The sequence below is a fragment of the Chiloscyllium plagiosum genome, unplaced genomic scaffold, assembly GCF_037043375.1.
Source record: "Chiloscyllium plagiosum isolate Xiang-an unplaced genomic scaffold, Cpla_swu_hap1 HiC_scaffold_36, whole genome shotgun sequence".
Taxonomy (NCBI): Eukaryota; Metazoa; Chordata; class Chondrichthyes; order Orectolobiformes; family Hemiscylliidae; genus Chiloscyllium; species Chiloscyllium plagiosum.
Genome location: NW_028270174.1, coordinates 55,673,869 through 55,818,047, shown reverse-complemented (window position 1 = coordinate 55,818,047; position 144,179 = coordinate 55,673,869).

The following is a 144,179-nucleotide window of genomic DNA, read 5'->3' as shown; positions in this document are numbered from 1 at the left end:
CAAGGACCAGCACTATCGGATATGAATGTGCTCCTTCAAACCGCATCACTATCGGATATGTAAGTGTTGCGTCAAGCCCCAACACTATCGGATATGTGAGTGTTGCTTCAAGCCCCAGCACTGTCGGATATGATAGTGTGGCTGTAAGCCCCAGCACTGTGGAATATGTAAGGGTTGCTTCAAGCTCCAGCACTATCGGATATGTAAGTGTTGCTTCAAACCCCAGCACTATCGGTTATGTAAGTGCGGCTTCAAGCCCCATCACTATCGGACATGAAAGTGCAGCTTCAAGCCCCAGCACTATCGGATATGTAAGTGTTGCTTCAAGCCCCATCACTATCGGATATGGAAGTGTTGCTTCAAGCCTCAGTACAATTGGATATGTAAGTGCTGCTTCAAGCCCCAACACTATCGGATATGTAAGTGCTGCTTAAAGCATTATCACTATCGGATATGTCAGTGCTGCTTCAAGCCCCAGCACTATCGGATATGTAACTGTTGCTTCAAGCCTCATCAATATCTGATATGTAAGTGCTGCTTCAAGCCCCGGCACGATTGGATATGTAAGTGCGGCTTTAAGCCGCAACACTGTCGGATATATAAGTGTTGCTTCAAGCCCCAACACTATCGGATATGTAAGTGTTGCTTCAAGGACCAGCACTATCGGATATGTAAGTGCTGCTTCAAGCCCCATCACTATCGGATACGTAAGTGTTGCTTCAAGCCCCATCACTATAGGATATGTAAGTGCTGCTTCAATACCCAGCACTATCGGATACGTAAGTGCTGCTTCAAGGACTAGCACTATCGGATGTGTAAGTGCTGCTTCAACCCCCATCACTATCGGATATGTAAGTGTTGCTTCAAGCCCCATCACTATCGGATATGTAAGTGTTGCTTCAAGCCCCAGCACTATCGGATATGTAAGTGTTGCTTCAAGCCCCATCACTATCGCATATGTAAGTGTTGCTTCAAACCCCAGCACTGTCGGTTTTGTAAGTGCGGCTTCAAGCCCCATCACTATCGGACATATCATTGCAGCTTCAAGCCCCAACACTATCGGATATGTAAGTGTTGCTTCAAGCCCCATCACTATCGGATATGTAGGTGTTGCTTCCAGCCTCAGCACAATTCGATATGTAAGTGCTGCTTCAAGCCCCAACACTATCTGATATGTAAGTGTTGCTCCAAGCCCCATCACTATCGGATATGTAAGTGCTGCTTCAAGCCCCATCACTATCGGATATGTAAGTGTTGCTTCAAGCCCCATCACTATCGGATATGTAAGTGTTGCTTCAAGCCCCAACACTTTCGGATATGTAAGTGTTGCTTCAAGCCCCAACACTATCGGATATGTAAGTGCTGCTTCAACCACCAGCACTATCGAATATGTAAGTGTTGCTTCAAGCCCCATCACTATCGGATATGTAAGTGTTGCTTCAAGCCCCAACACTGTCAGATATGTAATTGCTGCTTAAAGGACCATTACTATCGGAATGTAAGTGTTGCTTCAAGCCCCAGGACTATCGGATATGTAAGTGTTGCTTCAAGCCCCAGCACTATCGGATATGTAAGTGTTGCTTCAAACCCCAGCACTATCGGTTATGTCAGTGCTGCTTCAAACCCCATCACTATCGGATATGTGAGTGTTGCTTGAAGCCCCAGCACTGTCCGATATGTAAGTGTTGCTTCAAGCCCCAGCACTATCGGATATGTAAGTGTGGCTGTAAGTCCCAGCACTATCGGATATGTAAGTGCTGCTTCAATACCCAGCACTATCGGATACGTAAGTGCTGCTTCAAGGACTAGCACTATCGGATGTGTAAGTGCTGCTTCAACCCCCAGCACTATCGGATATGTAAGTGTTGCTTCAAGCCCCATCACTATCGGATATGTAAGTGTTGCTTCAAGCCCCAGCACTATCGGATATGTAAGTGTTGCTTCAAGCCCCAGCACTATCGGTTTTGTAAGTGCTGCTTCAACCCCCAGCACTTTCGGATATGTAAGTGTTGCTTCAAGCCCCATCACTATCGCATATGTAAGTGTTGCTTCAAACCCCAGCACTGTCGGTTTTGTAAGTGCGGCTTCAAGCCCCATCACTATCGGACATATCAGTGCAGCTTCAAGCCCCAACACTATCGGATATGTAAGTGTTGCTTCAAGCCCCATCACTATCGGATATGTAGGTGTTGCTTCCAGCCTCAGCACAATTCGATATGTAAGTGCTGCTTCAAGCCCCAACACTATCTGATATGTAAGTGTTGCTCCAAGCCCCATCACTATCGGATATGTAAGTGCTGCTTCAAGCCCCATCACTATCGGATATGTAAGTGTTGCTTCAAGCCCCATCACTATCGGATATGTAAGTGTTGCTTCAAGCCCCAACACTTTCGGATATGTAAGTGTTGCTTCAAGCCCCAACACTATCGGATATGTAAGTGCTGCTTCAACCACCAGCACTATCGAATATGTAAGTGTTGCTTCAAGCCCCATCACTATCGGATATGTAAGTGTTGCTTCAAGCCCCAACACTGTCGGATATGTAATTGCTGCTTAAAGGACCATTACTATCGGAATGTAAGTGTTGCTTCAAGCCCCAGGACTATCGGATATGTAAGTGTTGCTTCAAGCCCCAGCACTATCGGATATGTAAGTGTTGCTTCAAACCCCATCACTATCGGATATGTGAGTGTTGCTTGAAGCCCCAGCACTGTCCGATATGTAAGTGTTGCTTCAAGCCCCAGCACTATCGGATATGTAAGTGTGGCTGTAAGTCCCAGCACTATCGGATATGTAAGTGATGCTTCAAGCCACAGCACTATCGAATATGTAAGTGTTGCTTCAAGCCCCAGCACTATCGGATATGTAAGTGTTGCTTCAAACCCCAGTACTATCGGTTATGTAAGTGCGGCTTCAAGCCCCATCACTATCGGACATATAAGTACAGCTTCAAGGCCCAGCACTATCGGATATGAAAGTGTTGCTTCAAGCCTCAGCACAATTGGATATGTAAGTGCTGCTTCAAGCCCCAACACTATCGGATATGTAAGTGCTGCTTCAAGTCTCATCACTATCGGATATATCAGTGCTGCTTCAAGCCCGAGCACTACCGCATATGTAAGTGTTGCTTCAAACCCCAGCACTATCGGTTATGTAAGTGCGGCTTCAAGCCCCATCACTATCGGACATGAAAGTGCAGCTTCAAGCCCCAGCACTATCGGATATGTAAGTGTTGCTTCAAGCCCCATCACTATCGGATATGGAAGTGTTGCTTCAAGCCTCAGTACAATTGGATATGTAAGTGCTGCTTCAAGCCCCAACACTATCGGATATGTAAGTGCTGCTTAAAGCATTATCACTATCGGATATGTCAGTGCTGCTTCAAGCCCCAGCACTATCGGATATGTAACTGTTGCTTCAAGCCTCATCAATATCTGATATGTAAGTGCTGCTTCAAGCCCCGGCACGATTGGATATGTAAGTGCGGCTTTAAGCCGCAACACTGTCGGATATATAAGTGTTGCTTCAAGCCCCAACACTATCGGATATGTAAGTGTTGCTTCAAGGACCAGCACTATCGGATATGTAAGTGCTGCTTCAAGCCCCATCACTATCGGATATGTAAGTGTTGCTTCAAGCCCCATCACTATAGGATATGTAAGTGCTGCTTCAATACCCAGCACTATCGGATACGTAAGTGCTGCTTCAAGGACCAACACTATCGGATATGTAAGTGCTGCTTCAACCCCCAGCACTATCGGATATGTAAGTGTTGCTTCAAGCCCCATCACTATCAGATATGTAAGTGTTGCTTCAAGCCCCAGCACTATCGGATATGTAAGTGTTGCTTCAAGCCCCATCACTATCGCATATGTAAGTGTTGCTTCAAACCCCAGCACTGTCGGTTTTGTAAGTGCGGCTTCAAGCCCCATCACTATCGGATATGTAAGTGTTGCTTCAAGCCCCATCACTATCGGATATGTAGGTGTTGCTTCCAGCCTCAGCACAATTCGATATGTAAGTGCTGCTTCAAGCCCCAACACTATCTGATATGTAAGTGTTGCTCCAAGCCCCATCACTATCGGATATGTAAGTGCTGCTTCAAGCCCCATCACTATCGGATATGTAAGTGTTGCTTCAAGCCCCATCACTATCGGATCTGTTCGTGTTGCTTCAAGCCCCAACACTTTCGGATATGTAAGTGTTGCTTCAAGCCCCAACACTATCGGATATGTAAGTGCTGCTTCAACCACCAGCACTATCGAATATGTAAGTGTTGCTTCAAGCCCCATCACTATCGGATATGTAAGTGTTGCTTCAAGCCCCAACACTGTCGGATATGTAATTGCTGCTTAAAGGACCATTACTATCGGAATGTAAGTGTTGCTTCAAGCCCCAGGACTATCGGATATGTAAGTGTTGCTTCAAGCCCCAGCACTATCGGATATGTAAGTGTTGCTTCAAACCCCAGCACTATCGGTTATGTCAGTGCTGCTTCAAACCCCATCACTATCGGATATGTGAGTGTTGCTTGAAGCCCCAGCACTGTCCGATATGTAAGTGTTGCTTCAAGGCCCAGCACTATCGGATATGTAAGTGTGGCTGTAAGTCCCAGCACTATCGGATATGTAAGTGATGCTTCAAGCCCCATCACTATAGGATATGTAAGTGCTGCTTCAATACCCAGCACTATCGGATACGTAAGTGCTGCTTCAAGGACTAGCACTATCGGATGTGTAAGTGCTGCTTCAACCCCCAGCACTATCGGATATGTAAGTGTTGCTTCAAGCCCCATCACTATCGGATATGTAAGTGTTGCTTCAAGCCCCAGCACTATCGGATATGTAAGTGTTGCTTCAAGCCCCAGCACTATCGGTTTTGTAAGTGCTGCTTCAACCCCCAGCACTTTCGGATATGTAAGTGTTGCTTCAAGCCCCATCACTATCGCATATGTAAGTGTTGCTTCAAACCCCAGCACTGTCGGTTTTGTAAGTGCGGCTTCAAGCCCCATCACTATCGGACATATCAGTGCAGCTTCAAGCCCCAACACTATCGGATATGTAGGTGTTGCTTCCAGCCTCAGCACAATTCGATATGTAAGTGCTGCTTCAAGCCCCAACACTATCTGATATGTAAGTGTTGCTCCAAGCCCCATCACTATCGGATATGTAAGTGTTGCTTCAAGCCCCATCACTATCGGATATGTAAGTGCTGCTTCAAGCCCCAACACTATCGGATATGTAAGTGCTGCTTCAACCACCAGCACTATCGAATATGTAAGTGTTGCTTCAAGCCCCATCACTATCGGATATGTAAGTGTTGCTTCAAGCCCCAACACTGTCGGATATGTAATTGCTGCTTAAAGGACCATTACTATCGGAATGTAAGTGTTGCTTCAAGCCCCAGGACTATCGGATATGTAAGTGTTGCTTCAAGCCCCAGCACTATCGGATATGTAAGTGCTGCTTCAAACCCCATCACTATCGGATATGTGAGTGTTGCTTGAAGCCCCAGCACTGTCCGATATGTAAGTGTTGCTTCAAGCCCCAGCACTATCGGATATGTAAGTGTGGCTGTAAGTCCCAGCACTATCGGATATGTAAGTGATGCTTCAAGCCACAGCACTATCGAATATGTAAGTGTTGCTTCAAGCCCCAGCACTATCGGATATGTAAGTGTTGCTTCAAACCCCAGTACTATCGGTTATGTAAGTGCGGCTTCAAGCCCCATCACTATCGGACATATAAGTACAGCTTCAAGGCCCAGCACTATCGGATATGTAAGTGTTGCTTCAAGCCTCAGCACAAATGGATATGTAAGTGCTGCTTCAAGCCCCAGCACTATCGGATATGTAAGTGTTGCTTCAAACTCCAGCACTATCGGATATGTAAGTGCTGCTTCAAGCCCCAGCACTATCGGACATGTAAGTGTTGCTTCAAGTCCCATCACTATCGGATATGTAAGTGCTGCTTCAAGCCCCAGCACTATTGGATATGTAAGTGCGGCTTCAAGCCGCAAAACTGTCGGATATATAAGTGTTGCTTCAAGCCCCAATACTATCGGATATGTAAGTGTTGCTTCAAGGACCAGCACTATCGGATAGATAAGTGCTGCTTCAAGCCCCATCACTATCGGATATGTAAGTGCTGCTTCAAGCCCCATCACTATAGGATATGTAAGAGCTGCTTCAAGACCCAGTACTATCGGATATGTAAGTGCTGCTTCAAGCCCCAGCACTATCGGATACGTAAGTGTTGTTTCAAGGACTAGCACTATCGGATATGTAAGTGCAGCTTCAAGCCCCATCACTATCGGATATGTAAGTGTTGCTTCAAGCCCGATCACTATCGGATATGTAAGTGTTGCTTCAAGCCCCAGCACTATCAGATATGTAAGTGCTGCTTCAGGCCCCAACACTGTCGGATATGTAAGTGCTGCTTCAAGCCCCAGCACTATCGGATATGTAAGTGTTGCTTCAAGCCCAAACACTATCGGTTATGTAAGTGCTGCTTCTCGCCCCAGCACTATCGGATATGTAAGTTTTGCTTCAAGCTCCAGCACTATCAGATTTGTAAATGCAGTTTCAAGAGTCAGCACTATCGGATATGTAAGTGCTGCTTCAAATCCCAGCACTATCGGATATGTAAGTGCTGCTTCAAGGACCAGCACTATCGGATATGAATGTGCTCCTTCAAACCGCATCACTATCGGATATGTAAATGTTGCGTCAAGCCCCAACACTATCGGATATGTGAGTGTTGCTTCAAGCCCCAGCACTGTCGGATATGATAGTGTGGCTGTAAGCCCCAGCACTGTGGAATATGTAAGTGTTGCTTCAAGCCCCAGCACTATCGCATATGTAAGTGTTGCTTCAAACCCCAGCACTATCGGTTATGTAAGTGCGGCTTCAAGCCCCATCACTATCGGACATGAAAGTGCAGCTTCAAGCCCCAGCACTATCGGATATGTAAGTGTTGCTTCAAGCCCCATCACTATCGGATATGGAAGTGTTGCTTCAAGCCTCAGTACAATTGGATATGTAAGTGCTGCTTCAAGCCCCAACACTATCGGATATGTAAGTGCGGCTTAAAGCATTATCACTATCGGATATGTCAGTGCTGCTTCAAGCCCCAGCACTATCGGATATGTAACTGTTGCTTCAAGCCCCATCAATATCTGATATGTAAGTGCTGCTTCAAGCCCCGGCACTATTGGATATGTAAGTGCGGCTTTAAGCCGCAACACTGTCGGATATATAAGTGTTGCTTCAAGCCCCAACACTATCGGATATGTAAGTGTTGCTTCAAGGACCAGCACTATCGGATATGTAAGTGCTGCTTCAAGCCCCATCACTATCGGATATGTAAGTGTTGCTTCAAGCCCCATCACTATAGGATATGTAAGTGCTGCTTCAATACCCAGCACTATCGGATACGTAAGTGCTGCTTCAAGGACTAGCACTATCGGATGTGTAAGTGCTGCTTCAACCCCCAGCACTATCGGATATGTAAGTGTTGCTTCAAGCCCCATCACTATCGGATATGTAAGTGTTGCTTCAAGCCCCAGCACTATCGGATATGTAAGTGTTGCTTCAAGCCCCAGCACTATCGGTTTTGTAAGTGCTGCTTCAACCCCCAGCACTTTCGGATATGTAAGTGTTGCTTCAAGCCCCATCACTATCGCATATGTAAGTGTTGCTTCAAACCCCAGCACTGTCGGTTTTGTAAGTGCGGCTTCAAGCCCCATCACTATCGGACATATCAGTGCAGCTTCAAGCCCCAACACTATCGGATATATAAGTGTTGCTTCAAGCCCCATCACTATCGGATATGTAGGTGTTGCTTCCAGCCTCAGCACAATTCGATATGTAAGTGCTGCTTCAAGCCCCAACACTATCGGATATGTAAGTGTTGCTCCAAGCCCCATCACTATCGGATATGTAAGTGCTGCTTCAAGCCCCATCACTATCGGATATGTAAGTGTTGCTTCAAGCCCCATCACTATCGGATATGTAAGTGTTGCTTCAATCCTCAACACTATCGGATATGCAAGTGCTGCTTCAAGCCCCAGCAATATTGGATATGTAAGTGTGGCTTCAAGCCCCAACACTACCGGATATGTTAGTGCTGCTTCAAGCCCCAGCAATATTGGATATGTAAGTGTGGCTTCAAGCCCCAACACTACCGGATATGTAAGTGTTGCTTCAAGGACCAGCACTATCGGATATGTCAGTGCTGCCTCAAGCCCCATTACTATCGGATATGTAAGTGCTGCTTCAATACCCAGCACTATCAGATACGTAATTGTTGCTTCAAGGACCAGCACTATCGGATATGTCAGTGCTGCCTCAAGCCCCATCACTATCGGATATGTAAGTGTTGCTTCAATCCTCAACACTATCGGATATGCAAGTGCTGCTTCAAGCCCCAGCAATATTGGATATGTAAGTGTGGCTTCAAGCCCCAACACTACCGGATATGTAAGTGTTGCTTCAAGGACCAGCACTATCGGATATGTCAGTGCTGCCTCAAGCCCCATTACTATCGGATATGTAAGTGTTCCTTCAAGACCCATCACTATAGGATATGTAAGTGCTGCTTCAATACCCAGCACTATCGGATACGTAATTGTTGCTTCAAGCCGCAGCACTATCGGATATGTAAGTGTTGCTTCAAGCCCCATCACTATCGGATATGTAAGTGCTGCTTCAAGCCCCAGCACTATCGGACATGTAAGTGTTGCTTCAATCCTCAACACTATCGGATATGTAAGTGCTGCTTCAAGCCCCATCACTATCGGATATGTAAGTGTTGCTTCAAACCCCAGCACTATCGGTTATGTAAGTGCGGCTTCAAGCCCCATCACTATCGGACATATCAGTGCAGCTTCAAGCCCCAACACTATCGGATATGTAGGTGTTGCTTCAAGCCTCAGCACAATTCTATATGTAAGTGCTGCTTCACGACCCATCACTATCGGATATGAAAGTGTTGAGTCAAGCCCCATCACTATCGAATATGTAAGTGTTGCTTCAAGCCCCAACACTATCGGATATGTAAGTGCTGCTTCAAGCCCCAGGACTATCGGATATGTAAGTGCTGCTTCAAGCCCCAGGACTATCGCATATGTAAGTGTTGCTTCAAGCCCCAGGACTATCGGATATGTAAGTGTTACTTCAAGCCCCAGCACTATCGGATATGTAAATGCTGCTTCTCGCCCCAGCACTATCGGATATGTAAGTGTTGCTTCAAGCCCCATCACTATCGGATAGGTAAGTGCTGCTTCAAGCCCCAGCACTATCGGATATGTAAGTGATGCTTCAAGCCCCAGGACTATCGGATATGTAAATGCTGCTTCAAGTTCCAACACTATCGGATATGTAAGTGCTGCTTCAAGCCCCAGCACTATCGGATATGTAAGTGCTGCTTCAAGCCCCATCACTATCGAATATGTAAGTGCTGCTTCAAGCCCCAGGACTAACGGATATGTAAGTGCTGCTTCAAGCCCCAGGACTATCGGATATGTAAGTGTTGCTTCGAGCTCCAACACTATTGGATATGTAAGTGCTGCTTCAATCGCCAGTACTATCGGATATGTAAGTGGGGCTGTAAGCCCCAACACCATCGGATATATAAGTGGGGCTGTAAGACGCATCATTATCGCGTCTGTAAATTTTGATTCAAGCCCCATCACTGTCGGATATGTAAGTGTTGCCTCAAGCCCAAACACTATCGGATATGTAATTGCTGCTTCAAGGACCATCACTATCGGAAATGTAAGTGTTGCTTCAAGCCCCAGGACTATCGGATATGTAAGTGTTGCTTCAAGCCCCAGCACTATCGGATATGTAAGTGCTGCTTCAAGCCTCATCACTATCGGATATGTAAGTGCTGCTTCAAGCCCCAGCACTATTGGATATGTAAGTGCGGCTTCAAGCCGCAACACTGTCGGATATATAAGTGTTGCTTCAAGCCCCAACACTATCGGATATGTAAGTGTTGCTTCAAGCCTCAGCACTGTCCGATATGTAAGTGTTGCTTCAAGCCCCAGCACTATCGGATATGTAAGTGTGGCTGTAAGCCCCAGCACTATCGGATATGTAAGTGATGCTTCAAGCCCCATCACTCTCGGATATGTAAGTGCTGCTTCAAGACCCAGCACTATCGGATATGTAAGTGTTTCTTCAAGCCCCATCACTATCGGATATGTAAGTGTTGCTTCAAGCCTCAGCACAATTGGATATGTAAGTGCTGCTTCAAGCCCCAGCACTATCGGATATGTAAGTGCTGCTTCAAGCCTCATCACTATCGGATATATCAGTGCAGCTTCAAGCCCCAGCACTATCGGATATGTAAGTGTTGCTTCAAGCCCCATCACTCTCGGATATGTAAGTGCTGCTTCAAGCCCCTGCACTATCGGACATGTAAGTGTGGCTTCAAGCCCCTTCACTATCGGATATGTAAGTGCTGCTTCAAGCCCCAGCACTATTGGATATGTAAGTGCGGCTTCAAGCCGCAACACTGTCGGATATATAAGTGTTGCTTCAAGCCCCAACACTATCGGATATGTAAGTGTTGCTTCAAGGACCAGCACTATCGGATATGTAAGTGCTGCTTCAAGCCCCATCACTATCGGATATGTATGTGCTGCTTCAAGCCCCATCACTATAGGATATGTAAGAGCTGCTTCAAGACCCAGCACTGTCGGATATGTAAGTGCTGCTTCAAGCCCCAGCACTATCGGATACGTAAGTGTTGCTTCAAGGACTAGCACTATCGGATATGTAAGTGCTGCTTCAACCCCCAGCACTATCGGATATGTAAGTGTTGCTTCAAGCCCCATCACTATCGGATATGTAAGTGTTGCTTCAAGCCCCAGCACTATCAGATATGTAAGTGCTGCTTTAAGCCCCATCACTGTCGGATATGTAAGTGCTGCTTCAGGCCCCAACACTGTCGGATATGTAAGTGCTGCTTCAAGCCCCAGCTCTATCGGATATGTAAGTGCTGCTTTAAGCCCCATCACGATGGGATATGAAAGTGCTGCTTCAAGCCCCATCACTATCGGATATGTAAGTGCTGCTTCTAGCCCCAGCACTATCGGATATGGAAGTGCTGCTTCAAGCCCCATCACTATGGGATATGTAAGTGCTGCTTCAAGCCCCAGCACTATCGGACATGTAAGTGCTGCTTCAAGCCCCAACAGTTTCGGATATGTAAGTGCTGCTTCAAGCCCCAGCAGTTGGGGCTTGGACATGTAAGTGTGGCTTCAAACCGCAACACTGTCGGATATATAAGTGTTGCTTCAAGCCCCAACACTATCGGATATGTAAGTGTTGCTTCAAGCCCCAACACTATCGGATATGTAAGTGCTACTTCAACCACCAGCACTATCGAATATGTAAGTGTTGCTTCAAGCCCCATCACTATCGGATATGTAAGTGTTGCTTCAAGCCCCAACACTATCGGATATGTAATTGCTCGTTAAAGGACCATTACTATCGGAATTGTAAGTGTTGCTTCAAGCCCCAGGACTATCGGATATGTAAGTGTTGCTTCAAGCCCCAGCACTATCGGATATGAAATAGCTGCTTCAAGCTCCAACCCTATCGGATATGTAAGTGTTGCTTCAAGGACCAGCACTTTCGGATATGTATGTGCTGCTTCAAACCCCATCACTATCGGATATGTAAGTGACGCTTCAAGCCCCAGCACTCTCGGATATGTAAGTGTTGCTTCAAACCCCAGCGCTATCGGTTATGTAAGTGTAGCTTCAAGCCCCATCACTATCGGATATGTAAGTGCTGCTTCAAGTCCCATCACCATCGGATATCTAAGTGCTGCTTCAAGCCCCAGCACTATTGGATATGTAAGTGCGGCTTCAAGCCGCAACACTGTCGGATATATAAGTGATGCTTCAAGCCCCAAAACTATCGGATATGTAAGTGTTGCTTCAACGACCAGCACTATCGGATATGTAAGTGCTGCTTCAAGCCCCATCACTATTGGATATGTAAGTGCTGCTTCAAGCCCCATCACTATAGGATATGTAAGAGCTGCTTCAAGACACAGCACTGTCGAATATGTAAGTGCTGCTTCAAGCCCCAGCACTATCGGATACGTAAGTGTTGCTTCAAGGACGAGCACTTTCGGATATGTAAGTGCTGCTTCAACCCCCAGCACTATCGGATACGTAAGTGTTTCTTCAAGCCCGATCACTATCGGATATGTAAGTGTTGCTTCAAGCCCAAGCACTATCAGATATGTAAGTGCTGCTCCTGGCCCCAACACTGTCGGATATGTAAGTGCTGCTTCAAGCCCCAGCTCTATCGGATATGTAAGTGCTGCTTTAAGCCTCAACTCTATCGGATATGAAAGTGTTGCTTCAAGCCCCATCAGTATCAGATATGTAAGTGCTGCTTCTAGCCCCAGCACTATCGGATATGTAAGTGCGGCTTCAAGCCCCATCACTATCGGATATGTAAGTGCTGCTTCAAGCCCCAGCACTATCGAATATGTAAGTGTTGCTTCAAGCCCCAACTCTATCGAATATGTAAGTGTTGCTTCAAGCCCCAGCACTGTCGGATATGTAAGTGTTGCTTCAAGACCCAGCTCTATCGGATATGTAAGTGTGGCTGTAAGCCCCAGAACTATCGGATATGTAAGTGATGCTTCAAGCCCCAGCACTATCGGATATGTAAGTGCTGCTTCAACCCCCAGCACTATCGGATATGTAAGTGTTTCTTCAAGCCCGATCACTATCGGATATGTAAGTGTTGCTTCAAGCCCAAGCACTATCAGATATGTAAGTGCTGCTTCAGGCCCCAACACTGTCGGATATGTAAGTGCTGCTTCAAGCCCCAGCTCTATCGGATATGTAAGTGCTGCTTTAAGCCTCAACTCTATCGGATATGAAAGTGCTGCTTCAAGCCCTATCAGTATCGGATATGTAAGTGCTGCTTCTAGCCCCAGCACTATCGGATATGTAAGTGCGGCTTCAAGCCCCATCACTATCGGATATGTAAGTTTTGCTTCAAGCCCCAACACTTTCGGATATGTAAGTGATGCTTCAAGCCCCTGCAGTTGGGGCTTGGACATGTAAGTGTGGCTTCAAGCCGCAACACTGTCGGATATATAAGTGATGCTTCAAGCCCCAAAACTATCGGATATGTAAGTGCTGCCTCAACCACCAGCACTATCGAATATATAAGTGTTGCTTCAAGCCCCAACACTATCGGATATGTAAGTGTTGCTTCAAGCCCCAACACTATTGGATATGTAATTGCTGCTTCATGGACCATCACTATCGGATATGTAAGTGTTGCTTCAAGCCCCAGGACTATCGGATATGTAAGTGTTGCTTCAAGCCCCAGCACTATCGGATATGTAAGTGCTGCTTCAAGCCCCTGCACTATCGAATTTGTAAGTGCTGCTTCAAGCCCCAGCACTATCGGATATGTAAGTGTTGCTTCAAGGACCAGCACTATCGGATATGTAAGTGTTGCATCAAGCCCCAGCACTGTCGGATATGTAAGTGTTGCATCAAGCCCCAGCACTATCGGATATGTAAGTGTGGCTGTAAGCCCCAGAACTATCGGATATGTAAGTGATGCTTCAAGCCCCAGCACTATCGGATATGTAAGTGTTGCTTCAAGCCCCAGCACTGTCGGATATGTAAGTGTTGCATCAAGCCCCAGCACTATCGGATATGTAAGTGTGGCTGTAAGCCCCAGAACTATCGGATATGTAAGTGATGCTTCAAGCCCCAGCACTATCGGATATGTAAGTGTTGCTTCAAGCCCCAGCACTATCGGATATGTAAGCGTTGCTTCAAACCCCAGCACTATCGGTTATGTAAGTGCGGCTTCAAGCCCCATCACTATCGGATATGTAAGTGCAGCTTCAAGCCCCAGCACTATCGGATATGTAAGTTTTGCTTCAAGCCCCATCACTATCGGATATGTAAGTGTTGCTTCAAGCCTCAGCACAATTGGATATGTAAGTGCTGCTTCAAGCCCCAACACTATCGGATATGTAAGTGCTGCTTCAAGCCTCATCACTATCGGATATGTAAGTGCTGCTTCAAGCCCCAGCACAATCGGATATGTAAGTGTTGCTTCAAGCCCCATCATTATCGGATGTGTAAGTGTTGCTTCAAGCCCCAGCACTATCGGATATGTAAGTGTTGCTTCAAGCCCCAACACTATCGGATATGTAAGTGTTGCTTCAAGCCCCAACACGATTGGATATGTAATTGCTGCTTCAAGGACCATCACTATCGGATATGTAAGTGTTGCTTCAAGCCCCAGGACTATCGGATATGTAAGTGTTGCATCAAGCCCCAGCACTATCGGATATGTAAATGCTGCTTCAAGCTCCAACACTATCGGATATGTAAGTGCTGCTTCAAGCCCCTGCACTATCGAATTTGTAAGCGCTGCTTCAAGCCCCAGTACTATCGGACATGTAAGTGTTGCTTCAAGCCCCAGCACTATCGGATATGTAAGTGTTGCTTCAAGACCCAGCACTATCGGATATGTAAGTGTTGCTTCAAACCCCAGCACTATCGGTTATGTAAGTGCGGCTTCAAGCCCCATCACTATCGGATATGTAAGTGCAGTTTCAAGCCCCAGCACTATCGGATATGTAAGTTTTGCTTCAAGCCCCATCACTATCGGATATGTAAGTGTTGCTTCAAGCCTCAGCACAATTGGATATGTAAGTGCTGCTTCAAGCCCCAACACTATCAGATATGTAAGTGCTGCTTCAAGCCTCATCACTATTGGATATGTAAGTGCTGCTTCAAGCCCCAGCACAATCGGATATGTAAGTGTTGCTTCAAGCCCCATCACTATCGGATGTGTAAGTGCTGATTCAAGCCCCAGCACTATCGGACATGTAAGTGTTGCTTCAAGCCCCAGCACTATCGGACATGTAAGTGTTGCTTCAAGCCCCAGCACTATTGGATGTGTAAGTGCGGCTTCAAGCCGCAACAGTGGGCGGCACGGTGGCACAGTGGTTAGCACTGCTGCCTCACAGCGCCAGAGACCCGGGTTCAATTCCCGCCTCAGGCGACTGACTGTGTGGAGTTTGCACGTTCTCCCCGTGTCTGCGTGGGTTTCCTCCGGGTGCTCCGGTTTCCTCCCACAGTCCAAAGATGTGCAGGGTCAGGCGAATTGGCCATACTAAATTGCCCGTAGTGTTAGGTAAGGGGTAAATGTAGGGGTATGGGTGGGTTTCGCTTCGGCGGGTCGGTGTGGACTTGTAGGGCCGAAGGGCCTGTTTCCACACTGTAATCTAATCTAATCTAATCTAATCTAATCAGTGTCGGATATACGAGTGTTGCTTCAAGCCCCAACACTATCGGATACGTAAGTGTTGCTTCAAGGACCAGCACTATCGGATATGTACGTGCTGCTTCAAGTCCCATCACTATCGGATATGTAAGTGTTGCTTCAAGCCCCATCACTATAAGATATGTAAGAGCTGCTTCAAGCCCCAGCACTATCGGATATGTAAGTGCTGCTTCAAGCCCCAGCACTATCGGATACGTAAGTGTTGCTTCAAGGAAGGCACTATCGGATATGTAAGTGCTGCTTCAACCCCCAGCACGATCGGATATGTAAGTGTTGCTTCAAGCCACATCACTATCGGATATGTAAGTGTTGCTTCAAGCCCCAGCACTATTAGATATGTAAGTGCTGCTCAGGCCTCAACACTGTCGGATATGTAAGTGCTGTTTCAAGCCCCAGCTCTATCGGATATGTCAGTGCTGCTTTAAGCCCCATCGCTATCGGATATGTCAGTGCTGCTTCAAGCCCCATCGCTATCGGATATGTAAGTGCTGCTTCTAGCCCCAGCACTATCGGATATGTAAGTGCTGCTTCAAGCCCCATCACTATCGGATATGTAAGTGCTGCTTCAAGCTCCAACACTATCGGATATGTAAGTGCTGCTTCAAGCCCCAGCACTATCGGATATGTAAGTGCTGCTTCAAGCCCCAGCACTATCGGATATGTAAGTGCTGCTTCAAGCCCCAGCACTATCGGATATGTAAGTGGGGCTGTAATCCCCAACACTATCGAATATCTAAGTGGGGCTGTCAGCCCCATCGTGATCGGATATGTAAGTGTTGCTTCAAGCCCCAGGACTATCGGATATGTAAGTGCTGCTTCAATCCCCAACACTACCGGATATGTAAGTGCTGCTTCAAGCCCCAGCACTATCGGATATGTAAGTGCTGCTTCAAGCCCCAGGAATATCGGATATGTAAGTGGGGCTGTAATCCCCAACACTATCGAATATGTAAGGGGGGCTGTCAGCCCCATCGTGATCGGATATGTAAGTGTTGCTTCAAGCTCCAGCACTATCATATTTGTAAATGCAGTTTCAAGACCCAGCACTATCGGATTTGTAAGTGCTGCTTCAACCACCAACACTATCGGATATGTAAGTGTTGCTTCAAGCCCCAGGACTATCGGATATGTAAGTGCTGCTTCAAGCCCCAGCACTATCGGATATGTAAATGCTGCTTCAAGCTCCAACACTATCGGATATGTAAGTGCTGCTTCAAGCCCCAGCACTATCGAATTTGTAAGTGCTGCTTCAAACCCCATCACTATCGGATATGTAAGTGTTGCGTCAAACCCCAACACTATCGGATATGTGAGTGTTGCTTCAAGCCCCAGCACTGTCGGATATGTAAGTGTTGCTTCAAGCCCCAGCACTATCGGATATGTAAGTGTTGCTTCAAACCCCATCCCTATCGGACATGTAAGTGCAGCTTCAAGCCCCAGCACGATCGGATATGTAAGTTTTGCTTCAAGCCCCATCACTATCGGATATGTAAGTGTTGCTTCAAGCCTCAGCACAATTGGATATGTAAGTGCTGCTTCAAGCCCCAACACTATCGGATATGTAATTGCTGCTTCAAGCCTCATCACTATCGGATATGTCAGTGCTGCTTCAAGCCACAGCACAATCGGATATGTAAGTGTTGCTTCAAGCACCATCACTATCGGATATGTAAGTGCTGCTTCAAGCCCCAGCACAATCGGACATGTAAGTGTTGCTTCAAGCCCCAACACTATCGGATATGTAAGTGCTGCTTCAAGCCCCAGCACTATTGGATATGTAAGTGCGGCTTCAAGCCGCAACACTGTCGGATATATAAGTGTTGCTTCAAGCCCCAACACTATCGGATATGTAAGTGTTGCTTCAAGGACCAGCACTCTCGGATATGTAAGTGCTGCTTCAAGCCCCATCACTATAGGATATGTAAGAGCTGCTTCAAGACCCAGCACTATCGGATATGTAAATGCTGCTTCAAGCCCCAGCACTATCGGAAACGTAAGTGTTGCTTCAAGGATTAGCACTATAGGATATGTAAGTGCTGCTTCAACCCCCAGCACTATCGGATATGTAAGTGTTTCTTCAAGCCCGATCACTATCGGATTTGTAAGTGTTGCTTCAAGCCCCAGCACTATCAGATATGTAAGTGCTGCTTCAGACCTCAACACTGTCGGATATGTAAGTGCTGCTTCAAGCCCCATCGCTATCGGATATGTAAGTGCTGCTTCTAGCCCCAGCACTATCGGATATGTAAGTGCTGCTTCAAGCCCCATCACTATCGGATATGTAAGTGCTGTTTCAAGCCCCATCACTCTCGGATATGTAAGTGCTGCTTCTAGCCCCAGCACTATCGGATATGTAAGTGCTGTTTCAAGCCCCATCACTCTCGGATATGTAAGTGCTGCTTCAAGCCCCATCGCTATCGGATATGTAAGTGCTGCTTCAAGCCCCAGCACAATCGGACATGTCAGTGTTGCTTCAAGCCCCATCACTATCGGATATGTAAGTGCTGCTTCAAGCCCCATCACTATCGGATATGTAAGTGCTGCTTCTAGCCCCAGCACTATCGGATATGTAAGTGCTGCTTCAAGCCCCATCACTATCTGATATATAAGTGCTGCTTAAAGCCCCAGCACTATCGGATATGTAAGTGCAGCTTCAAGCCCCAGCACTATCGAATATGTAAGTGCTGCTTCAAGCCCCAGGACTATCGGATATGTAAGTGCTGCTTCAAACCCCAGCACTATCGGATATGTAAGTGGGGCTGTAATCCCCAACACTATCGGATATGTAAGTGGGGCTGTCAGCCCCAGCACTATCGGATATGTAAGTGATGCTTCAAACCCCAGCACTATCGGATATGTAAGTGCTGCTTCAAGACCCATCACTATCGAATATGTAAGTGCTGCTTCAAGCCCCATCACTATGGGATATATAAGTGCTGCTTCAAGCCCAAGGACTATCGGATATGTAAGTGTTGCTTCAAACCCCAGGACTATCGGATATGTAAGTGCTGCTTTAAGCCCCATCACTATCGGATATGTAAGAGCTGCTTCAATCCCCAGCACTATCGGATATGTATGTGGGGCTGTAAGCCGCATCATTATCGGATATGTAAGTTTTGCTTCAAGCCCCATCACTGTCGGATATGTAAGTGTAGCTTCAAACCCCAGCACTATCGGATATGTAAGTGTTGCTTCAAGCCCAAACACTATCGGATATGTAAGTGCTGCTTCTCGCCCCTGCACTATCGGATCGGTCAGTTTTGCTTCAAGCTCCAGCACTGTCAGATTTGTAAATGCAGTTTCAAGACCCAGCACTATCGGATATGTAAGTGCTGCTTCAAATCCCAGCACTATCGGATATGTAAGTGTTGCTTCAGGACCAGCACTATCGGATATGAATGTGCTGCTTCAAACCGCATCACTATCGGATATGTAAGTGTTGCGTCAAGCCCCAACACTATCGGATATGTGAGTGTTGCTTCAAGCCCAGCACTGTCGGATATGTAAGTGTTGCTTCAACCCCCAACACTATCGGATATGTAAGTGTTGCTTCAAGGACCAGCACTATCGGATATGAATGTGCTGCTTGAAACCGCATCACTATCGGATATGTAAGTGTTGCGTCAAGCCCCAACACTATCGGATATGTGAGTGTTGCTTCAAGCCCCATCACTATCGGATATGTAAGTGTTGGTTCAATCCTCAACACTATTGGATATGTAAGTGCTGCTTCAAGCCCCAGCACTATTGGATATGTAAGTGCGTCTTTAAGCCGCAACACTGTCGGATATGTATGTGTTGCTTCAAGCCCCAACACTATCGGATATGTAAGTGTTGCTTCAAGCCCCATCACTATCGGATATGTAAGTGTTGCTTCAAGGCCCATCACTATAGTATATGTAAGTGCTGCTTCAATACCCAGCACTATCGGATATGTAAGAGCTGCTTCAAGAACTAGCACTATAGGATATGTAAGTGCTGCTTCGATACCCAGCACTATCGTATACGTAAGTGCTGCTTCAAGGACTAGCACTATCGGATATGTAAGTGTTGCTTCAAGCCCCATCACTATCGGATATGTAAGTGTTGCTTCAAGCCCCATCACTATCGGATATGTAAGTGTTGCTTCAAGCCCCAGCACTATCGGACATATAGGTGCAGCTTCAAGCCCGAGCACTATCGGATATGTAAGTGTTGCTTCAAGCCCCATCACTATCGGATATGTAAGTGCTGCTTCAAGCCTCAGCACATTTCGATATGTCAGTGCTGCTTCAAGCCCCAACATTATCGGATATGTAAGTGCTGCTTCAAGCCTCATCACTATCGGATATGTCAGTGCTGCTTCAAGCCCCAGCACTATCGGATATGTAAGTGTTGCTTCAAACCCCATCACTATCGGATATGTAAGTGCTGCTTCAAGCCCCAGCACTATCGGACATGTAAGTGTTGCTTCAATCCTCAACACTATCGGATATGTAAGTGATGCTTCAAGCCCCAGCACTATTGGATATGTAAGTGCGGCTTCAAGCCGCAACACTGTCGGATATATAAGTGTTGCATCAAGCCCCAACACTACCGGATATGTAAGTGTTGCTTCAAGGACCAGCACTATCGGATATGTAAGTGCTGCTTCAAGCCCCATCACTATCGGATATGTAAGTGTTGCTTCAAGCCCCATCACTATAGGATATGTAAGTGCTGCTTCAATACCCAGCACTATCGGTTAAGTAAGTGTTGCTTCAAGCCCCATCACGATCGGATATGTAAGTGTTGCTTCAAGCCCCAGCACTATCGGATATGTATGTGCTGCTTCAAGCCCCAGCACTATCGGATATGTAAGTGCTGCTTCAGGCCCCAACACTGTCGGATATGTAAGTGCTGCTTCAAGCCCCAGCACTATCGGATATGTAAGTGCTGCTTTAAGCCCCATCACTATCGGATATGTAAGTGCTGCTTCAAGCCCCATCACTATCGGATATGTAAGTGCTGTTTCAAGCCCCAGCAAGATCGGATATGTAAGTGCTGCTTCAAGCCCCATCACTATCGGATATGTAAGTGCTGCTTCAAGCCCCAGCACTATCGGACATGTAAGTGTTGCTTCAATCCTCAACACTATCGGATATGTAAGTGATGCTTCAAGCCCCAGCACTATTGGATATGTAAGTGCGGCTTCAAGCCGCAACACTGTCGGATATATAAGTGTTGCATCAAGCCCCAACACTACCGGATATGTAAGTGTTGCTTCAAGGACCAGCACTATCGGATATGTAAGTGATGCTTCAAGCCCCAGCACTATTGGATATGTAAGTGCGGCTTCAAGCCGCAACACTGTCGGATATATAAGTGTTGCATCAAGCCCCAACACTACCGGATATGTAAGTGCTGCTTCAAGCCCCATCACTATCGGATATGTAAGTGTTGCTTCAAGCCCCATCACTATAGGATATGTAAGTGCTGCTTCAATACCCAGCACTATCGGATAAGTAAGTGTTGCTTCAACCCCCAGCACTATCGGATATGTAAGTGTTGCTTCAAGCCCCAGCACTATCGGATATGTAAGTGTTGCTTCAAGCCCCAGCACTATCGGATATGTAAGTGCTGCTTCAGGCCCCAACACTGTCGGATATGTAAGTGCTGCTTCAAGCCCCAGCACTATCGGATATGTAAGTGCTGCTTTAAGCCCCATCACTATCGGATATGTAAGTGCTGCTTCAAGCCCCATCACTATCGGATATGTAAGTGCTGTTTCAAGCCCCAGCAAGATCGGATATGTAAGTGCTGCTTCAAGCCCCATCACTATCGGATATGTAAGTGCTGCTTCAAGCCCCAGCACTATCGGATATGTAAGTGCTGCTTCAAGCCCCAGCACTATCGAATATGTAAGTGCTGCTTCAAGCCCCATCACTATCGGATATGTAAGTGCTGCTTCAAGCCCCAGCACTATCGGCTATCTAAGTGCTGCTTCAAGCCCCAGCACTATCGGATATGTAAGTGCTGCTTCAAGCTCCAACACTATCGAATATGTAAGTGCTGCTTCAATCCCCAGCACTATCGGATATGTAAGTGGGGCTGTAAGCCCCAACACTATCGGATATGTAAGTGGGGCTATCATCCCCATCGTTATCGGATATGTAAGTGTTGCTTCAAGCCACATCGCTATCGGATATGTAAGTGTTGCATCAAGCTCCAGTACTATCAGATTTGTAAATGCAGATTCAAGCCCCAGCACTATCGGATATGTAAGTGCTGTTTCAAGCCCCAGCACTATCGGATATGTAAGTGCTGTTTCAGGCCCCAACACTGTCGGATATGTAAGTGCTGCTTCAAGCCCCAGCACTATCGGATATGTAAGTGCTGCTTTAAGCCCCATCACTATCGGATATGTAAGTGCTGCTTCAAGCCCCATCACTATCGGATATGTAAGTGCTGTTTCAAGCCCCATCACTATCGGATATGTAAGTGCTGCTTCAAGCCCCAGCACTATCGGATATGTAAGTGCTGCTTCAATCTCCAACACTGTCGGATATGTAAGTGCTGCTTCAAGCCCCAGCACTATTGGATATGTAAGTGCTGCTTCAAGCCCCAGCACTATCGAATATGTAAGTGCTGCTTCAAGCCCCATCACTATCGGATATGTAAGTGCTGCTTCAAGCCCCAGCACTATCGGCTATCTAAGTGCTGCTTCAAGCCCCAGCACTATCGGATATGTAAGTGCTGCTTCAAGCTCCAACACTATCGAATATGTAAGTGCTGCTTCAATCCCCAGCACTATCGGATATGTAAGTGGGGCTGTAAGCCCCAACACTATCGGATATGTAAGTGGGGCTATCAGCCCCATCGTTATCGGATATGTAAGTGTTGCTTCAAGCCACATCGCTATCGGATATGTAAGTGTTGCTTCAAGCTCCAGTACTATCAGATTTGTAAATGCAGATTCAAGACCCAGCAATATCGGATATGTAAGTGTTGCTTCAAGCCCCATCACTATCGGATAAGTAAGTGCTGCTTCAAGCCCCAACACTATCGGATATGTAAGTGCTGCTTCAAGCCCCATCACCATCGGATATGTAAGTGCTGCTTCAAGCCCCAGCACTATCAGACATGTAAGTGATGCTTCAAGCCCCAGGACTATCGGATATGTAAGTGCTGCTTTAAGCCCCATCACTATCGGATATGTAAGTGCTGCTTCAAACCCCAGCACTATCGGCTATGTATGTGGGGCTGTAAGCCGCAACACCATCGGATATGTAAGTGGGGTTGTAAGCCGCATCATTATCGCATATGTAAGCTTTGCTTCAAGCCCCATCACTGTCGGATACGTAAGTGTAGCTTCAAGCCCCAACACTATCGGATATGTAAGTGTAGCTTCAAGCCCCAGCACTATCGGATATGTAAGTGTTGCTTCAAGCCCAAACACTATCGGATATGTAAGTGCTGCTTCTCGCCTCAGCACTATCGGATATGTAAGTGTTGCTTCAAGCCCCAGCACTATCGGATATGTAAATGCTGCTTCAAGCCACAGCACTATCGGATATGTAAGTGCTGTTTCAAGCCCCAGGACTATCGGATATGTAAGTGCTGCTTCAAGCTCCAACACTATCGGATATGTAAGTGCTGCTTCAATCCCCAACACTATCGGATATGTAAGTGCTGTGTCAAGCCCCAGCACTATTGGATATGTCAGTGTTGCTACAAGCCCCAGCACTATCGAATATGTAAGTGATGCTTCAAGCCCCAGCACTATCTGATATGTAAGTGCTGCTTCAAGCACCAGCACTATCAGTTATGTAAGTGTTGCTTCAAACCCGAACACTATCGGATATGTCAGTGTTGCTTCAAGCCCCAACACTTTTGGATATGTAAGTGCTGCTTCAAGCCCCATGACTATCGGATATGTAAGTGTTGCTTCAAGCCCCAGGACTATCGGATATGTAAGTGGTGCTTCAAGCTCCAACACTATCGGATATGTAAGTGTTGCTTCAATCCCCAGCACGATCGGATATGTAAGTGGCGCTGTAAGCCCCAACACTATCGGATAAGTAAGTGTTGCTTCAAGCCCCATCACTATCGGATATGTAAGTGCTGCTTCAATCCCCAGCACTATCGGATATGTAAGTCTTGCTTCAATCCCCATCACTTTAGGATATGTAAGTGTCAATGGACACACACAAAAATGTGGACTCTGCCAGATTATCTTCAACTGATCAATGTGACCTGCAACGGTCGGGACTGGTGGTCTAGTTTGTGATGGAGAGTGACACCAACATCCTATATTGGATTTGGTGCTTGGCAACGAACCAGGTCAGGTGTCAGATCTCTTGGTGGGAGAGTATTTAGGTGATAGTGTTCACAACTCCCCCAGCTTGACGATACTCATGGAGCGGGATGGGAGCAGATGGTATAAGAGAGCATTTAATTTTTTTTTGGGGGGGTAGGAATTACAATGCTATTAGATAAGAACTGGGGCATCTAAATTGGGAACAGATTTTCTCAAGGAAATGCATGACAGAAATGTGGAGATTTTTAAGGGAGCACTTGCTGATAGTGCTGGACAGGTTTGTCCCACTGAGGCAAGGAACGGATGTGAAATAGATTAGATTCCCTACAGTGTGGAAACAGGCCCTTCGGCCCAACTAGTCCACACTGACCCTCCGAAGAGTAACCCACCCAGACCCATTCCCCCTAACTAATGCACCTAACTCTACGGGCAATTTAACATGACCAATTCACCTGACCTGCACATTTTGGACTGTGGGAGGAAACCGGAGCACCCGGAGGAAACCCACGCAGACACGGGGAGAATGTGCAAACTCCACACAGACAGTCACCCGAGGCTGGATTCGAACCTGGGACCCTGGTGCTGTGAGGCAGCAGTGCTAACCACTGAGCCAGCGTTCTGCCCCAAGTGGTAGGGTGAAGAAACCTTGGGTGACAAGGGACGTGGAACATCTAGTCAAGATAAAGAAGGAAGCTGACTTAAGGTTGAGGAGGGCAAGGATCAGACAGGGCTCGAGAGAGTTACAAGGTAGCCGGGAAGGAACTGAAGAATAGACTTAGGAGATCCAGGAAGGAGCATGAAATATGTTTAGCAGGTTGGATTAAGGAAAACCCTCAGGTGTTCTCTACTTATGTGAGGAACAGGAGGATGGCCAGAGTGAGAGTAGGGCTAATCAAGGACAGCAGAAGGAACTTGTGCCTTGGGTCGGAGGAGTTCGGGGAAGTCCTTTATCAATCATTATTCACAAGGGTGAGGGACCTTGACATTTGTGAGGACAGTGTGAAATACGCCGATCTACTCAAACAGGCTGATCTACTCAAACAGGCTGATGTTAAGAAGGAGGATGTGCTGAAAATATTGAAAAACATAAGGATGGATAAATCCCCAGGGTCAGATGGAATATACACTGGGATACTACAGGAAGTGAGGGAAGAGGTTGCTGCACCCTTGACGACGATCTTTGTGTCCTCACTGTTCACTGGAGTAGTGCCAAATGCTTGAAGCATGGCAAATGTTATTCCCTTGTTCAAGAAAGGGAATAGGGATAATCCTGTGAATTACAAACCAATCAGTTTTAAGTCTGTGGTGAGAAGGTTGGAGAGGATTCTGAGAGACAGGATTTTTGATTACTTGGAAAACCGAAGCTTGATTAGAGATAGTCAGCATAGCTTTGTGAGGGGCAGGTCATGCCTCACAAACTTTATTGAATTCTTTGAGGATGTGACAAAACACATTGCTGAAGTAAGAGCAGTGGATGTCGTGTAATTAAATCTTTGCAAGGCATTTGATAAGGTACCCCATGGTAGGTTAATTCAGTAAGTAAGCAGATATGGGATATAGGGAAACTTGACTGCCAGATGTAGAATTGACAGACCCATAGAAGACGGAGGGTGGTAGTAGATGTAAAATATTCAGCCTGGAGCTCAGTGACCAGTGGTGTTCCTTGGGGATCGGTTCTGGGACCTATGCTCTTTGTGATTTTTATAAATGATGAGGAAGTGGAAGAGTTGGTAAGTAAGTTTGCCGATTGCGTGAATGTTGGTGGAGTGGTGAATAGTGTGGAGGACTGCTGTAGGTTACAAAAGGACATTGACAGGATGCAGAACTGGACCAATAAATGTCAAATGTAGTTCAACCTGGAAAAGTGTGCAATGATTACTTTTTAGAAGGTTGAATTTAAATGCAGAATATAGGGTTAAAGGCAAGATTCTTGGCCGTGGGGAGGAACAGAGGGATCTTGGGGTTCCATGTCCATAGATCCCTCAAAGTTGCCACTCAAGTTGATAGGGCTGTTGAGAAGGTGTAGGTTATGTTGGCTTTCATGAGCATGGCTATTGAGTTTCAGAGCCATGACGTTATGCAGCAGCTCTTTTGAGTCCTAGTTAGACCACGGTTGAAATTTTGTGTTCAGTTCTGGTCACCTCATTATAGGAAGGATGTGGTAGCTTCAGAGCTGGGGCAGAGGAGATTTACCCAGATGCGGCCTGGGCTGCAGCACATGTCTTATGAAGACAAGTTGAGGAAATTCAGGGTTTTCTCATTTGAGCGAAGATAGATGCGAGGTGACTTGATAGACGTGTCCATGATGACGAAGTACAGAGAGAGTGTATAGCCAGAGACCTTTTTCCGAGGCTGGAAATGGCTATCATGAGAGGGTATATATTTTAAGGTGATTGGAGGAAGATTTGAGGGATGTCAGAGGTAGGTTCTTTACACAGCCAGTGGTGGGTGTGTGGAATGCAATGCCAGGAGTGGGAGTAGAGTCAAATACATGAGGGATATTAAAGTGACTCTGGGATAGACACATGGAAGGTGGAACAATGAAGGGCATGTAGATTCCTTTGATCTTGGAAGAGGATAAAAGGTCAGCAGAACATCGAGGGCTGAAGGTCCTATATTGTGCTTTCCTGTTCAATGTTCTACGTTAACAGCACAAGTTCAATTCCCACATTGGTTGTAGTTAAAAATCACAGAACATCAGTTTATAGTCCAACAGGTTTATTTGGAAGCACGAACTTTTGAGGTGCTGCTTCTTCATCAGTGCTTCGAAATCTAGTGCTTCCAAATAAACCTGTTGGACTATAACCTATTGTTGTGTGATTTTTAACCTTGTCCACCACAGACCAAAACCAGCTCCTCCAAATCACGCTGGTTGAGATCACCATGAAAATCCTACCTTCTCAAACCCCCGTTCCCCTGAGGCATGGTGACACTCAGGTTAAACACACGACCAGTCAAGTCTCTAAGAGATCAGCCCTATGGTCCAATGGGACTATAGCAATTTTACTGAAGGAATATATATCAAAATCAGGATGGTGAGTGGCTTGAAGGTAACACGCAGGTTGTGGTGTTCTCATGTATCTATTACCTGTTTCTTTAGAAAGGGAGTGGTCATAGATGTTGAAGACGCTGTCGACGGAGCACTGGTGGTGGATGGAATGAATGTTTGTAGATGTGGTGCCAAAAAAAACTGGTTACTTCATCGTAAAACAGAAAATGTTGGAGAAACTCAGCAGGGATGGTGTAACTGTCAAAAGAGAAAGAGAATGAATGTTTCTAGTCCGACATGACTCCTGATCAGCCTGTTCAGAAGAAGGGTGATATTGGACTCAAAAGGTTAACTTCATGTATCTCTCCAAAGGTGTTGCCAGGTTTGCTGAATTTCTCCAGCACTTTCTGATTTCATTTCGGATTTTGAGTGTCTGCAACATTGTGCTTTTATATGGCTGCTTGATCATGCTGGGATCCCATTTCTTGAGGGATCTTGGAGATATTTCCATCCAGGCAAGTGGGGAGTATTCCGTCACACCCCTGACGAGTGCCTTGGAGATGGTGGAGAGGCTTTTGGAGCCATGAGGTACATCCCTCACTGCAGTGTTCCTGCCCCCTGAGCTGCTCTTGTAGCAACAGTACTTACATTGTAAACCCATTTCATTTTCAGCTCAATGGGAACTCCCAGCTTGTTGATTGTAGGGGATTCAGCAACAGCAAAGCCTTGAATGTCAAAAGGCGTTATTTATGTGATTTATTATTGGAGGTAGTAATTGTTTCACATTTGTTTGGCACGGATGTTAATTGCCATTTGTCAGCCCAGGCCTGGAACATAGAATATTACAGCACAGTACAGGCCCTTCGGCCCTCGATGTTGTGCCGAGCTGTGAATCCAATCTAAAGCCCATTGAACCTGCACTATTCCATTATCATCCATGTGTTTATCCAATGACCATTTAAATGTCCTTAAAGTTCACGTGTCTACTACCGTTGCAGGCAGGGCGTTCCATGGTCCTAATACCTCTGAGAAAATAAACTACCTCTGACATCTGTCCTATATCTGTCACCCCTCAATTTAAACTATGTCTCCTCATGCTAGCCATCTCCATCCAGGGAAAAAGGGTCTCACTGTCCTCCCTATCTAACCTTCTGATCATCTTGTATGTCTCTTTTAAGTCACCTCTTAACCTTTTTTCCAACAAAAACAGCCTCATTCCCTGAACCTTTCCTCATAGGACCAGGTCCACACCAGACAACATCCTGGAAAATCTCATCTGCGTCCTTGCCAATGTTTCCGTGTTCTTCCCATAATATAGCGACTAGAACTGTACACAACACTTCAACTGCGGCCTCAGTAGAGTTTTGTACAGCTGCAACATGGCCACATGGCTCTGAAACTCAGTCCCTCTCCCAATAAAAGCTAAGGCACTGTACACCTTCTTAACGACCCTATTAGCCTTGGTGACAACTTTCAGGGATCTATGCACATGGACACAGATATCTCTCTGCTCATCCACACTACCAACAATCGTTCCATTAATCCAGTACTCTGTGTTCTTGTTGCACCTTTCAAAGTGAATCACCTCACACTTTTCTGTATTAAACTCCATTTGCCATCTCTCAGCCCAGCTCTGCAGCTTATCTATGTCCCTCTGTAACCTGCAGCATCTTTCCGCACTGTCCAAAACTCCACCAATCTTAGTATTATCCACAAATTTAATGAATCTATTGTTCTACAAACTCATTCAAGTCATTTATAAAATTGACAAACAGCAGTGGACCCAAAACAGATCTTTGCTGTACACCACTAGTAACTGAACTCCAGGATAAACATTTCCCATCAACCACCGCCCTCTGTCTTCTTAGAGCTAGTGAATTTCTGATCCAAGCCACAAAATCACCCTCAAACCCATGCCTCTTATTTTGTGCAATGGCCTACCATGGATACCTTTATCAAATATTTGGCTGAAATTCATATACACCACATCAACAGCTTTACCCTCATCCACCTGCTTGGTCACCTTCTCAATTAGGTTAGTCAGGCATGACCTACCATTCACAAAGGAGAAAGTGAGGTCTGCAGATGCTGGAGATCAGAGCTGAAAATGTGTTGCTGGAAAAGCGCAGCAGGTCAGACAGCATCCAGGGAACAGGAGAATCGATGTTTCGGGCATAAGCCCTTCTTCAGGAAGAAGAAGATTCCTGAAGAAGGGCTTATGCCCGAAACGTCGATTCTCCTGTTCCCTGGATGCTGGCTGACCTGCTGCGCTTTTCCAGCAACACATTTTCAGCACCTACCATTCACAAAACCATGTTGACTAGCCCTAATCAACTTAGTCCTTTCTAGATGATTATAAATTCTAACTCTTCTAGCCTTTGCCAACACTTTACCCACAATTGAAGTAAGGCTCACTGGCCTATAATTACAGGGTTGTCTCTACTCCCCTTCTTGAACAAGGGGACAACATTTACAATCCTCCAGTCTTCGAGCACTATTCCTGTAGACAATGACAAAATAAAGATCAAAGGCACTGCAATCTCCTCCCTGGCTTTCCAGAGAGTCCTCGGATAAATCACATCTTGCCCAGGGGACATATCTATTTTCACACTTTCCAGAATTGCTAACAGTTTCTCCTTATGAACCTCAATCCCATCTAGTCTAATAGTTTGTACCTCAGTATTCTCCTTGACAAGGTTGTCTTTTTCCAGTGTGAATACTGATGAAAAATATTCATTTTGTACCTCTCCCAATTCCTCGGACTCCACGCACAACTTCCCGTTACTGTCCTTGACTGGTCCTAATCTTATTCCAGTAATTATTTGTTCCTGACATCCCTCCGAAAGTTTTCGGGTTACCTTGTTCCCACCTGCCAAAGCCTTCTCATGTCCTCTCCTGGCTCTTATTAGCTTTCTCTTTCGATCTTTCCTGGCTAATTTTTAAATCTCAAGCACTCCAACTGAGCCTTCACATCTCATCTTAAGCGTTCTTCTTGTTCTGGACAAGAGATCCAACTTCTTTAGTAAACCACGGTTCCCTTCCCTCTCTGCCTGACAGGTACATACTTATCAAGGACATACAGTAGCTGTTCCTTGAACAAGCTCCACATTTCAATTGTGCCCATTCCCTGCAGTTTCCTTCTCATCGTATATATCTTAACTCTTGCCTAATTGAATCATAATTGCCTTTACCCCGACTATAGCTCTTGCCCTGCAGGATATACTTTTCCATTTCCATCACTGAAGTGAATGTAACCGAATTGTGGTCACTATCACCAAAGTGCTCACCTACCTCTAAATCTAACACCTTATCCAATTCATTGCCAGTACCAAATCCAATTGTCCTTGCCTCTTGTTGACCTATTTGCATAATGTATCAGGAAACCCTCCTGCAGACATTGGACAAAAACTGACCCATCTAAAGTACACAAGCGATAGCGTTTCCAGTCAATATTTGGAAAGTTAAAGACATCATAACAATTACCCTGTTACTTTCTCTCCTATCCAGAATAATTCTTGCAATCCTTTACACTAAATCTCTGGAACTTTTTGGAAGTCTATACAAAACTCCCAACAGGGTAACCTCTCCTTTCCTGTTTCTAAACTTCGCCTGTTCTACCTCAGGAGATGAGTCCTCATCAAACATCCTTTCTGCCACCTGTAATATTGTCCTTGACTAACAATGTTGAAAATGTGTTGCTGGAAAAGCGCAGCAGGTCAGGCAGCATCCAGGGAGCAGGAGAATCGACGTTTCGGGCATGAGCCCTTCTCCTGAAGAAGGGCTCATGTCCGAAATGTCGATTCTCCTGCTCCTTGACTAACAATGCCATACCTCCCCCTCTTTTACTCCCTTCTCATGCTGCTAGTTCACCCACCTTATTCCGGAATCTCCTGGCATTGAAGTAGACACACTTCAAACCACCTTCTTGATTGCCACTGCACTCCTGTGACCTTGAAACCTTCTTTATGACCTCACTACTCTCAACCTTCTGTACACTGGAGCTACATTTCAGGTTCCCATCTTTTGCTGCATTAACTTCAACATTCCTGAAGAGCATAAACATATTGCCCCCCAAGGATATTGGTACCTCTCTGGTTCAGTGTCGACCATCCTGTTTGTAGAGGACTCATATACCCCAGAATGAGCTCCAATTGTCCAGATATCTGAATCATTCCTGTAGCCACGTGTTCAACTGCTCTCTCTCCCTATTCCTCACCCCGCAAGCAAGTGACATGGGTAACAAACCAGAGATAACAACTCTGTTTGTTCTATCACTAAGTTTTCACCGTAGCTCCCTAGATTTCTGCCTTAAATCCCCAGCCCTTTTCCTACCTATGTCGTTGGTGCCTATGTGGAACATGACTTGAGGCTACACCCATCCCCCTTAAGGATACCGAAAACACAATCTGAAACATCATGAACCCTGGCACCTGGGAGGCAACATGTCAACCGTGAGTCTCTCTCGTTCCCACAGAACCTTCGATCTGTCCCCCTAACTATGGAGTCCCCAATGACTAATGTTCTGCTCTGCTTCCCCCTTCCCTTCTGATCACCAGGGACATACTCTGTGCCAGAGACCTGTACCCCATGGCTTACCCCTGATATGTCAACCTCCTCAATAGTATCCAAAACTGAGGGGAACAGCTACAGGGGGTCCCTGCACTGTCTGCTGCTTCCCTTTCTGTCTCCTGACGGTAATCCATCTACCTTTGCCCTGTACCTGAGGTGTCACTACCTCCCTGTAACTCCTCTCAATTACTCCCTTAGCCTCCCGAATGATCCGAAGTTCATCCACCTCCGACTCCAGTTCCCAAACGCCGTTTCCGAGGAGCTGAAGTTGCCCGGATCTTGCTGCAGAGCCACATGGAGTGCTTCAGTATCTGAGGAGGGAAGAATGCTGCTGAACATTGTGTGGGTATTAGCGAACCCTCGGACCCATGACATTCTGCCTGAGGGAAGGTCAGTTATACAGTCACTAAAGATAGTTAGGGATAGGACACAATCTTGAGGATCTCCAGCTGTGAGGGCCTGGAACTTAGATGGCTGACCTCCACCAACCGCACCAGTTGCTGTGGGTCTGGAGTCACATGTAGCTCAGACAAGACAAGGACAGCCCTAATCCCTAAAGGGCATTAGAGAACCAGATGGGTTTTAACAACAATTGATAGGGGTTTCATGGTCACCATTAGAGTCATAATTCCACATGTTTATTAAATTGAAGTTCTGACATCTGTCATTGATAGGATTTGACCCGGGTTCAAGATAATAGTTGGGAAATATCTGAATATGAGTCAAATCGATGGCTGGCCTCCTGGCTGATTTAGAATCCAACTTGACATTTCTGTCCCAATTACAAAATAAAAGTTCAAGTTTTATTATTTATCATTGATTGTAATATTATTTTGTCTCCATTTGGTCCCTTGAAAATGGGAATACATGAACTTGAATCCTATCCTATCTGAACAATTGTGAGATGACCCAAGTTGACATCAGTTAATGAATTCGCTAAGTACAAAGTTTAAATGAACTATAGATGAGCAGAGTGAGTTGGTTTTCCATGGAAAGGAAGGTATTACGTGATTGTGTGTGGTGTATATCGTGTGTGTGTGAGTGAGAGAGAGAGAGAGAGAGAGAGAGAGAGAGAGAGAGAGAGAGAGAGAAAGAGAGCAAGAGAGATAGATAGATAGAATCATAGAGATGTACAACACAGGAACAGACCCTTTGGTCAATTTCATCCAGATATACTAAATTAATCTCGTCCCATTTGCCAGCACTTGGCCAATATCCCTCTAAACCCTCATTGTTCACATATCCATCCAGATGCCTTTTAAATGTTGTAATTGTACCAGCCTCCAGCACTTCCTCTGTTTATTCCACACACGCACTGCCCTCTGCATGAAAAGTTGCCCCTTAGGTCCCTTTTAAATTTCTTCTCCACCCAGGGAAAAATCCTTGTCTACTTATTCTATCCATGCCCCTCCATATAAACCACTATAAGGTCACACCTCAGCCTCCAAAGCTCCAGGAAAAACAACCTGAGACTTTTCAGCCTCTCTCTACAACTCAAATCCTCCAACCCTGGCAGCATTCTTGTAAATCTTTTCTGAACACTTTCAAATTTCACAACATCCTTCCGATAGGAGGGAGATCAGATTTGCACACGGTATTCAAAAAGTGGCCTAAACAATGTCCTGTACAGATGTAACATGACCTCCCAACTACTTTACTCAATTCATTGACCAATAAAGGAAAGTATACCAAATGCCTTCTTCACTATCCTATCTACCTGCGACTCGTCTTTTAAGGAACTATGAACCTGCACTCCAAGGTCTCTTTGTTCAGCAACACTCACCAAGATTTACCATTAGTGTATAAGTCCTGCTCTGATTTGCCTTTCCAAAATGCAGCACCTAACATTTCTTTAAGTTCAACTCCATCTGCCACTCTTCAGCCCATTGGCCCATCTGGACATGATCCTGTGTATTCTGAGGTAACCTCCATTTTGATGTCATCTGAAAACCTCTGAACTATACCTCCGATGTTCACATCTAAATCATTTCTATACATGACGAAAAGAAATGGACCCAGCACCAATTTTTGTGGCACACCACTGATCATAGGCCTCCAGTCTGAAAAGCAACCCTCCACCACTACCCTCTGTCTTCTACCTTTTGAGCCAATACTGTATCCTAGTGGCTGGTTTTCCCTGAATTCCATGAGATCTAACCTTGCTAACCAACCAACCATGAGGAACCTTGTTGAACGCCTTACTGAAGTTCATGTAGATCACACCCACTACTCTGCCCTCATCAATCTTCTTCATAAGCACAAAGTCATGCTGACTATCCCTAAACAATCCTTGTCTTTTCAAATATATTCCCTCCAACAACCTGCCCGACATCGATGTCAGACTCACCAGTCTATAGTTTCCTGGCTTTTTCTTACCAACTTTCTTAAATAGTGCCATTACATTAGCCAACCCTCAGTCTTCCAGCACTTCACCTGTGACTATCAATGACACAAATGTCTCAGCAAGAAGCCCAGCAATCACTTCCCGAGTTTCCCACAGAGTTTGAGGGTACACCTGATCACGTCCTGGGCATTTATCCACTTTTATGCATTTTAAGCCCAGCTCCTCCTCCTCTGTAATATGAATATTTTTAAGATGTCACCATTTCTTTCCCCACATTGTATTGTCTTTCATGTCCTTCTCCACAGTAAACATTGATGCGAAATATTAATTTAGTATCTCCCCAGTCTCCTGTGGTTTTAAACATAGGCTGCCTTGCTGATCTTTGAGGGGCCCTATTCTCTCCCCTGTTACTCTTTTGTCCTTAATGTATTTATAAAATCCCTTTGGATCCTCCCTCATCAGTGTTACATCATGTCCCCTTTCAGCCCTCCTGATTTCCCTCTTACGTATACTCCTACCTGGCCTCTTAAGTATTCACTGGGGCAGCACGGTGGCTCAGTGGTTAGCACTGCTACCTCACAGCACCAGGGACCTGGGTTTAATTTCCACCTCGGGCAACTCTCTGTGTTGAGTTTGCACATTCTCTCTGTGGCTGCGGGGTTTTCTCCGGATGCTCCGGTTTCCTCCCACAGTCCAAAGATGTGCAGGTCAGATGAATTGGCCGTGCTAAATTGCCCGTAGTGTTAGGTGCATTAGTCAGGGGTAAATGTTAGGGAATGGGTCTGGGTGGATTGATCTTCGGAGAGTCGGTGTGGACTTGTTGGGCCAAAAGGCCTGTTTCTACACTGTAGGAAATCTAATCTACTGCATTTATACTCTTCTCGTGATTCACTCACTCTCTGCTGCATATGCGTCCTTCTTTCCCTTAACCAAAATCTCAATTTCTCCAGTCATCCAGCATTCTGGTTATCCAAGATGGAGGATGGGAAAAACTTCTGGCTGTAACAGCTGCTCCTTTTTTTGAAGTATTTTCAGTGCTGGAGGTGATTTCCTCGAATTCCAGGAACAGCAATTACTGTTTTATATGCTGTTGCATTGTTTTGGGACTTTGGAAATAAAAGTCAAAACAACAGCAGTTTTGAAAGGGAGAAGAGCAGACAAAGGAAGCACATGGTGAGGACAGTGCAGGAGAGAGAGAACCTGCACAGTTACTGCCTTTGCTGTTTTTGAATTCATGTGTCGCTGGACATCGGAGTGCATCTGGGAAAATTAACAAACAGTGAATTTCACAACTAATCTTGGAGGAACTGGTTTGGGTGAAGTTCACAGCATAGAATCAGATAAGTTAATTGTTGTTTTAAGTCTGTCCAAGAGAAAGGCTGTATTAGTGAGTACAGTGGGTTCTTTCTTGATTGTATGTTTTTTGGAGATAAGTCTCTTGATTAAACTTAAAATATAAGCCATAGCTATTCAACCTGGTGCAGTGTTTTGCAGAGGAATAAGACGGTGTTAATTTCTGGGTCTGGAGATTGCGATGGAGCAAATATGGCCTTTGCAATGATATGTACTTCTTGTCAGATGTTGGAGTTTAATGAAAGTTTAAGGATTACTGTGGATTACATCTGCCATAAATGCTGTTGGATGCGAATCTTACCAGATTGAATGGATTGGTTGGAGAGACAGATAGAAGCGATGAGGAATTTGCAACAGCAACAGTATGTGATGGATGGCAGTTATAGGAAGGGGGGAAAGTCTCAGATACAGTCACATAGATAGGTTATCTCCAGGAAGGGTAAGAGAGGTAGGCACCTAGGGCAGGAGTCTTTTGTGGATATATCCATTTCAAACAGGTATGCTGCTTTGGAAAATGTAGGGGGTGATGGATTCTCAGGGGAATGTAGCACGAACGGCCAAGTTTCGATATTGAGACTGGCTCTAATGCAAGGAGGGGTATGTCGGCTTCCAAGAGATCAATTGTATTAGGGGATTCTGTAGTCCGAGGTACAGACAGACGTTTCTGTGGCCAGCAGAGGAAAAGCAGAATGGTGTGTTGTTTCCCTGGTGCCAGGATCAAGGATGTCTCAGAGAGAGTGCAGAATGTTCTCACGGAGGAGAGGGGCCAGCAAGAGGTCACTGTCCACATTGGAACCAATGACACAGGAAGGGAAAAGGTTGAGATTCTGAAGGGAGATTACAGAGAGTTAGGCAGAAATGTAAAAAGGAGGTCCTCAGGGATAGTGATATCTGGATTACTCCCAGTGCTACTAGCTAGTGAGGGCAGGAAAGGAGGATAGAGCAGATGAATGCATGGCTGAGGAGCTGGTGTATCGGAGAAGGATTCACATTTTTGGATCATTAGCATCTCTTTTGGGGTAGAAGTGACCTGTACAAGAGAAACGGATTGCACCTTAATTGGAAGGGGACTAATAAACTGGCAGGGAAATTTGCTAGAACTTCTTGGGAGAATTTAAACTAGTAAGGTGGGGTGGGGGGGCGGGGGAGGGACCCAGGGAGATAATGAGGAAACAGATCAATCTGAGACTGGTACAGTTGAGAACAGAAGTGAGTCAAACACTCAGGGCAGGCAGGGACAAGGTAGGACTAATAAATCAAAATGCATTTATTTCAATGCAAGGGGCCGAACAGGGAAGGCAGATGAACTAAGGGCATGGTTAGGAACATGGGACTGGGATATCATAGCAATTACAGAGACATGACTCAGCGATGGGCAGGACTGGCAGCTTAATGTTCCAGGAAGGGTAGAAAGGGAGGCAAAAGAAGAGGGGGAGAGGCATTTTTGATCAGGGATAGCATTAGAGTTGTGCTGAGGGAGGATATTCCCAGAAATACATCCAGGGAAATTATTTGGGTGGAACTGAGAAATAAGAAAGGGATGATCACTTTATTGGGATTGTATATAGACCCCCTAATAGTCAGAGGGAAATTGAGAAACAAACTTGTAAAGAGATCTCAGTTTCAAATCTGTAAGAATAAGAGGGTAGTTATGGTAGGGGATTTTAACTTTCCAAACATCGACTGGGACTGCCATAGTGTGAAAGGTTTAGATGGAGAGGAATTTCTTAAGTGCGTACAAGAACATTTTCTGATTCAGTATGTAGATGCACCTACTAGAGAAGGTGCAAAACCTGACCTGCTCTTGGGAAATAAGGCAGGGCAGGTAACTGAGGTGTCAATGGGGGAGCACTTTGGGGCCAGCGACCATAATTTTATTTGTTTTAAAATAGTGGTGGAAAAGAATAGACCAGATCTCAAAGTTGAAGTTCTAAACTGGAGAAAGACCAATTTTGACGGTTTTAGGCAAGAACTATCGAAAGCTGATTGGAAGCAGATGTTCACGGGTAAAGGGACGGCTGGAAAATGGGAAGCCTTCAGAAATGAGATAACAAGTTTCCAGAGCAAATATATTCCTGTCAGGGTGAAAGGGAAGGCTGGTAGGTATAGGGAATGCTGGATGACTAAAGAAATTGAGGGTTTGGTTCAGAAAAAGAAGGAAGCATATGTCAGGTAGATCGAGTGAATCTTTAGAAGAGTATACAGGAAGTAGGAGTACACTTAAGAGGGAAATCAGGAGGGCAAAAAGGGGACATGAGGTACCTTTGGCAAATAGAATTAAGAAGAACCCAAAGGGGTTTTACAAATATGTTAAGGACAAAAGGATAACTAGGGAGAGAATAGGGCCCCTCAAAGATCAGCAAGGCGGCCTTTATGTGGAGCCACAGAAAATGGGGGAGATACTAAATGAATATTTTGCATCCGTATTTACTGTGGAAGAGGATATGGAAGATAGAGACTGTAGGGAAATAAATGGTGACATCTTGCAAAATGTCCAGATTACAGAGGAGGAAGAGCTGGATGTCTTGAAACGGTTAAAAGTGGATAAATGCCCAGAACTTGATCAGGTGCACCCGAGAACTCTGCAGGAAGCTAGAGAAGTGATTGCTTGGTCTCTTGCTAAGATATTTGTATCATCGATAGTCACAGGTGAGGTGCCAGAAGACTGGAGGTTGGCAAACGTGGTGCCACTGTTTAAGAAGGGCGGTAAAGACAAGCCAGGGAGCTATAGACCGGTGAGCCTGACCTCGGCGGTGGGCAAGTTGTTGGAGGGAATCCTGAGGAACAGGATGTACATGTATTTGGAAAGGCAAGGACTGATTCAGGATAGTCAACATGGCTTTGTGCGTGGGAAATCATGTCTCACAAACTTGATTGAGTTTTTTGAAGAAGTAACAAAGAAGATTGATGAGGGCAGATCAGTAGATGTGATCTACATGGATTTCAGTAAGGCGTCCGATAAGGTTCCCCATGGGAGATTGATTAGCAAGGTTAGATGTCATGGAATACAGGGAGAACTAGCCATTTGGATACAGAACTGGCTCAAAGGTAGAAGACAGGGTGGTGGTGAAGGCTTGTTTTTCAGACTGGAGGCCTGCGGCCAGTGGAGTGCCACAAGGATTGGTGCTGGGTCCTCTACTTTTTGTCATTTCCATAAATGATTTGGATGCGAGCATGAGAGGTACAGTTAGTAAGTTTGCAGATGACATCAAAATTGGAGGTGTAGTGGACAGTGAAGAGGGTTACCTCAGATTACAACAGGATATGGGCCAGATGGGTCAATGGGCTCAGATGTGGCAGATGGAGTTTAATTCAGATAAATGCTAGGTGCTCCCTTTTGGGAAAGCAGATCTTAGCAGGACTTATACACTTAATGGTAAGGTCTTAGGTCTGAACAAAGAGACCTTGGAATGCAGGTTCACAGCTCCTTCAAAGTGGACTCGCAGGTAGATAGGATAGTGAAGAAGTGGTTTGGTATGCTTTCCTTTATTGATCAGAGTATTTGTACAAGAGTTTGGCGGTCATGTTGCAGCTGTACAGGACATTGGTTAGACCACTGTTGGAATATTGCATGCAATTCTGGTCTCCTTCCTATCAGAAAGATGTTGTGAAACCTGAAAGGGTTCAGAAAAGATTTACAAGGATGTTGTCAGGGTTGGAGGATCTGAGCTACAGGAAGAGGCTGAACAGGCTGGGGCTGTTTTCCCTGGAGCATCGGAGGCTGAGGAGGGGAAACCTTATAGAGATTTACAAAATTATGAGGGGTATGGATAGGGTAAATAGACAAAGTCTTTTCCCTGGGGTCAGGGAGTCCAGAACTCGAGGGCATAAGTTTAGGGTGAGAGGGGAAAGATATAAAAGAGACCTAAGGGGCAACGTTTTCACACAGAGGTGGTACATGTATGGAATGAGCTGCCAGAGGAAGTGGTGGAGGCTGGTAGAATTGTAACATTTAAGAGGCATTTGGATGGGTATATGAATAGGAAGGGTTTGGAGGGATATGGGCCGGGTGCTGGCAGGTGGGACTAGATTGGGTTGGGATATCTGGTCGGCATGGACAGGTTGGACCGAAAGGTCTGTTTCCATGCTGTACATCTCTATGACTCTATGACTGTATGGGTACTTTGCGTCAGTATTCACCAAGGAGAGTGACATGACAGATGTTGAGGTTAGAAATAGATGTTTGATTACTCTCCGTCAAGTTGGCATAAGGAGGGAACAAGTGTTGGGTATTCTAAAAGGAATTAAGGTGGACAAGTCCCCAGGTCTGGATGGAATCTATCCCAGGTTACTGAGGGATGTGACAGAGGAAATAAGAGGGGCCTTAACAAATATCTTTGCAGCATCCTTGAACATGGGTGAGGTCCCAGAGAACTGGAGAATTGCAAATGTTGTCCCCTTGTTTAAGAAGAGTAGCAGGGATTATCCACGTAATTATAGACCAAAGAGCCTGACATCAGTGATTGGGAAGCTTCTGGAAAAGATACTGAGGGATAGGATATATACCCATTTGGAAGAAAATTGGTTTATCAGTGATAGGCAATATGTCTTTTTGCAGGGAAAGTCATGCCTTACCAACTTAATAGCATTCCTTGAGAAAGTCACAAAGTTGATTGATCAGGAAAGAGCTGTAACTGTCATATACATGGACTTCAGTCAGTTGTTTGGTAAGGTTCCCAATGCTAGGTCGCATGGGTTCCAGGGTGTGTAAGCTAGATGGATAGAGAATTGGCTGGGCAGCAGGAGATAGAGTAGTGGTGGAAGGAAGTTTCTCAAAATGGAGAACTGTGGTCAGTGGTGTTCCACAGGGATCGGTGTTGGGACCACTATTGTTTGTGATATACATAAATGATCTGGAGAAAGGTATGGATTGTCTGATTAGCAAGTTTGCAGATGACACTAAGATTGGTGAAGTAGCAGATAGTGAAGGGGACTGTCAGAGAATGCAGCAGAATATAGATAGATTGGACAGTTGGGCAGAGAAACGACAGATGGAGTTCAATCTGGGAAAATCCGAGGTGTTGCATTTTAGAAAATCCAATTCTAGAGTTAACTTTACAGTGAGTGGAAAAGCCCTGGGGGAAATTGATGTGCAGAGAGATCAGGGTATTCAGGTCCATTGTACCCTGGAGGTGGCAATGCAGGTCTATAGAATGGTCAAGAATGCATACGGCATGCTTTCCTTCATTGGACGGCGTATTGAGTACAAGAATTGGCAAGTCATGTTGCAGTTATGTAAAACTTTGTTTCAGCCACATTTGGAATGCTGGAGTTCTGGTTGCCACATTATCAAAAGCATGTGGATGGTTTGGAGAGTGTGCAAAGGAGGTTCACCAGGATGTTGCCTGGTATGGAGGGCACTCGCAATGAAGGAAGGTTGGGTAGATTAGGATTATTTTCATTAGAAAGATGGAGGTTGAGGGGTTGCCTAATTGAGGTCTACAAAATCATGAAAGGTATCAATAGGGCGAATAGCAAGAAGCTTTTTCCTAGAGTGGGGGTCTCAATTACCAGGGGTAACGAGTTCAAGGTAAGAGGGCAAATGTTTAAGGGAGGTATGCATGAAAGTTATTTATACAGAGGATATTTGATGCCCGGAAAGAGTTGCCAGCGAAGGTGGAAGAGGTGGGCACAATTGCATCATTTAAGATGTATCTAGACAGACACCTGACTGGGCAGGGAGCAGAGGGATACAGAGCCTTAGAAAATAGGCGACAGGTTTAGATAGAGGATCTGGATCGGCGCAGGCTTGGAGGGCCGAAGGGCCTGTTCCTGTGCTATAATTTTCTTTGTCTTTGTCCTTTGTAGTTTTAAAGTAGTGATGGAAAAGGATAAACCTGATCTCAAAGTTAAGGAAGGCAAATTTTGACAGTATTAGGCAAGATAGAATTTCCGAAATGAGTTATAAAACTGAATGAACAAGGAAAGCTGGGCGATAATAGCGTGCAGTACAACAGCTCTCAAGGAGCTCTCCAACATGAGGTATTGAATGTCTGAATAGCCTCAGCAGAATGAAGGTCATCACTGAAAAGGATATCAAAAGGTATTGAGATATCGATGTGGCTAATAGTGCTTGAAATAATTTAAGTATTGTTGTTTGAAGACAAGTTGAAAATAACGGTTGAGACCGGGATCAGATTAGTGCAGTCTTTGGGGTATTCAATTACAGATTAAATCTCAATGACATCACATCATTAAAGTAAAGCTATTGTTCAAAATTATAAGAGGCCTGAAGGTGCAATCACAATTTCCCAGTGGAGATGCAACACAATATAAAATGAAGTTTCTGGATAAAATAAATGTCTCATCTCCAATTCTGAGAGGATTCTCCAATTTGGACAGATTGTCAGCAGCAGGAAGGGAGAGGTTTTTTCACAAACAACAGAATGTATTTTCTAAGAGTAAGGATCGCTACAGTATACTACACCACCCTTGCCATTGTTGGTGTTCCTGGTAGGCTTTATTATCACTTTAAGTTGTGTAACTCGCTGCATTGAAGCATAGTTATTTCTACTTACGACTGATAATTGTTATATTTCCATTTAGCAAAGCAAATCCTGATGTCAGATAGTAGTGTCCTCACTTACTGAGTTTAAAGCGAATAGTTTGTCAGTTAAGAGGCTCCTCAGTATTGTGCAGCATTGTGTGTTTCCCTATACTCACAGCCTGCTATCGGTCAGATGGATTTTGTAACAACCCACCTCGCAGTGACACCTGGTGTTTCCCCTTCCTTGATGGAACGGGATTTTGTTGGTGGATCTTGGTCAGTCCGCTTGCTCCAAATAGGAGCCCAGATACAACAGGGTAATCAATGGGTACAGCAGGTTATTATGGAGTAAAAAGTGAGGGTCAGCAGAGATGGCTTTGACCATCTTGTGGGTTTTTATCAGTCAGTGGATGTGTGGTGTCATGACATTGGTGAGGACACATCACTGGGTTAATGCAAGTTTCCACTGTGTGAGATCAACGCCTGCAGTTAACATTTCCAAACTTACTCTGTGGTGTAATTCCTCAGCTGAGGAAAGAACCTCGATCTGTAGCTCACAGACACTCTGCATTATCCAGAGATTGATTGGAATGATGTGTACTGTTGATCCAGATCTCCAGGAATCACTCTGAGTGAAGGTATTCCTGATCATGGAATTGTACTGAATGGGGATCACAAACCTCAGGCTGGACCCTCATCTTGCTGGGAGGATGTGTCATTGTAGAATTGTATAGAGTGGGGTAACTGCTCAGGTATGAACTTCTGAGCCAGTATTCTTGCTTTTCTATGGGTATTTGTAAATGCAGCATTGGAGTAAATGGGGAGCACTAATAGCAGAATACCCGTGACTTCAATTGCAAGTGTTACAGGGAACGTCTTTAACTGTGGAACTGTATTACATGTGGGTCAATAGGAACACCAGGTTCCAGTGGCAATGTGATTCAGTCAGCATCTTTCAGTTAGAATTTTACCAAGTGTGGGTTCCTAGCCAGAGGGGAACAACTAACCCCAGTGTCCAAGTGTTACTGGGAGAATCTCTCAGATTAAAATTACACTGAGTAGGGGTTACTGACTGGAGGGGAACAACTTACCCCTGTAGTTTTGCTCAGGGAGGAGTAACCCAGACTACAAACTTTAATTGTTTGTGGGGAATGGAATGCAATGGAATATCTGACCGCAGTGGGAAACAGAATGATAACTTGATTGAAACCACGTGATGCTTTATTGGTATTACATTTCTCATTTCTGATCTGTTCACAAATGGAGCTGTGAATGTAGCTTGGAAATATGATGGATTGCATGTGGGAAAATCTTCTCAGTTGGGTGAATATGTTTGGTCCAAAGTTTCCAAAGTTAAATGATCCGTTGGAGATAAACAAATATTAGTCAACAGATGTGGAGCTGGAGATGCACAGCAGGTCAGTCTGTATTGGAGGAGCAGGGAAGTCGATGATGTTTGGGGCTGGGATCCTTCATCAGGGCGGGGGACGGGAGGGGAGCAAAGAAATAAATAGAGGGAAGGGTGTAGGGCTGGGGGAAGGGCAGGTAGATGGTGATAGGTGGATGCAGGTAGGAGGTAATCGTGATTGGTTCATGGAGAGGGGTGGAGTGGACAGGTGAATAGGAGGATGGACATACAGGAATTTAAAAAATTGGAATAAAAGTGTCTGTTTCAACAAATAACTGACTTTAGTATCTGCAATATTATGACTCTGATTAATAATTGAGTTTGAGAGCATCACAGAGAATTAGCAATACAGAATGCAGAATCTAGGCCATTAAGTAGAGAAAATCATGAATGAGACATTTGACTTAAGACTTTACAACTCGATCCTGCCCACCACATTTAATGTCACTAACAGAGCTCACAAATCCAATTTCTTGAGTTGTGGGCATTTCTCTTCTTTTCGTATGATAATGACAAACATTCTGACTCTGCCGGTTGTCCAGACTGTCACACATTGCCCATTTTTTATTCCCTGCCGCTGATCTTCCAAAGAAGCAAGTGTTAACTCTAAGGTGTGACAAACTCAGGACTGTTTGACTCGCATTTACAGAATATCTGTTCCTTAATCAGATCTTAATCACATCATGGAACACCAAGTTATAGTTCAACAGGTTTATTTGGAAGTACAGGCAGTCAATCCTTTATTCAAAATCCTGAAATCCGAAAAGCTCCCAAATCCGAAATTCCTCTTGTGAAGTTTTTTCTCATTCACAAGGTTGTTTGGCGTGCAAACAGTTAACCTGACTCCAGACCCACTTGACCCACATCAGATGTGAAGTGGGGGCATGACCCAGCACCCAGCAATTCTGTCTCAGCGCCTGTAGTACTCACCAATGAGTCTGCTGTTCGGTACAATTTTTTAAAAAATCACCATTGAACTGTCAGTTATTCTGTAATGCGAAAACTTCCGAATTCCGAAAACCAACTGGTCCCAAGGGTTCGGATAAAGGATTGTGTATCTGTAGTAGCTTTCAGAGCACTGCTCCTTCGTCAGGTAGCACATGGGGCAGGTTCATAAGACACAGAATTGAGAGCACAAGATCATAGAGTCATGCAACTGATACAATATACTGAAGAGATCTAGATTGCTGTTAAGTCTTTCTTTTTAAATGGGTTGCGGGTTTTGATTCACTAATATGTAAATCCCAGAATTTCTTTCAAGTCATATTCCCGAGATAACTTAAGGTTTTATAAAAAAATAGTGACATTCCCGCTCAGACAATGCATTAAATGTGTGAGGTGAGAGACTGTATCTATTCCATCCTTGAATCAGACTGGTTCTAGTTTCAACTTGGGAATTTATAAAATGTTACATGGATTGACTGCCTGCGCTCACTGCTTGCAGATTGTGTGCTTTTTGAGCAAAATAGATTGTATCTACAAATACAATTCTGCCAATGCAAATTCAGCCCATTGACTTAAATGTCTGTGTGTATGCATGTGAGGGAGAGGAGTGTGTGTGTGTGTGTATGTGCGTGCATGCGAGTGAGACCGTGTGCTTGGTAGAGTGTGAGTGTGATGGAGTATAAGCCTGTGAGAGGGTGTGCTTGTGAGGCTTGTGTATGTGTGGCTGAGAGAGAGAATATGTATGTGAAAGGGTCAGTGTGAGTGTATGAGCATATATATGTGTGTGAGTATGTATAGTGTAGTGGAGTCAACTGTAGTGTGACATAAACAACAGATCCCAGTTGAGGCCATTCTCTGGGTATCAAATGTGGCTATCGACCACTCCACCTATACGCACTCCACTAAGCATGCACACACTCACACTGTGTCCCTCTCCCCCACCTCCCCAAAACACGCACCTCTCTCTCTCCTTCTCACATGCATGCACACACACACATGTCAATGAGGTGAATTTGCATTTGCAGAATTGTATTTGCAGATACATTCTATTCTATATTATTGACCAGAGACAAAGTAATTTGTATTTTAACCTCATCCGTAAACACCCCCTTGGCGAAAGCAAATTCAACATAACAGTGTGATTCTCATTGCGGTCTTTTCATTCTAACACGGCAGAATAAAATACTGAGAGAACCCTTTCAACAACTGAGAGAGCCCTCAAGATTTTCTGTAGCAGAAGAGAGAGAACTGTATTGACTAGTATCAACTCCAAAACACGAAGTTCAACAACAGAAAGCAGAAACTGAAACCCAGGGAGTTTGTGAGTCTAACTCCATCCACTCAGGTGTTCTTCATGTAAAATTTTTAAAAATAACAAAGCTATTTAATCTGCTTTCCATGGAGCAGACTCCTCACCATTAGTAGACAATAGCTCTGTTCAAGAGAACTGGACAAAATAAATCCCTCTTAAAGGCAGATTTCCGTCACACTGAAGTCCCATGTGACCCAGACCATGTTAGAATGAAAGCTTACCTCCTCCGAAAGACGTTTGTGAAGGAGATGGGATTCTTTTTCCTGACAACTGATAACAGTTTAGTGGTCACCTGTTAAGTCTAGATTTGTATTGAATTCACCATCTGCCGTTGTGGATATCGAACCCAGCTCCCCTTGGTCTCTGAAATCATTGTCTCATAAGACCAAAAAGCCATCATCTCCCCGAATCTTTGACATTGGACTGGATCCACAGCAGCAGTTCCCGATACCAAGATCCAAGAGGGCAGCGGAGTAGAATGTTCCAGCCAGAACTGATCCACTCCACATGTTTTTCTTTCTCTTTTCCTGCTCTTTTTCTTCCTGGTTGCTGGTGAGCAATGATTCCTTGCCTGCAGAGATTATTCCTGGCCTCTGGAGACGACTCCTGGCCTCTGGGAAGTGACAATTCTTTGCCTGCAGAGATGATTCCCGGCCTTTGGTGATGATTCCTAGCCTGGCACCGCAGCCTCCGCTCACGGTCTCCTGGCCTGGCACAACAGATTCCTGGCATGTTGTGGCAGCCTTCTAGCTTCCCATAGCAGCATTCCAGTGAGGCACGGTATCCTCCTGGCCTGTTGTAGGAGCCTCCCAGCCTAGCACAGCAGCCTTTCAGTGTGGTGTGTCATCCTCTATTCTTGGCGCAGTGACCTCCCAGTGTGGCAACCTCCTGACCTGGTACAGTGGTCTTACAGCACAGTGACCTCCCTGCCTGGTGCAGCAGCCTCCCGGGATGACATGGCAATGTCCTAGTCTGATGTAGCAGCCTCCTTGCATAGCGGCTTCTTGGCATGGTGTGTCATTGGTGCGGACTGAAAACTAGCTGCCATCGTGGTCTGCTGTCTTGAACTTTTACTTTTGTATCTCAGTTGGCACTGTAATCGGTGAGGTATAAACTCCCCACTGTACTCATTGAGTTTATGTGACAATAAAGGCTATTCTGTGTTTGGTCTCCTTGAACAAGTTGTGTTGCAATTCTGGTGATCTCCACAGAGAGTGCTGGTTAAACCGTGAAGATTTCTTGTCCTAGTGTGTGCTCCAAATCTGGGAGGGGGGATCTCCAGCCACAAGGAGAGAGCCTAGGAGAGGCGTTTTGGAGCGTGAGCCTGGACATCAGGCAACAAGCTTTGCTTAATCCCACATAAAGTGTCTGATTTCTAAATATGCAATGAATGATGCTGCATGGATTCAGATTTTATTTATGTGAAGACTATGGTTTACAGGCTTGAACATGTAGGGGAATTCCATCACAAATTTTGGAAGCTGGATGGCATGGTTGCTCGGTGGTTAGCACTGCTGTCTCGTAACACCAGGAAGCCAAGTTCAATCCCAGCTTCTGGTGACTGTGTGCCATTTATATATTTTCTCTCAGTCTGTTCTGGGTGCTCTGGTCTCCTTACACAGTCCAAAAATGTGCAGGCTCGGTGGATTGGCCATGGGAAACACACTGGGATTGGGTAGGCAGGTGTTTGAGTGGGATGCTCTTCAGAGAGTTGGTGCAGACTTGTTGGGCGAAAGAGCTTGTTTCCACACTGTACAGGTTAAAAAAAACCTCTTGTATATGATGCTATCTAACCTGGGGCATGATGGTTGGATTCACTGCTGAATACCTTCATAATTCAGATTGTCAGTATGTTCAGTCCTCTGCATGAGGGAGTGACTCAATGTCCAATGTTTCATCTGTTCATATTGTGGAGGGCATCCATTCCTGGATACTGTGGAGTGATTCAATATCTTGCACTATCTGTCATATAGTGTGGACATGCAATTCTGGAGGCAATCTGAGCTGCGGAAACTCCAAAGCTGAATGCAAACATTTTGCAGTCAATATCCATGTCAGGTGTCTCCTATTCTTTATTCTCTTTGATCCCAGGTGTCTTCTTGGGGATGTTGTGGTCTTATGGGAAACTCCTTCCAGTCACAGTAACCTATAAAGGAGAAGAAACAACGTCTGCCTTCCCCCAAAAATATTGAGTACATTAATGTCTTTCTGGGAGTAATTTGCTATTCATGTGATTCCCTTTGTGTCTCTAAAAGTGCAATTGATTCATTTGAGAGGTGTTACTATAGTGGTTCTGATGATAAGACATAGAACAACAAATACGTTTGTGCTAAAATCCATCATGCATAGAGAATATTTGATCAGTAACTTTGTCTTTTTCTCTCTCTCTCTCTTACAGTTAGTCTAACAACAATTCTATTCTTGTCTGCGGGCAAGTGTGGTCTTTCGACATGCACCACTCGTTATCTGGTAACCATGGCAGTGTCTGATCTACTGTACATTACTTTTGATATCATGCTTTATAGGTTTACTTACTATTATTATCCATGGTGTTTCCTGGACACTACTCCTGTTTGTAGCGCTATCTATGCCCTGAGCCGCTTGACCATTGATTGTTCTGTCTGGTTCACTGTCGCTTTTTCTTTTGATCGATTTGTTGCCATTTGTATTCATCAGATGAAATCTCAGTATTGCACAGAGAAAACTGCAATGAGAGTTCTAGCAACAATCTGCATTTTCCTTTCTTTAAAGAATATTCCCAACTATTTTCGATTTGAAGCCGGAAGGATCATTAACAATGTTCCGTGGTACTGTTACACCACCTACAGATATTATAATGATGCTCATTGGCTGAGTTATCGATATATTGAAACATTTTTAACACCACTTCTCCCATTTACTTTTATTCTCTTTCTGAACATCCTGACTATCAGACACATTTTCGAAGCAGTTAAGACACGAAAGGGACTGAAGGGTCAAAGGAAAACAAAGAATGACCCCGAGATAGAGAGCAGAAAGAAATCTGTGACTTTACTCTTTGTTGTATCTGTCAGCTTCATACTTCTCTGGTTGGTGTATATTTTATATTTCTTCAATGTTGGTTATTATTTGGATGACTTTTATCTCTTCGAACTAATCACATTTATGCTGCGGGACTTAAGTTGCTGCACAAATGCATTTATTTATGTGGTGATGCAGAATAGTTTCAGAGACCGGGTAAAGTATGCATTGAAATATCCCCTTATAAAAATAATTCAATTGATGAATAAATCCACGTAACTGAGAGTCAACATTGGATGCAGCAGATAATGGAACGAGGAGTCCAAGTGAGAAATGGACCGAAAGGAGAAGGAGGAGCAGCAACATGATAACACTACTTTCCTAATGGGCAAGGAATGACTCCATCTGAGGAGCAAAATGAAAGAGACTGGAGATGTAAAGCCAGTGTAAAGTGCTGTTAGTAATGAGCAACAATTAGTGGGAGTGGAACAACAAAAGTCGAAACAAAAAAGAAATTAAATATTCTGATATATACATCTGGAAAAAGTGAAAGAAAAGATCCTGATATAAAGACTACATAATGTGATGTGTAAACAGAAAAAAGTCTGTCTTTTTATTGCAAACATATTTTTAGCGATAATTTCCTTTGCCCATTTCCACACTGACTGCCCTGCCCTGAGGCTGATATCACTCCATTTCATTATTCATTTCTTTACACAATCTTTGGGAAAGCCGTTGGGAAACTCCAAGGCCCAATTAGAGGGCTTGGTGGCAGATGTGATCCGAAACTTGGAAATGGGGTCGGATATGGCAAATGAGGCAACATCTCATCATGAAAACATTTTGTGGCTCTCACTGTCTCCATGGAGCTCACTGTGAACTGACTCTGGATGAACCCTGTTTGCTTGTGGCTTCATATTGAAGGGTGTGATAAATTCAAAATGATATTTACATCATCATGAAGAATTGTTTCCATCTGCAGAACAGCTCCTATATCCCTGCCTCAGTTCACATTTGGTGAAACAGTAATGTATGCCGTTGTTATATCTGGACCTTTGTAACACGCACTATATCGGCTGGAGACCAGATTAGAAACTCCATACCTTTATTTGTCCAAGTGTCTTCCGCCATCTTGCCTTGCAAATCCCAGCAAATCCTAATATTCCCTGATCATCCGGTGACTGCAAAAACCAGCACAGGCATATTGTCCTCCAAATGCTCGATTTTAAACTCTCACTCGTGTATTCAAAATGTTCCATGTTCTTCCACTGATTTCATTTTTTTTTCAGATTGTGTGAGTCTTGTTGCATAAACTCAATATGAAAGTGTTCGATGTTCTGCTATGCTGTAAATGTTACCAGCTGGTGTGATGGCTTAAAATAAATGACAGGTTTTGTTGCAGAAAGTCAAATGAAATAGCGGATAACAATTCCAGAAACAATAGCAAGTCTGATGATTGGGAGCAATTTAGGATAGAGCAGCACATGACCAAGAAACTGGTCGGGGAGGGACAGAATATGAATGCAGCCTTCCCTTGAAGCCAAGATGCCACTTACATTACCAAGCCATTTCTAATCTCGATTATCACCTCCCCAACAGCACTGACAATCTTATTTGGGGAAATTGTATGGATGTTCATTCCAGTCCTACCAAGACATAAACTGTCCATCTTGTTGAGTTCCAGCCTGCTCCAGAGCTGGTCCTAATGCCTTGAAACATGCTGCCTGACCTTCTGAACCCGTTTTCCAGACACATGTTCAACCATCCAATTATTCTGCTCGGATTCTGATCAGCACATGGGACTGGCAGTGATTCTGAGAATACTGTGTTTCACATCCTGCTTTTCAATCTCATTCCTTGCTGCCTCAAATCTGTTATATGGGCTACATCCCTGCATTCCCAGCGAGGTCTTTGTCACCAACATGGAGCACTACCTCTGTTGTTTGATCCTCCTGCAGCAGAATTTCCTGCAGCTGTTCTGTGATTTCCTTGACCCTGGTAGCAAGGAGGTTATCATCGCATGCTGAAGGTATGTTTATACCTGTAGAAAATCCACTCTGTTCCCCTAACTAAAGAACCCAATATCAGTACGATGTACCCACTCTTCCTACCACCCTGTCCAGCTGACATGACTCTGTCTGCGTTCCTCTGATGAATCCTTTCCATCACAAGCTTCCAAAGCAGGAAACTGGTGTGTGATCCCGATCATCTCAGGGGACCCCTGAGATACCTGGCTGTCACTCATTCCTTATTTACCCATACACACTAAAGTGTGGTGGAGCCATCTCCATAAATGTGTTATTCCCCTAATCCTCAGCCCCGTGGATGGCCCACAGTTACTCCCCTTCTGGAAAATAGAGCTCCAGTTTATGCACACTGTGACATTTCCAGGAGATATGTTTATCTCTGACATATCGAAGCTCCCAGATTCCCACATTCCACAGGTTGACCATTTCCTTGCTCAGAGACAAAAAAAAACTGCAGATGTTGAATTCCAAGGGAGACAAGCAGGAGGCTGGAAGAACACAGCAAGCCAGGCAGCATCAGGAGGTGGAGAAGGCAATATTTTGGGGGTAACTCTTCCTCAGGACCCTTTGTGGGGAGCTGCAGATAAAGGAGGTGGCAGGGGCAGTGTGTTGGTGGGGATAGGTGAAGACAGGTAGAGGGTATGACCTGATTAGTCAATGGGAGGTGTGAATCCGGTTGGTGGCTGGGAGGAAGGGTCGATGAGAGGAATGGAAGGGAGGGGGAGTGGCTAGGAAGGGAATCAGGGGATGGGAAAGGGGGTTATTTGAAATTGTCTCACCAGTAAGGACTGTTTGGGGCACTGGATGGAGGTGAAGGGGGTGGTGTTCTGGTGGGGTTTGCATCATTGGTGAGACAGAGGTTCACCTGCCTCTCCTCCAACCTAGTTTACTGTATCCAGTGCTCCTGGTGTGGAGTTCTCTACATCTGGGAGACCAAACATAAACTTAGTGAACAGTTTGCCAAGCATCTCAGCCAGGCCCACAGAGGCCGAGCGGACCTCCCAGTCACAGCCCATTTTCATTCCCCTTCCCATTCCCTTTCTGACATGACCATCCTCGGCCTCCTCCATGCCACTACAAATTGGAGGAAGAACACTTCAACTTCCGCCTGGGCAGCGTGCAGTCCGGAGTACTCAACATTGAGTTCTCCAATTTCAAACAACCTCCCTTCCCTTCCCCTGACTCCATTCCCAGCCTCTCCCCTCTCCCTTCTAGCCACCAACTGGATCCATCGACCAAACAGTTTGACCTTTCTTCACGTATCCCCACCTCACCATCCTGCTCTCCCCACCCTGTTTATCTGCAGCTCCCCTTACACCCACCCCCAGTCCTGAAGGAGGATTACACCCGATAACATTGCCTTCTCCACCTCCTGATGCTGCCTGGCTTGTTGTGTTCTTCTAGTCTCCTGCTTGTCTACCATTTCCTTGCAGCAGAGCTGTCTTATCTTATTTTGTAGTTACTGACCAGTTATAACATGTTGACTGGTTTACCAGTTAGTCCCAAACATCTCCTTCCTCTGCTTTGTATGAGGAACCAAGCACTTGGCGTTGCTACTCAATGAAAGCAAATGAAAAGTGGAGAAGAGTATTCTGTTCCCCCTTTCACCCAATCCATCATTCACCAAATCCAGTCTCCGTGAGATCACAGCTTTGAGCTCTGTCAATCCCTTCCTGTCCCTACATTGTAATTGCTTCAATGACACAGTGTACACGCTTCATTGTGCTTCAGAAACATACACTGCTTGTCATTTGGAAAGTTGAATGCAGGTGCCGGCCTTGGGAAGGTTGGAGATTTCAAACCAGAAGATTCTGACACTTTATGCAACCCTGTGCAGTACCTGTCCTGGGAATGTCTGATAGTGATAGTGCAGGGGTTTTTATTCTGTAACCAGGCTGTACTCTACCTGATGTAGGATTGCTTTATTGGGAAGTGTTGTGGGATCGTGCTTTGTATCTAACCTCCATTTTACTTGGCCCGGGCATGTATGAGGGGAGCTTACAAAGAGAGTTTGTATCCGAAACCAACAATTGCATGAAATTTGGTAACGTCTAATTTCCCTGTTCTAAATAACATTAAATGTAACATTCAAGGCAATTGCTAAGTTGTAGCATGCATTCACCTGTTAACTGTGGTAGTTACATGATCATTTCCTGATACATTGGCAGATGTACAATATGTGTCCATGCTCAAACCTGTAACAAAGAACACTTAAAAATCTCTCCAATTTCATTGCCACCACCACCCCAACTTGTTTCTGAACACTCACTGCAGATTGATTGTTCACTACCTGCACTTCCAAATCAGTTGGATGATCTTGAAACCTCAATTAGGTAAAAGAAATTACACAATACCAGATTTTGGTCCAACAGGTTTATTTGGAAACACTAGCTTTCAGAGCGCTGCTCCTTCATCAGGTGGTTGAAGGAGTGTCACTCCAAAAGCTAGTGCTTCAAAATAAACCTGTTGGACTATAACCTATTGTTGTGTGATTTTTACCTTTGTACACCCCAGTCCAACACCGGCACCTACAAATCTAATTAATAACTTCTTGATTCTCAATTCTCGTCAAAACTTGAGATGTTTTAATACAACATGATCTGATGGTCAACGTGATATATAACTGGGTATGATCTTTGTGAATTTGTGCAGGATCTCCACCTTTGTAACTCAGCAACATTGCACAATTTATGCAAACTTGCAATTCAGGGAGTGGCACTGAGGTTGTGGGATACAATCAGAGGATCAATAGTGACAGAGCTCTCTGATTATAGCAGAGTACCCAGGAATGTGCAGGATCAGTGGATTAGACATGGGAAATGCCAGGTTACAGGGATATTGCAGGAAGGTGGGTCTGGCTTGATAATTTTCGGAAGGTCGGCATGGACCCGATGGGCCGAATGGCCTGCTTCCACACTTTCGGGAGTCTATGCTTCTACAAAGTGCTCAGTTGGGCAGAAAAGTGACAAATCGAACTCAAACTGGAGAAGGGTGAAGTCATTTGTTTGGGAAGGGAATGTTGAGCCTGTGCAATAACAGCAAAGCACAACATTGTGGGGCAGTGCAAGATGATTTTTGGGCAGGCACTGTGTATAATAGGCAGAGACAAGCAGAGAAATAGAGACAGCTGTAGAGAGAGAGAGAGAGAGAGAGAGAGAGCGAGAGAGCTGGAGAAAGAGGGAGAAAGAGATAAAGGGTAAAGTCAGGCACAAGGACGAAGAGACAGGTGAAGTCAAACGTTCTTACATCGAGGTCAAGAGAGAGGAAACTAAGATAAGGAAAGACAGAAACACAGTGAGAGGAGGGTGGGCACAGAGAGAGAGAGAGATAGAGACCTGCTTGATAATTCTGTGAGACCACACTCCTAATTTTGGCACAAGCCCCAGGGAGATTTGCAGGGTCCACAAGGCTGATTCTGGCATTGTCTTTTCTGGTGCCGAGACCATGCCAGGGTATCCATGTGGTTTCATTTCTTCATTGAGACCTTGTTAGCCATTGATACAACTTGCTATTTCAGAGAGTAGCTAAGAGTCAATTGTATTGCTGTGCGTGTGGAGCCACATGTAGGTCAGACTAGGTGAGAATGGTAGATTTCCTTTCTTAAAGGAGATCAGTGAGCCAGATGGATTTTTCTGACAATTAACATTGGTTTCATGGCCACTAGTACATTCTTAATTCCAAATCTTTATGAATGAATTCAGATTTCACCAGCTGCTGTGATGGGATTTGTACCTGAGTCCCAGAGCATTTGCTGAGGTTCTGGATTAATCTGCAATCCAGCCCCCTGAGCCCCCATGACCCCCCCTCCACCCCCAATTTGATCATCTCTAACAGCATGTAAACTCCTCCAGCCTCTACACCCCTCCTTGCCTCTAAATGACTCCAGGCCCTACACCCCTCAATATCTCTGTAACTTCCTCCAGCCCCTACACTACTATCTCTGTAATCTCCTCCAATCCCTCCAACTATCTCTATAATATCCTCCAGCATTTACTTGCCTCCCAGATCTGTAATGAGCTCCAGCCGAACACACATCCCTATCTCTGTCAGCCCCGACTCTCCTCTTTGTCTGTAATATTCTCCATGGGCCGACAGAATGTCCCCACTCCCTAAACTCCTCCAGCCCCTCCACTCGTCCCAATCTCAGTAATCTTCTCCAACCCCTATTTTAACCAGTTTAACTAAGTTCTAAAATTCCTCAGAATAAATCTCTGAGCATTTATTCCCCATTCCCACCTAAACCTTAGTCAGTGCAAGAGAAAGATTTTTTTGAGGGACCTTTCAAATCAGACCTTCTGTCTGATCACCTTGCTATTGGGATTTACACAACACAATGTGGTCTCTGTGAAGCTGTTTTGATCTTCTTACTGATCACATTCACTCTCAGACAGATCAGCCAGAGAAACGGTCAGTGCAGTGACCTAGCCATCCCGTGTTTCCTGGAACAGCCTCGTGTCTCCGATAAAGCCAGTTTACAAACCAGTTGTGATGTCTGAACTCTCTCTGTGATGTACACGGTGAGGTCACACTTTGACCTGTCCAGTTCAAGAGGCCTCACTGCGATCAAACAGGGAGTTACTGAAACCCTCACTATAACGTCCCTCAGCCCCAGCACCCCTCCCTATCTCTGTAACCTCCTATAGCACCTAGAATTCTTCCATCTCTGTCACTTCCATTAATATCTATAAACCTCCCTATCTCTAAATTCTGCCAGCCCCTAAACTCTTCCCTACCTTTGTAACATGCTCCAGCCCCTGCACCCCTCCCTAGGTCAGTCACCTCCGAGAGCACCTACAACCCTCCCATCTGTTACCTCCTTTAGCCACAACAAGCCTCCCTACATCTGTAAACCTGCCCCATCCATACACCCCTCATCTCTCTAATGTCCTTGAGAAACTACAAACCTCCCTATCTCTATCAATTCCGCCATCCATCAAAACTCATCCCTATCTTTGTAACATCTTCCAGATACTGTATCTGTACCTATCCCTATCTGTTCCAGCCCCAACATCCCTTCCTCTTTCTGTGTCACCATCCAGCAGTTACATCCCTCCCTGTATGAGAAGCCATCTTGACTATTGACATTATTCCATATCTCTCCAACAGCCTCCAACCTCTATACCACTCCCTACCTCTGTAAACCCCTCCATCTCCAACACCCTTCGTTATCTCTGTAATCTCCTCCAACACCTAAACCCTCCTTATCTCCTTATCCTCCTCCAGCTCCTTCACTATCCCGACAGGATATAGACGCTTCAGACAGGACAGGGGGGGAAGTAAAAGGGGGAGAGGAGTTGCATTGCTGGTCAGGGATGATAGCACGGCTGTGCTGAAGGAGGGCACGATGGAGGGCTTGAATAGTGAGGCATTATGGGTGGAGCTGAGAAAGAAGAAGGCGCAGTTACGTTGTTGGGGCTGTATTACAGGCCTCCCAGCAGTGAGCGTGAGGTAGAAGAATGAATAGGTAAACAGATTATGGAATGATGTAGAGGCAACAGGGTAGAGATGATAAAAGCAAATCACTGCGGATGCTGGAATCTGAAACCAAAAGAGAAAATGCTGGAAAATATAAGCAGGTCTGGCAGCATCAGTAAGGAGAGAAAAGAGCTGACGTTTCGAGTCTAACTGACCCTTTGTCAAAGGGTAGAGATGATGGGAGATTTTAATTTTCCCATCATTGACTGGGATACACATATGGTCAGAGGTCTGGATGGGGCATAACTTGTAAAAAGCATCCAGGAGAATATTCTAGAGCAGTATCTCAATAGTCCAATGAGGGATGGGGCCGTATTGCACCTGGAGCCAGGCCAGGTAGTAGAAGTTGCAGTGGGGGATTTCTTTGGGAACAGTGACCACAATTCTGTAAGTTTTAGAATACTTGTAGACAAACATGAGAGTGGTCCGAAGGGATGAGTACTAAACTGGGCCAAGGCCAATTCTATCAAAATTAGGCAGGAGCTGGGAATGTGGATTGGACACAGCTATTTGAAGGGAAGTCCACATTTGATATGTGGGAGGCTTTCAAAGAGAGGTTAAAGATAGTGCAGGGTAGGCATGTCCCGTTGAAGGCAAAGGATAGGAAGGGCAAGATTCTTAAACTGTGGATGACAGGAGAAATTGTACGACTAGCCAAGAGGAAAAGCGAAGCGCACATAAGGTCCAGGCAGCTAAGCATAGAACAGGCTCTGGAGGAATATCAGGAGAGTAGGACCAGTCTTAAACAAGGAATCAAGCGGGCTAAAAGGGGTCATGAAATAGCTTTAACGAGCAGAATTAAGGAGAATCCCAAAGCATTTTATTCTTATATAAGAAGCAAGCGGATAACTAGAGAAAGGATTGGTCCACTAAAGGATAATGAATGAATGCTGAGTGTCAAACCTGAGAGAATGGGTGAGATTCTGAATGAGTCCTTTACAACAGTATTCACTGAGGAGAGGGACATGATGCATGTTGAAATTAGAGATATACGTTTGATTAGTCTGGATCACGTTAACATCAGTTGGGAAGTTGTGTTGGGTAGGCTAGAGATTATTAAGGTGGACAAATCCCCAGAACCGGACGGAATCTATCCCAGGTTGCTGAGGGAGGCGAGAGAGGAAATAGCTGGCGCCCTGGCAGATATCGTTGTGGTATCTTTAAACACAGGTGAGGTGCCGGAGGTCTGGAGGGTTGCTCATGTTGTCCCCCTCTCCAAGAGGTTTATTATGGATATTCTGGGTAACTACAGACCAGTGAGTCTGATGTCAGTGTTGGGAAATTTGTAGGAGAAGGTACTGAGGGATAGAATCTATTTATATTTAGAAAAGAATGCGCTTATCTGTGATAAGTATCATGGTTTTGTGCGGGGGAGATCGTGCCTTACCAACTTAATAGAGTTCTTTGAGGAAGTGACTAAGTTGATAGATGAAGGAAGGGCTGTAGATGTCATACACATGAACTTTAGTAAGGCATTTGATAAGGTTCCCCATTGCAAATCAATAGAGAAAATGAAGTCATATGATGTGTGGGATGTTCTAGCTAGGTGGATAAAGAACTGGTTGAGCAACAGGAAACAGAAAGCAGTGGTTGAAGGGAGTTTCTTGAAATGGAGAAAGGTGACCAGTGGTGTTCCACAGGGATCAGTGTTGTTTGTGATATACATAAATGATCTAGAAGAGGGCACTGTTGGTATTAGATTACTTACAGTGTGGAAACAGGCCCTTCGGCCCAACAAGTCCACACTGACCCGCCGAAGCGTAACCCACCCATACCCCTACATTTACCCCTTTTACCTAACACTACGGGCAATTTAGCATGGCCAATTCACCTGACTTGCACATCTTTGGACTGTGGGAGGAAACCGGAGCCCTCGGAGGAAACCCACGCAGACACGGGGAGAACGTGCAAACTCCACACAGTCAGTCGCCTGAGTCGGGAATTGAACCCGGGTCTCTGGCGCTGCGAGGCAGCAGTGCTAACCACTGTGCCACCGTGCCGCCCACCAATGATCAGCAAGTTTGCAGATGACACGAAGATTGGTGGAGTAGCAGAAAGCATAGGGGATTGTCAAAGAATACATGAGAATATAGATAGTCTGGAGAGTTGGGTGGAGAAGTGGCAGATAGAGTTCAATCCAGGTAAATGTGAGGTGATGCATTTTGGGAAGTCTGATTCTAGAGCGAATTATACAATGAATTGAAAAGCCTCGGGGAAAGTTGATGAGCAGAGAGATCTGGGAGTGCAGGTCCATTGTACCCTGAAGCTTGCTGCACAGGTGGATAGAGTGGTCAAGGAGGCCTTCATCGGACGGGGTATTGACTATAAGAGCTGGCAGATCATGTTACAGTTGCACAGGACTTACGTTTGGCCATATTTGGAAGACTGCATATAGTTCTGGTCACCACATGACCAAAGGGATGTGGACACTTTGGAGAGGGTACACAGAAGTTTTATGAGGATGTTGTCTGGTACGGAAGGTGCTAGCTGTGCAGAGAGGTTGAATAGGTTAGGTTTGTTTTCATTTTAAAAAAGGAGATTGAGGGGGAATCTGATTGAGATTTACAAAATCATGAACAGTATAGGCAGGGTGGATAGAGATAAGCTTTTTCCCAGGGTGAAGGATTCAATAACGAGAGGTCATGCTTTCAAGATGAGAGGTGAAAAGTTTAAGGGGGTGCACACAACAAGTACTTTACACAGACAGTGGTAGGTGCCTGGAACACATTGCCAGCAGAGGCAGTAGAGGCAGGTAAAGGAGATCAATTTAAGATGCGTCTTGACAGATGCATGAGTAGATGGGAAGCAGAGTGATACTTAGGAATTGGGCGACAGGTTTAGACAGTTGATTTGGATCGGCTCAGGCTTAGAGGGCTGAAGGGCCTGTTTCTGGGCTGTAAATTTTCTTTGTTCTTTGTTCACAACCAGCTATATCTGAATCGTCCAATGCTCATGTCTGAGATTTGTTTTGTCAACAAAGATTGCTCATCAGTGACAGACAGAGTGGGTTATTGGTTAATACAGAATTCTCGGGGTGGGCCCTGAGAAGACGGGCCCATTGCAGCCAGAGGACATTTCCCTGTGTCCTCCCACTGAAACTGGGTTGGAACAGACTTTCTGTAAAACCAATTAATTGGTCACTTGACTCCAGGCCCGTTTCCTGAAAACTGAAAGTAAATAACCATATTTGAGTTAACAATGAGAAACGGACAGAATTTATTCAGAATCTGACAGCAATCATGCATCCTGTAAACAGTGAAGGGGACATGACAGAGTATCTCCCTTTGTTATCGCTGTCAGTTTTCTTTTGTTTTGATTCCTTTCAGATGACAGTTGGTAAGGATCCTGTAATTTACATCCCTATTTTCTGATTTTTCTCTTTTCCCAATCCACCCTTCACCCTGTCCTTGCACCATTTTGGTCAATATTGTTACTCTGTCATTTCAGCCTCTCCTGCCCTCCAGCCCATCACAGCCTTTCCTTTCCGCTCTTCATCCCACCTTCCAGCTGAGACACAAGTAACAATGCAGATAGTTCCCTCTCACACACACTCACATTATCACTGACAGAGATACAGAGACACAGAAGGGTCATCACTCCCACAGGCTCAGACAGAGACAATGTTCAGTCTCGTGCCGATCCCATGTTCTGATGATATATTTTTATTCTAACACTCAAACAGAGTGAGAGAGAAAGAAATGATTTATATTTCTCTCCAAACTGGTCTGGAAACAAATCCCAGCCTCCAAATCACAGCGACTATAAGATCAATAAGAACTATGTTAATCTCTCAATAGTAACCTACAACAACCAATTGAAGAGTATGTTTATGCAGATTTATAATTTGAAAAACTATATACACCAGCTGCTGTGAACATTAAATAAGAACAGCGACTATTGGAATTACTCAATAATTTTCTCTGATGAAAGGTCATTGACCAGAAACATTCATTATGTTTCCCTCTCCACAGATGCTGCCTGATCTGCTGAGTATTTACAGCACTTTCTGTTTACATTAATTACGTTTACTCCATGTCCAGAAGGCACACAAGTTATTTAATTAAAACAGATATTCCCATAGAGTTCAGGTTATTTATAATTGATATACCACATAGAAAACTATTGGTACGTTACAATATTAAAGATATAATTACAAACAAAAACATGGAGATAAACATTAAATATACGGTCCTAATCCATCAGACAAACAAAGAATAACAGATCTGAGTGCTGAGTGATCTCACTCCTATGCACAATATTAAAGGCTGGGAAACAAACATGCTGTAATATCCAGAGATTGAATTAATCCCACTGTCAGCTTGAAAATCTTTAACCTTTGAATGAGGCCTATACTTTCCCATAGCTATTTTAAAACTGATAGAATTGTGGTAAGTGTTTCCCCACTAATACCTACAGTGACTTGGCCTGCCTTATTTCCCAAGAAAAGATTGGGTTTTGCCCCTTCTCTCAGAGGGCCATCTACATATTGATTGAGAAAGATTTATTGAATGCACTTAACAAATTCCTCACAGCCATTACCAATCTGTGTTTGGAAAGTTAAGATTCCCTTATTATTCTTACACCTATCAGTGACTTTCCTACATATTTGCTCCTCAATAGAACATAGAACGTAGAACATAGAAGAATACAGCACAGTACAGGCCCTTCGGCCATCGATGTTGCGCCGATCCAAGCCCACCTAACCTACACTAGCCCACTATCCTCCATATGACTATCCAATGCCCGCTTAAATGCCCATAATGAGGGAGAGTCGACCACTGCTACTGGCAGTGCATTCCATGAACTCACGACTCGCTGAGTAAAGAACCTACCCCGAACATCTGTCCTATACCTAACCCCCCCCCCCCTTAATTTAAAGCTATGCCCCCTTGTAATAGCTGACTCCATACATGGAAAAAGATTCTCACTGTCGACCCTATCTAAACCCCTAATCATCTTGTACACCTCTATCAAGTCACCCCTAAACCTTCTTTTCTCCAATGAAAACAACCCCAAGTGCCTCAGCCTTTCCTCATACGATCTTCCTTCCATACCAGGCAACATCCTGGTAAACCTCCTCTGCACCCGTTCTAGTATCTCCACATCCTTCCTATAGTATGGCGACCAAAACTGCACACAATACTCCAGATGTGGCCGCACCAGAGTCTTATACAACTGCAACATGACCTCAGGACTCCAGAACTCAATTCCTCTACCAATAAAAGCCAGTACGCCATATGCCTTCTTCACCGCACTATTTACCTGGGTGGCAACTTTCAAAGATCTGTGTACATGGACACCAAGATCCCTCTGCTCATCCACACGACCAAGTATCCGACCATTAGCCCAGTACCCCATCTTTTTGTTACTCTTACCAAAGTGAATCACCTCACACTTATCTACATTGAACTCCATTTGCCACCTTTCTGCCCAGTTCTGCAGCTTATCTATATCCCGCTGTAACCTGCCACATCCTTCCTCACTGTCTACAACTCCTCCGACTTTCGTATCATCCGCAAACTTGCTCACCCAACCTTCTAACCCCTCCTCCAGGTCATTTATAAAAATGACAAACTGCAACGGTCCCAAAACAGATCCTTGTGGAACACCGCTAGTGACGGCACTCCAAGATGAACCTTTGCCATCAACTACTACCCTCTGTCTTCTTCCAGCCAGCCAACACCTAATCCAAACCTCCAACTCACCCTCAATGCCATACCTCCGTATTTTTTGCAGTAGTCTACCATGGGGAACCTTATCAAATGCCTTACTAAAATCCATATACACCACATCTACCGCTTCCCCTCGTCCACCTCCTTAGTCAACTTCTCAAAGAATTCAATAATGTTTGTGAGGCACGGCCTGCCCTTCACAAAACCATGCTGACTATCCTTGATCACATTATTCCTATCCAGATGTTCATAAATCCTATCCCTTACAATTCTCTCTAAAACTTTGCCCACAACAGAAGTAAGACTCACCGGCCTAAAGTTACTAGGGTTATCCCTACTCCCCTTCTTGAACAAGGGAACCACATTTGCTAGCCTCCAATCTTCTGGCACTACTCCTGTAGACAACGAGGACATAAAAATCAAGGCCAATGGCTCTGCAATCTCCTCCCTTGCTTCCCAGAGAATCCTAGGATAAATGCCATCAGGCCCCGGGGACTTATCTATTTTCACCCTTTCCAGAATTTCCAACACCTCTTCTCTACATACCTCAAAGCCATCCATTCTACTTAATTGTGACTCAGTATTCACATCGACAACAATGTCCTGTTCCTGAGTGAATACTGACGAAAAGTATTCATTCAGTGTCTCCCCAATCTCTTCAGCCTCCACACGCAACTTCCCACTACTATCCTTCACTGGACCTATTCCTACCCTAGTCATTCTTTTATTCCTGACATACCTATAGAAAGCCTTAGGGTTTTCCCTAATCCTACCAACTAAGGACCTTTCATGTCCCCTCCTTGCTGCTCTTAGCTCTCTCTTCAGGTCCTTCCTGGCTACCTTATAACTCTCAATCACCCCAATTGAACCTTCACGCTTCATCTTTACATAGGCCGCCCTCTTCCATTTAACAAGGGATGCCAATTCCTTATTAAACGACGGCTCCCTCACACGACCCTTTCCTCCCTGCCTGACGGGTACATACTTATCAAGGACACTCAATAGTTGCTCCTTGAATAAGCTCCACATATCAATTACGCCCTTGCCTTGAAGCTTACTTTTCCAAGCCACACATCCCAAGTCATGCCTCACCGCATCATAATTTCCCTGCCCCCAGCTATAACTCTTGCCCTGTAGTGCACACTTATCCCTCTCAATCACTAGAGTAAAAGTCACTGAATTGTGGTCACTGTCCCCAAAGTGCTCACCTACCTCTAATTCTAACACTGGCATGGTTCGTTACCCAGAACCAAATCCAGTATGGCCTCACATCTTGTTGGCATATCTACATATTGTGTCAGGAAACCCTCCTGCACACATTAGACAAACACTCACCCATCTAACGAACTTGAGCTATAGCTTTCCCAATTAATATCAGGAAAGTTAAAGTCCCCCATAACAACCACCCTATTACTTTCACTCTTCTCTTGAATCATCCTCGCAATCCTTTCTTCTACGTTTCTAGGACTATTAGGAGGCCTGTAAAAAAACTCCTAACAGGGTGAGCTAACCTTTCCTATTCCTAACCTCAGCCCAAACTACCTCTGATGAGGAGTCTTCATCCATCGTCCTTTCCACAGCTGTAATACTATCTTTGACAAGCAATGCCACACCTCCCGCTCTTTTACCCCCACCTCTGACCCTACTAAATCATTTAAACCCTGGGACCTGCAACAGCCAATCCTGTCCCTGTTCTACCCATGTCTCCGTCATAGCCACAACATCGAATTCCCAGGTACCAACCCACGCTGCAAGTTCACCTACCTTATTTTGTATACTTTTTGCATTGAAGTATACACACTTCAAGCCACTTTCCTGTTTACAGGCACCCTCCTTTGAAATTGATGCCATGTTCCTAACCTCCCTACACTCCAGGCCCTGCACCCTAAAGCTACAGTCTGTACAGTCTGGGTTCCCATGTCCCTGCAGAGTTAGTTTAACACCCCCCCCCAAGAGCACTAGCAAACCTCCCCCCAAGGATACTGGTGCCCCTCAGGTTCAGGTGCAGACCATCCTGTTTATAGAGGTCCCACCTTCCCCAGAAAGAACCCCAGTTATCCAAATACTGGAATCCCTCCCTCCTGCACCATCCCTGTAGCCACGCATTTAACTGTTCTCTCTCCCTATTCCTCGACTCTCTATCACGTGGCATGGTTAACAAACCAGAGACAACAACTCTGGTCGTTCTAACTTTGAGCTTCCAACCTAGCTCCCTGAAAGCCTGCCTAACATTCTCAGCCCTCCTCCTACCTATATCATTGGTGCCAGTATGGACCACGACTTCGGGCTGCTCCCCCTCCCCCTTAAGGACCCGGAAAACACGATCAGAGACATCACGTACCCTTGCACCTGGGAGGCAACATACCAAACGTGAGTCTGTCTCGTTCCCACAAAACCGCCTATCTGTGCCCCGAACTATCGAGTCCCCAATTACTATTGCTCTGCTCTTCTCCACCCTTCCCTTCTGAGTAACGGGGACAGGCTCCGTGCCAGAGGCCTGAGCCCCGTTACTTACCCCTGGTAAGTCGTTCTCCTGCGCGCGTTTAAAGGGAAAAAAACCTACCCGGCTGCCCCTCTGGTCTTCGTCACTTCCCCCTGTTGCTCCCGCTCTTTCTGTGAAGAGAGAAAAAAAAAACACCGCTGCCCGCTACCGGTAAGTAATTTTAAAACAAACTGTCTTACCTTCGCTGCTGCTCGCACTCAAAGTGCAATATCCCACTGACTACTGGGGAATCTATAGTAAATAACACCCCTTTTTCACAACTCAGATAGCTTCACTGGACGATCCATCAGGAATACCTTCTCTACGTACTGCTGTGATGTTTCCCTAATCAAAATAGCCACGCTCCGCCCGCCCCCCACCGTGTTGCCTTCCCTTTCATCCTTCCTATGAACAGTTCATTTGAGCTCAACTTTGGAGCACCCAATCTTACTACTTCTGATGAAGGGTCACTGTTTTGAAATGTTAACTGTTTTCTCTCCATAGGTGTTGCTAGACCTGCTGAATTTCTCCAGCAGTTGTGGTTTACTCAGCTTCATCAGCAAGTCAATTTCCATGTTATTTCTTCATTCCCTTTTCTCCTGCTGTGACTGTCATGCTCGGGATGTCCCGGTATTGGCTCATTTAATTGGATTCAATGACATCTCTGTCCTGTTTCAAGCCCATCCCCAGATGTCATCTCTCTGCTCCTCTCGTCAAGATTACGGTTGAAGAAATATATGCAGCTGTGTGGGGTGTTATTTCCAAATGCCGTATCTTCATAGTCATTGTAACAATGTTACACAGTTCTCCAATACAGTGTTTATGTCTTGACTATCTTTGATGCAGTTCATTGGTCAGGGAAACATTTCTACTTCAAAACCAATTCATGAGATGATGCCTCAGACAAATCTTTCCCACAGGTGTTCACTACATCAGGTTTATATTCATTAACATGAAATAAATCGCAAACATAGTTACAGGATTCATTGTGATTAAAATAATACAATACTAAGTGATGCATTGGATTATCGTTTGTGTGTGTGCATTAGTGTGTGAATGTGCAGTGGCAACATTAATCACCTTGCACTTGACAGCCCTATAATTTTCATAGTTATCTTTTTGCTTTTAATTTCATAATAAACCACTTTTTCTTTTTGATCTTACCCACTAGCATTGCCCTGTCCTTCCTTGTTGAAACTTTATTGCTGGAACAGCACAGCAGGTCAGGCAGCATCCAGGGAACAGGAGATTCGACGTTTCGGGCACAGGCCCTTCTTCAGGCCATTCCTGAAGAAGGGCCTGTGCCCGAAACGTCGAATCTCCTGTTCCCTGGATGCTGCCTGACCTGCTGTGCTGTTCCAGCAATAAAGTTTCAACTTTGATCTCCAGCATCTGCAGACCTCACTTTCTCCTGTCCTTCCTTGGCCATTCCAAGTGTTTTTTTAGTTTTCAGTTCACCCATTTAGAATCTCGGCTAAGCTTCCCATAGTTTTTGAATTGTTTTGTCTGGATCAGTATCTTTCTTTTACTGTTTCCTGTCACCTTGTCTGCTTGGGGACACCTATGGGGCACTAGATCTGGATTGCAGTTGTTGGGTCATGTTTACACTGTGTATCTGGAATCTCACTTTTGAAATCCTCCCACTGGTTTGTCATTATTTTATCTTCAAATATCTGCATCCAGTTGAACTTCGTCAGATAATCTCTCAGATTCATGAGATTTGTTCCCCCAGACATCAACGTTTTAATCTTGTTGTCTTTGCCTTGTTCCATATTTATGCTAAATATATTAATGTCAGCAGCTCATAAAGAGTCCCTCTCTCTCAGTTCATCCAGAAGACCAGCTTCATTTCAGAAGAACAATTCCTGAATTGCTCTTCCTCTCACTGGACTCTTGTGTGCTAAAGAGGTTAGTTAAATGTGATTCAATTAATGTTTTGCTCTCAGTGCCTTTCACTCTGTTCATATTCCAATTTGTATTTCGGAGATGAAATCACCAACTAATCAAAATTCTATTGTTGAATATTCAGAAATGTCTGACATACTACTCTTCTATTTTCCTCTAGGATTTGGTAGTCCACAGTAAACTACTAGCAGTGCAGCTGCCACCTTTTTTAAAAGTTCTCAGCTGAAGCCTTATCACCTCTTTTATTGATTCATTTAGTATATCAGTGAGGGCCCTGTTAACCAGAGTGGAAGAGGAGAAACCTCAGTTAAGGACAAAGTGACGCATACAGTCATAGATTAGGTCCTGGGGAATGCTGCTGAACAAAGAGACCTTGGAGTACAGGTTGATAGTTCCTTAGAAGTTGAGTTGCAAGAAGATAGGATAGTGAATAAGGCTTCCCTTTATTGGTCAGAGCATTTAGTACAGGAGTTGGGAGTTCATTTTGTGCCTATACAGAACATTGGTTAGACCACTTTTGGAATACTGTGTGCAATTCTGGTCTCCCCCTTATCAGAAAAATGTTGTGAAACTTGAAATGATTCACAAAAGATTTACAAGGATGTTGCCAGGGTTGGTGGATTTGAGCTATAGGGAGAGGCTGAATAGGCTAGGGTTGTCTTCCCGGGAGTGTTGGAGGCTGAGGGGTGACCTGATAGAGGTTTATGAAATCATGAGGGGCATGGACAGGATAAATAGACAATGTCTTTTCCCTGGAGTGAGGGAGTCCAGAACTAGAAAGTATTGGTTTATAGTTACAGGGAAAAGATATAAAATGGACTTAAAGGGCAACTTTTTCGAACAGAGGGTGTTGTGTATATGGAATGAGCTGCCAGAGTAAGTGGTGGAGGCTGGTACAATTACAGTATTGAAAAGGCTTCTGGATGGGTATGTGAATAGGAAAGGTTTAGAGGGATATGTAGATTTAGTTAGGATACCTGGTCGGCATGGACAAGTTGGACCAAAGGGTATGTTTCTGTGCTGTACATCTCTATGACTATGCTGGGGAAACCGCTGGGATTAAAGGACAATAAATCCTCGATGATCATAAAATACAGTTCATATTCTATGATTAGCCAAGGTGGTTTACACAGATTGTTTCTGGCATTGACAGCACACATAAAATCTTGGTCTTATGTGTTTTCCTCGATGTACACAATCCTCGTTGTGAAAACGTTACCCCTCAGGTCTTTTTTGAATCTTTCCCTGCTCACCTTAAACTTTTACACTTGAATTTTGGACTCACCAACTCCAGGAAAACAAATCTTGGCTCTTCGACCTATGCAAGCCCCTCATGATTTTATACACCTCTATACGGTCGCTCTTTAGCATCTGATGCTTCAGGGAAAATAGCCCCAGCCTATTCAGCTTCTCCTGATAACTCAAACCCTCCATTCCAGGCAACATCCTTCTAAATATTTTCTGCAACGTCTCAACATGAACAATATCTTTCCTACAGAAGGGGGACCAGAATTGCAAGCAGTAATTGAAAAGTGGCCTCAACAATATCCTGTACAGCTGCAAACATACATCCCAACTCCGAATCTCAATATTCTCATCAATGAAGGTAAGCAGGCCAAAACCTTCTTCACCTTCTGTCTACCTGCGACTCCAGTTTCAAGGAACTGTCCATCCGCACCACGAGGTCTCACAAAGGCCCGACCTTTAACGTTAAGTCCTGCTCTGGTTTGCCTTTGCAAAGTGCAATAGCTCACATTTATCTCAATGAAACTCCACCTACCTCTCCTCAGCCCATTGGCACACCTAAATAATAAAGAATCATTAACTAAATGGTGAATTTGTAGAGTTCTGCATGCAGAGAAATCTGAGTGTTTTATTTGCCAAATTGCAGAAGGTTAACTGATAGCTACAGCAAGTTGTCAGGAAGGCTCAGAGCGTCTTATGAGTGAAAGAGAGGAGTGCAGATCATAGTTAAAAAGCTCTATTACGTCAGTAATAAACTCCATCACTCTACATGTTAACACGTGATAAAAGCTGTGTTACACCAGTAAGGAACCCTATCAATCTGCACTCTAACACTGTAATATAGCTCCATTATACCAGAAATAAACCCAATCAATCAACATACTGAGAAAGTGTAATAAAGCTCTGCTAAACCAGTAATAAAACCTATCAATCTAACTTTTGAAATGATTTGTAGATACCGGTGTTGGATTGGGGTGTACAATGTTGAAAACCAGGTTACAGTCCAACAGCTATAATTGGAATCACTAACCTTCGGAGCGCTGTTCATTAATCAATCACCTGATGAAAGACCTGCGCTCCGAAAGCTAGTGTTTCCAATTAAACCTGCTGGACTATAACCTGGTGTCGTGTGATTGTTAACTTTTGAAAGTTCTTGCCTAATACCATCAAAATTGGCCTTCCTCCAATATAAAATTTCAACTTATAGATCCAGTATGTCATTTTTCCATCACTTTTTTCAAACCAATAGAATTATGGTTGCAGGCCCTGAGATGCTCCCCTACTACCACCTAAGTCACCGGCTCTGCCTTATTTTCCAAGACAATAGGTGCAGGAGTAGGCCATTCTGCCCTTTGAGCCAGCACCACCGTTCATTATGATCATGGCTGATTATCCTCAATCAGTATCCTGTTCCTGCCTTATTCCCATAACCCTTGATTCCACTATTCTTAAGAGCTCTATCCAACTCTTTCTTGAAAGTATCCAGAGACTTGGCCTCCACAGCCTTCTGGGGTAGAGCATTGCATACACCCACCACTCTCTGGGTGAAGACGTTTCTCCTCAACTCTGTTCTAAATGGCCAACCACTTATATCTAAACTGTGCCCTCTGGTTCGGCACTCACCCATCAGCAGAAACATGCTTCCTGCCTCCAGAGTGTCCAATCCTTTAATAATCTTATATGTCTCAATCAGATCCCCTCTCTGCCTTCTACACTCAAGCGTATACAAGCCCAGTCGCTCCAATCTTTCAGCGGAAGATAGTCCCGCCATTCCGGGAATTGACTACGTGAACCTATGCTGCACTCCCTCAATAGCCAGAATGTCTTTCCTCAAATTTGAACACCAAAACTGCGCACAATTTTCCAGGTGCGGTCTCTCCAGGGCCCTGTACAGCTGTAGAAGGACCTCTTTGCTTCTAGACTCAATTCCTCTTGTTTTGAAGGACAGTATGCTATTAGCTTTCTTCACTGCCTGCTGTACCTGCATGCTTGCTTTCATTGCTTTCATCAAATGAACACCGAGATCTCATTGTACTGCCCCTTAACCTAACTTGACTCCATTTTGTTAGTAATCTGCCTTCTTGTTCTTGCCACCAAAGTGGATAACCACACATCTATCCACATTAAACTGCATCTGCCATGCATCCGTCCACTCACACTAGCCTGTCCAGGTCACCCTGTATTCTCCTAACATCCTCCTCACATTTCACCCTGTCACCCAGCTTTGTGTCATCAGCAAATTTGCTAATATTACTTTTAATACCTTCATCTATATCATTAATGGTAGGTCAAGTTTTGCAGCTTCCCTCGTAGGTAGATCCACATACTGAATCAGAAAATGTTCTTGTACACCCTTAACAAATCCCTCTCCATCCAAGCCCTTAACACTATGTCAATCCCAGTCTATGTTTGTAAAGTTAAAATCACCTACCATAACCACTCTATTATTCTTACAGATAACGGAGATCTCCTTACAAATTTTGTTCTCAATATTTCACTGACTATTGAAGGGCAATTGTAGTACAATCCCAATAAAGTGATCATCCCTTTCTTATTCCTCAGTTCGATCCGAATAACTTTCCTGTATGCATTTGCAGGAAGATCCGCCCTAAGTACAGCTGTAATGTTATCACTCATCAGAAATGCCCTTCTCCTTCCTGTCTTGCCCACCTTTTTATCCTTCCGGTAGCATCTATACCCTGGACATTAAGCTGTCAGTCCTGTCCATCCGAAGCCACATCTCTATAATTGCCATGCTATCCCAGTCCCATTCTGAGGTCATCTGCCTTACTTGCTAGGCCCTGTGCATTAAATAAATGCAGTTTAATTTACCAGTCTTATTTCGTTCTCTGCATGGTTCCTGCCTCCCCTGATATTTTGATTTGCTCCTTTGCCCAATTTTTATTGAGGCTAGGAATCCTGCAGCGAGTAACTCACCTCCTGAATCCCCAAAGCCTGTCCCACCATCGAGAAGGCACAAGTCAGGAGTATGTGATGGAATACTCATCACTTGACCTGGATGCGCAACTTTTCTCTCTTTCCTCACTATCTCCTTGGGTCTCTCTCCACTAGCACCGCCGCCCCCGCCCCCTGCCACCCTGGACCCTTTCCCACCCTGCACCAGTTTAAATCCTCCTGCACAGTGCTAGGATATCTCCCTACCAGTATATTCGACAAGTTTGAAAACCTTACAACCTTTAAAAAATATTTGGATGCACACTTGAAACATCACAACATTCAAGCCTATGGGTGCAGTATAATTTGGGTGAATGTGGAGTTATTCACTTTGGAAGGAAACACAAGGAGGCAGATTCCTACCTGAATGGCTGTAAATTGGGAGAGGGGAGTGTGCAGTGGGACCTGGGTGTCCTTGTGCTCCAGTCACTGAAGGTGAGCATGCAGGTGCAGCAGGTGGGAAAGAAGGCAAATGGTATATTGGCCTTCATTGTAATAAGTTTCAAGTACAGGAGCAGGGATGTGTTGTTGCAAATACACAGGGCGTTGCAGAGGCCACACCGAGAATATTCTGGGCACTTTTGATCTCTTTTTCTGAGGAAGAACGTTCTTACTCTCAAGGCAGTGCAGCGAAGATTTACCACTCTGATTCCGGGGATGGCAGGACTGACCTATGACAAGAGATTGACTAGGGTTAGGACTGTTTTTGCTGTTGCTCTGAGGAATGAGAAGAGATCTCATGGAGACTTATAAAATTCTAACCAGACTGGACGGATAGATGCAGGGAGGATATTCCCAATGGTGGGAATGTCCAGATCCAGGGGTTTCAGACTGAAGATTCAGGATGGACCATTTAGGACGGAGATGAGGAGACATTTCTTCACCCAAAGAGTGGTGAGCCTGTTGAATTCATTACCACAGGAAGTAGTTGATGACAAAACATTGAATGTATTCAAGAGGCAGATACATACAGCACTTAGGGTGAATAGGATCAAAGATTATGGGGAGAAAACAAGATTAGCCGATTGAATTGGACAATCTGCTGTAATTGTGATGCCTGGCTGAGCAGGCTTGAGGGTCAAATGGCCTCTTCCTGATCCTGTCTTCTATGTTTCTCTATAGCATTGAATGCCACATTGTTTGGAGAAGACATTTCTCTCATACTTCATTGGTCTTAATTATGTCCATCTTATATTGATGTCATCTCACTTTTATTCTTCATCTGTGGAAATGACTTTTTGAGTCTACATCATCAAATGCCCTCAAATTTAAACATATATCTAAGCAGCTTCCCGCTCTTCCTTCCAATGTAAGTACACCGGCTCTTAAAGTTATTTGCCACTGTCCTGCCCATTCTGCTAACCTTCCTGTCCTCTGCTACTTTATTACAATCTTCCTCAGTATTAGCCATAAGCCCCAAATTCCTGTCATCCACATAACTGCTATGCCTCTGATCTCCAGACACAATTATTTTAGATAATTATTTTCAGGACTAGTATCCTATGGAACAACACATTCTTTCAGTCTGAGCAACTAACTTTAAGATTGAGTGTTTATTTGTAGCTGAGTTTTTCCAGCAATTTTTGTTTTTGTTTCCGATTTACAGTATCTGCAGTTCTTTTGGTTTTTAAATGAGTATCCACCATATTACTATCTATTCTGTTCCTTCTTTCCTGAATCCATGTTGCAACTTTAGTCATGCGTTTACTTGGAGGTACCTTTTAAAGGTCCAGATATAATGCAGTCTCTGTAGTACCTTTACCCATCCTGTTATGTCAGCAAACAATTCAATAGGGTTTGACACCAGTGCTGACTGCTCTTTATTGTATTCTCAGTTTTGGATATTTTTCCATTATGGCTTCAGTAAAGACTGCAATATCTTTCTTCCAATCAACTTTAAACAGGCTAATCTGCAGACTCATGGTGCATTATTACCATGATTGTGATTCAATAGCTGAGGATTAAGTAATAAGGCCAAATATTTATTGAATATTATCAAACTTATACAAAATCTGTTTGATCAATGAGCTCATCTTGACCTAATGATGTCCAAAAGCTTTAAAAAAAAGTGTTAAATGTCTGCCACCAAAACACTCACTGTTTTGATATCGTGGAAGTAATGGGCAGTATTATCTCTAGACTCATTAACCCAGAAATAATTTTCTGGGGATCCGAGATCAAATCCCAGTACAGTAGGAGATGAAATCTGAATTTAACAAAAGATCTGTAATTAAGAATCATAATAGTGACCATTACCAATTGTTGGAAAAACCCATCTGGTTCGCAAATGTTGTTTAGAGAAAGAAACTGCCATCCTTGCCTGGTCTGGACTACATGGAACTCCTGACCCCCAGCAATGTGGTTGATGCTTAACTGCCCTGTCCTTCCTTGATGCTGACATTCCTGCCAGAATTATGGTCTTTATGGGGTTCTTGTCATCCTCAAGCAGGTGACCATTCCTCATCTGAGACTTGGAAGTGGAAAGTACTATGTTATAGAATATTACAGTGTAGTACAGGCCCTCCGGCCCTCTATGTTGAACCAATCTGAAGCCTATCTATCCTACACTATTCCATTTTCATCCATATGTTTATCCAATTATCATTTAAATGTTCTTAAAGTTGGCAAGTCTACTTCTGTTGCTGGCAATGCGTTCCACGCCTCTACGACTCTCTGAGGAAAGAAACTACATCTGACATTTGTCCAATATCGATCAGCCCTCAATTTAAAATTATATCTCCTCGTGCTAGTCATTACCATCCAAGGAAAAAGGCTCTCACTATCCACCCGTTCTCACCCTCTGATTATTTTATATGTCTCAAGTAAGTCACCTCTCAACCTTCTTCTCTCTAATGAAAACAGCCTCAAGTCCCTCAGCCGTTCCTCATAAAACCTTCTCTCCGTACCAGGCAACATCCTAGTAAATCATTGGGCACTTTCCAAAGTTTCCATATCCTTCCTATAATGCTGTAAACAGAACTGTATGATACTCCAAGTGCAGCTTTCCCCAGAGTTTTGTACAGCTACAGCATGACCTTGTGGTTCCGAAACTCAATCCCTCTACCAATAAAAGCTAACACACCATATGCTTTCTCAACAATCTATCTCAGCATTGATTAATCTTAATAAACCAGCCTATACAGTCATCTGTGGCAAATAATTCCATCGATTCATTATTCTCAGAAAAGAAATTCCACCTCATGTGCCTTGGGTGGTGAGGGATTATTTGGGGATTATGCCCTTTGGTTCCAGACTCTCCTGCAAGAGGAAATAATCTTTCTGCATCGACCCTGTCAGGTCCTCTGGGAATCTCAGATGTTTCAAGAAGGTTGCATCTCATGTGGAAACGTCCTGACCTGTACCAAACAGTTTCTCTCCACAGATACTGTCTGATCTGATGCAGTTTCCCAGCATTTTGTGTTTTTAATTTCAGATTTCATGCATTGCCAGCATTTTGCATTTGTCTCAGGACATCAGACATGAATACAGAACATAGAACATTGCAGTGCAGTCCAGGCCCTTTGGCCCTGAAACCAATCTGAAGCCCATCGAACCTACACCATTCCATTCTCGTCCATATGCCTATCTAATGACCATTTAAATGTCCTTAAAGTTGGCGAGTCTAAAACTGTTGCAGGCGGTGCACTCCACACCCTCTACTACTCTCAGAGTAAAGAAACTACCTCTGACATCTGTCCTATATCTATCGCCCCTAAATTTAAAGCTATGTCTCCTCGTGCTAGCCATCGCCATCCGAGGAAAAAGGCTTTTACTGTCCACCAGATATAACCCTCTGATGATCTTAGATGTCTCAATTTAGTCACCTCTCAACCATCTTCTCTCTAATGAAAACAGTTTCAAGTCCCGCAATCTTTCCTCATTACATCTTCCCTCCAAACCATGCAGCGTCTGAGAAAATCTCCTTTGAACCCTTTCCAAAGCTTCCACATCCTTCTGAGAATGCGGTGACCCGAACTGCACACAATACTCCAAGTGCGGCTTTCCCCAGAGTTTTGTACAGCTGCAGCATGACTTCCTGGTTTCGAAACTTGATCCCTCTACTAATAAAAGCTAACACACCGTACGCCTTCTTAACATCCTTGTCAACCTGAGTGGCAACTTTCAGGGATCTATGTACATGGACACTGAGATCTCTCTGCTCATCTACACTGCCATTAATCTTACCATATGCCCAGTAATCTCCATTCTTGTTACACCTTCCAAAGTGAATCACTTTTCTGCATTAAACCCCATTTGCCACCTCTCAGCCCAGCTCTGCAACTTATCTATGTCCCTCTGTAACCTACAACATCCTTCAGCACTATCTACAATTGTACTGAACTCAGTGTCGTCCGCAAATTTACTAACCCATCCCTCTCCGCCCTCATCCAGTTCGTTTATAAAAGTGACAAACAGCAATGGATCGAAAACAAATCTTTGCAGTACACCACTAGTAACGGAACTCCATGACAAACATTTCCCATCAACTATCTCTCTCTGTCTTCTTTCAGCTGGCCAATTCATGATCAAAACTGCTAAATCACTGTCAATCCCATGCCTCTGTACAGTAGCCTACCATGGGGGAACTTATCAAACCCCTTATTGAAATCCATATACATCACATCAATAGCTTTACCCTCATCCACGTACTGTTTGGTCACCTTCTCAAAGAACTCAATAAAGCTTGTGAGGTATGACCTACACTTCACAAAACCCTTCATCCCTTCGGGCGGCACGGTGGCTCATTGGGTAGCACTGTTGGTTCACAGTACCAGAGCCCTGGGTTCAATTCCTGCTTCATCTGTCTGTTTGCACATTCTCCCTGTGTTTGTGTGGGTTTCCTTCGGGTGGTCCGGTTTCCTCCCACAGTCCAAAGATGTGCAGGTTAGATGAATTGGCCATGTTAAATTGCCCATAGTGTTAGGTGAGTTAATCAGGAGTAAATGGAGGGGAATGAGTCTGGGTGGGTTGATCTTCGAAGAGTCGGTGTGGACTTGTTGGGCCAAAGGGCCTGTTTCCACACTGTAGGGAATCTAATCTAATCCAAAAAAAATACCCGTGTTGACTGTCCCTAATCAACTTATTTCTATCAAGATGATTATAAATCCTATCTCTTGTAACCTTTTCCAATACTTTACCCACAACCGAAGTAAGGCTCACTGGCCTATAATTACCAGGGTTGTCTCTATGCCACATCTTGAACAAGGGAACAACATTTGCTACCCTCCATTATTGTCGTACTATTCCTATAGACAATGACAAAGGCTCGGCAATCTACTCCCTGGTTTCCCAGAGAATCCGAGGATAAATCAAATCTCTCCGAGGGTAGTTATCTATTTTCACACTTTGCAGAATTTCTGACACCTCCTCCTTGTGAACATCAATCCCATCTGTTCAAATCGCCTGGATCTCAGTATTCTCCTCAACAACATTGTCTTTTTACAGTGTGATTACTGACGAAAAATATTCATTTCGCGCTTCCCCTGTCTCTTCTGACTCCATGCACAACTTCACACTACTGTCCTTGATTGGCCTGAATCTTACTTGAGTAATTCCTTTATCCCTTCTATACCTGTAGAAAGCTTTAGTGTTTTCACTGATCCTATCCACCAACAATTTCTCATGTCCCCTCCTCGCTTGTCTTAGCTCTCTCTTTAGATCTTTCCTGGAAAACGTGTAACTCTCAAGCAACCGAACTGAGCCTTCACATCTCATCCTAATATAAGCTTTCTTCCTCCTCTTGACAAGAGATTCAACTTCCTTAGTAAACCATAGTTCCCTCGCTCAACCTCTTCCTCCCTGCCTGTCAGGTACATACTTATCATGGACGCACAGTAGTCATTCCTTGAATAAACTCTACATTTCCATTGTGCCCGTGTCCTGCCCCAACCTATGCATCCTCCATCTTGTCTTATCGCCTTGTAATTGCCTTTCCTCCAGCTGTAGCTCTTGCCTTCTGGTGTGTACCTATCCCTTTCCATAGCTAAAGCAAACATAACTGAATCGTGGTATGACGGCTCAGAGGTTAGCATGGTTGCCTCACAGTGCTGGGGACCCGGTTCAGTTGAAGCCTTGGAGCCCGTGTGGAGTTGCACATTCTCCCAGTGTCTGCATGGGTGTTCGTCGTGTGCTCCAGTTTCTCCACACAGTCCAAAGATGTGCAGGTTAAATGGATTAACTACAGTAAATGTGTGATTACAGGATAGGCCAGGGAGCTGGGTTTGAGTCAGTGCAGACTCAATGGGCCAAATGGTCTTTTTCCACATCGTAGAGATTCTGAGATCGGGAATTCTTCCAAATAGTATCCTCGTCTCACCCATTTTCAGCTGTTCCTTCAACAGTCCTCCATTTATCATACAAAGGCGCAGAGATGTTCATTAGCAATTTTACATCATTCAGCTACATTCCCAATTCCTTCCAGAATAAGGCAGCTCACAAGGTGCCTACAGCAGGACCTGGACAACATTAAGTGGCAAGTAGTACTTACTAATGAAGAAGTTACCATTTCCAACAAGAAAATGTTCAACTGTCTGATTATTGAGAGTGTGGCAGAGACTAGATACTGAGTGACTGTCAAATTCTGTCCACCATTTACACATTAAAAGGTAGATGCAAGTAATGGAAGTTTGAAGTTTCCATTCACAAATGGAAATTGATATTTGATCAGTTGTAAACTCTCAAGTGAAACTAAGATTTCTGTTAAGCAGAAGTACTGAGAGATAGAGAACAAAGGCAGGTAAAAGGGACTGAGCTGCAGATCAGCCAGGATCACAGTGGAGGAGGAACATGCTTGTAACATTAAACTGCCTCCTACTCTTTCCATGTTCCCAACTAGAAGGACACTCAAGATGCTCCAGAAGAGCAGCCTGCCTGATCGACATCTCGGACAGGTTATCCATCCACTGCACCTGAACTATAGCTGTAAGACTGATCCTCAAAATACATTACAGCAACTCATTAATAACACACTCCAACAGTACCAACCAACCAATTCCACATCCTATACCAACAGGAAAAACAAAGACATGTCATACCCACTACGGACATGTTATTCAGTTTCTTCATTCTGCCGGATTAATATCTTGGAATTCCTGACACGTTCATCACTGGGACAGGTGAATACCAATGAGGAGGCCGATGAACACCATCTCAGGGAAACTGGGGCTGGACAATAAATGTGGCCTCACAGTACGGCTCACTCAGGAGAATAAAGAGGAAGAGAATAAATCACCGGTCGAGTGGTTCTACCGAAAACTATCAGAACTGGCTTCGGATTTTACAGGTTAATGTAAAACACGAGCACTTACAGAGGTTTAAAACTTGCCGAGCACGGGCGTGTAAGCGATAACAGTTAAAAATGGACAGAACAAACACAAGCCCCAAGGAGGAAAGATAAACTGGGTGTGAGAACAAACACAGACTTGGGGTTTTAGTAGGACACTTTCTCTGAAAGTCTTAAGTTAAAAAAGGAAGCAATTCTTTTCTCATTCTGATTTTGTTTTGCACTTTCAAATGGAGTCACAGAGATATACAGCATGGAAACAGACCCTTTGGTCCAATTTGTCCATGCCAACCAGATATCCTAAATTAATCTACTCCCATTTGCCAACACTTGACTCACATCCTTCTAAAATAATCCTGTTCATCTACAGGGTACCTTTTAAATGTTGTAATTGAAGCAGCCTCCACCACTTCCTCTGGCAGCTCATTCCATATACGCACCAATCGCTCCGAGAATCAAGGCGGTAGAAGTTGTGGTGGGGGATTTCTTTGGGAACAGTGACCACAATTCTGTAAGTTTTAGAATACTCGTAGATAAAGATGAGAGTGGTCCTAAGGGATGAGTACTAAACTTGGCCAAGGCCAATTATATCAAAATTAGGCAGGAGCTGGGAAATGTGGATTCGACACAGCTATTTGAAGAGAAGTCCACATTTGAGATGTGGAAGGCTTTCAAAGAGAGGTTAAAGATAGTGCATGATAGGCATGTCCTGTTGAAGGCAAAGGATAGGAAGGGCAAGATTGGTGAATCGTGGATGACAGGAGAAATTGTACAACTAGCCAAGAGGAAAAGGGAAGCGTACATAAGGTCTAGGCAGCTAAGAACAGAATGGGCCCTGGAAGAATATCGGAAGAGTAAGACCAGTTTTAAACAAGGAATCAAGCGGGCTAAAAGGGGTCATGAAATAGCTTTAGCAAGCAGAATTAAGGAGAATACCAAAGCATTTTATTCTTATATAAGAAGCAAGAGGTAACTAGAGAAAGGATTGGTCCCCTGAAGGATAATGAAGGAAGGCTGTGTGTTGAATCTGAAACAATGGATTAGATTCTGAATGATTACTTTACATCAGTGTTCACTGAGGAGAGGGACATGATGAATGTTGAGATTAGAGATATACGTTTGATTAGTCTGGATCACATTGACATAAGTAGGGTAGGCTAGAGGTTATTAAGGTGGACAAATCCCCAGGACCAGATGGGATTTATCCAACGTTGCTGATGGAGGTGAGACAGGAAATAGCTGGTGCCCTGATGGATATCTTTGTGGCATCCTTAAACACAGGTGAGGTGCTGGAGGACTGGAAGTTTGCTCATGTTAACCCCCTGTACAAGAAGGGTAGTAGGGATATTCCAGGTAACTACAGACCAGTGAGCCTTACGTCAGTGGTGAGAAAATTGCTGGAGAAGGTACTGAGGGATAAGATCTATTTATATTTAGAAAAGAATGGGCTTATCAGTGATTGGCAACATAGTTTTGTGAGGGGGATATCGGGCCTTACCAACTTAATAGAGTTCTGTGAGGAAGTGACCAAGTTGAGAGATGAAGGAAGGGCTGTTGAGGTCACATATATGGACTTTAGTCAGGTGTTTGATAAGGTTCCCCACAGTAGACGAATGGAGAAAGTGAAGTCACATGGTGTGCAGGATGTTCTAGCTAGGTGGATAAAGAACTGGTTGAGCAACAGGAGACAGAGAATAGTAGTTGAAGGGAGTTTCTCGAAATGGAGAAAGGTGACCAGTGGTGTTCCACAGGGATCAGTGTTGGGGCCACTGTTGTTTGTGATATACAAAAATGATCTGGAAGAGGGCACTGTTGGTATGATCAGCAAGTTTGCAGATGACAAGAAGATTGGTGGAGTAGCAGAAAGCATAAGGGACTGTCAGAGAACACAGGAGAATATAGATAGATTGGAGAGTTGGGTGGTAAAGTGGCAGATGGAGTTCAATCCAGACAAATGTGAGATGATGCATTTAGGCAAGACTAATTCTCGAGCGAATTATACAATGAATGGAAGAGCCTTAAGAAAAGTTGATAGGCAGAGAGATCTGGGGGTGCAGGTCCATTGTACCCTGAAGTTTGCTGCACAGGTGGATAGAGTGGCCAAGAAGGCATACAGTATGCTTGCCTTCATTGGACAGGGTATTGAGTATAAGAGCTGGCAAGTCATGTTAAAATTGTACAAGACATTGGTTCGGCAACATTTAGAATACTGTGTACAGTTCTGGGCGCCACATTACCAAAAGGATGTGGACACTTTGGAGAGGTTGCAGAGAAGGTTTACGAGGATGTTGCCTGGTATGGAAGGTGCTTGCTATGAAGAGAGGTTGAGTAGGTTAGGTTTGTTTTCATTAGAAAAAAGGAAATTGGGGGGGAGATTGAGGTTTACAAAATCATAAAGGATATAGACAGGGTGGATAGAGATAAGCTTTTACTCAGGGTGAAGGATTCAATAACAAGAAGTCACGCTTTGAAGGTGAGAGGTGAAAAGTTTAAGGGGGATACACATGTCAAGTACCTCACACAGAGGGTGGTGGGTGTCTGGAATGTGTTGCCAGCAGAGATGGTAGAAACATGCACACAGTAAATTTATTTAAGATGCGTCTGGACAGATGCATGAGTAGATGGGGAGCAGAGGGATGCAATTGCTTATCAATTGGGCGACAGGTTTAGACAGTAGATTTGTATCGGCTCAGGCTTGGAGGGCCGAAGGGCCAGTTCCTGGGCTGTAAACTTTCCTTGTTCTTTGACTATGAAATGTGTCTGCAAGAAGTTAAAAATCACACTACACCAGGTTATAGTCCAACAGAATTGTTCGGAAGCACTAGCTTTTGAAGTGCTGCTCCTTTATCACAACCACCTGATCAGGAACAGTGCTTCGAAAGCTACTGCTTCCAAATAAACCTATTGGACTATAAACTGGTGTTATGCGATTTTTAATTTTGTCCACCCCACCCCAGTCCAACACCTCCAAATCATGTCTGCAGGATGAGATACAAGAGAGAGTGCAGATTTTCAAATCCACGGCGACTTCCATCCAACTAAATAACAAATCTCAAGATTAAGATCAAACATCTTTTTTAAAGCTAAGGAGGAGTATTGGGCACTCTGGCCACATGTTGAGAATGGTTTGCATCTCTGCAAACTCTTGAGATTGGCACCCTTGGCAATGTTGGTGGAATTGAGGGCAATGATGATGTGAAGCAGGGCATTATCTCTCCACAATGCCTTCCCCTCTAATCCTCACCATCAGACTCCTCTCCCACCCTACTCTCTCACAGGGAGCTCCACTTCAATCAATCTCTCTCCAACTGAATTTCTGACCCGTCTTCCTCCCAGTCACATGCATTGTCTCTGGGCTCTCCTCAAATTTTTGGCACATCAGTTCTCTACTGAACAATTTTTACCACCCTTAGTGCTTTTCAAAAGGATGAACAGAGGGTTTGGCCTAGGTCTGAGGAGAAGGGACAGCTTCTGTCCCTCGTCAAGAATCAGTTCTGTGTATCTCGCTGGTTTCAATAAGCCCTAAACTTTCTCAGAATAAATATCTAGAGCATTATTCTGCAATTACTCCCAAATCCTCAGTCAGTGCAAGAGGAAGAATTTTACACTAACCTTTTTTAGGGCGGCACGGTGACTCAGTGGTTAGCACTGCTGCCTCACAGCACCAGGTCCCAGGTTCGATTCCAGCCTCGAGCGACTGTCTGTGTGGAGTTTGCAAATTCTCCCAGTGTCTGTGTGGGTTTCCTTTGGGTGCTCCGGTTTCCTCCCACAGTCCAAAGATGTGCGGGTCAGATGAATTGGCCATGCTAAATTGACTGTAGTGTTAGATGCATTAGTCAGAGGGAAATGAGACTGGGTGGGTTACTCTCCGGAGGGTCAGTGTAGACTTGTTGGGCCGAATGGCCTGTTTCCACACTGTCGAGAATCTAATCTAATATCTAAAAAAAACTTTCAAACTTCCCCATCTTCTGCCTGATCAGATTGCTGATGGTGTTTTCAAAGCTTTGTTTTCTCTTTGTAAAGTCCAGCTGTTTTAATTATCTCTCTGATCACATTCACTCCCAGACATATCAGCCCGAGACACGGTCAGTGCAGCGACTTGGCCTTCCCTGTGTTTCCTGACACAGCCTCGTGTCTCAGTTGAAGCCTGTTTACAAACCAGTTGTGATGTCAGAACTCTCTCTGTGATGTACACGGTGAGGTCACACTTGTTCAGTGAGGTCACACTTTGACCTGTCCAGTTCAAGTGGCCTCACTGCGATCAAACAGGGAGTAAGCCGGGGAGGACCGAAACCCTCACCTTTCTCAGGTTACAATGTGTTCATATTCCAGAATATACAAAGCTGTTCGAGACATAGACATTAGGGTGTACGGGTGATGCTCAATGTCACGGAGTCAGAGACACACAGATACAGATTGAGACTGCCCAGGAGATGTTTCTGAGCTGACTCAGACACACACGATCTGTACGGCAGCAAATGGGGGTGAATCACATTCTTTGTTCCCTGCAGTGTTCTGGCCATGCTCAGTGAAGAAACCCAAAACCGCTGACTGATGATGGAGCAGTTTGAAGGGGGATGGAGGGGTGAGGCCAGGGAGGGTATGGGTCTGGGCCCACTATACAGAGGGATGTGGGTTTCACTCCTTGTCTGTCATATCCTCTTGCTTCACTGTCTACATCAGTCTGCAGCCTTGTCCACTGTGGCATTTCAAAATATCATTCATATAATTCCGAATTGTCTTCAGGGTTCACACCTCTACCATTCATTTAGGCTGCGCTTTCCAGCGCTTTCTCTTATCCTCCAGCCATTTAGTTGTTGACACTCTACTCCTCCTTCAACTAAAGTGTTCAGTTTCCTTCACTTAAATCTATGCCCCGGTCCTTAATCCTTCCATTCATGGGAAATGTTCTCTTCCTGTATACCCTATGGCCATCATAGTTTTATACATCTCAGTCATGTCTCCTCTCCATCGCCTCTGCTTTAATGAAAACAATCCCAGTCTGTCCAAACTCTCTTCAGAACTAAAACTCAACAAGCCCAGGGAACGTCCTGGTCAATCTCCTCTGCTCCCTCTCCAATGCACTCATATCCCATCTAGAATGTACAGAACTCTGTTGGCCAATATTTCAAGTGAGTTTGAGAACGGTCATGTCGAACCTCAGACATCGCTGGTAGCATCATGGACAGTTCTGGAGTGTTCTGTTCTGGATGGAATTCGATTGGTCAGAATGTTAAGCTTTACACAAAACACACTTAATTCTTACACCACAATTAAAATTCAAACAAAAAAAAGCAACTTGAACCTGGTGGAATACAGAACAAAATAATATATTATTTAATTCTACCAATCAACTGTTCCAATACAGCCACATCCTATAAACAGACCCTGAGGAAAGGCAAATTCAGCAAAACAGACTTCCCTCACTTACTATCTCCTCCAATCCAAAAGAGGAACACCAAAACAAACAATCTCACAGCAGAGAGAGAATTCAAGCTTTTTTTCCTACAGCAGAGAGAGGTGACAGCCGTGACTAAGAGCTTCAACACCAAATAATGCAACTTCAGTAAGTAAAAGCAGCACTGAGCCTCTGGATCGGTGAGAGCCAGACTCCACTTCCTCATTCTGCTTTGGTCGTAATTTAAGAAAACCCAAAGTTATTTACTCTGCTTTCCTTGGAACATACGCCTTGGCACAAGGTTGATAACATCCCTCATCAAGAGAAACAGAACACATCCTCCTTAAAGGGTCAAGGTTCAGTCTGCTCTCCTTGGAGTCAGTGACACAGACACAGTGGGGTCAGCCTTCCCTCCCTGGGGTCAGTGATACAGACACAGTGAGGTCAGCCTTCCCTCCCTGGGGTCAGTGACACAGACACAGTGGGATCAGTCTGCTCCCCCTGGGTCAGTGAGAGAGACATAGTGGGGTCACTCTGCTCCCCCTGGGTCAGTGACAGAGACACAGTGGGGTCAGTCTGCTCTCTCCTGGGTCAGTGACAGAGACACAGTGGGGTCAGTCTGCTCTCCCCTGGGTCAGTGACACAGACACAGTGGGGTCAGCCTTCCCTCCCTGGGGTCAGTGACACAGACACAGTGGGGTCAGCCTTCCCTCCCTGGGGTCAGTGATACAGACACAGTGGGGTCAGCCTTCCCTCCCTGGGGTCAGTGACACAGACACAGTGGGGTCAGCCTTCCCTCCCTGGTGTCAGTGACACACACGCAGTGGGGTCAGCCTTCCCTCCCTGGGGTCAGTGACACAGACACAGTGGGATCAGTCTGCTCCCCCTGGGTCAGTGAGAGAGACATAGTGGGGTCACTCTGCTCCCCCTGGGTCAGTGACAGAGACACAGTGGGGTCAGTCTGCTCTCTCCTGGGTCAGTGACAGAGACACAGTGGGGTCAGCCTGCTCTCCCCTGGGTCAGTGACACGGACACAGTGGGGTCAGCCTTCCCTCCCTGGGGTCAGTGACACAGATACAGTGGGGTCAGTCTTCCCTCCCTGGGGGTCAGTGATACAGACACAGTGAGGTCAGCCTTCCCTCCCTGGGGTCAGTGACACAGACACAGTGGGGTCAGCCTTCCCTCAGTGGGGTCAGTGATACAGACACAGTGGGGTCAGCCTTCCCTCCCTGGGGTCAGTGACACAGACACAGTGGGGTCAGCCTTCCCTCCCTGGGGTCAGTGACACACACGCAGTGGGGTCAGCCTTCCCTCCCTGGGGTCAGTGATACAGACACAGTGAGGTCAGCCTTCCCTCCCTGGTGTCAGTGACACAGACACAGTGGGGTCCGCCTTCCCTCCCTGGGGTCAGCGATACAGACACAGTGAGGTCAGCCTTCCCTTCCTGGGGTCAGTGACACAGACACAGTGGGGTCAGCCTTCCCTCCCAGGGGTCAGTGACACAGACACAGTGGGATCAGTCTGCTCCCCCTGGGTCAGTGAGAGAGACATAGTGGGGTCACTCTGCACCCCCTGGGTCAGTGACAGAGACACAGTGGGGTCAGTCTGCTCTCCCCTGGGTCAGTGACAGAGACACAGTGGGGTCTGTCTGCTCTCTCCTGGGTCAGTGACAGAGACACAGTGGGGTCAGTCTGCTCTCCCCTGGGTCAGTGACAGAGGCACAGTGGGGTCAGTCTGCTCTCCCCTGGGTCAGTGACAGAGACACAGTGGGGTCAGTCTGCTCCCCCCACATCAGTGATAGAGACACAGTGGGGTCAGTCTGCTCTCCCCTGGGTCAGTGACAGAGACACAGTGGGGTCTGTCTGCTCTCTCCTGGGTCAGTGACAGAGACACAGTGGGGTCAGTCTGCTCTCCCCTGGGTCAGTGACAGAGGCACAGTGGGGTCAGTCTGCTCTCCCCTGGGTCAGTGACAGAGACACAGTGGGGTCAGTCTGCTCCCCCCACATCAGTGATAGAGACACAGTGGGGTCAGTCTGCTCTCCCCTGGGTCAGTGACACAGATACAATTGGGTCAGTCTGCTCCCCCTACGTCAGTGACAGAGACACAGTGGGGTCAGTCTGCTCCCCCTACATCAGTGATAGAGACACAGTGGGGTCAGTCTGCTCTCCCCTGGGTCAGTGACACAGATACAATTGGGTCAGTCTGCTCCCCCTACGTCAGTGACAGAGACACAGTGGGGTCAGTCTGCACTCCCATGGGTCAGTGACACAGACACACTGGGGTCAGTCTGCTCCCCCTACGTCAGTGACACAGACACAGTCTGCTCTCCACTGGATCACTTCCATCTGGAAGGACAAGGACAGCAGATACCAACCCCTACAAGTTCCCCTCCAAACCACTCACAATCCTGACTTGGAAATATATCGCCGTTCGTTCAGTGTCATTGGGTCAAAGTCCTGGAATTCCCTCCCTAAGGGGCACATTGTGGGTCTACCTACATCACATGGAGTGCAGCGATTTCAAGAAGACAGCTCACCATCACTTTCTCAAGGGGCAACTAGGGACGGGCAAAAAACACTGGCGCAGCCAGTTCTGCCCATATCCCACGGGTCAATGAAAAATATTATTCCACAGTCTGGGAATAATGGGACCACCCCTTTGGCTTCAATGAGGAGTTTTATTTATTCAGAACGTAATGAATTTGTGTAGCCAGAGGTTTTACTGTGTTACTGATCTTCCCTCTGAACGTAGACAGCGTTGCTGCATAAATAAATCTGTTTGTACGAACAACGTAACCTCTGCAGCATGTAACCAACAACACTGAACACTAACAGAAACGGTGGGTAATCATCAGGATTGATGCCTCGAATGACATTATATCAGAAATCTACAACATTGATTAACCACGGGAGGGTGAAACTCCCAGTGATGGTAAAGAGCAGATTCGCAACCTTCCTTCTGCTCTCCATCTCTGGGTCTCTGTGGGTCTCTCCTTTGCTCTCACCGTTCAGCCTTTAAGTGATCAACTGGTCACTAAAATAGAACACAGCACATTACTGCACAGTACAGGCTCTTTGGCCCTCGATGTTGCGCTGACCTGTGGAACAATCTGAAGCCCATCGTTCTGACACTATTCCATTTTCATCCATATGTTTATCCAATCACCATTCAAATGCCCTTAAAGTTGGCGAGACTCTAATTGTTGTAGGCAGGGTGTTCCATGCCCCAACTACACTGACATCTGTCCTGTATCTATCACCCCTCAATTTAAAGCTATGTCCCCTCGTGCAAGCCATCACCATCCGAAGAAAAAGGCTCTCACTGTCCACCCTACTGAACCCCTGATTATCTTGTATGTCTCAATTAAATCGCCGCTCAGCCTTCTCTCTAGGATTGTGACAGAGGGATACCGAAGGAATTGCACAATTCAAAAGGCTGCTCTGTCTTGGAGAGAGGTAGAGAGACAACTGATGGTGAGTTTAACCAAAGTACCACCTCACCTCTCTACATCTCACATCAGCCATCCAGCCAACTGTGCTAACTGAACCCCTGCAGCACTGGTGGCTTGATGGCTGGTTTGTGATGTAGAGTGATACCAACATCCAATGTTGGATTTGGTGCTTGGCAATGAACCAGACCAGGTGTCAGATCTCTCTGTAGGAGAGCATTTTGGGGAAAATGATCATAACTCCATGACCTTCACTATAACCATGGAGAGGGATAGGAGCATATGGTCTTGGAAAGTATTTAATTGGGGGAGGGGGAATTACAATGCTATTAGGCAGGAACTGGGGCATCTAAATTGGGAACAGATGTTCTCAGGGAACTGCTCAACATAAATGTGGAGGTTGTTTAGGAGGACAGGTTTGTCCCACTGAGGCAAAGACGGGATGGTGGGGTGAAAGAACCTTGGGCGACAAGGGATGTGGAACATCTAATCAAGAGGAAGAAGGAAGCTTACTTAAGGTTGAGGGGGCAAGCATCAGACAGGGCTCTAGAGGGATACAAGGTAGCCAGGAAGGAACTGAAGAATGGGCTTAGGACATCTAGGAGGGTGCATGTAATGGCTTTAGGAGGCAGGATGAAGGAAAACCCCAAGGCATTCTACACTGATGTGAGGAACAAGAGGATGGTCAGAGTGAGGGTAAGGCCAATCAGGGACAGTGGAGGGAACTTGTGCCTGGAGTCGGAGGAGGAGGTAGTGTTGGTCCTCAATGAATACTTTGCTTCATTATTCACTACTGAGAGGGAACTTAATGTTTGTGAAGACAGCATAAAACAGGCTGACATGCTCAAACAGATTGATGTTAAAAAGGAGGATGCGCTGAAAGTTTTAAGGATAGCTAACTCCCCACGGCAGGAAGGAATATGCGTGAGATTACTACAGGAAGCGAGCGAAGAGAATGCTGTGCCTTAACCATGACCTTTGTGTCCTCATTGTCCACTGGAGTGTTGCTAAATAATTGGAGGGTGGCAAATGTTATTCCCTTAATCATGATACGGAGATGCCGGTGTTGGACTGGGGTGTACAAAGTTAAAAATCACACAGCACCAGGTTATAGTCCAACAGGTTTAATTGGAAGCACACTAGCTTTCGGAGTGACGCTCCTTCATCAGGTGATTGTGGAGGGCTCGATCGTAACACAGAATTTATAGCAAAAATTTGCAGTGTGATGTAACTGAAATTGTACATTGAAGAATTGATTGTCTGTTAAGCCTTTCATCTGTTAGAAATGTAACAGATAGGGTAATCTTAGTAATTACAGACCAGACAGTTTTACTTATGTGTTGGGCAAATTATTGGAGAGGTTTCTGAGAGACAGGATTTATGATTAATTGGAAAATCATAGCTTGGTTAGAGATAGTCAGCATGGCTTTGTGATGGCAGGTCATGCCTCACAAACCTTCTTGACTCCTTTGAGGATGTGACAAAATGCACATCTTGAGGAAGGAAGAGCAGGGGATGTGGTGCACATGGATTTTAGCAAGGCATTTGATAAGGTTGCCCATGGGAGGCTCATTCAGAAAGTAAGGGGGCATTGGATACTGGGAAATTTGGCTGTCTGGGCACAGAGTAGGCTCGTTCATAGAAGACAGAGGCTGGTAGTAGATGGGAAGTATTCAGCATGGAGCTTGGTGACCAGTGATGTTCAGCAGGGATGGTTCTGGACCTCTGCTCTCTGTGTATTTTTATAAATGACCTGCATGAGGAAGTGGAAGGTTGGGTTAGTAAGTTTGCCAATGACATGAAGGTTGGTGGAGTGGTGGATAGTGTGGAGGACTGCTCTAGGTTGCAACGGAACATTGACAGGATGCAGAACTGGGCTGATAAATGTCAGATGGAGTTCACCCTGGAAAAGCATGAAGCGATTCATTTTGGAAGGTCAAATTGAAATGCAGAATGCAGGGTTAAAGGCAGCATTCTTGGCAGTGTGGAGGAACAGAGGGACCTTGTGGTCCATGCCCTATTGATCCCTCAAAGTCACCCAGCGCCCCCCAAATTTGTTGAGGCAACTTATAGCGTGTTTGCTTTCATTAGCAGAGGGATGGAGTCTGAGAGCTGCGAGGTTATGCTGCAGCTCTATAGAGCCCTGCTGAGACCACACTTCGATTATTGTGTTCAGTTCTGGTTGCCTCAATATCGGAAGGATGTTGGAGCTTTAGAGAGGGCGCTGCCTGGACTGGAGGGCATGTCTTATGAAGAAAGATTGAGGGAGCGAGGGTATTTCTCACTGGAGTGAAGAAGGATGAGAGCTGACATGATTTGGGTGTACAAGGTGATGAGAGACACAGATTGAGGGAATAGATAGAGATTTTTTCCCTGGGCGGAAATGGTCATCATGAGGGGGTTATCATTTTAAAGTGATTAGAGGAACCTTTAGGGGAGATGTCAGATGTAGGTTCGTAACACAGACAATGGTGGGTGTGTGGAATACACTACCAGCAGTGGTAACAGAGTTAGATAGATTAGGAACAATTAGAACATAGAACATAAACATGACAGCGCAGTACAGACTTCGGCCCTTGATGTTGTGCCGACCTGTGTAACTAATCTGAAGCCCATTTATCCTACACCATTCCATTTTTGTCCATATGATTATCCAATGACCATTTAAATGCCCTGAAAGTCGGTGTCTACTACAGTTGCAGGCTGTGTGTTCCATGCCCCGACTACACTCTGTGTAAAGAAACTACCTCTGACATCTGTCCTATATCTATCATCCCTCAATTTAAAGCTATGTCCCCTTGTGCCAGCCATCACCATCCAAGGAAAAAGCTATCACTGTCTACCCCACCTAACTCTCTGATTATCTGTATGTCACAATTACATCATCTCTCAGCCATCTTCTCTCGAATGAAAAGAGCCTCAACCTTATCAAACTGGGTGGCAACATTCAGGGATCTATGTATCTGGACGCTGAGATCTCTCTGCTTATCTACACTACCAAGAATCTTACCATTAGCCCAGTACTCTGTATTCCTGTTCCTCCTTCCAAAGTGAAACACCTCACACTTTTCCACATTAAGTTCCATTTGCCACCTCTCAGCCCAGCTCTGCAGCTTATCTATGTCCCTCTGTAGACTGCAACATCCTTCAGCACTATCCGCAACTGCACCGACCTTATTGTCATCCAAAAATGTACGAACCCATCCTTCTATACGCTCATCTAGGTCATTCATAAAAATGACAAACAGCAGTGGACCCAAAACAATTCCTTGTGATACACCACTAGTAACGAACTCCAGGGTGAACATTTCCCATCAGCCACCACCCTCTGTCTTCTTTCAACCAGCCACCGTCTGATCCAAACTGCTGAAACACTCTCAATTCCATGCCTCCATATTTTGTGCAATTTAAGCAACTCTTGGATAGGCACATAGAGGAGAGAACAATAGAGTCAGATAAATGGTCAGCACAACATCGAGGGCTGAAGGGCCTGTACTATGCTGTATTATAGTATGTTCTATGTTAGCAGCACAGGTCCAATCCCCACACTGGCTGAGATCATCATGGCGGTCCTACCTTCCCAACCTCACCGTTCTCCTGAGGCACGGTGACCCTCAGGTTAAACTCACGGCCCGTTGTTTCTCACGAATGAGAGAGCAGCCCTATGGTCCACTGGGACTATGGCGATTTTACTGAAGGAATATATACCCAAGTCAGGATGGTGAGTGGCTTGGAAGGGAACATGCAGATCATGGTGTTCTCATACATCTACTACCTTTGTCTTTAGGAAGGTAGTGGTCATAGATGTTGAAGATGATGTCTACGGAGCATTGATGAGTCTCTGCAGTGTGTATTGTCAATGATACTCAGTGCTGCCAATGAGCACCAGTGGTGGATAGACAATGTTTGTATTTGTGGTGCCGATCAAACTGGTTATTTCATCGTAAAAGAGAAAATGTTGGAGAAACTCAGCAGGCCTGGTGTAACTGTGAAGAGAGAAAGAGAATGAATGTTTCTAGTCCGACATGACACCTTGTCAGCACTGTTCTGAAGGAGAGTTATATTGGACTCAAAAGTTTAATTTTATGTATCTCTCCAAAGGTGTTGCCAGATTTGCTGAATTTCTCCAGCACTTTCTGATTGTCGGAATTTGAGTGCCTGCAACATTGTGCTTTTATATGGCTGCTTGATCATGCTGGGATTCCATTTCTTGAAGGATCTTGGAGATATTTCCATCCAGGCAAGTGGGAAGTATTTCATCACACTCCTGACGAGTGCCTTGGAGATGGTGGAGAGGCTTTTGGAGCCATGAGGTACATCCCTCACTGCAGTGTTCCTGCCCCCTGAGCTGCTCTTGTAGCCACAGTACGTACATTGTAAACCCATTTCATTTTCAGCTCAATGGGAACTCCCAGCTTGTTGATTGTGGGGGATTCAGCAACAGCAAAGCCTTGAATGTCACACGGCGTTATCGATGTGATCTCTTCTTGGAGGTGATAATTGTGTTACATTTGTGTGGCACGGATGCTAATTGCCATTTGACAGCCAGGCCTGGAACATAGAATATTAAACATTACAGCAAAGTACAGGCCCTTCGGCCCTCGATGTTGTGCCGACCTGTGAAACCAATCTCAAGCCCATCGAACCTACACCATTCCATTATCATCCATATGTTTATCCAATGACCATTTAAATGTTCTTAAAGTAGGCAAGTCTACTACTGTTGCAGGCGGGGGATTCCATGCCCCGACTACTCTCTGAATAAGGAAGCTACCTCTGACAGTAAAGCTCTGTCCCTTCGTACCAGCCATCTCCATCCAAGGAAAAGGGCTCTCACTGTCCACCCTATCTAATCCTCTGATCATCTTGTATGTCTCTATGAAGTCGCCTCTCAACCTTCTTCTCTCTAACAAAAGCAGCCTCAGGTCCCTCAGCCTTCCCTCATAAGACCATCTCTCCATACCAGGCAACACCCTGATAAATCCTCTCTGCATCCTTTCCAATGTTTCCACATCCTACTTTTAATACCAGAACTATAGGCAATACGCCAAGTGCGGCCGCACCAGAGTTTTGTACAGCTGCAACATGACCTCATGGCTCTGAAACTCAATCACTCTACTAATAAAAGCTAACACACTGTGCGCTTTCTTAACAACCCGAACAACCTGGGTGGCAACTTTCAGGGATCTATGTCCATGGACACCGAGATCTCTATGCTCACCACACCACCAAAGCCTTTAACCCAGTATTCCGTATTCCTGTTCCTCCTTCCAAAGTGAATCACCTCACACTTTTCTGCATTAAACTCCATTTGCCAAATCTCAGCCCAGCTCTGCAGCGAATCTTTGTCCCTTTGTAACCTGCAGCATTTTTCTGCACTGTCCACAACTCCACTGACCTAGTGTCATCCGCAAATTTAATGAACCCATCCTTCTACAACCTGATTCAAGTCATTTATAAAAATGACAAACACCAGTGAACGAAAAACAGATCCTTGTGGTACACACTAGTAACTGAACTCCAGGATAAACATTTCCCATCAAGAACCACCCTTACAGCTCACCAATTTCTGATGCAAAAAGCTAAATCACCCTCAATCCCATGTCTCCGTGCCTCCGTATTTTGTGCAAAAGCATATCATGGAGACCCTTATCAAAAGCCTGACTGAAACCAATATCCACCACATTGACCACCTAATCTGCTGCTTGGTTGGTCAGGCACGATCTACCCTTCACAAAACCATGTTGATTAGCTCTAATCAACTTCGTCCTTTCTGGGTGATTGAAGGATGATTATAAATCTGAACTCTTATAACTTTTTCCAACACTTTATCCACAATCGAAGTAAGGCTCACTGGTCTATAAATACCAGGGTTGTCTCTACTCCCCTTCTTGAACAAGGGGACAACTTTTACTGTCCTCCAGTCTTCTGGCACCATTTCTGTAGACAATGATGACATAAAGATCAAAGTCTCTGCAATCTCCTCCCTGGCTTCCCAGAGAATCCTACGATAAATCCCCTTTAACCCAGGGGACCTATGTATTTTCACACTTTCCAGAATTGCGAACAATTCCTCTCATGAACCTCAATCCCGTCTTGTCTAATAATCTGGATCTCAGTATTCTCATCGACAACATTGTCTTTTTTCAGTCTGAATACGAATGTGAAATATTCATTTACTGCCTCTCCTATCTCGTCAGACTTCACACACAACTTCCCATTATTTTCTTTGTCTGTTCCTAATCTTATTTTAGTCATTTTTTTATTCCTGATATACTGATGGAAAGTTTTAAGGTTTTCCTTGATGCAACCTGCCAAAAACTTCTCATGTCCCCTCCTGGCCCTTCTTTGCTTTCTCTTTTGGTCCTTCCTGGCTAATTTGTAACTCTCAAACACCTAACTGAGCCTTCATGTCTCATCTTCACATAAGCCTCCTTCTTCCTCTTAACAACAGATACAACTTCTTTACTATACCAAGGTTCCCTCTTCCACTACCTTCTTGCTGCCTGACAGGTACATACTTATCAAGGACATGTAGTAGCTGATCCTTGAAAAAGCTCCACATTTCAATTGTGTCCATCCTCTGCAGTTTCCTTCCCATTCTATGCATCCTAAATCTTGCCAAATCACAGCATAATTACCTTTCCCCCAACTATATCACTTTCCCTGCGATATATCCCTGTCCCTTTTCATCACTAAAGTAAACGTAACCTAATTGTGGTCACTATCACCAAAGTGCTCACCTACCTCCAAATCAAAACCTGGACGGGTTCATTACCCAGTACCAAATCCAATGAGGCCTCGCCCCTTGTTGGCCTGTCTATATACTGTGTCAGGAAATGCTCCTGCACACATTGGACAAAAACTGACACATCTAAAGTACTCGAACTACAATATTTCCAGTCAATATTTGGAAAGTCAAAGGCCCCCATAGCAACCATTCTATTACTTTCTCTCCTATCCAGGATCATCTTTGTAATCCTTTCCTCCACATCTCTGGAAGCCAATAGAAAACTCCCAACAGCATGACCTCTGCTTTCCTGTTTCTAACCTCAGCCCATTCTACATCAGTGGACCAGTCCTCATCAAATGTCCTTTCTGCCACCATAACACTGACCTTAACGAACATAGCCACACCTCCCCCTCTTTTACCACCTTCCCTGTTCTAACTGAAACATCTAAACCCTGGAACTTGTAATAACTATTCCTGTCACTGCTCGATCCAGGTCTCTGAAATGGCTACAACATCGAAGTCCCAACCCATGCTGCAATGTCACCCACCTTATTCTGGATGCTCCTGGTGTTGAAGTAGACACACTTGAAACCAAATTCCTGCCTTCCGCTGCATTCCTGCAACCTTGAAAGCCTATTCAGGACCTTATTGTTCTCAACCTCCTGTGCACTGATGCTATAATTCAGGTTCCCATCTCCTGCTTTATTAGTTTAAACCCTCCCAAAGAGCATTAGCAAACCTGTCCCCAGTTTAGTGTACCTCTCTGGTTCAGGTGTAGACCATCCTGTTTGTAGAAGACCCACCTACTCCAGAATAAGCCCCATTTATCCAGGTATCTAAATCCCTCCCTCCTGCACCATCCCTGTAGCCACATGTTCAACTCTTCTCTCTCCCTATTCCTTGCTCGCATGCGGCATAGGTAACAAACCAGAGTTGACATCTCTGTTTGTTCCAGCTCTAAACTTCCACCCTAACTCCCTGAATATCTGCTTTAAAACCCCATCTTTTTCCTACCCATGTCGTTGGTGCCTATGTGGACTATGAGTTGGGGCTTTTCCCCCTCCACCTTAAGGATCCAGAAAACACGATCTGAGATGTCATGAACCCTGGCACCTGGGAGGCAGCACATCAACCCTGATTCTCTCTCGTTCCTACAGAATCTCCTATCTATCCCCTCACTCTGAAGTCCCCAATGACTAATGCCCTGCTCCTCTTTCACTTCAAACAACAAAGAGCCAAGAAAATTTACAGCCCATGAACAGGACCTTCGGCCCTCCAATCCTGAGCCAACTCAAACCTATTGTCTAAACCTGTCGCCCAATTCCTAAGCATCTGTATCCCTCTGCTCCCCACCTACTCTTGCATCTGTCCAGTCGCATCTTAAATGAATCTAACATACCTGCCTCTACTACCTCTGCTGGCAATGCATTCCAGACACCTACCATCTTCCGTGTAAAGTACTTGCCGTGTGTATCCCCCCTTAAACTTTTCACCTTTCACCTTGAAAGCGTGACCTCTCATTACTGAATCCTTCACCCTGGGAAAAAGCTTATCTCTATCTACCCTGTCTATACGCTTCATACCCTCAATCAGGTCCCCCCTCAATCTTCTTTTTTCTAATCCTTCCTTTCTGAGCAACATGGACAGATTCTGTGCCAGAGACCTGTGCCCCATTGCGTACTCCTGGAAAGTTGTCCCTCCCCAGCAGTCACCAAAACAGTATGCTTGTTATTGAGGGGAATGACCACTAGGGAACTCTGCACTGTCTGCCTTTTCCTTTCTGTCTCCTGACTGTACTCAAACTTTTCCCTCGTACTTGAGGTGTCACTACCTCTCTGTAACTCCTCTCAATTACTCCCTCAGCCTCCCGAATGATCCGAAGCTCATCCAGCTCTCCCCCCAGTTCCCTAACGCCGTTTCTGAGGAGCTGAAGTTGACCAGATCTTGCTGCAGAGCCACATGGAGGGCTTCAGGGAAAACCCTGCTGAACATTGTGTGGGTATTAGCGAACCCTCGGACTCATGACATTCTGCCTGAGAGAAGGTCAGTTATACAGTCACTAAAGATAGTTAGGGCTGGGACACAATCTTGAGGACCTCCTGCTGTGAGGGCCTGGAGCTTAGATGGCTGACCTCCACCAACTGCACCAATTGCTGTGGGTCTGGAGTCACATGTAGCCCAGACAAGACAAGAACAGCCCTAATCCCTAAAGGGCATTAGAGAACCAGATGGGTTTTAACAACAATTGACAAGGGTTTTGTAGAGAGATAAGTGAGAGGAGGGTGGGGGTGGGGAAAAAGTAGCATAGAGTAAAATAGGTGAGTGGGGGAGGGGATGAAGGTGATAGTTCGGTAGCGGGGAGAGGGTGGCGTGGATAGGTGGAAAAGAAGATAGGCAGGTAGGACAAGTCATGGGGACAGTGCTGAGCTGGAAGTTCGGAACTGGGGTGAGGTGGGGGAAGGGGAAATGAGGAAACTGTTGAAGTCCACATTGATGCCCTGGGGTTGAATTGTTCTGAGGCGTTCTTCCTCCAGGTGTCTGGTGGTGAGGGAGCAGCGGTGAAGGAGGCCCAGGACCTCCATGTCCTCGGCAGAGTGGGAGGGGGAGTTGAAATGTTGGGCAATAGGGCGGTGTGTTTGATTGGTGCGGGTGTCCCGGAGATGTTCCCTAAAGCGCTCTGCTAGGAGGCGCCCAGTCTCCCCAATGTAGAGGAGACCGCATCGGGAGCAACGGATACAATAAATGATATTGGTAGATGTGCAGGTAAAACTTTGATGGATGTGGAAGGCTCCTTTAGGACCTTGGAACGAGGTTCAGCAACAAACCCCATTAGTGTATAACTCCTGCTCTGATTTGTCTTTTCAAAATATAGCACCTCACATTTATCTAAATTAAACTCCATCTGCCACTCCTTGGCCTATTGACCCATCTGATCAAGATCCTGTGTATTTGGGGTAACCTCCAATTTTGGTGTCATCTGCAAACGTACGAACTATACCTGCTATTTTCACATCCAAATCATTTATGGAAATGATTAGATTCATGATTAGATTAGATTCCTTACAGTGTGGAAACAGGCCCTTCGGCCCAAGTCCACACCGACCCTCCGAAGAGCAACCCACCCAGACGCATTCCCCTACATTTACCCCTTCACCTAACAGTACGGGCAATTTAGCGTGGGCAATTCACCTAACCTGCACATCTTTGGACTGTGGGAGGAAACCGAAACACCTGGAGGAAACCCACGTAGACACGGGGAGAATGTGCAAACTCCACACAGACAGTTGCCTGAGGAAGGAATTGAATCCGGGTCTCTGTGAGGCAGCAGTGCTAACCACTGTGCCACCGTGCCACCCCAACTTCTTCTCACTTTACGTGCTTCTCACTGATTTCTAAGGTACACCTGATCAGGTCCTGGGATTTATCTATCTTTATGCATTTTGAGATGTCCACTGTAACATGATGAAAAGCAATGGACCCAACACTGATCCTTGTGGCACACCATGGATCACAGGCCTCCAGTCTGAAAAGCAACCCTCCATCAACAACTTCTGTCTGCTATCTTTGAGCCAGTTCTGCATCCAAATAGCTAGTTCTCCCTGCATTCCATGATCTCTAATCTTGCTAACCGGTCCACCGTGAAGACCCTTGTTGAATGCCTTACTGAAGTTCATGTAGATCACAGCCACTGCTCTGCCCTCATCAATCCTCTTCACACGCACAGAGTCATGCTGACTATCCCTAAACAGTCCTTGCCTTTCCAAATATATGGAAACCCTATCCCTTAGGGTTACCTTCATCAACCTTTCCACCATCAATCAGGCTCACTGGTCTATAGATCCCTGGCTCTTGCTTACCACCTTTGTTAAATAGTGGCACCCTATTAGCCAACATTCATCCTTCCAGCGCCTCACCTGTGACTATCGATGATACAATTATCTCAGCAAGAGGCCCAGCAATCACTTTACTTGCTTCTCACTGATTTCTAGCGTACACCTGATCAGGTCCTGGGATTTATCTATCTTTATGCATTTTGAAATGTCCACTGTAACATGAACATTTTTTAAAATGTCACCATCTCTTTCCCCACATTCTATATCTTACATGACTTTCTCCACAGTAAACACTGATGCAAAATATTTGTTTAGTGTCTCCCCATCTCCTGTGGTTCCACATATAGGGTGCCTTGCTGATCTTTGAGGGGCACTGTTATCTCCCCAGTTAATCTTTTATCCTGAGTGTATTTATTGAATCTGTTTGGATTCTCCTTACCCTGATTTGCAAATGCTATATCATGCTCCGTTTTTGCCTTCCTGATTCTCCTCTTAAGTATATTTCTACTGCATTTATACTCTTCTCAGGATTCACTTGTACTCTGCTGCCTATACGTGACACATGCTTCCTTCTTTTTCTCAAATAAAACCTCAATTTCTCAAGTCACCCAGTATTCCCTGCATCTACCAGCCTTGCCTTTCACCCTAATACATTCTCTCTGGACTCTCATTATCTCATATTTGAAGGCTTCCCATTGTCCAGCCCTGAGTAGCTTTGAGTGTGAGTTTAGGGAGAAAAACTCGACGGAGCGAAGGGCCATCTCCACCGTGTATGATGTCATCAGTCTATAATTCGGAACTGAAGGTTCTGATTATTTTAGTCTTTGTTTTGAGAAAATGTGACCGAGTGGAAGTTCCAGCTGTTGGTGTATCAGCTTCAGGTTCAGTGTTAGAGTGCTCATTCACAGAGAGAATTTCCCAAATCAGTCGTGTAACTGGATTAACAAGGAAAGCAGTGGGATAACAGTGTGCGGTGGAATAGCTCTCAAGGAGCTCGACAACATGAGATATTGAATATCTGAATAACCTCCACAGAATGAAGGTTATCACTGAAAAGAATATCGAAACATATTTAGATGCTGATGGGACTGATAGTGAGTGAAATATTGCAAGTATTATTGGAAATAACATTTGAGACCGAACAGGATCAGATTAATCCAGTCTTTGGGGTATTCAAATACAGACTTAAATCTCAATGCTACAACTTCATTAAAATAAACCTGTTGTCATTAATTGTTTGTTCAAAATGATATAAAAAGATATGATCACGGTTTCCCAGTGGGGATATCACACAACATAAAACAAAGTATAGAAGCAAAGAGGTGCGTCTGCAGCTGTACAGGGCCCTGGTGAGACCACACCTGGAGTACTGTGTGCAGTTCCCGTCTCCAAATTTGAGAAAAGACATTCTGGCTATTGAGGGAGTGCAGCGTAGGTTCACGAGGTCAATTCCTGGAATGGCAGAATTACCTTACACTAAAAGACTGAAGCGACTGGGCTTATATACCCTTGAGTTTCGAAGGTTGAGAGGGGATCTGATTGAGACATATAAGATTATGAAAGGATTGGACACTCTGACAGGAGGAAACATATTTCCACTGGTGGGTGAGTGCCGAACCAGAGGACACAGCTTAAAAATACGGGGTAGACCATTTAGGACAGAGCTCAGGAGAAACTTCTTCACCCAGAGAGTGGTGGCTGTGTGGAATGCTCTGCCCCAGAGGGCAGTGGAGGACCACTCTCTGGATTCATTTAAGAAGGAGTTGGATAGAGCTCTCAAAGATAGTGGAATCAAGGGTTATGGAGATAAGGCAGAAACAGGATACTGATTAGGAATGATCAGCCATGATTATATTGAATGGCGGTGCAGGCTCGAAGGGCTGAATGGCCTACTCCTGCACCTATTGTCTATTGTCTGTCTATTGTCTATAACAAAGTCTCTGGAACTGTGTCAGCTCAATCTCGTGGAGAATTCTCCGATTCCGACAGATTGCCAGCAGCAGGAAGGGTAAGGTTGTGTCACAAACAGCGAAATGCACCTTCTCAGGGAAAGGATCGAGAAAGTGTACGAGACCATCCTCGCTGTCGTTGGTGTTCCTGGTAAGTCTTGTAACAACTTAACTTATATAAACCTCTGCATTGAATCATCCTTATTTCTATCAACAACTGATAACAATATATTTCCATTTAGCAAGGCAAATCCCGATGTCAGACAAGAGTGTCCTCACTGACTGAGTTTAAAATGAATAGATCCTTAGTTCGGAGGCTCCTCAGTAATATACAGCATTGCGTGTTTCCCTATAATATGCAGAATGGGTTTACACTGAGGCCACATTGATGGAGTTTGGCTGAGCACTGGCCCTGGCTGGTCTCGAAAGTGTTTCGGAAGACCACCCTCTCTCTGTGGTAGTTCACAGCCTGCTATCGGTCAGATGGGTTTTGTAACAACCCACCTCGCAGTGACACCTGGTGTTTCCCATTCCTTGATGGAAAGGGATTGTGTTGGTGGATCTTGCTCAGGCAGCTCGCACCAAATGGGAGCCCAGATACAACAGGGCAATGGGTGGGTTCAGCAGGTCATTAGGAATGTGGAGATAATGGGGGCTGCAGATAGAATGTGGTGCTGGAAAAGGCACAGCAGATCAGGCAGCATCTCAGGAGGAAGAGAGTCAAGGTTACAAGCAGGACTCTTCTTCAGGACAGTTACAGTGACCAATGTTGCATGGATTCAGGTTTTATTTGCTGAAGGCTGTGCTGTACCATCGTGGACAGGTGGGGGGGAGGGGGAGTTAGGACAAATGTTGAAGGCCATCCATTCTGGGACATTGTGGGGTGATTCAATGCCCTGTCCTATAGATCATGCAGTGGGGATCTAGAATTCTGGTGGCAAACTAAACTGTGGAGAATTTAAAACCAAATACAGTAATTTTGCGGTCAATGTCCATGTTCGGTGTCTCCTATTCTTTGTTCCACTGATCCCAGGTGTCTTTGTCTGAATGCTGTGGGCTTATAGGAAATGCCAGTCAGTCAGAGTAACCTGGAAAGCAGATGAAATCGACTGCTGCTGAACCAAAAAACCCTTTGAGTATATGTCCGTGTTTCTGTGAGTAATCTGCTGCTCATGTTAAAAATGCAAATGTTTGTTTTAGAGAGAGTTTGCTGCTGTGGTTAAGATTCTTTAAACTTTATATAACATGGAACAACAATTATCTTTGTGTCATTACTTACAGTCTGGGTTCAGGCACAGAGAACGTTTGATCAATGACCTCAAGTCTCTCTTTCCGCTCTCTTACAGTTAGTCTTGTGGTAATTGTAATCCTCGCTCGGGGAAAATGTGGCCTTTCTATATGCAGCACTCGCTATTTGGTGGCCATGACAGTGTCAGATCTACTGTTCATTGTTTTTTATATCAATTCTTGACAGATTTCAACGTTATTATTATCCAGTGTGTCTCCTGCACATCACTCCTGTTTGTACTGTTATCTTTGTTGTCAGCTGCTTGAGCATTGATTGTTCTGCATGGTTCACCGTTGCTTTTTCCTTTGATCGATTTGTTGCCATTTGTTTACATGAGATGGAAACTAAGTATTGCACAGAGAACACTGCAACCAGGGTTCTAGCAACAATCTGCATCTTCTTTTGGTTAAAGAACATTCCCAATTCCTTTGTATACAAATCTGGAAAGATGATCAACAATGTTCCATGGTACTGTTATATCAGGCCTGGTTATTATGATGACCCGCGGTGGATAGGTTTTAGATATTTTGAGACTTTTTTAACACCAATGTTCCCATAAACTTTTATTCTCTTTATCAACATTCTGACTGTCAGACATATCTTCGAGGCCATTAAGGTGCAGGAGGAACTGAGAGGTCAGAGAAAAATACAGAATGATCCAGAGGTAGAGAGCAGGAGGAATTCTGTGATTTTACTCTTTGCCATATCTGCCAGCTTCATACTTCTCTGGTTGTTGCAAATTTTATATTTCTTTAATGCCGGTTATTCCTTGGATTATGTTTCTTTGAGTCCCTTTGCTCCGATTGGATATATGCTGAGGAACTTAAGTTGCTGCACAAATGTCCTTATTTATGTGGTGACACAGAAACATTTCAGAGACCAGTCAAAGTATGCCATGACATATCCAGTTAGAACAATAATTCAATTGGTGAATCAATCCAAGTAACTGAGAGCCAACATTAGGTGCAGCAGAGATCGGAACGAGGAGTCCACGTGAGGAATGGATCGAAAGGAGAAGGAGGAGCAGCAACATGATAACACTCTTTTCCTCATGGGCAAGGAATGACTCCATCTGAGGAGCAAAATGAAAGTGTAAAGTGCTGTTTGCAACGAGCAACAATTAGTCGGAAGTGGGACAACAAAAGCAAACCCAAAAGATGAATTAGATATGCACAAAAGCGACATTGATGTCAAGTAATCTGTTCTCAGTGAGTGAAGTGGGTAGAAAAAAAAAGAAAATGGAGCAAGGTGAGTGTTAGATGAGATGAGATTAGATTCCTCAGAGCATGGAAGCAGGCCATTTGACCCAACAAGTCCACACTGACCCTCTGAAGAGTCCCCACCCAGACCCATTCCCCTATATTTACCGCTGACAAATACACCTTACACTGTGGGCAATTTAGCAATTCACCTGACCCCAGACATCTTTGGATTGTGGGAGGAAACTAAAGCACCCTGATGAAACCCACGCAGACACGGGGGAATGTGCAAACCCCACACAGACGGTTACCTGAGGCAGGAATGTAATCTTTCACTGCAGGCCAGAGAGGGAAATGCAACGACAGGCTCCTGTCCACTCTTGCTCACTGAATTCTCTGAGCCACACATCTGGGCAAACTAACAAAAAAACATGAGAAGTTTAAAAGGGGAAATAACATAGTGTCAGGACTCTGTGTCTTTTTATTACACATTTATTTTCAACAATAACATACTTTGTTTCCATTCAATTCCTCACACTAAACATAGAACACAAAACATCACAGCGCAGGACAGGTCCTTCAGCCCTCGATGTTGGTGAGTATACTACTGTTGCAGGCAGAGTTTTCTATGCCCCTACTACTCTCTGAGTAATGAGGCTACCTCGGACATCTGTCCTATATCTATCACCCCTCAATTTAGTGCTATGTCCCCTCGTATGAGCCATTGCCATCTGAGGAAAAAGGCTCTCACTGTCTACCTTATCTAACCCTCTGATTATCTTATATGTCTGCTTTGGTCCTGTTCGCCGAGCTGGAAGTTTTTGTTGCAAACGTTTCGTCCCCTGTCTAGGTGACATCCTCAGTGCTTGGGAGCCTTCTGTGAAGCGCTTCTGTGGTGTTTCCTCCGGCATTTATAGTGGTCTGTCCCTGCCACTTCTGGTTGTCAGTTTCAGCTGTCCGCTGTATTGGCCGGTATATTGGGTCCAGGTTTGTTGATGTAGTTTGTGGATGAGTGCCAAGCTTCTAGGAAATCCCTGGCTGTTCTTTGTTTCGCTTGCCCTATAATGCAAGGACTGCACAAAACACTATATAGGACAAACAGGAAGACAGCTAACGATCCGCATCCAGGAACATCAACTAGCCACGAAATGCCAGGACCAGCTATCCTTAGTAGCCACACACGCAGACGACAAGCAACATGAATTTGACTGGGACAACACTACCATTATAGGGCAAGCGAAACAAAGAACAGCCAGGGAATTCCTAGAAGCTTGGCACTCATCCACAAAGTCCATCAACAAACACTTAGACCTGGACCCAATATACCGGCCACTACAGCGGACAGCTGAAACTGACAACCGGAAGCGGCAGGGACAGGGCACTATAAATGCCAGAGGAAACACCACAGAAGCGCTTCACAGGAGGCTCCCAAGCACTGAGGATGTCACCTAGACAGGGGACGAAACGTTTGCAACAAAAACTTCCAGCTCGGCGAACAGAACCACAGCAACGAGCACCCGAGCTACAAATCTTCTCACAAACTTTGAAAATCTTATATGTCTCAATTAGGTCACCTCGCAACATTCTAGTTTCTAATGAAAACAGCCTCAAGTCCCTCAGCCTTTTCTCATAAGACCTTCCTTCCATAGCAGTCAATCCTAGTAAATCTTCTCTGAAACCTTTCTAAAGGTTTCACATCCTTCCTATAATACGATGACCAGAACTGTACAGAATTCCAAGTACAGTCGCACCAGAATTTTGTACAGCTGCAACATGACCTCGTGGCTCCAAAACCCAATCCCTCTACCAATAAAACCTTACTCACCGTGTGCCTTCTTTCCTCGACATCTTTCCTTTTCTTTTCTTGACATCTCTGGAACCATTCGGAGGCCTATGGACAACACCCAACAGGGTGACCTCTCCTTTTCTGTTTCTAACCTCAGCCCATTCTACCACAGTAGATGAGTCCTCAAATGTCCTTTTTGCCAACATAATACTGTCCTTGACTAACAGCGCCACGCCTCCCCCTCTTTTACCATCTTCCCTGTTGTTACTGAAACATCTGAATCCCAGAACCTGCAACAACCGTTCCCGTGCCTGTTCTATCCATGTCTCCGAAACGGCCACAACATCGAAGTCCCAGATACCAACCCATCCGGCAAGTTCACCCATCTTATTCCAGATGCTCCTGACATTGAAACCATTTTCCTGCTTGCTGGTGCACTCTTGCGACCATGAAACCATATTTCTGACCTCACTATTCTCATCCTCCTGGACACTGTAACTACAATTTCGGTTCCCATCCCCCGGCTGAATTAGTTTCAACCTTCCCGAAGAGCAATATCAAAGTTCCCCACCAAGGTTATTGGAACCCGTCTGGTTCAGGTGTAGACCATCCTGTTTGTAGAGATCCCATCTACCCCAAAATGAGCCCCAATTACCTAGGCCTCCTGTATCATCCCTAGCCACGTGTTCAACTCCTCTCTCTCCCTATACCTTGCCTTGCCAGCATTTGGCACGAGCAGCAAACCAAAGATAACAACTCTGTTCTCGCTCCAAGCTTCCACCCTAGCTCCCTGAATTCCTGCCTTAAATCCCCATCCCTTTTCCTACCCATGTCATTAGTGCCTATGTGGACTACACCTTGGGGCTGCTCCCCGTCACCCTCAAGGGGCACAGTGACTTCGTGGTTAGCGCTGTCACCTCACAGCACTCAGGGCGCGGGTTCGATTCCAGCTTTGGGCGATGGTCTGTGTGGAGTTTTTACATTCTCTCTGTGTTGACATGGGTTTCCTCCAGGTGGTCCAGTTTCCTCCCACAATCCAAAGATGTGCAGGTTAGGTGAATTGGCCATGCTAATTTGGCCATAGTTTGCAGGGATGTGTAGGTTAGTTGCATTAGTCATGGGTAAATATAGGATAATAAGGTAGGGGAATGGGTCTGGGTGGGTTACTCTTCGGAGGATCGGTGTGGACTTGTTGAACAGAAGGGCCTGTTCCCACACTGTAGGAATTCAATGATTCGATGATTCCAAAAACATGATCTGAGACATCGTGAACCCTGGACCTGGGAGATAACGCTCCAACCATGAGTCTCTCTCGTTCCCACAGAACCTCCTGCCTTTCCACCTAACAATGGAGTCCCCAATGACTAATGCTCTGCTCATCTTCCCCTTCCCTTCTGAGCAACAGGGACAGACTCTGTGTCCGAGACCTGTTCCCCATGGCTTTCCCCTGGCAAGTCATCCCACCCCAATAGTATCCAAAATGGTCTGCTTGTTATTGAGGGAACAGCTGCACGGGACCCCTGCACTGCCTGCTAGTTTCCTTTCCATCCCCTGACTGTAACCCATCATCCCTTTTGTTGTACCTGAGGTATAACTCCTCTCATTAACTCCCCCGCCTCCGGAATGATCCAAAGTTCATCCAGCTCCAGCTCCAGGTCCCTAAAGTGTTTTGCAAGGAGCTGCAGTTGGGTGCACTTCCTGCAGATGGAATCAGCAGGGTGTAATGGCACGGGATAAACTCCTCTGTTAATTTAAACCTGGCACACAGATGTGCTTACCCCTTGCTGTAACCTGGTTCAGCTTGTTTTACCACATCTTTTCCCACAATGCCTTTCTTCAACAACAAGCACTGTGACTTTACATGTGTCACTTTCCCACACTAGCATCACCCATAAATTCTCAGGCTACTCCATCTGCCTAGGGAATTTTTTCAATGAAATAAAGAAGGCTTCAACATATTTCTCATTGAAATGTGGCAGAGTTTGACATATTTGTGTGTATCACTACCTTCTCCTTTAATCTCCATCCTGTTAACTTGACTTTGCTGACTAAGTCGCAACTTCTCAAGTTCAACTCTCTGTTTGCTCAGTGAAGAACCTTCTCTCTCTTTCTTTTTCCTCTCTCTCTGTCTCTCTCTCTCTTCTCTCTCTTTCTCTCTCATGTGCTTCTCTCTCTTTTTCTTTCTCTTTCCCTTTCTTCTCTCTCTCTCTCTCTTTGTTTAGCTCAGAACCTTCTCTCTCTCTCTTTCTCTTTTCCTTTCTCTCTCTCTTTGTTTATCTTCTAACTCCATTTTGCTCAATTGTAATTGAAGTTTTTCAGACAGTACTACACTTGTCTGTTTCTCTGGCACACCTGAGTGTTTGAGTAATTCCTTTACAGTTTCAGCTTTGTTTTTGTTCTTCGTTAAACCCAATTCTAACCTCTTTGCTAATTCTAAGAGTATGGTCTTTTCTTTCTAAATTTCTTGGCCAATTTGGGAATCATTTCCAAATCCCAGAACCTCCTTAGCAGTTTTAAGAGCCATTTCTCTCACTTTTAATTTAACCAACCACAGGTAACCAAAATTAAACTAATTGTCTCACCTATGAAAGATGTAGGACACTCATCGGCAAGTGGTTAAATCAACTGGGCTTTTATTGTATCCCAAATCTATTCAAATCTGTCCAACTCTCAGATTAGATCTATCTGAACATGTTCAGATCATGAATTGGAGACTCAAACTGCTCAAATCCTAGCGACGATCCCCCAAACTATTACGACACGGGGTAAACCCCTCTGCGAATTTAAACCTGACACACAGAGATGCTCACCCCGTGCTGTAATCTGTTACATTTCAACAGGCAAAGAACAATGCCAGATTTCACTATTTAAAGTAAAAACTAACAATTTTATTCTTTAAGTTTAACAGAGAACATTAGACCCCTATTTACAACTCCTTTCTCTGATAACCTATATTTTACTGCCCACTCTACAATACTGGTCTGATAAAGAAAAGCCCCAATTAAGTTTACAAAAGCAATCACATTTCAAAAGCAGTCAGCTTTGTGTATTCTCCTTTTGTAGGCTTTCCTCTGTATAGGTCTGTTTTTCTTCAGTCTTCTCCTGCACAGCGTACCTTACGGACAGGTAGCTGTCAGAGAGCAATTCGATGAGCAGTCTATTCTTGTTGGGGTTCATGGCAGTGCTCTCCCGAACTGTTCAAAATGTCTGGTTTATCCCCCAAACCATCGGATCATTTCATTGGTGTGATGTTATCAAAACACTAAATTCAAATTCGATTGGATTTTGGTATCTGGGGAAGAATTTAAACTGTTGGCCGAATTTGAATTTGTTTTAGTTCCATGGCAAAGCAACTGCAGCTATTTGTTTCAACCAAGTGTTATATTTTTAATTTGTTCAGGACACTCTGTGCTTTCAGTCAAGCCTTGTGAGCTTCCTCTCTCTCTTAAAGGTACAGGACATACCTACACCTTCATAACAACGGACACTAGTGGTGTCCCTTACTTCCCACATTCTGCAGGAGGAACATTCAACTGCGCTAACTACCATTTCCACTATTCTAAATTCCCAAAGAGGCTAGTGATTTTTTTTAAAACAGTGAGCTACCTTACCAATCCGGCACACAGAACCTTGTTTTGGTGAGAGGAGGAGGATGGGTAGGAGACACCACTTAAGTAGTGTTTCGGGGAAGCCAAACACCCAAATATATTACTTCACTCACTCAGCAGTCCTATGTCCGTTCCTGCTCAGCCTGTGCTCTGCCTATTCATGAGGTCAGTTTTTAAAGCAGAAACGTATCTCCCAGCAGCCCCCGCTCCTCTCTCCCTCTTTCCTCGCTGCTCCTGAAAAACAACAAACAGAAGAAATTCCAACTATTGGCTCCAATATGAGAAGCTTGATGCTTTCTCAATTTGGTTGACTATTGAGGCAAATCCTACCCACCCGGTAACATTGAAGGCTTTATTGAATTCACCTCTCCTTTCTTCAATCTCTATTTACACGAACAATGTAATTGTTTTATCCTGTGTTAAAATTTGGTTTCAATTAGACATCACTTTCGCTTTCAGTCATTTTCTATGATGGCCAATCATATTTTTCCCCATCTTTAGTGGACAGTGTCTTTTCTGGTTGGGCTAAGGTAGGAATAAAAACTGTGAAAGATTATATGTTAATGGTGTTTCTGCATCTGTTTAACATCTTAGTCGATATGTTTTCACTTCGTAAAAGCCACTTCTTTAAATATCTCCAAGTTCGCAGTTTTGGCAGTAGTTCATAATGATTCCTAATGATTGTGATTTTGACATCTTTCTAGAACCACTTTCTTCATTAAAGGAGGTTATTTCAGCTAGTTATTCTAACATTCATAAAGTATTGTTATGACACGGGGTAAACTCTCCTGCTTTATTTAAAACCAGCAATACAGAAAAGATTTATCCCATACAGTAATGTGTAAAACTTCCAGTGGCCAAGAAGTATTCAAAGTAAAAGTTAACACCTTTATTTCTTAAAGTATAACAGAACATAATTAACTAACAACTATGTATAAGTCCTTACTCTAACCTATCTTTACCTTCCCTTCTATACTAGTCCAATAAATCTCCCAATTAAGATTTACAAAATAACACTTTTTAGCTCAAAACCAGGCGGCTTTGTGTTCATCTATTGGGATCTTCCTGTGGCTTCTTCTTAGAAATTTCTGCTTCACAGGTTATTGATTGATTAAGTTCCTTTTTTAAGAAAGCTGTTTTTATGGGCAGTGTACAGATGTCGTTGGCTTGGCAGTTCCCCTCAACTGTTCAATTGTCCCCAGTCAAAGCATCAGATTGTGTCATTGGCTTTTAAGATTGTCAATATACTCAATTCAAACTGGATTGAAGTTTGATATTTTTCAGGATATAATTGACACTGATTGGCCAACTTCAAATTTGTGTTTTTGTCTCCAGGCAACGAGCTAGTCGAGTTGTTCGACCGAGTGTTACGTTGTTACCTTATTGAGAACACTTGGTGCTGTGTCCGGTAGTTCTGCTGCTTTTAGCTTTCTTAAAGTACACCTACATCTCCATAACACCTCCCCCACTTAAGAAAAAATGAACCATCATAATGAAAAGATGGCTTCATTTCTTTTTCTATCTTTTAAACACATTATCCGAACATACAGATATCTTTTATATCAGTTCACCTTAATTTATTCCCGTATACTTATATATATAAAACATTAAATAAAGACAAATCACATCTCAAAACTATCAGTTAAATCCACGATAACGCATCTGTGATTACATTCTTCCGACCGCAACATGTATGATTTTTAAATTCAAAGTCTGTAACATAAGACTCCAATGAAATAGTCTCCGATTCCTATCTATAAAACATTCCAAGAATGTAAGTGGATTGTGGTCAGTGTATACAACCATCTCCGACACATTGTTCATGACATCCACATTAACATGTTGGTAGGCCAGTACCAAACTCAATAGTTCCTTTTCGATTGTGGAGTGTTTTCTCTGGTGGATGTTGAAAAGTAACCAACTGGCAGTTCAATCCCATCCTCATCTTCCTGGAGGAGTACAACTCCAACTCCACTGTCACTAGCATCGATGGAGACTTTAAAAGGTTTTGAAACATTTGGTATAGCTAAAACTGGTTTGGTGGTTAATATCGATTTCAAATGATCGAATGCCTCCTGGCATGGTTCTGTCCACTGAAACTTTGTGTTCTTCGTCAGTAAATCGGTTAACAATGCCACTACACTGCTAAAGTTTGGAACAAACTTCCAATAGAATCCATTGAGTCCAAAGAATCAAAGCATCTCTTTCTTCAAGGTTGGTTGTGGAAATTTCTCGATGGCCTTTGTCTTTGCGTTCTGTGGGGTCAACCTTCCATGACCGATGTTACGTCCCAAGAATGTCAACTCTGCTTTTGCAAGTTCCATTTGATTTCAGTCTGTCACGAGTTTTGCCTCTCGTAGTCATAGAGTCACGAAGTCATAGAGATGTACACCATGGAGACAGACCCTTTGGTCTCACTCGTCCATGCTGACCAGATATCCCAACCCAATCTAGTCTCACCTGCCAGCACCTTCATATATCCTTCCAGATGCCTTTTAAATGTTGCAATTGTACCAGCCTCCACCACTTCCTCTGGCAGCTCATTCCATACACTTGCCACCCTCTGTGTGAAAAAGTTGTCCCTTAGGCCTCTTCTTTATCTTTCCCTTCTTACTCTAAACCTGTGGTCTATAGTTCTGGACACCCCCACCCCAGGGAAAAAACTTTGTCTCTAGATCCTATCCATGCCCCTCCTGATTTTATAAACCTCTATAAGGTTACCCCTCAGCCTCCGACGCTCCTGGGAAAACAACCTGAGCATATTCAAACTCTCCCTACAGCTCAAATCCTCCAACCCTGGCAACATCCTTGTAAATCTTCACTGAACCCTTTCAAGTTTGACAATATCTTTCACAATGTCGTTCAAAGTGCTCTGCCAGCTTTACCAAGTGATCTTTACAGGAATTACTAAAGATCACTACATCATCCAAATAGACTGCACAGTTTGTGAACGTAGCCACAACTCTGTTCATGAGTCTTTGGAATGTGGTGGGCACATTCTTCATTCCAAAGGGCATCACTTTAAACTGATATAGCCCATCTGGGTTACAAACACCGATATTTCTTTCACCAACTCTGATAAAGGTACCTGCCAGTAACCACGCATTAGATCCAACTTGTCTCTGATACATAATCTAAGTGTGATATCTCCAACTTTGGTCCTGTCAAATTTTCTTTAATTAATTTCAAAGGGCCTCGCACTTCATGACTGAATATTAATTCAAAGGGAGTAAACTGAATAGATTCATTTGGGACAGTTCTAATGGCAAACGATACGAATGGGATACGTTTATCTCAATCATGCAGGTAATCCTGACTGTACGCGCTCAGTATGGACTTCAGGGTCTGATACCACCTTTCTAAATCTCCCTGGGATTCAGGATGATATTCACTGGGATTAAAGTGCAGTATACTGAAGCTATCCATAACCTCCTTAAACAGCCCAGCAGTAAAATGTGACCCTTGGTAGGACTGAATCTCTCAGGGTAGCCCATACCCTGAAGAAAGATATTAACTCCCCTACTACCCTTTTTGCCTTGATACTCTGTAATGGAATTGCCCCTGGAAATCTGGTAGACACATCCATTATGGTTAACATCTACTGGTTCCCACTTTTAGTTCTCGGGAGGGGACCGACACAATCGATTCTAACCCGCGTGAAAGGTTCTTCAAATGTGGGAATTGGCAACAAAGGTGTTTGTTTTATTACTGCCTGTGGGTTACCTACCATTTGGCATGTATGACAGGTATGGCCAAAGTTAACCATATCCTTGTAAATTTCAGGCCTTAACCTGAGTCTTTCATACCCCTACATGACCCCCTAAAGGTAGTTATGTGCTACCCATAATATCTCCTGTCTGTATGCTACAATGTGGTACACTTCGGCTTATTTCTCCTCTGCACTAAGCTGCCGTTTCTGCCTGAGGCTTCTATCTTTCAGATAATAACCCTTCGGAATATTCTCTGCCTCCTTTTCAGAGTATGCATCCACATATATGCGTTTTATCATCTTGTCTTGCTATTGCAATCTCTTCATCTTTCAGGAGTAATCACGTCTGTCTATCCCTCTGCCTGGTCAGGTTTTTCCTGCACCATTACATCAAGCAGGGTATACGCAAACTGAACCTCAACTCCTTCATCTTTCTCTTTACTTTTTGCTTTGTGCTGTGTTTTATGAGAGTGGGATTTGGTTACCACACAGACTGGGAAAATACCAGGATACATCTGCTTTAACTCTTCAGTTTCTTGGTCTTCCTTGGGCTTCTCCACAACAAAGGGTGTCACTTCCAACTTGGATCCTGCCAAATCATTCCCAAGAACAAACTGAATTCCTGGAACAGACACTCTGTCAATCACTCCCACTGTAACTTCCCCAACCATGGGTTGGCATTCCAACCTGATCTTACATGGGGGAACACTAAATTTCTGTCCATCTATCCCACAAATTACCACACTCTCGTGTAACAAATCAGAAAGAGTGCATATTCCCTCATCCCTTATTATCAGGGACTGGTTAGATCATGCATCTCACAAAATTATAACTTCTTGTCCTTCTCCCCCCTGTTCTCTCAGAGTAACCTTTACCCACAAAGGTGAATATTTTGTAGAGATCGGATACTAACCCATACCCAGTCCCTGCCTCGGCTGTGCACTCTTCAGCTCCTCGGGTCTTACTGGGATCTCCTTTACTACCTTCACTAAGGCCACTGGCTCAGCTTCTTTTCCCACATCTTTTCCCATAGTGCCTTTCATTAACGAGCAGCACTGTGTCTGTACGTGTCCCACCTTCTGGCAGTGTAAACACCTTTTCCCAGTGCCCTTCTGAACCCACTGGCACTGTCATTTTCTGTGTTCCACTCCATTATAGTGAGGCCTTTCATCTCCTGTCCACCTCTTGGGATTCTTTATCCTGTGGGAAAATCATACCAGTGTGTTCTCTACTCTGGGTTTCGTAGTGTAGGATCTTCTGTTCTCCCAACTTCTATCCCTCACTGGACGAAATTCTGGCCAGAAGCTTGTCTTATGCACCAATACGTACTCATCTGCTAATCCTGCTGTCGTTCTCACTTGCTGAACTTTATCTACCTCCACGTGAATTCTTACCATCTCTGGAAGCAGGGGAAGGCAAAGGCAGTCTGTACTGAACCATTTCTCTGATATCATTCTGTTTCATTATTTGTTCCTTTCCATGAACCAGCTGATGCATTGCCAGGGAATCCAAGCCCAACCAGAAGGATTTCTAGACTCCCTCCCTGCACCCACCCAATGACCCAGCTCCCTCTCCGATTTCAATGCTCCTTCAATCTAACTCTTCAGATAAGATATTGTCACCTGACCCAATATCACATTCAGTGAATCAACATTAACCCTGTTTAATTTGTCATGATAAAGGTCTTTTTAAATATCTTTGGGGACTGTGTTGTGGTAAAGTGCACGGTGATGGTGCGATCATGGTTAGTTGAGATGTCTTCTAAGCAGGTGACCTGGGTTAGATTCCTGGCAATCTCAAATTGAGTTTTTTTACGATAATCATTGGAAACCCCAAAGAAAAAAAGGAATTGGATCATTTTGAAAATATATTTGGCTTTCATTCCAAACAATAAAATGCAAAGTAGGAGTAGACAAAGGCAGACTGGATGAAACTGTTTACCTGCTGCATTCACTCACACCTCCTCCCTCCCTCTGCATTCTAATCTCATTGAGATGGCTCTGGCTGTGCTCCATCCCTGGGGGAGGTATGCCCTAGGTAGAGGAACCTGGAACTTGGGCAGAGAGTGGGTATGAGAGAGAGACCTGCGGATATTTCAAACAGGTTCTGGCAGCCATTGTCCCTTTCACCGTGTGCACTGAGCAGGGGGTGAGTATCGGTGTGTTTCTGTCTGTCTGTATGTGAGAGTGTGGGCAGTGTTTGAATCGCAATCCCAGTTTTGATCCTTTAACCTCACCTCCTCCCAGAACCAGCCCCTCCTAACGCAAGCCCCTGGAACAGAGTCTGTCCCAAATGGGAGCGAGGAAGTGTGAGAGACCATCAAGAGAGCTCAGACCAACCGGAATGGTGAATATCACCTCTTTAATCTCGCCACATCTTTCCTTATCTCCTGGTTGTACCTGTCTGATTTTTCCTCTTTTCCCTCTCTCTGTCTCTCTCTTTGCCTCTGATTCTCACTCACTGTCTGTATCATTCCATCTCTCTCTCTCTCCCTCTCAACCATTCTCTCTCACATTAACTTTCTCTCTCTCTCCTGACAGACTCTCCTTTTTTTTTTCTTTTTCTCTCTTCCTTCTTCCTTTGTCTCTGTTCTTTCCCACTTTCTTGCTTTCTTTCTTCTTCTCTCATTCTCTCTCTGTCTTTCCCTCTCTTCTTGATTTCTGTCTTTCAATCCTGAATCTGCACCCCCCCCCCCCTTCAATTTTGGACAACCCCACACCCCAACGCAAATTTAGCCCCTGTCACCCTCCATGGTCCCTGTCCCCCTCCATGGCCCCTGTCTAATTGCCCACCCCTGTATAGCTCCATCTATCCTGAGCTATCCCTCTGTAGTTCCTCCATTAAACACCCACTGCATATAAAAGCCCCTCAGTATCTCCGTCCATCAACAATACACTTACCCCGTGCTGTGTCCCAGCCTCTGGTCTAGAGGACAAAGTGAGCATGTGCAGAGACTAATGTGTCTTTTGACTGTGTACCATAATGTCCTGGAGGCATAGAGTCATGCAGCACAGAGACAGACCCTTCGGACCAACCAGGCCACACCGACCATGTTCAAAAACTAAACTATTCCCAACTGCCTGCGCTTGGCCCATATCCCTCCAAACCTTTCCTATTCATGAACTTATCCAAGTGTATTTTTAACACTGTAACTGTACCTGCATCCACCACTTCCTCTGGTAGTGCATTCCACACATGAACTACTAAAAATGCTGCCCCTCATGTCCTTTTATAATCTTTCTCCTCTCACCTTAAAAATACACCCCTTTGGTATGAACTTCCCACCCGAGGGTAAAGACCCTTATCATTCTCCTTATCTATGCACCTCAAGGTTTTTTAAACATCAATAAGGTCACTCCTCAGCCTCCAATACAACAGTGAAAAAAGTCCTCACCTTTCCAGTCCATTCCTGGCAATATCTTGGTAAATCTTTACTGAACCCCCTCCAGTTTAAAAATATCCTTCCTATCACAGGGTGATGAGAATTGCATACATTAAACCAGAAGAGGCCTCACCAATGCCCTGTAGAACTTCAATATAATGTCAGTTCTGACATTGCACAGACCTTTTAGTATAGGAGTAATGAATTCAAGTGGGCTAAATACCTCCTTAACTACCCTGTCTACCTATGATGCAAACTTCAAAGAAATATGTCCCTGAACCTCGAGGTCTTTCCGCTCTGCAACAGTACCCAGGGCCCTACCAATAAGTCCTGTCCTTGGTTGTATTACCACAATGCAATACCTCACCTGTATCCAAATTAAATTCCATCTGCCATCCCTCAGCCTTTTAGCCCAATTGATCAAGATCTCCTTGTAACCTCGGGTAACATTCTTCACTGTCTGTTTCACCAATTTTGGTGTCATCCACAAACTTATTAACCATGCCTCAATATTCTCATCTAAATCGTTCATTTCAATGACAAACAAAGTGGAGCCAGTACTGATCCCTGTGGAACACCGCTGGTCACAGGCCTCCAGTCTGAAAAATAATGTTCCACCATTACCTGCTGTCTTCTACCAACAAGCCAATTACATATCCAATTGGCAAGCCCACCCTGAATCCCATGTGATCTAGCTTTACTATTTAGTCTCACAGAACGTTGTCAAAGGCTTTGCTAAAGGCCAAGCAAACACCATCGACCACTCTGTCCTCATTGGGTTTTTTTACTTCCAAAAAACAAACCTAACTCAGTGTGTCAGACATGATTTTCCTCACACAAAACCATACTGACCATCTCTAATCATTTCTTTCCTCTCCACCCTGTATAGATCCTATCTCTCAGAATCATTTCCAAACACGTGCCCACCACCGAAGTGAGACTCACAGGTCGATCGTTCCCAGGCTTCTCCTCACATCCCTTCTTAAACATTGGCACATTAGCCACACCCCAGTCCTCCAATTCTTCACCTGTGTTTATTGATGATGCAAATATTTTTGCTAGGGGCCCTGCAATTTTCTCCCTAACTTCCCACAGTGTCCTGGGACACACTTGATCAGGTCCTGGAGGTTTACCTACTTTTATGTTTTTTAAGATCTCCAGCACTTCCTCTTCTGTACTGCAACTTTTCCCAAAACATCAGTATTTATTTCCCTGATTTTTCTCGCCTCCAATTCCTTCCCAACAGTAAAACAGAATTATTCATTTATATTCCTCCCATTTCTTGTGGTTCAATACAAAGACAACCTCGTTGATCTTTAAGGGGTCCTATCTCTCTCCAGTTGCTCCCTCATTCTTAATGTATTTATAGAATCTCTTTGGAGTATCTTTACCTTACCTGCCAAGGCTAACTCCTTTCCCCTCATTGCCTTCCTCATTTCGTTCTTAAGGATGTCCCTTCACTCTTTATACTCTTCAAGACATTCTGTTCATCCGAATTGTCTGATAGTTTTTTTTTTATTCTTGACTTGAACTTCAACATCTTTATTCATCCATTGTTCGCTAATCTTACCAGCCTTGCCTTTCACTCTAACAGGAACAGAATGTTTCTGGACTCTTGTTATCACACTTTTGAAGGCCTCCCACTTGTCAGTCAGCCTTTTACCTGCGAACAGAGTCGAGAGTGTGGTGCTGGAAAAGTGCAGCAAGTTAGGCAGCATCCCACGAGTAGGAAACCTGCTGTGCATTTCCAACACCACACTCGCGACTCTGATCTCCAGCATTTGCATCCTCACTTCCTCCTAGTTCCTTTTACCTGTGACCAGTCTACTCCAATCAACTTTTGAAAGTTCTTGTTACATACTTTTAAAATTTGCCTTACTCTAATTAAGAACTTTAACTTTCATGGAAGACCTGTGCATAACTATTTTAAAACTGATCGTTTTATGATCACTGCTCCCAAAGTGTATCCTGACTAACACTCAGTCACTTGGTCTGTCTTATTTCCCAAGAGAAGTTTGGTTTTGATCCTCCGCTAGTAGGAACATTTATATTTTGACAAAGGAAATTTTCTTGCAATTTAACAAATCCTTCACCATCAAAACCTTTTAACGCTCTGGCAATCTGAATCAATGTTTAGAAAATTTAAATCCCTTACTATTTCAAACTTATCATTCTTATATATATTTAAGATCTCTCTATATATTTGCTTCTCAATTACCCTCTGACTATTGGGGAGCCGATAGTACAATCCCATCACGGTGATCATCCCTTTCTTATTTCTAACTTCAACTCATATATTTTCATGAAATTGTCCCTCAGAAATATTTCCTCAAATTACAGCCGTAATATTTTCCTTAATCAAAAATGCACCACTCCTCTTCTCTTGCCTCTCTTTATATCCTTCTGAGAAAACCCTAAAACAGAACATTGAACTGCCAGTCTTTTCCATTCCTCAAGAGAAATTGAGGACTGCAGACGCTGGAGATCAGAGTCTAAAAGTGTGGTGCTAGAAAAGCACAGCCGGTTAGGCAGAGCCAACATTTCGAGTATAAGCTCTTCACCAGGAATGGGAGGATGGCCCAAGGGGGGCTGAAACGTAAATGGGAGAGGTCTGGGAATGTGATAGGTAGATGGAGGAGGGTGGAGCAGATAGGTGGAAAGGAAGATGGACCTGTTGGACAGTTCCAGAGGGTGGTGCCTGGTTGGATGGTTGGCTCTGTGATAAGGAGGGGGGAGGTGAAATGAAGAAGCTGGTGGAATCTACATTGATCCCATGTGGTTGGATGGTCCCAAGGCAGAAGATAACGTATTCTTCCTCCAGATGTCGGCTGGCTGGAGTTTGGCGGTGGAGGAGGTCCAGTACTGGCATGTCCTTGGCAGAGTAGTGGGGGTCAGTTTGCCAGCCTCATCTTCTACCTTGGGCCCCTCCAACCACACAGGATCAATGTAGATTTCCTCGGTTTCTTCATTCTCCCCATCACCTTATCCCAGATCCGACATTCGAACTTGGCACACCCCTCTTGAACTGTCCTACCTGTCCATCTTCCTTCCCACCTATCCCACTCCACCCTCCTTTCTGACCTATCACCATTACCACTCTCCTCCATCAACCTATCACATTCCCAGCTACCTTGCCCCCAACCCGAGGTCCCTCCCATTTATCTCTCCCTTGGGCCATCCCCTCATTTCTAGTGAAGAGCTACTCTCCTGCTCCTTGGATGCTGCCTGACCGGCAGTGCTTTTCCAGCACCACACTTGTCGACTCTTCTCCATTCCTCAGCCAAGTTCTGTAATAGCGATGACATCCCAGTCCCAAGTTCCCTTACATGCCCTGAGTCCATCAGCCCTATAAATAAGGCCTCTTGCATTGAAATAAATGCAGTTTAAGTGTTCAGAGTTTCTCTGTTCTGTCTTGTTCTTGTCTGTCTTTTCTAAATATCTTGCTGTTTTCTGATTCAGAATCATTGCCATCTTTCTTTCCATTTTTAATGTTACTTAGGAAGCCCCCACCCACCTCTCTAGGTTCCTAATATTGAACTGGCAAATCTCCCCTTAAAGTTCAGGCAAAACCCATCCTTTTTAAATCTCTTCTGTCTGAGAAGAGATCCTAACGATCCAAGAAACGGAATCCCTGTACATTACAGCACCTCTTCAACCATTGATTTATCTGCCCTCTCCTCTTATTCCTTCCCTCATTAGAACTTGGCACCAGAAGTAAACTAGAGATTACTACTTTTCATATTCTGTTTATGAACCTAACTAACCTCTTACGCTCACTCTGTAATGCTTTAACCCTTTCTTGAACAATGTCATTCTTAACAATGTGTACAACAACTTCCGGCGTTTGACTCTCCCCTTTGACAATCTGCATCAAACATTTTGAGACGTCCTTCACCCTGGCACCAGAAAAGCAACGTACTATCCGAGATTCACACTCACTACCGCAGAATCTCCTGTCTGTGCCCCTCGCATGTGAGTTCCCAAAAAATATTAATCTTTTAAATCTTGACAAACCTATTGAACATAAAATTCATTTTTAATGCCCAAGATCTGACAACCACTCCTATTTTTCCCATTCAATGATACCCAAAACGGAATATCTGTTTGAGAAAGGAATATCCATAGGAGAATTCGAAACCACCTTCATACCCTTCCTGACGGGCAGTTATCGATCTGAATGATCGTGCTGTGATTACACACGTCAAAATCTAGTAGTCATCACACCTCAATGTCTCTTGCAGGCCATCAGTAATATTAATCCTAAAAAAGTAGAAGCTCTCAGTAGCACCTTATATATAAAATTAAATACCTTTCCTTACCCAGAGATTTAAAATGAAGCATGCAAAAAAAGTAAAAACACTAAAAAGAAATCAAACACTTAACTGAACAAATGAAAAGACAATTCCTTCTCAAATAATCCACCATTCAGTTTTCACTGTCCGCACAGACAAAAAACTCTCCAGACCCATCCATATCCAGGCCTCTCCATAAGCTCCATGTATAAACAACCTGTCCCTCTTCATCTATCTTTTTAACTTCTTTTTTCTCAAAACATACCCACCACTAACAGCACACTCACAGATCTATAGTTCCCCAGCTTTACCCTACCACCTTTCTTAAATAAAAGCACGATGGTAGCCACTGTCCAGTCTTCTGGCACCTCAGCCTTTGCTGTTAATTATACGAATATCTAAGTGAAAGGCCCAGCAATCTGTTCGAGGAGAAAGTGAGGGCTGCAGATGCTGGAGATCAGAGCTGAAAATGTGTTGCTGTAAAAGCGCAGCAGCATCCAAGGAACAGGAGAATCGACGTTTCGGGCATAACCCCTTCTTCAGGAAGGGCTCTAAAGAAGGAGGAATGTAATGGAGGAAGAGGTGGGGAGTGATGCCGGTGTAACTACGGAAGATTGACTGTTCTACATAGCCAACAAAGAGACAGGCATAGCTGGGGCCCATACGGGTGGCAATGGCTGGGTATGTGAATAAGAACCATTTAGAGGATTATGGGTCTAATGCTGGCAAAGATTACTACATCAGATTGGAATACCTGGTCGGTGCAGATGAGCTGGACTGAAGGGTCTGTTTCCGTGCTGTATGACACTATGATTCCATCAGGCCTTCATTCTAGCAAGGAGTAAAGTGAAACATCAGTGAAAAGCTTCTAAAACCATTGCTTATTTTTCATTCAGTTTAGGGGTTCATTACTAGACACAATACATCAGATGGGGTAAAAACAATGACTGCAGATGCTGGAAACCAGATTCTGGATTCAGTGGTGCTGGAAGAGCACAGCAATTCAGGCAGCATCCGACGAGCAGCAAAATCACGATCAGATGTAGTCTCAGTATTGTCATGTACAAATGCAGTAATACATCCTAATGATTATATCCAATAGACTTTACATAAAACAGCAAGATTCGATACCCTTTTCTAAGTATTGGCTGAATCTGCTGATTAGGTTTATGTGGCTCATGTACCGGAATGCACTAATCCTTCTGTACCAATGACTTCTGTGATTTTCTCCCCATTTAAGTATGTAACTGTTATTTTCTCTGTTCAACACAACACTGACTTCTCTTAACCCACATTATACTGTTTTCTGCCAAGGTTTTGCACACTAACCTCCCCATCTGTATCCCATTGCAGAATCTCCATGTCCAGTTAAATGACTATCTAGGTGAAAGAGCTAACTGAGCTCCAAGACGATCAGTCCTCTCATCCAAGTCATTGGTATAAATTATAAATAGTTGATACTCTCAAACTGATCCCCGAGGAACTCCGCGGAGTTACAACTTTACAACCTGAACATCCCAAATGTTTATTCCCTGATAGTTAACTGGGTTTCCCCTGTTGTTGGGTAGCAGGCTAGAAAGGTTAGATGGCCTCATCCTACACTGTGTAATGTACTTAGCGAGTTGAATGACTATTCATGCGTAAACCCTTAGAGGGCAGAATGGTCTCCTCCTGTCTCATTATAGCGATGGATTTCTCCTTCGAATCCTCCCACATCCTCCCACTCATTCCTAGCAACATACTGGTAAATCTCTTCTTAACTCTGTCCAGCTTAATATTCTTCTTTGTCTGACTTGGAAACCAGAACATAGACACAATGCTACAGAAGATGCCTCGCCAACATCCTGTACAACCTCAGGATAACGTCCCAACTTCAACACTAAAAACCGAGCAACGCATGAAAGCGTTCAAACAGCATTTTAACGAAGCTGACGATATGTGACACGACTTCCAAAGTCCATTCCGTGACTTATTCACGTGTCTATTGCGCAGAACTATTCAAAGCAGTACTTGTAATTGTACAAGTGCTACATCCTTTTATAACTCAAACGTTACATTTGTTCAAGATAATTTCTCTTTACCATTCATTTAATCATATACCCAAATGATCAATGTCTCTTTTAATCTTCTATAACCTCAGATAACCTTCTTCTCTGTCGGCTGTACCACCATGGAGAGTTATAGCGTCCCTCAGCACAGAAACAGGTCGTTTGGTGCAAACTGGTACATACTGATCCTAATGCCGGTCCACATTAACCGCATTTCTCTGCACTTGGACCATATCATTCTAATCCTTTGCTATCCATGTATTTGTCCAAATGCCTTTTTAAATGTTCTTCGTGTACACACAAAGACTTATGCTGTCATCTCATGAAATGCATGTCGCTCATGTTGGTGTCAACCACAAACTGATGATCCCTGCCTTCCATATTGTCATCTAAAACATTTACATCAGTCACAAACAAAGGAGCCATCACTGATCCCTATGGAACACTGCCGGTCACAAGCCTCCAGTCTGATAAACAACACACCAAAACCTCACCCTTCCTCTTGTTGTTAATTGCATTTTGTATCCAATTTGCAAACTTCCTATGAACCTTCGCAGCCACAACATGATGTCCCAACTCCTATACTCAATGCACTGACCATTAAAAGAAACACAGGAACGCTTTCCTTCTCAGTTTTTTGCATGTCTACGTGCACCTACGTCTTGTACTGAGGTACCTTCATACCTGAGATGGCACCGTGCTTGATCAGATTGTACACATTTCACTGTACTCCTGTACTTGAGTACATGTGACAAAAAAGCTTAAGTCTATATCTAAATACCAAACTCCTTCTTCATTACCCTGTCTACCTGTGACTCCATTTTCAAACATCTATGAACCAGTGCTCCAAGGTCTCTTTGTTTAGCAACACTCCCCAGTACTTTACCATTAACTGCATATGTCCCACCCCGACTTGCCTTTCCAAAATGCAACACCACACATTTATCTAAATTAAACTCTATCTGCCACTCGTCAGCCCATCAACCCATCTGATCAAGGTCCTGTTGTACTCTGAGGGAATCTTCTCCGCAGTCCACTACACCTCCAATTTTGGTGTCATCACAAACTTACTAATTATCCAAATCATTTTTATAAATGACAAAACATGGTGGACCCAGCTTCAATCGCTGTGTCACACTGGTGGTCATAGGTCTCCAGTCTAAGAAGCAACCTTCTATCACCACCCTCTGTCTCCAACTTTCTGTATCCAACTGGCTCGCTCCCCTTGTGTTCCATGTGACCTAATCTTGCTCACCAATCTACCATGCAGAATTTTGTTGAATGCCTTACCGAAGTACTTATAGATCATGTTCACCACTCTGAATTCATCAATCCTCTTTGTTACCTCTTCAAAAAACTCAATTAAGTTAGTGAAACATGATTTCCCACACATAATGCCCCATGTAGACTATCCCTAATCTGCCCTTGCCTTTCCAAATATATGTAAATCCAGTCCCTCAGGATCCCCTCTCAACATGTTACCCACCCACCAATGTCAGACACACCGGTCTATAGTTCTCTTGTTTCTCCTTACCACGTTTCTTGAATAATGGCACCACATTAGCCAACCTCCAGTCTTCTGGAACCTCACCTGTGACTACAGGTGATACAAATATCTCAGCAAGGGGCAGAGCAATCACTTCTCTAGATTCCCACAGAGTTCAAGGTACACCTGAACAGTTCCTGTGTATTTACCAACCTTTATATGTTTTAAGATGTCCTGCACCTCCTCCTCTGTAATGTGGACATTTATCAAAATATTACTATTTATTTCCCCAAGTTCTCTTGATTCCATCTTCTTCACAATAAACAGTAACGTAAAACATTTGCTTAGCATCACCCATATCTCCTGTAGTTCCACAGGTGGTCTTGCTGATCTTTAAAGGACCCTATTCTCTCCTGAATTACCTTTTTCTCCTTAATGTAATCCCTTTGGATTCTCCTTAACCCTGCTTGCCAACGCTATCTCATGTCCCATATTTTGTCTTCCTGATTTCCCTCTTATGTACACTTCTACTACCTTTATACTCTTCTAGGGATTCTCTCGATCCGTGCTGTCTACATCTGACATATGCTTCTTGCTTATTCTTGAGCGAAAGCTCATTTTCTCTTGTCATTCAGCATTCCCTAAAGCTACTAGCCTTGCACTTCACCCATATAGGAACATACTGTCTCTGGACTCTTGTTATCTCATTTTTGAAAGCTGTCCCTTTACCTGCGAACATTTGTCCCCAGTCAACTTTTGAAAGTTCTTGCCTAATATCATGCAAATTGACCTTCCTATAAATTTAGAATTTTAGCTTTTAGATCCGCTCTACCTTTTCCATCATTATTTTAAAACAAATAGAATTATGGTTCCTGGCCCCAAAGTGCTCCCCCACTGACACCTCAGTCACCTGCCTTGCCTTATTTCCAAAGAGTAGATCAAGTTTTGCTCCTTCTTTAGAAAGTACATCCACATACTGAATCAGAACATTTTCTTGTATACACTTAACAAATTCCTCTCCAACCAAGTCATTAACACTATGGCAGTCTCAGTCTATGCTTTGGAAAGTTAAAATTCCCTAATATTACCAGCCTATGACAGCTAATTGAGATCGCCTTACAAATTTGCTTTTCAATTTCCCCCGACTGTATGGAATCTCTAGTACAATCCTAATAAGGTGATTTTCCCTTTCTTTTTTCTTGGTTCCAACCGAATAATTTCCCTGGATATATTCACAGGAATACCATCCCAAAGTACAGCTGTAATATTATCCCTAATCAAAAATATACCTCTCTCTCCTCTCTTGCAACCCCCCCCCCCCCCCCCCCCCCACCCCCCAATTTCAATCCTTCCTCAAGTATCTATTTCCTGGGACATTAAACTGTCAGTTGTGTCCATCCCTGAGCCACGGATCTGTAATTGCAATGATATCCCAGGCCCATGTTCCCAATTATGCCCTGAGTTCACCTGCCTTACCTGTTAGACCACTTGCCTTGAACTAAATACAGTTTAATCTATCGGTTTTACCTCGCTGTCTGCTTTTTTCGTGCTTGCCCAAGTGTAATTGACTTGCCCCTTTTCCCAACTATACCAGTCTCAGACTGAGCCCTTTCCTCACTATCTCCCTGGGTGTCAATTCCATCCCCATCTCCCCCAACCCAAGCAGCTCGAGCAACTCTCCCCACCAGTATGTTAGTCCCCTTGCAATTCAGGTGCAACCTTTCCTTCTGATACAGGTCTCTTCTACCCCAGAAGCCATTCCTCTAGCCTCCTATTCCTACTCCCACTGGGACACGGCACTGGGAGTAATCCAGATATTACTGCTGTAGGAGTGACCGCTGTCTCTGAGGCAAGAAGACTCTGAAGGTCTGGGCAATTCAGCAGGAACAGCAGTTTATTCCAGCGGAAATCGATTACAGCCAGGAGAGGAACTCCAGACCATCACACAGGACAATCCAGCTCTCTCTGTCAAACAACGGCACGATACCAATCGTACACTTTCTGACATCAAAGTTGTGTCAGTCTACAAATTAACTGTTATTGTGCAGTTGATCATATCAAGTCCACAAATCAACCAACTGGGTGATGATTACATCAGGTCTGTAAATCAGTTGGCCAGGCAGTTAATTACATCAGGTCTGTAAATTAATTACATCCAATTAATAATTCAATTAACTCGGTATTTTGATTACATCAGGTCATTGTGCATACATATCTACCAGTCAGATTCAAACACACAGTGCCTGTTCACTGATGTGGTCACTTGTTTATCTTGTAACCTTTGTCCCTCAATATCCTGTGATCTGCTGAGGTTCTGCCCTGCTCACCCATATCAGTTAATCATTCCCAATGTCTCCGTGGGCGAGCTGGCGTGGCTTTACTGATGCAGAGAGTCAATTACCTTCAAACATCTTATTCTATGGGTTCGTGAGATATTGTATGAACAGTTTCTTTATTTTTATATTAAGGTCCTTTATTTGCCAACCCACTCACAATCGCTCGGTATTTACTCCTTCCCCATTTCATTCAGACATTCATCAAACTGTGGTCCCCCCACTCCCCAGCGCACTACCTCACCCAAAACTATGAAAAGATGAGAATACTAATCCCCCTCAGAACCATCTATCGGGACTTGAACAGCTTGCAGGACATCAAACAAGTTGTCTCCATCAGCACGGACCTGTTAGATACAGATTGAATCGGGTCTCTGTACCCTTTAAGAAAGTTACTGTCAAATCGCGCTTCCGTGAAATGGAATGAATGAGGGAGGAAACAAGCAATAGGGAGTGAAATCTCAAAACCCAGCCGCGGGAATCCGTTTACTAATCTCTCTGCTTTTATTAAGTACATCTATAATTTCTGATTTGGTTAAATCATATAAGCCTGATATTCTTTCTCGTACTCTCAACCCTAAAAGGACTCACACCCTCATCCCCTCCTACAACTACCCTCCGGGTCGACTTCTTAAAATTCCTGCCTAAATTCCTATTTTCTCTCCTCAGAACCTCATCCTTTTCCCATCCTGTATCATGGGTTCCAATGTGTACAGCAACATCCTGGGCATGGGCAGCACGGTGGCACAGTGGTTAACACTGCTGCCTCACAGCGCCAGAGACCCGGGTTCAATGCCCGCCTCAGGCGACTGACTGTGTGGAGTTTGCACATTCTCCCCGTGTCTGCGTGGGTTTGCTCCGGGTGCTCCGGTTTCCTCCCACAGTCCAAAGATGTGCAGGTCAGGTGAATTGGCTATGCTAAATTGCCCGTAGTGTTAGGTAAGGGGTAAATGTATGGGAGGGTTGCACTTCGGCGGGGCGGTGTGGACTTGTTGGGCCGAAGGGCCTATTTCCACACTGTAAGTAATCTAATCTAATCTAATCTAATCCTGCTGGTCCCTCTCCCCTTTGGGAATATTCTGCAGTTGAAACTTTATTGCTGGAACAGCACAGCAGGTCAGGCAGCATCCAGGGAACAGGAGATTCAACGTTTCGGGCACAGGCCCTTCTTCAGGAATGAGCAGAGAGTGTTCAGCAGGAGAAGATAAAAGGTAGGGAGGAGGGACTTGGAGGAGGGGCGTTGGAAATGTGATAGGTGGAAAGAGGTCAAGGTGAGGGTGATAGGTCGGAGTAGGATGGAGGCGGAGAGGTCAAGAAGAAGACTGCAGGTCAGGAAGGCGGTGCCGGGCTGGAGGGATCCGGCTGAGACAAGGTGGGGGGAGGGGGGATGAAGAAACTGGTGAAGTCCAAGTTCATCCCCTGCGGTTGGAGGGTTCCCAGTCGGAAGATAAGACGCTCCTCCTCCGACCGTCGGGTTGTTGTGGTTTGGCGGTGGATGAGTCCAATGACCTGCATATCCTCGATGGAGTGGGAGGGGGAGTTGAAATGCTGTGCTACAGGTTGGTTGGGTTGGTTCGTCCGGGTGGCCCAGAGGTGCTTGAGGAATATTTTGCACCCTCTCTGAATTGTCTGTCGTGAGGGGATACTTGAATAACTGCCTGGATCCAGTTTGGAAGCTCTCTGGACAGATTTCAGAGCCCATCATTGACTCACTCTTTTTTGGAGGGACAGTGAGGTGCAGCAGCACTATATTTGAATTCAGGCCTTTCCGAAGCCGTTTTCAATGTATTTGGTCGGGCAGTGTGTTGGGAAGGTGACCCAGCTGGTTACTGCAGTTATTGAATTGAGTTGTGTACTCTGCTTATTGAAGTGAAAAATAGTTACATTGTCTTCAACTGAAAAAGATAGTTTGGTCCGGCTTGATTTTAAAATTGAAAGAAATCAAGACATGTTAACTCTTTATTGTAGAAAACATAAAACTGCCCTGCAGTATATTCCTCACAGACTAATCCAGCAACAATTGAACATAGTCACACTCACAGAATCCCACTTTACAGACAATGTCCCAGACAACACAATGACCATCTCAGGGCAGGTCCTGTCCCACTGGCAGGACAGAGCCAGCAGAGGGAACAGCTCCGTGGGATACAGTCAAGAGGGCTGTGCTCTGGAAGTGCTCAGCATTAATGCCAGACCCCATGAAACCTCATGACATCAGGTTAAACACGGACATGGAAACATTCTGTGTGTCTTAAAAAGAAGAAAGGTAAATAAGTCCCTGGGTCCTGATGGGATTGATCCCAGAATATTGAGGGAGACAAGAGAACAAATTGCTGCTGCATTCACAGACATCTTTGTATTCTCTCTGGCCACAGGTGAGGTCCCAGAGGACTGGAGAATAGCTGATGTTGTCCCATTGTTTAAGAAGGGTAGCAGGGATAACCCTGGGAATTACAGACCTGTGAGCCTTATGTCAGTGTTAGGGAAATGATTGGAAAAGATTGACACGGACAAGATCGGTATGCAATTAGAAGAAAATGGATTTAATAGTGACAGACAGCATGATTTTGTGCAGGAGATGTCGTGCCTTACCATCTTGACCACGTTTTTTGAGGAGATGATGAAGATGAATGATGAGGGAAAACCAGTTGATGTTGTCCACGTGGACTTCAATAAAACCTTTGACAAGGCCCCTCATGGCAAACTGGTACAGAATGTGAAGTCACATGGTATCGGGGGTGAGCTGGCAAGATGTAGCTTCCTATTTAGAACTGACTCAATCATAGGAGACAGAGGGGAGTGGTGGAGGACGATTTTCAGAATGGAGGACTGTGACGAGTGGTGTCCCACAGGGGTGAGAGCTGGGACCTCTACTGTTCATGGTCTTCATAAACAATTTGGAAGAAAACGTAGCTGGTCTAGGTTTGCAGACGATAAAAAGATTGGGATAATACAAAGATTGATGGAGTTGTAGATATTGAAGAGGATTGTCAGAGGATACAACAGTATATAGATCAGTTGGAAGCATGGACAGAAAAATGGCAGCTGGAGCTTAATCCAGACAAATGTGAGGTGATACATTTGGGAAGGTCAAGTACAGTTGGAAATTATACAGTGAATCGCAGAACCCTTCGGAGGATTAACATGCAGAGGGATCTGGGTGTGCAGGTCCACAGATCACTGAAGTAGCAGTGCTGGTGGATAAGGGGGTAAAAAAAAAAAGCCTATGCCAAGATTACCTTCATTGGAAGGGGCATTGAGTATATGGATAGTACAAAGATGTGCAGGTTAGGTGAAGTGGTCAAGCTAAATTTCCCATGGTGTTCAGGGATATGTAGGTTGGGTGCATTAGTCAGGGGAAATATAGAGTAATAGGGGAGGAGAGTGGGTCAGGGTGGGATACTCTTCACAGGATCGATGTGGACGTGTTGGGCCAAATGCCCTGTTTCCACACTGTAGGCATTCTATTTGCTAAAGCTTTATAGAACTTCAGTTTGGCTGCACTTGGAATATTGTGTCCAGTTCTGATCACCACACTACTAGAAGGATATAGATGCTTTGGAGGGGGTACAGAACAGGTTTACCAGGGTGTTGCCTTGTTATGGGGGATTTCGAAGAAAGGTTAGATAGACTGGATTTGTTTTCACTGGAATGCAGGACATTGAGGGCTGACCCAGTAGAAGTTTATAAGATTGTGAATGGCATTGGATGAAGTGGAAATATGAGACTTTTTCCCAGGGTGGAGGGGTCAATTACAAGGGACACAGTGTCAAACCACAAGGAGGGAAGTTTAAAAGAGATGTGCAAGGCCCGTTTTTCACACAAAGGGTGGTGAGTGCCTGGAATGTACTGACAAAGGAAGTGATAGAAGCAGACACATTAGCAGCATTCAAGGGAATGCCTGGACAAATACACAAATAGGAAGGGAATAGAGGGATACGGATCCTGGAAATGAAGACAGTTTTAGTATGGAAGGGTAAAATGTGTCAGTGCAGGCTTGGAAGGCCGCAAGGCCTGTTCCTGTGCTGCATTGTTCTTTGTTCTTCTCTGTTCAGTGAGCTCTTCCTGTATTGAAAACACTGCAACAGGGATGCTATGAAAAGGCAGTAACCAGGTCACAGCTCCAGCTCACTGAGATACAGACCCACCTTTGAGGATACAGTCCCAGATGTGGCTTTCCCAGACTAGTGCACATGGAAGTTTGAATATTGAGTTTTACTTTTAAAAAGACACCTCCCCTGGATACTATTGATATAAAAATATCTGTGCAATCATATTTTCAGAACTCCAGTGACTTTCCAGTCAGATCAGTACTCTGAACTCCTTGATTAGATTTCAGTCTAACTCACTCTGGGATATTTACTATTCGATATAGAAACCTGTTGGAAAACACAAGAAAGAAATTACTGGAGAAACGCAGCAGGTCAGGCAGTATCTGTGGGGGAATAAGAGAGTTAACGTTTCTAATCCAGTGTCACTGGATATTTGAAACAAGGATCCCTTCCTCCCAGGAACTGAGACTTCTCTGAACTGTTTCCCGTACAAGTATATCCTTTTAATAAAGGAAACAAAAACTGAACGCAATACTCAATGTGTGGTCTGAACAGTGACTGTGCGGTTGTAAGACCTCCCTCTTTTTATACATTACTCCCTTACATTAAAGGTCAATATTCCATGTGACTACAGAATTCTTTGATGTACCTGTATACTACTCTTTTAGATTCCTGTACAAGAACAGGCAGATCCCCCTCCTACAGAATTCTGTAGTCTTTCTCCTTTTAAATAATGTTCTGCTCTCTGTTATTCCTGTCACTCAAACAACCTCATGCCACAGCCACATTACACTCCAGGTTCCTCTTCCTTCCCATTTGCTCAAACCAGTAGTTTAATGTGATTATAAATAGTTGAGGTCTCAGCATTGATCCCTGTGACACTCCATTAGTTACCAGTCTGAAACTGAAGCCTTTATTCCGATTCTTTGTTTCATGGTTATCAGGCTTTCGTCTTCTACTCTGCTTATATATCATCACTGGCAAAATACAACAATATCTTATGCAGCATCTTTTACACAGCGCTTTATAAAATCATGAGGAGCAAGAGACAAGATGAATAGCCAAGGTCTTTTCCCCAGGTCAGGGGAGTCCAAAACCAGATGGCACAGGTTTAGGATGAGCGGGGAAAGATTTAAAAGGGACCTGAGGGACAACATTTTCATGCAGAGAGGGTGTGTGCATGGAATGGGCTGCCAGAGAAAGTGGTCCAGGCAGGTACAATTACAACATTTCAGAGACATTTGGACAGGGACATGAATAGGAAAGAATTAAAGGGATAAATAAATATTGAACTGTTTCCAGAACACTTAAAGTAAGTGTAATCTTGAACAACTCTATTACAATCCTTGTCCAGAATTGGATGTGAGACAATCCATTTTACTGAATTTGCCTGTGCCAAGGATGTGTTTATGGGATGTTACTCCAATGGAGCAGTTGCTGTTGATGAGATAAATAACCCATTATTCTGGTAAGTTTTCCAATAGTTATTCCAACTCTTCTTTCTTTTGTCTGTAATTTGATTTTGACTTTATTGTCACGTGTACTCAGTACAAAGGTACAGGAATACAGTGAGAAGTGTATAATGTCACCATACAATGCACTATCTTAGGGACAAATACCTAGTCATAGGATCTTAAGAAGAAGGTAGAAAGAAAGAACAAACTTAAAAATTAACCTTTTTTTTATTTTACAGTAATAATAGTGCTGCATCAAATATATGATGTCAGGAGTGTGATGGAATCCTTCCCACTTGCTTGGATGGGTGCAGCTCCAACAATACTCAAGAAGCTTGACACCATCCAGGACCAAGCAACCCGCTTGATTGGCACCACATCTACAAACATTCAATCCCTCCACCACCGGTGCTCAGGAGCAGCAGTGTGTCTATCTACAAGATGCTCAGCAGCAGTTCACCAAAGATCTTTAGGCAGCACTTTCAAAATTCACGACTGCTTCCATCTAGAAGGATAACAACAATCGCACAACAATCAACAGTGAGGAGGGTTCCCTCCCAGTTGGGGAACACTTCAGTGGTCCAGGACATTCAACCTCAGACCTTCGGTGACCATCCTCCAAGGTGGACTTCGGGACAGGCAGCTGAGGAAAGTGGCCGAGCAGAGGCTGATAGCTAAGTTCGGTACCCATAGGGAGGGTCTCAACCGGGACCTTGGGTTCATGTCACATTACAGGTGATCACCATTGCACTACACACACACACAGAGATATTCCTACACACACACTCTCTCACATACACACGGACACAGGTACACACAGATGTGCACACAGACACCCACATACACTATTATAGGCACACACATTCCCACACTCACACATGCACCCCCTCACATACTTAAGACACTCTGCACTCACTACGCACACACACACACACACTTTCTCACACTCACAACCGCCACCCCAGACAGCCACACACGCACACACACAGACAAAGACCCACATGCACACATATATTTTGTGGGGTGAATTTGTACTTGCAGAGTTACATTGCACTTTGCTCAAAAACTGCATACATTCATGTAGAACTCTGAGCTCAAAAACTGCATGAATTTATGTAAAACTCTGTTATCTCACTTTTTAGATTAGAATCAATCTAAACATCATGGCATCGACAGAGAACACAGGGGGCCAACACCTTCAAATATTGTCTAGCTATCACCATTGTTAACAGCTAACCTGCGAATGCAACTGTAAAAAACAGGGTTTTGTGATTTACACATGAAAGAAATGAAACTATCACTGTACTCTAACAGATGAAAGGCAATCAATTTTTCAATGTATAATTTCAGTTACATTGCACTGCAAATTTTTGCTATAAATTCTGTGTTACGATCGAGCCCTGCACAATCACTTGATGAAGGAGCTTCGCTCCGAAAGCTAATGTGCTTCCAATTAAACCTGTTGGACTATAACCTGGTGTTGTGTGATTTTTAACTTTGTACACCCCAGTCCAACACCGGCATCTCCAAATCATATCTAGAAGGACAATGGGCAGCAAGTACCTGGGAACATCACCGGCAAGTTCCCCTCCAAGCCACTCACCATCCTGAGTTGGAAATATACTGTTGTTCCTTCACAGTCGTTGGGTCAGAATCCTGGAATTCCCTCCCTACCAGCATTGTGGGTCAACCACACCTGGCTGAGAGATGGTCACACCGGGCCGAGAGATCCGTAGGCCGGGCTGAGAGATCACCACACCGGGCAGAGAGATAGGTATGCCGGGCTGAGATATCATCATGCTGGGCTAAGAGATCCTCAGGCTGGGCTAAGTGATCACTATGCTGGGCTGACAGATCACCACGCTGGGCTGAGAGATCACCAGGCCACACTTGAATAGTTACGAAATTCAGCATGTTGCTGTCCAGAAGGACCTGGGTGAATCACAGAAGATTGGTCTGCAGGTGGAACCGTTTATTAAAAAGGCAAATGGAATTTTGTCCTTCATCGCTAAAGGGATTGAGTTTAAAAGCAGAGAGGTTATGTTGCAGCTGTATAGGATGCTGGTGAGGTCACAGTTGAAATACTGCGTGCAGTTTTGGTCTCCTTGTGAAAGGATGGACTGGCACTGGAGGAGGTGCAGAGGAGGTTCACTCGGTTATTTTCAGAGTTGAGGGGTTTGGCTTCTGAGGAGAGACTGAGCAGACTGGTATTATATTCACTGGCCCCCATAATGTCTTCTCTAGCCTATTGCAGTGATCTTGGAAATATTGGTCAGGACCAGGAGATTTATCCACCTTCGTACATTCTAATACAACCAATACCTTCTCTACTGTGAAACAGAGTATCACCAAGATATAAGCACTAACACCCCCGAGTTCCCAATCTTCATATTTTTCTCCACGGTAAACACAGAGGAGAAATATTCATTGAGACCCTCACCCATCTCCTGTGGTTCTACACATACATGTCTCCAGTTATTCTTTCTCCTTTTTACTTAAAGAATGTCTTTGGAGATTTGGTGGTTGTTTAAAGGCGCGAAGTGGAGATATGGGGAAGGTCTTGGCGAGGTGCTGATCCTCATTGATAATGTGTTGCAGGCTGTGAAGAACATGGTGTAGTTTTTTGGCTCCTGGGAAGTACTGGACAATGAAGGGTACCCTGTCGGTTGCAGCCTGTGTCTGTCTCCTGAGGAGGTCATTATGGTTTCTCACTGTGACACATTGGAATTGGTGGTCGATCGTATCCCGTTCTTATGAGGGCATCCTTGAGTTCAGGTTTGAACAAGACTTCTCTACCACAGGACCTCCAACCAACACTATACAGCAGGTATATTGCCGACATTTCCTTCCACTGACCCCATGGTGAGGAGTCACTGAAACAACTACACAGTGATATCAATGATTTCATCCCATCATCAAACTCACCACAGACTACTCTTTAGTAACTGTCTCATTCTTGGACACCTCACTGTATTGCAAACCCATGGATAACCTCAAAATGCTCCAATTCACGAGCTTCCACCCGAAACATATTAAAACAGCCATCCCCTATGGACAAGCCCTATGCACACACAGGATCTTTTTAGATGAGGAGGAACGTGACAGACACTTGGAAGTACTCAAGGATGCCCTCATAAAAGGGTACGATGCTCAACTCATCGATCACCAGTTCCGACTGCCACAGCAAGAAACCGTAATGACCTCCTCAGGAGACAGACACAGGCTACAACTGACAGGGTACTCTTCATTGTCCAGTACTTCCCGGGAGCTGAAAGTCTACAACATGTTCTTCACAGCCAGCAACACATTATCAATGGGGATGAGCACCTCATCAAGAGCTTCCCTTCACTTCCACTTCTCACCTTTAAACAACCACCAAACCTCAAACAAATGAATGTTCGCAGCAAACTGCCCGACTTTCAGGACAACACCATACAATCTTGTCACAGTGAACGCTGTAAGACGGATCAGAGTGTTGAAACGGACACCACCATTACCTGGGGGACACCACCCACCAGGTACATGGCAGGTAATCATGTGACTCGGCCAACGTGGTCTATCTCCTCCGCTGCAGGCAAAGATGCCCCGAGGCATGATACATTGGCAAGACTGAGCAGAGGCTATGGCAATGGATGAATAGGCACCACACAACAATCAACAGACAGGAGGGTTCCCTCCCAGTCGGAGAACACTTCAGCGGTCCAGGACATTCGACCCGCAGACCTTTGGCTAACCATCCTTCAAGATAGTTTGGTACTCATGGGGATGGCCTCAACTGAGACTTTGGGGTCATGTCACATTGCAGGTGACCCCACTGCACTACACACACACACACACACTCCTACAGACCCATACACTCACGCAGACCCTCTCTCACACACAAGCTCTCTCTCATACGCTCATACATACACACCCACACTCACACATACACACACCCTCTCATCGACTTATACAGCTTTAACACACACTCAGACACATGTGCACTCTCTCCCTTTCTCTCTCTCTCACACACACACACACACACACACGCACACAAGTATGTGGGGGCAATTTGTACTTGCAGAATTACATTTTATTTTGCTCAAAAACCATGTGAGATTCTAAAAATCCTTTTTTTTTCAGAAAAAGATTCAGTCTGAACAACTGGGCACAGACAGCCTGCCACAGGGTACCTCACACCTTCAATGCATTACCTGAGCTGACATGGCATCTATTGGTAAAGTTCACTTGAGAATGTAACTAAAAAAAAGTTCTGGGATTTACATTTGAAACAACTGAAAACAACATGGTCATTCTAAAAGATGAGAAACATAACAAACAATCCAGATCTTTTCAATATATAATTTCAGTTGCATCACACTATAAACTTTTGCAATAAACTCTGTGTCTTATGATCTTATATTCCACAACCACCTGACGAAGGAGCAGTGCTCCAAAAGCTAGTGCTTCCAGATAAACCTGTTGGACTATTACTTGGTGCTGTGTAATTTTTAACGTTGTTCACCCCAGTCCAACACCGGCACCTACAAATCAGGATTGATGAAGGCAGTGTGGATCATCGCTTTTTGTCATTTATATAAATGATTTGAATGTGACCATTGGAGGTAGAGTCGGTAATTTTGCAGATGAGGCCAAAATTGGATATGTAGTGGACTGCAAAAATTTCCACAGAGTACCACGGGACCTTGGTCAGATGGGTTACTTGGCTGAGGAGTCGTCGATGGAGTTTAATTTAGATAAACGTGAGGTGCTGCATTTTGGAAAGGCAACTCAGGGTGGGACATATGCACTTAATGGCAAGGTCCTGGGGAGTGTTACTAAACAAAGAGACCTTAGAGTGCTGGTTCATAGATGTTTGAAAGTGGAGTCACAGGTAGACAGGGGACTGAAGAAGGTGTTTGGTATTTAGATTCAGATGTAAACTTTATTGTTACGTGTTCTCAAGTACAGGAGTACAGGAGTACAGTGAAATGTGTACACATAGTAACTAAAAAGCTAAGTTAGAGGGAAAGCATGACTGTGTTTCTTATTATAAGTAGAAAAATCAAGAAATAAAGTTCAATGTCAACATTACAGTCCTTCGTAGTGTTAAGTGGAACAATGAAGGAATAACAGTAAAAGTTGCCCAGTGTTTCTGAAGTGAATTCCCCGTGAAGGCTCGATCCCCTGTGCTTGGACCTACTGTTTGGGAAACCTCTATCTCAATGCTGCAGATGCTGGGGGTAGGGGTAGGGGGTATCTCCCTCATTGACACTTCCGGCTTGCTCTGACCATGTTAGGCTCGGGCCCACAGCCACATCCACACCCCAGATGGTCATCCGACAGCACTCAGGACCCACGGCCGCTGTCACACTTCCCACAATGCATCACCACTGCTGCCTCTCGACAGAACTCCAGAAGGGAAGGAAAATATATACTGGAAGGAGAGAGAGGGAAAGGAAATATGGCCAGCCAGGAGCAGATGGGCCGAATGTGTCTGTTCCGCAATCTTGGAAAACTTGCTTACTCTCTTCCTCACATTGCCCGCTCCCACTCTCTCTCTCCATCACACTGCTCTCTCAGTAGACAATAGGTGCAGGAGTAGGCCATTCTGCCCTTCGAGCCTGCACCACCATTCAATATGATCATGGCTGATCATCCTTAATCAGTATCCTGTTCCTGCCTTATCTCCATAACCCTTGATTCCACAATCCTTGAGAGCTCTATCTAACTCCTTCTTAAATGAATCCAGATACTGGGCCTCCATTGCCCTCTAGGGCAGAGCATTCCACACAGCCACCACTCTCTGGGTGAAGACGTTTCTCCTCATCTCTGTCCTAAACGGTCTATCCCGTATTTTAAGCTGTGTCCTCTGATTCGGCACTCACCCATCAGCGGAAACATGTTTCCTGCCTCCAGAGTGTCCAATCCTTTAATAATCTTATATGTCTCAATCAGATCCCCTCTCAGTCTGCTAAACTCAAGGGTATACAAGCCCAGTCACTCCAGTCTTTCAGTGAAAGGTAATCCCGCCATTCCAGGAATTGACCTCGTGAACCTACGCTGCACTCCCTCAATAGCCAGAATGTATTTCCTCAAATTTGGGGACCAGAACTGCACACAATACTCCAGGTATGGTCTCAGCAGGGCCCTGTACAGCTGCAGAAGAACATCTTCGCTTCTATACTCAATTCCACTTGTTATGAAGGCCAGCATGCTATTAGCCTTCTTCACTACCTGCTGTACCTGCATGCTTACCTTCATTGACTGGTGTACAAGAACACCCAGATCTCTCTGTACTGCCCCTTTACCCAAATTGATTCCATCTAGGTAGTAATCTGCCTTCCTGTTCTTGCCACCAAAGTGGATAACCATACATTTATCCACATTAAACTGCATCTGCCATGCATCTGACCACTCACCTAACTTGTTCAGGTCACCCTGTAATCTCCTAACATCCTCATCACATTTCACCCTGCCACCCAGCTTAGTATTATTAGCAAATTTGCTAATGTTATTACTAATACCATCTTCTATATCATTAACATATATTTTAAAAAACTGCGGTCCCAGTACTGATCCCTGCGGTACCCCACTGGTCACTGCCTGCCATTCCGAAATGGAGCCCTTTATCACTACTCTTTGTTGCCTATCAGCCAACCAACTTCCAATCCAAGTTAGTACTTTGCCCCCAATACCATGCGCCCTAACATTGCTCACTAACCTCTTATGTGGTACTTTATCAAAAGCTTTCTGAAAGTCCAGGTACACTACATCTACTGGACCTCCCTCGTCCATCTTCAGAGTTACATCCTCAAAAACTACCAGAAGATTAGTCAAGCATGATTTCCCCTTCATAAATTCATGCTGACTCTGACCTATCCTGTTACTACTATCCAGATGTGTCGTAATTTCATCCTTTACAATAGACACCAGCATCTTTCCCACCACTGAGGTCAGACTAATTGTTCTATAATTTCCTGCATTCTCTCTCCCACCTTTCTTAAAAAGTGGTACAACATTAGCCACCCTCCAATCCGCAGGAACTGATCCCGAATCTATCGAACTCTGGAAAATAATCACCAATGCATCCACGATTTCTAGAGCCACCTCCTTCAGTACCCTGGGATGTAGACCATCAGGCCCCGGGGACTTATCAACCTTCAGACCTAACAGTCTCTCCAACACTAATTCCTGGCAAATATAAATTCCCTTCAGTTCAGGTCCTTCAGCCACTGTTACCTCAGGGAGATTGCTTGTGTCTTCCCCAGTGAACACACATCTGAAGTACCAATTCAATTCTTCTGCCATGTCTTTGTTCCCCGTAATATATTCCCCTGTTTCGGTCTTCAAGGGCCCAATTTTAGTCTTAACCGTTTTTTTGCCTTTCACATACCTAAAAAAACTTTTACTATCGTCCTTTATATTATTGGCCAGTTTACCTTCGTACCTCATTTTTTCTCTGCGTATTTCCTTCTTAGTAATCCTGTGTTGTTCTTTAAAAGCTTCCCAGTCCTCCGTTTTCCCACTTATCTTTGCTATGTTATACTTTTTCTCTTTTAACTTTATATGTTTCTTAACTTCCCTCGTCAGCCACGGCCACCCCTGCCTCCTCCTAGGATCTTTCTTCCTTTTTGGAATGAACTCATCCTGCAACCTCTGCATTATACACAGAAATATCCGCCATTGTTCCTCCACTGTCATCCCTGCTAAGGTATTGAACCATTGAACTTTGGTCAGCTCCTCTCTCATTGTTCCATAGTTCCCTTTATTCAACTGAAAAATTTTCACTTCCGACTGTACCCTCTCCCTCTCAAATTGCAGATTGAAGCTTATTGTATTATGGTCACTACTTCCCAATGGCTCCTTCCCTTCGAGGTCTCTGACCAATTCTGGTTCGTTGCACAATACCAGATCCAGAATTGACTTCTCCCTGGTCGGCTCCAGCACCAGCTGTTCTAAGAATCCATCTCTGAGGCACTCCACAAAGTCTATTTCTTGAGGTCCAATACCATCCTGATTCTCCCAGTCTACCTGCATGTTGAAATCCCCCATAACAACTGTAGTAACATCTTTGCGACAGGCCAATTTCAGCTCCTGGTTTAACTTACATCCGACATCCAGACTGGGGGCCTGTTTGGGGGCCTGTAGATAACTCCCAAGAGGGTCTTTTTACCCTTCGTATTTCTCAGCTCTAAGCACACTGACTCTACATCCCCTGACCCTAGGTTCCCCCGCGCAAGGGACTGAATATCATCCCTTACCAACATAGTCACCCCACTCCCTCTGCCCGTCAGTCTGTCCTTACGATAGCACGTGTCGCCTGGAATATTCATTTCCAAGGCCCTGTCCACTTGAAGCCACGTCTCAGTTATCCCCACAATATCGTATCTGCCAATTTCCAAAAGAGCCTCAAGCTCATCCATCTTATTTCTAATGCTTCGTTCATTCATATATAGTATTTTTAATTTGTTACTGCCCTCACCCTTCCCATCAACTCCTATTTCACTCAACCTTACAGAATGATCCCTTTCTGAGTTTTCTGCATCATTGATACAGTTGTCTTTCTTGACTTCCCTTGTTCTAACTTTCCCTCCAATTTCCTTCTTAAACATCCAGTTTGCCCCCCCCCCCCCCCTTCCCCGCTACTTAGTTTAAACGTAGCTGTGTTGCAGTAGCAAACCTGCCTGCCAGAATGCTGGTCCCTAACCTATTAAGGTGCAAACCATCTCTCTTGTAGAATTTATGCTTGCGACAAAACATAACCCAGTGATCCAAGAATTTAAATCCTTGATTTCTGCACCAGTTCCCCAGCCACATGCTCAAGTCCATTATCTCCCTGTTTCTGGCCTCACCAGCCTGAGGAACTGGAAACAAACCGGAGATAACCACCTTGGACGTCCTGCTTTTCAGCCTTTTTCCGAGTTCTCCGAAGTCCCGCTGTAGTATATTCCTCCTCTTTTACCCAACATCATTTGTGCCGACATGTACCACCACCTCTGGCTCTTCACCTTCGTCATTGAGGATTTCCTGCACTCTGTCTGTGATGTCTTTAACCCTGGCACCAGGAAGGCAACACACTATCCTTAAGTCCCTCCTGCTGCCACAAAAAGCCCGGGCAGTTCCTCTCACTGTGGAGTCCCCTATTACCATGGCTCTGTGCAATGTCCGACTCTTCCGCTCTGCCTCTGCGCCAACTTTTGATTGACAGACCAGGCCGCCTCGCGGACTGGCAGTGTCATCTGTCTCTACTGTTTCCAAAAGATTCAACTTGTTCCTGACAGGTACTTCCCCCGGGGCCTCTTGCACCTGTCTCCTCTCTGCCTTCCTCATCGTCTGCTCTCCTCTGCTCTCTTCTGGTACGATTGGTGTAATAACCTCGCTGAAGATCTTGTCCAGAAAGATCTCGTTCTCTCGGATGAGACTAAGATCCTCGAGTTCTTTCATCTGTGCTATAATATGCTCTGTCAGTTGCTGAACGTGCACACACTTTCCACACTTATACGAACCAGACACACCAGAGTCGTTGACCTCCCACATCAAGCACGTAGCACACTGAACCAGCTTGGCAGCCATGTCTTCACCCTCTTCAACTGTGGCATAATCACTTCACTCAACCTGCTTGTCAAAGACTCCTGAACTAAAGCCTCACTCTTCAATCCACAGGAACTTCCTTGGACCCTCTTTTTGGGGCAAGTCTGTGGACATTTAATTTAGGTTAGATGAGGAGGGAGGGAGGGAGGCCCTACTTTGGAGGACCTAGGTTCCAGAACACACCCACTCAAATAACAATCACTTACCCTCCCAACCAGCTTTGCTCTCCCACTCTCTCTCTCCCTCACACTGCCCACTCTCATTCTCTCTCTCCATCACACTGCCCGCTCCCACTCACTCTCCCTCACACTGCCTGCTCCCACTCTCTCTCCCTCACACTACCCGCTCCCACTCTCTCTCTCCGTCACACTGCCCGCTCCCACTCTCTCCCCACCCGCTCCCACTCTCTCTCCCTCACACTGCCCCTCCCACTCTCTCTCTCTCCCTCACCCTCCCCGCTCCCACTCTCTCTCTCCCTTACACTGCCCGCTCCCACTCTCTCTCCCTCACACTGCCCGCTCCCACTGTCTCTCCCTTACACTGCCCGCTCCCACTCTCTCTCCCTCACACTGCCCGCTCCCACTGTCTCTCCCTTACACTGCCCGCTCCCACTCTCTCTCCCTCACACTGCCCGCTCCCACTCTCTCTCCCTCACACTGCCCGCTCCCACTCTCTCTCCCTCACACTGCCCGCTCCCACTCTCTCTCCCTCACACTGCCCGCTCCCACTGTCTCTCCCTTACACTGCCCGCTCCCACTCTCTCTCCCTCTCACTGCCGGCTCCCACTCTCTCCCTCACATTACTGAGTCCCACTCTCTCTCTCCCTGACACTCCCACTCCATTCCTCTCTCTCCTCTGCACAACTGGGTCTCACTCTGTTGCTTTTCTTGGTCAGTGCATTGAGCATAGGAGTTGGGAGGCCACGTTGTTTCTGTGAAGGACATTGGTTAGCCCACTATTGGAAGACTGCTTTCAATTCTGGTCTTCCCCCATCGGAAGGACGTTGTGAAACTTGAAAGTGTTCAGAAAAGGTTTTCAATAATGTTGCCAGGGTTGAAGGGATTGAGCTATTGGGAGGGGCTGAATAGGCTGGGCCTGTTTTCCTTGGAGTGTCCGAGGGTGAGTGGGGACCGGATAGAGATTTATAAAATTATGAGGGGCAGGGATCAGGTAAATAGCTAATGTCTATTTCCCAGGCGAGAGGAGTCCAAGAATAGAGGTCAGAAGTCAAGTTTGGAGGGGAATGATTTAAAAGGGACCGAAGGGGCCGTTTTCTTCTTGCAGAGGGTAATGTGTGTATGAAATGAGCTGCCAGAGGAAGTTGTGAAAGCGGGCACAATTCTAACATTGAAAAGGTATCTGGATGGGTATATTAATAGGAAGGGTTGAGAGGGATGTGGGCTAAATGCTGGCGAATGGGACTTGATTAATTGCGGATATCTGGTCAGTATGGATGGGTTGATCCGAAGGGTCTGTTTCCATGCTGTACATCTCCATGACACTGTGTCTCTATTAAAGGTAGGAAGTGCATGGAGCAGGTGAACGAAGCATTGGCCCAGGACTGATCTAAACACTGTTTAACATTTAGACCAATGAGCTGCCAAAACCATGTCTCCCGGTTTTCTCTCTGCTGATGACATAGGGTTAAATTGTCATAGACTTGTACTGCACAGAAATTGACCCTTTCATTCAACCCATTCACCGTGAACAGATTTAGTCCTATTTGCCAGCATTTGGCCCATATCCCTCTGAACCCTTCCTATTCCTATACCCATCCAGATACCTTTGCAAATGCTGTCATTGTACCAGCCTCCACCACTTCCTCTGGCAGCTCATTCCATGCACGCACCAACTTCTGTACAAGAAAAGTTGCCATTTACGACCTTTTAAATTTCCCCATCTCAACTGAAACCTGTGCGCTCTCGTTTTGAATTCCTCTTCCCTGGAGAAAAGACCTTGGCTATCACCCTATCCATGCCCTTGATGATTTTACAAACCTCTATGAGGTCACCCCTCAGCCTCCGATACCTCAAACCCTTGAGCCCCAGTAACATCCTTATAAAGCTTTTCTGCAACATTTCAACTTTGACAACATCTTTCCTATAGCAGGGAGACCAGAACTGAATGTAATAGTTCAAAAGTGGCCTAACCAATATCATGTACAACCACACTCCTACACTCAATGCACTGACCAAAAAAACCCTGTAATTCTGCCCCCTGGACCAGATCCTTAATTTGAGGGTTCGTACATTATGTTTACCTTACATGAGGATCAATGGTCGGCACAACATCGTGGGCTGAAGGGCCTGTTCTAGCTGTACTGTTCTATGTTCTATGAAGGTGTTACAAAGGTGATGGAATACTGCAGCACATGGGGCTTACATTGAATCCCTCATCAACCATATCCAGTGTATGTCAGCTCCACAACTTCAGTGTCCAAACAGAATTGTGCATTGACATTGATATCCGGCCTAATCCCAGCCAACATCTGTGTGTGTGACTCAAGTCAGAATGTCAATGATTTCAAGATTGTCCTGACCTTCAGCAGCAAAGTCTAATTATTGAAGGTCATAAATCTTTTGATCATATCCAAAAAAACCTGCAGATGCTTTAAATCAGAAACAAAAGCAAAACTTGCTGGAAAAGCTCAGCAGCATCTGTGAAGAGATCAGAGTTAACCTTTCGTGTCCAGTGATTGTTCTTCAATACTAACCGTGTCCACTTTAATTGTCCAATACACACAGATCCACCAATCTGTTTGGTTTAATTTTCAGACTGAAATCTGTTGAACACAAAGTGCACACATGTGCCTGGTTATCACACCCAGATCAAATTATTATAAAGGTCAAGCACTTTGAAAATATCTCATTCAGACACTAACTTCCTTACCAAATTATTTTCATGACAATATTTTAACTGTGTTTTCAAATATTCTTCAGTCCAGATACAAATACGTTTTAAATTGCTTCCACCTCTCTCCCGTGTGAGTAATCTGGTATATGAATGTCAGTGTCTGTGTGATGCTATGTATGTAGGCCATGCCTCTGAAAGACTGACAGATTGTTCCAAACAGCATTTCTCTTCAGGTCTTCACAACAAACAGGTTACTGCCTGGACCCAACCAGCTTACACTCACAAAACCTAAAACCCAGTGCCCACCATTGGTTGTGATTGGGTAACATTTTAAATGAATTCTAATCCATTCCTGGGCATCGCTGGTTGGGCCGGCAATTATTGCTCATCCCTGTGGTCGTTGAGAATGTGCTGTGGGTTTGGAAAGTGCTGTCTAAGGAGCTTCTGTGAATTTCTGCAGGGCACCTTGTCGCTGGTGCACATTGCTGCTCCTGCGGGTCAGTGGTGAAAATAACATGGATGTTTGTGGATATCGTGGCAATCAAGTGGGGTCTTTTATCCCGGCTGGTGCCAAGCTTCTGAAATACTGTTGGAGCTGGCCCCATCCAGGCCTGTGGGGAGTATTCCATCACAATCCTGACTGGTGTATTGTAGATGGAGGACGGTCTGTGGGGGATCAGGAGGTGAGTCATTCACTGCAATATTCCGAGCCTCTGACCTGCTCTGTTGTCACTGTATTTATATCGCTAGTATAATTCAGTTTCTGGTCAATGATAACCCCAAGATGTTGACAGGAGAGGATTCAGCAACAGTAACCCCATTGAATATCAGAGGAAGATGGTTTGATTCTCTGTTGTTGGAGATGATCTGGGATAAGGTGGGGGAGGTGAAATGAAGAAACTGGTGAAATCTACGTTGATCCCATAGGGTTGGAGGGTCCCAAGGTGGAAGATGAGGCGTTCTTCCTCCAGGTATCAGGTGGCTTGAGTTTCACAGTGGAGGAGGCCCAGGACTTGCATATCCTTGACAGAGTGGGAGGGGGAGTTAAAGTGTTCAGCCACAGAGTTGGGGGGGCTGTTTAGTGCATGTATCCCAGAGATATTCTCTGCAATATTCCACAACTGGGCGCCCTGTCTCCCTAATATAGAGGAAACCACACCGAGAGCAATGGACACAGTGGATGATGTGTGTGGAAGTACAGGTAAATCTCTGCTGGATTTGGAAGGATCCTTTGGGGCCGAGGACATAGGTGAGGGGGGAGGTGTGAGTGCAGGTTTTGCACTTCTTGCAGTGGCCAGGGAAGGTGCAAGGAGGGGAGGGTGTGTTGGTGTGGGGTGTGGATCTGACAAGGGAGTCACACAGGGAATGGTCTCTGCGGAACGAAGATAGGGGTGGGGAGGGAAATATATCCCTGGTAGTGGGGTCTGTTTGTAGGTGGCTGTAATGGCAGAGGCTGATGCATTGTATCCGGAGGATGGTGGAATAGAAGGTGAGGACATGGGGGTTCTGTCCTTGGTGTGATTGGAGAGGTGGGGTTCAAGGGCAGAGGTGCAAGAAGTGGAAGAGTTGCATTGGAGGGCATTGTCAACCACGTGCGAGGGGAAACTGTGGTCATTGAAGAAGGAAGCCATCTGGGATGTTCAATGGTGGAATTGGTCCACCTGGGAGCAAATGTGGCAGAGGGGGAGGAATTGGGAAGCAGGGAGTGGGGGTGGGAGGAGGTGTAATCCAGGTAGCTGTGGGAGTCTGTGGGTTTGAGGTAGATGTACGTGTTGAGTCTGTTGCCGGAAATGGAGATAGAGAGGCCCAGGAGGGCAGAAGGGAAAAGATCCCTTCCTAACACGGTGCCATTATTTAAGAAGGTGGTAAGGAAAAGCCAGGGAACTATAGACTGGTGACCCTCTTGTCAGTGGTGGGTGAGTTTTGAAAAAAAAACAATCAAGTTAAAAAAGTACATGAAGAAGGACAGATTGTTTATACACGGAGCTTGTAGAGAGGCCTGTAAAGGGACGGCTCGGGAGAGGTTTTTGTATCCGGACAGTGAAGGCTGAATGTTGGATTATTTGCGGAGGAGCTTTTTTTTTTCATTTTTTTCAGTTAAGTGTTTGATTTCTTTTTCATACTTATATTGTTAATTTTTCTTTTCACGCTTCATTTTAAATCTGTGGGTAAGGAAAGATAGTTTAACTTAACATTTAATGTGCTATTGAGAGCTTCTTCTTTGTTGGATTAATGTTACTGATGGCCTGTAAGAAATATTGAGTGTGATGACAAATAGACTTAGCGAAGTGATTACACAGCAAGATCATTCAGATCGATAACTGTCCATCAGGAAGGGTTTGGAGGTGGTTTCGAAGTCTCCTGTGGCTATTCCTCTCTCAGACAGATATTCCATTTTGAATATTGTTGAATGAGAAAAATAGAAATGGTCATCAGATCTTGGGCACCATATTCAACTTGTTTGTCAAGATTTAAAAGAATAAATGTTTTCGGGAACTCTCCTGAGAGGGGCACAGTCAGGAGATTCTGCGGGAGTGAGTGTGAATCGAGGATAGTACATTGCTTTCCCATTGCCAGGGTGAAGGATGTCTCAAAATGTTTGAAGCAGATTGTCAAGTGGATGAGTGAGAAACCGGAAGTTGTTGCACACATTGATAGGAATGACATAGTT